Source organism: Desmodus rotundus, chromosome 10 (genome assembly GCF_022682495.2).
Source record: "Desmodus rotundus isolate HL8 chromosome 10, HLdesRot8A.1, whole genome shotgun sequence".
Classification (NCBI taxonomy): domain Eukaryota; kingdom Metazoa; phylum Chordata; class Mammalia; order Chiroptera; family Phyllostomidae; genus Desmodus; species Desmodus rotundus.
In genome coordinates this window covers 41,866,155-42,001,333 of record NC_071396.1, presented here as the reverse complement: position 1 = coordinate 42,001,333, position 135,179 = coordinate 41,866,155, and the positions used below count along the sequence as shown (strand labels likewise).

General features: G+C 57.1%; 7 protein-coding genes and 1 long non-coding RNA gene across 22 annotated transcripts; 6 read left to right on the top strand and 2 right to left on the bottom strand.

The window, feature by feature from the left end:
• The first annotated feature begins 16,646 nt into the window (after positions 1-16,646).
• FAM193B (family with sequence similarity 193 member B) lies at positions 16,647-47,863 on the top strand. Of its 3 annotated transcripts, XM_024577809.4 has the most exons (10): positions 16,648-16,973; positions 30,818-31,060; positions 31,887-32,121; positions 33,412-33,799; positions 36,220-36,421; positions 37,309-37,548; positions 43,542-44,565; positions 44,699-44,774; positions 45,556-45,653; positions 47,458-47,863. In XM_024577809.4, the coding sequence occupies exons 1-9, from the start codon at positions 16,764-16,766 to the stop codon at positions 45,650-45,652; spliced, it is 2,715 nt and encodes a 904-aa protein (XP_024433577.2). In that variant the 5' UTR covers positions 16,648-16,763; the 3' UTR covers position 45,653; positions 47,458-47,863. The 3 variants fall into 3 exon arrangements, with proteins under 3 accessions (XP_045041629.2, XP_024433577.2, XP_071075584.1); XM_045185694.2 differs by lacking the exon at positions 37,309-37,548 and having other exon boundaries at positions 16,647-16,973; XM_071219483.1 differs by lacking the exons at positions 16,648-16,973; positions 30,818-31,060; positions 31,887-32,121; positions 33,412-33,799; positions 36,220-36,421 and adding an exon at positions 36,730-36,906.
• A 2,322-nt stretch (positions 47,864-50,185) lies between these two features.
• On the top strand, positions 50,186-55,283 carry DDX41 (DEAD-box helicase 41). Its single transcript, XM_024577808.2, has 17 exons — positions 50,186-50,239; positions 50,326-50,436; positions 50,669-50,828; positions 50,904-50,978; positions 51,108-51,168; positions 51,301-51,437; positions 51,841-51,913; positions 52,034-52,187; positions 52,265-52,401; positions 53,215-53,377; positions 53,466-53,597; positions 53,853-53,924; positions 54,055-54,151; positions 54,285-54,434; positions 54,513-54,584; positions 54,684-54,794; positions 54,940-55,283. The coding sequence occupies exons 1-17, from the start codon at positions 50,216-50,218 to the stop codon at positions 55,074-55,076; spliced, it is 1,866 nt and encodes a 621-aa protein (XP_024433576.1). The 5' UTR covers positions 50,186-50,215; the 3' UTR covers positions 55,077-55,283.
• Positions 55,284-56,355: 1,072 nt separating this feature from the next.
• Positions 56,356-62,998, top strand: DOK3 (docking protein 3). Of its 2 annotated transcripts, XM_024577861.3 has the most exons (6): positions 56,356-56,442; positions 57,069-57,170; positions 58,077-58,382; positions 60,247-60,346; positions 60,440-60,612; positions 60,704-62,998. In XM_024577861.3, exons 1-6 carry the CDS (start codon positions 56,356-56,358, stop codon positions 61,382-61,384), a joined length of 1,449 nt encoding a protein of 482 aa, XP_024433629.2. In that variant the 3' UTR covers positions 61,385-62,998. The 2 variants fall into 2 exon arrangements, with proteins under 2 accessions (XP_024433629.2, XP_045041682.2); XM_045185747.3 differs by lacking the exon at positions 56,356-56,442 and having other exon boundaries at positions 56,994-57,170; positions 60,723-62,998.
• Positions 62,999-67,567: 4,569 nt separating this feature from the next.
• Positions 67,568-81,217, top strand: PDLIM7 (PDZ and LIM domain 7). Of its 6 annotated transcripts, none has more exons than XM_045185732.1 (14): positions 67,568-67,672; positions 68,663-68,769; positions 72,658-72,809; positions 72,889-72,919; positions 73,319-73,437; positions 73,811-73,831; positions 74,073-74,209; positions 74,325-74,361; positions 75,311-75,372; positions 75,522-75,759; positions 76,662-76,842; positions 80,408-80,528; positions 80,619-80,734; positions 80,885-81,217. In XM_045185732.1, exons 2-14 carry the CDS (start codon positions 68,674-68,676, stop codon positions 80,969-80,971), a joined length of 1,398 nt encoding a protein of 465 aa, XP_045041667.1. In that variant the 5' UTR covers positions 67,568-67,672; positions 68,663-68,673; the 3' UTR covers positions 80,972-81,217. The 6 variants fall into 6 exon arrangements, with proteins under 6 accessions (XP_045041667.1, XP_045041670.1, XP_024433616.1 ...); XM_053913078.2 differs by lacking the exon at positions 67,568-67,672 and adding an exon at positions 68,315-68,526; XM_045185735.1 differs by lacking the exon at positions 73,319-73,437 and having other exon boundaries at positions 73,811-73,827.
• A 7,927-nt stretch (positions 81,218-89,144) lies between these two features.
• Positions 89,145-102,096, top strand: DBN1 (drebrin 1). 2 transcript variants are annotated; one of them, XM_045185740.3, is made up of 15 exons: positions 89,145-89,365; positions 93,681-93,736; positions 94,332-94,444; positions 94,625-94,699; positions 94,790-94,936; positions 95,077-95,154; positions 95,418-95,569; positions 95,675-95,738; positions 98,262-98,321; positions 98,403-98,526; positions 99,254-99,391; positions 99,721-99,891; positions 100,297-100,955; positions 101,244-101,346; positions 101,513-102,096. In XM_045185740.3, exons 1-15 carry the CDS (start codon positions 89,280-89,282, stop codon positions 101,581-101,583), a joined length of 2,097 nt encoding a protein of 698 aa, XP_045041675.2. In that variant the 5' UTR covers positions 89,145-89,279; the 3' UTR covers positions 101,584-102,096. The 2 variants fall into 2 exon arrangements, with proteins under 2 accessions (XP_045041675.2, XP_024433619.2); XM_024577851.4 differs by lacking the exon at positions 99,254-99,391 and having other exon boundaries at positions 89,147-89,365.
• Positions 102,097-102,681: 585 nt separating this feature from the next.
• PRR7 (proline rich 7, synaptic) lies at positions 102,682-113,218 on the bottom strand. Of its 3 annotated transcripts, none has more exons than XM_053912944.1 (3): positions 112,938-113,218; positions 103,460-104,113; positions 102,682-103,240 (listed from the first exon to the last, which is right to left on the bottom strand). In XM_053912944.1, exons 2-3 carry the CDS (start codon positions 103,869-103,871, stop codon positions 102,843-102,845), a joined length of 810 nt encoding a protein of 269 aa, XP_053768919.1. In that variant the 5' UTR covers positions 103,872-104,113; positions 112,938-113,218; the 3' UTR covers positions 102,682-102,842. The 3 variants fall into 3 exon arrangements, with proteins under 3 accessions (XP_053768919.1, XP_053768918.1, XP_053768920.1); XM_053912943.1 differs by lacking the exon at positions 112,938-113,218 and adding an exon at positions 112,642-112,884; XM_053912945.1 differs by lacking the exon at positions 112,938-113,218 and having other exon boundaries at positions 103,460-104,119.
• LOC123478431 (uncharacterized) lies at positions 111,473-115,746 on the top strand. The gene is made up of 3 exons (XR_006653632.2): positions 111,473-111,950; positions 113,273-113,512; positions 115,241-115,746. It is a non-coding gene; the product is annotated as an uncharacterized lncRNA (long non-coding RNA).
• Positions 115,588-130,419, bottom strand: GRK6 (G protein-coupled receptor kinase 6). 4 transcript variants are annotated; one of them, XM_024577834.4, is made up of 16 exons: positions 130,205-130,419; positions 126,515-126,610; positions 125,444-125,556; positions 125,249-125,326; positions 124,799-124,899; positions 124,385-124,477; positions 124,219-124,282; positions 123,936-124,076; positions 123,482-123,672; positions 122,644-122,681; positions 122,464-122,553; positions 120,881-121,089; positions 120,663-120,800; positions 117,492-117,629; positions 117,274-117,408; positions 115,588-116,627 (listed from the first exon to the last, which is right to left on the bottom strand). In XM_024577834.4, the coding sequence occupies exons 1-16, from the start codon at positions 130,254-130,256 to the stop codon at positions 116,574-116,576; spliced, it is 1,731 nt and encodes a 576-aa protein (XP_024433602.1). In that variant the 5' UTR covers positions 130,257-130,419; the 3' UTR covers positions 115,588-116,573. The 4 variants fall into 4 exon arrangements, with proteins under 4 accessions (XP_024433602.1, XP_071075583.1, XP_045041651.1 ...); XM_045185718.3 differs by lacking the exon at positions 115,588-116,627 and adding an exon at positions 116,657-117,081; XM_071219482.1 differs by having other exon boundaries at positions 115,588-116,629; positions 122,464-122,681.
• Between the last annotated feature and the right edge of the window lie 4,760 nt (positions 130,420-135,179).

Below are 135,179 nucleotides of genomic sequence, written 5' to 3'. Positions count from 1 at the left end.
ACCTGATTAAAATGGTAAATTTTATGTTACGTATATTTTACCACAATAAAATGACATTCCTTATCATCATTTTATGTAGTTAAATGAAACTGTAAACATGTATTCCATTTTTAAACAAGTTATGGAGACAGTGGTAACTTAATTTATAAAACCCATCAGGAAATTTAGAAAGTTTAAATCATACGAAATTTCACTGTGGTCTTGTACAAATCGAACTATTGTGTTGACATTACTTTATACTGTAAACTACTTTTTAAAGACTCTCAATCATGCAAAAAACTCTTTTATCTTGGAATTAAAGCTTATTCTTATTTTGTAACAAAGGCTACTATGTATATATACTTTTAAGTAACCATACACATCGTTAAAAAACAAATGAAATAATTTGTTCTTTGTTTGTTTTAGACATCTTTTACCAGTTATTTGGGTTTTTTTAAAATCCTCACCTGAGGACATTTTTTCATTATATTTTTAAAGATTTTATTTATTTATTTTTAGAGGGAGAGGAAGGGAGGCAGAAAGAGAGGGACAGAAACATCGATGTGAGAGACAAATATTGACTGGTAGCTTCTCTTACACTCCCCAATTGGAGACTGAACCCACAGCCCAGGCATATGCCCTGACCTGGGATCGAATCGTCGATCTTTTAATTTGTGGGACGACACCCAACCAACTGAGCCACACTAATCAGGGTTCACTGCTTTTGAGAGAGAGAGAGACAGAGACAGAGAGAGGAAGGGAGAGAGAGAAAGAGAGAGAGAAACGTTGATGTGAAAGAGAAAAATAAATTGGTTGTCCTCCCATACACACCCCAACCGGGGACTGAACCTGAAACCCAGGTATGTGCCCCGACCGGAAATTGAACCCATGACCTTTTGGTCTATGGGACAACGCTCCAAATATCTGAGCCACACCAGCCAAGGCTACTAGTTATTTGGATTAAATATTCCTAGCATGTGAACACAACAAGTGAGTGTTCTAGGTGTTTAGGGTATCTTTTAATAATTTACCTTTAAATTCCCCAGGAGAGAGAGGAACAGAAAAAGTGAAAAGCACATGGCTTTAGACCAGTATGAAGTTGTCTTTGTAAAAACCTACCTAGGTTTCTGCTGCAAAGAGAGAGAAAAAAGTTTAGATATCGGAAAACAGAAGAAGCCACATTGCAGCCGGTTTAGGCAGTAACTTGGGCCCTTGGCAATCTTGTCAAGCCATAAAATTAGAGAGCCAGCACTTACTAATGCCCAAGGGATGGAAATGAAGGAGCGGGATGCTTCCCACATTAAATAAAAGTCTCTTTTTCAGGAAACACGGTCTCTTCATGGGGGGTTCTCTGCTTTTTGTTCTAAGGTGTCTGTTAAGTGAACAATCTTCTCAGGGTTAGAAGCTCCCCAAAACGGCCTCTGCAATTCCAAATTGTCACTGGTGAGACTGTGCCAGTGAGAGAGCTACGTGTGTAAGTTGGGGGTGTATTAGTAGGAAAACACGCTGCAGTTAAGTGTTTGACCAGGAAGAGGCACAGGTTTAAAAGGACCCATGAAACCGAATGGCTCATCAAGATGATGTATGTGTTATTATCTGGAGCTTGGCCAAAAGCCAACCAATCACCACCCATCAAAGCCAGACACAAACTCCTAACTCTGTGCAGACTAAACTTAACAAAATAGGCTCAGGCGCCCAAGGGCATGATTGAGGGAGAAACCCTTATAAGGATTTGAAGTAGTGACTGAAGATAAAGCCTGTCCAAAGAACTATGGGACCAAGGTTCCAGCCAAGATGGAGGTGTAAGTAGAAACATTTCACTTCCTCACACAACCAAAGGATAACAACCCATTTAAAAACCAAGAACAACCAGAACTGCCAGAAAGTCATTTGCATGGAAGTCCAACAGCCAGGGAGTTAAAGAAACATTCATCTGAACCAAGATGGTGGCATAGGTAGACACACTGCACCTCCTCGCACAACCAGAACTGACAGAAAATCGAACGGCAAGGAAGTCCAACACCAAGTAGATAAAAAAGAAACATACATCCAGACCGGTAGGAGGGGCGGAGACAGGCACCGGGGCGGAGAGGACTCGCGTGGTCATGGCGGACCGAGACTGGCAGAGTGTGGGACGAACGGGGCAGGCAGTCTGACCACTATCAGACCCTGCGGCCCCACATTGGCGCACAGATAAACCAAGAGGGCCAGACTCAGAGTGGCAGAGAACGGGGCAGGCAGAGTGGCGGGTAGCACCCGGTGGCCCCACATTTGCACACAGATAAACCAGACGAACGGCGGGGACCGAAGCAGACCGCGTAACCCAGGGCTCCAGCTCGGGGAAATAAAGCCTCAAACCTCTGATTGAAAGCGCCCCTGGGGGTTGGGGCAGCAGCAGGGGAGACTCCCAGCCTCACAGGAGAGGTCGCTGGAGAGACCCACAGGGGCCTAGAGTGTGCACAAGCCCACCCACTCGGGAACCAGCACCAGAGGGGCCCAGTTTGATTGTGGGTAGCAGAGTGAAAGACTGAAATCCGGTGGAGAGTGGAGCGGGCGCCATTGCTCCCTCTCGGCCCCTCCCCCACATACATCGTCACAACCCAGTGACCAGCGTTACCCCGCCCCGCCCCGGGAACACCTAAGGCTCCGTCCCTTTAAGTAACAGATGCGCCAAGACAAAAAAAAAAAAAAAAGGCCCAAATGACAGAACACTTCAAAGCTCCATAAAAAATACAACTAAGCAAGGAAGAGATAGCCAACCTATTGGATGCACAGTTCAAAACACTGGTTATTAAGACGCTCACAGAATTGGTTGAATTTGTTCGAAAACTAGATGAAAAAATGAAGCCTATGCTAAGAGAAACAAAGGAAAATGTACAGGGAACCAATAGTGATGCGAAGGAAACTGGGACTCAAATCAACGGTGTGGACCAGAAGGAAGAAAGAAACATCCATCCAGAAAAGAATGAAGAAACAAGAATTCAGAAAAATGAGGAGAGGCTTAGGAACCTCCAGGACATCTTGAAACGTTCCAACATCCGAATTATAGGGGTGCCAGAAGGAGAAGAGAAAGAACAAAAAATTGAAAACTTATTTGAACAAATAATGAAGGAGAACTTCCCCAGTCTGGCAAAGGAAATAGACTTCCAGGAAGTCAGGAAGCTCAGAGAGTCCCAAAGAAGCTGGACCCAAGGAGGAACACACCAAGGCACATCATCATTACATTACCCAAGATGAAACAGAAGGAGAGAATCTTAGAAGCAGCAAGAGAAAAGGACACAGTTACCTACAAAGGGGTTCCCATAAGACTGTCAGCTGATTTCTCAAAAGAGACCTTACAGGCAAGAAGGGACTGGCAAGAAGTATTCCAAGTCATGAAAGGCAAGGGCCTACATCCAAGATTACTGTATCCGGCAAAGCTATCATTTAGAATGAAAGGGCAGATAAAGTGCTTCTCAGATAAGGTCAAGTTAAAGGAGTTCATCATCACCAAGCCATTATTATATGAAATGTTAAAGGGACTTATCTAAGAAAAAGAAGATAAAAACTATGAACAGTAAAAATGACAGCAAACTCACAGTTATTAACAACCACACCTAAAACCAAAACAAAAGAAAACTAAGCAAACAACTAGAACAGAAACAGAACCACAGAAATGGAGATCACATGGAGGGTTATCGATAGGGGATTGGGAGGGGGAGAGAGTGGGGAAAGGTACAGAGAATAAATAGCATAAATGATAGGTGGAAAATAGACAGGGGGAGGGTAAGAATAGTGTAGGAAATGTAGAAGCCAAAGAACTTATAAGTATGACCCATGGACATGAACTATAGGGGGCGGGGAATATGGGAGGGAGGGAGTGGGCAGGATGGAGTTGAGTGAAGGGGTGGAAATGGGACAACTGTAATAGCATAATCAATAAATATATCAAAAAAAAAAGAGAAACATTCATCTGGACTGGGGCACCAAGACAAAGAAATATGGCCCAAGTGAAAGAGCAGATCAAAACCCAAGAAAAAAATTAAGTGATGAGGAGACAGACAACCTATGTAATGCAGAGTTCAAAACACTGATGATCAGGATGCTCACAGAATTGACTGAGCTTGGTCCCAAAATGAAGGAGGAAGTGAAGGCTACACAAAGTGAAATAAAGGAAAATGTACAGGGAACCAACAGTGAAGGGAAGGAAACCAGGACTCATATCAACGATCTCGAACAATAGGAAGAAATAAATGTCCAACTGGAACAGAATGAAGAAACAAGACTTCAAAACAATGAGGAGAGGCTTAGGAACCCTCTGGGACAACTTTAAACGTTCCAACATCTCAATCATAGGGGTGCCAGAAGGAGAAGAGGAAGAGCAAGAAATTGAAAACTTATTTGAAAAAATAATGAAGGGAAACTTCCCCAATCTATTTTCCTGGAGAAGGAAATAAGACTTCCAGGAAGTCCAGGAAGCCCAGAGAGTCCCAAAGAAGTTGGACCCAAGGAGGAACACACCAAGGCACATCATAATTACATTACCCAAGATTAAAGATAAGGAGAGAATCTTAAAAGCAGCAAGGGAAAAGGGGACAGTTACCTACAAAGGAGTTCCCATAAGACTATCAGCTGATTTCTCCAAAGAGACCTTACAGGCAAGAAGGGGCTGGAAAGAAGTATTCAACGTCAGGAAAGGCAAGGACCTACATCCAAGATGACTATATCCAGCAAAACTATCATTTAGAATGGAGGGGCAGGTAAAGTGCTTCTTAGATAAGGTCAAGTTAAAGGAGTTCACCATCACCAAGCCCTTACTATATGAAAAGTTAAAGGGACTTATCTAAGAAATAGAAGATCAAAAGCTATGAACATTAAAATGACAACAAACTCACAACTATCAACAACTGAACCTAGAAAACAAAAACTAAGCAAACAGCTAGAACAGGAACAGAATCACAGAAATGGAGATCACATGGAGGGTATCAGTGGGGAGGGGAAGGAGAGAATGGGAGGAAAAGGTGCAGGGAATAAGTAGCATAAATGGTAGGTAGAAAATAGATGCGGAAGTTAAGAATAGTATAGGAAATGGAGAAGCCAAAGAACTTATATGTATGACCCATGGACATGAACTAGGGGTGGGGGTGGGGGGTGGGAATCTGGAGGGGGGGTTCAGGGAGGAGGGGATAAAGGGGAGGGAAAAAATGGGACAAGTGTAATAGCATAATCAATGAAATACACAAGGACACTCCAGCAGCCCAGTGGAGGGTCCACATTGTGAGGAAGGAGACCTCCTGCCGAGAGCCATGTGGGTGAGCCATCCTTGGGAGGAGCCCGTGCCCCAGCCCCATCAAAGCCTTCAGGTGAGCTGGCCCCAGTGACATCTTGGTCGCACCTCATGAGAGACTCAGGTCAGAACCACCCAGCTAAACTGCTCCTAAATTCCTGACCCACAGAAACTATGTGAGATTATATATACATATTTTCTGTCTTAAGCCACTAAGTTTTGGTGTAATTGGTCACTAAAACAGTCCTCCTCCCCAATTAACTACGCTTTGAGAAGCCACCTTCTCACCTTCTTCTAGATCTACCCCGCTCTCCCCGGGCCCAGTCATGGGCATGTGGGCGTGAACAGTGCAGGGTCCCCATTCCCCACAGACACAGGTCCCTGGGTGCGGGCTCCAAGCCCATCGCTTGCCGGCCACTAGGGCTCTCATCTCCTGGCCCCACTTAAAGCCAAGGGATATCAGCGAGACTAGGGACTGCAGGAGTGATGCCCGTAGCAGACTCCTCGTCCACACTCTGACCTCATCGGAATGGTTTCCAAGTGACTACATAGTCTCAGGAGTGCAGGTGAGACCTGCTTTTCCTATTACTTTGGTTTGACTCAGTGCAACACTGGGGAAGGATATGAGTCAAAACCACAGGCATGATATGCCACTTTGGAATGGGAAATTACTAAAACCCTGAGTTACAATATTATTATACCTGTTAGAAAGGTCACTCTAGGGAAGTGGGTGGCAGGAGACTCAAAGGGACAAACCTGGAGCCAGAGTGCCCTTTGATGGAGCTATTATTGGCCAAAATGGCAGAGATGACCTCATTGTTGTGATGACCTCAGTGTTGTGATTACATCACTGTTGTGATGACCTCATTGTTGTGATTACATCATTGTCATGATGACCTCAGTGCTGTTTCAGTGAAAAATCGTTTTATTGGCTGACTTATGACAGGGCAGGCTGTATTAGTCCCGGCCCTTCACCCTCTCTTGGCCAGGGCCTTGTTAGGGAGCTCGTGTTTATGAACACCCTACCGTATGTTCCAGGCTCTGTGCTGAAGGGTGGCAGAATATGTCACCACAAAATATGCCACTTTGGCATAAGAATTATTGAGCAAAGGTACTTGAAAAAACAGCTGGTGAAGGGCACTCCTCCTAGAAGCAGATGAAACTCCTGTGTAAAAGATGCTCTCCCTATAATATACTAGGAGGAAAAATTCCTTTTTTTTTAAGGATTTTATTTATTTATGTTTAGAGAGAGGGGAAGGGAGGGAGAAAGAGAAGGAGAGAAACATCAATGTGTGGTTGCCTCTCCCACTGGGGACCTGGCCTGAAGCCCAGGCATGTGCCCTGACTGGGAATCAAAACTGTCAGCCCTTTGGTTCACACTCTGGCGCTCAATCCACTGAGCCACACCAGCTACGGTGAGAAATTTGTACAAACTAACCTTGTTAAAAACAAACAAACTTTTATCTTTGTCTCCCCATGTATTAGTTGCTTTTCCACTATAGCCTCTCTTCATTCAACCTAGTATATAAACACTTAGGCCTGGTTAGTTCTCTGGGTCTTCGTTTTCCTGTGGCAGCTCCCATGGACATATATAAATCTATAGAGTTCACCCTGAAAAATGCAGGGGTTATGGAGTGCTGACCCTACCACACAGTCAAAATTTATCTGCTAATAGTCTACTGTTGACGAGAAACCTTACCAATAATATATACAGTCAATTAACCCACGTTTGTATATTATATGTATTACATACTGTATTCTTACAATAAGATCAGCTAGAGAAAAGAAAATGTTATTAAGAAAATCATAAAGAAAACACATTTACAGTACTCAAGGAAAAACAACCCAGTTCCAGCCAAGATAGAGGCATACGTAAAAATGCTTCACTTCCTCACACAACCAAAAGAAGGATAACAACCAATTTAAAAACAACAGACAACCAGAAGTGCCAGAAAATCAAACTGTATGGAAGTCCAACAACCAAGGACTTAAATAAACATTCATCCAGACAGGTAGGAGGGGCGGAGATGGGCAGCCAGGTGGAGAGGACACGCGAGGCGAGGCTGCGGACTGCGCGGGAGAGGCAGGGCTGGCTGAATGAGCCAGAGCACTGTTCCCCCTCTGACGCCTCCCCCACGGAGTTCAAAGCACTGGTAGTCAGGATGCTCACAGAATTGATTGAGCTTGGTCGCAAAATGAAGGAAGAAATGAAGGCTACACAAAGTGAAATAAAGGAAAATGTACAGGGAACCAACAGTGACAGGAAGGAAACTGGGACTCAAATCAACAATCTCAAACAATAGGAAGAAATAAACATCCAAGTGGAACAGAATGAAGAAACAAGAATTCAAAACAATGAGGAGAGGCTTAGGAACCCTCTGGGACAACTTCAAACGTTCCAACATCTCAATCATAGGGGTGCCAGAAGGAGAAGAGGAAGAGCAAGAAATTGAAAACTTATTTGAAGAAATAACGAAGGAAAACTTCCCCAATCTATTTTCCTGGAGAAGGAAATAGATTTCCAGGACATCCAGGAAGCTCAGAGAGTCCCAAAGAAGTTGGACCCAAGGAGGAACACACCAAGGCACATCATAATTACATTACCCAGGGGGGGAGGGAAGGGGAGAATAGGTATACAACTGTAATTGAATAACAATAAAATAATAATAATAATAAAATAATAATTACATTACCCAAGATTAAAGATAAGGAGAGAATCTTAAAAGCAGCAAGGGAAAAGGAGACAGTTACCTACAAAGGAGTTCCCATAAGACTATCAGCTGATTTCTCCAAAGAGACCTTACAGGCAAGAAGGGGCTGGAAAGAAGTATTCCAAGTCATGAACGGCAAGAACCTACATCCAAGATGACTCTGTCCAGCAAAGCTACCACTTAGAATGCAAGGGCAGATAAAGTGCTTCCCAGATAAGGTCATGTTAAAGGAGTTCATCGTCAGCCCTTATTATATGAAATGTTAAAAGGATTTATCTAAGAAATAGAAGATCAAAAACTATGAACAGTGAAATGACAATAAACTCACAACTATAAACAACTTAACCTAAAAAAACAAAAACAAACTAAGCAAAGAACAGGAACAGAATCACAGAAATGGAGATCAACTGGAGGGTTATCAGAGGGGAGGGGGAGGGGAAGAATGGGGGGAAGGTAGAGGGAATAAGCATAATTAGTAGGCATAAAATATAGATGCAGGGAGGATAAGAATAGTATAGAAAATAGAGAAGCCAAAGAACTTATATGTACAACTCATGGACATGAACTAACGGGGAGGGGATGGAATGCTGGAGGGTAGTGGGGTGCATGGTGGAGGGGGGATAAAGGGGCAAAAAAAATTGGGACAACTGTAACAGCATAATCAATAAAACGTACTTTAAATGTTAAAAAAGAAAAGGAAAGAAAAAATCTACGTCAGTGTACCCGCACGGCTCAAACCCATTTGCCCAAGGGTCAGCTGTATACCTTTCTCCTACAAATCCGTCCTAAGTCAATTTAGTTCTCAGACACAGCTGGAGACACTAAGAGAACAGAGGTCAAGTTTTGCCTCCCTGTGGTGCAAAGGTCTCCATTTACATCTCCAAGTCCTGAGAGACACTGCTTGCATCCTCATTGTCTAGGACTAGGCAATGGGACTGAGACCCAGAGAGAACAAGGACTTCGCAACGTGGCGTAGCCAGTAAGCGGCAGGGCTGAGATTGCAACCAGGTCTGACTCCCAAGCTTTCCAACTGCCATGTGCAGAGGAGTGAGTCACCTATGGCTTCAAAGAAGAGCCCCTTGGACTGGCCCTCAAATGAGCAGTACAAGTTTATTAGTCCCCAGAGGGGAAGGGAGGGAATGCAGTGTTGAGCACGTCAGAGTTGCAGATGGGGCTCAAACCCAGGGTTCAAGGAGGAGACAGGTGGGGAAAGAGGCTGCTGCAGGCCCTCCATACCAGGCCTGGTAACCGGAAACTTACCCTGCAGGTAGGAGCCTCCTGGGTTGTCCTCAGCGGGGGTGACAGGGGCAGACGTGGGGTTTTAGACAACGTGGGACAGCATGGAGGCCTGATTGGAACAGCAGTCCTCAAGGTCGCCGTGCTTCAGGATCACGTGGGCTGCTTGTAAAGAGACACCTGGAACCCAGCTCAGAGTGGGATCCAGCGAGGCTGGAGAGCAGCCCAGCGATCTGCATTTCAGCAAGCTTTCCAAGAGACTCTGACTCAGGTGTCACTTAGAGAAACATCAGCAAGGAACGTAACTCCGTAGTGGCTGCCTGAGGCAAATGACGAGTCCTAAACTCCAGTGGCGGCAAAGAAAATGAGTGGACACCACCTGACCACCTGGGCCGGGGGGTGTTTTCCCAATGTGCCCCTTCGTCCTTCTTTTTTCTGGTAATTCGCCCCCTCCCCCTTTCAAGTAGCTGGTCCATTGCATGCTCACTGCCCCTCGTGGTGGGATGCGACAGGGCAGAGGGCAGAACAAGGAGTCCTCCTGGTGTGATGCGCTGGACTTGTCTCAAACAGCACAGGAGTGGGGGAGGCTGTAGATGAATTCAGACTGGCCATGATTTCATAACTGTGGAAGCTGAAGGATGGCTGCCAGGGGACGCATTACAGAATTCTACCCACACTGGTCTATTTTCAAAAGTTTTATTAAGAAAAGATGTTTTAAGTATTTCTGTACTTGGTTTCAAAAAGACTTAGGGAAAGGAGAGAAATCTCAGACATAGCCAACAAGATGCGAGAAACTTCATGAGCAAGAGGATGGGGAGAACTGGTCCAGGACTCAGCGAGGCGGGAGAGTAGTTCACCTGACCAGTGGGTTTGGGGGAACATGGTACATACTCTGCTCAGCTCTGCCTTTTTTCCTCCTAGGATCTGCCCCCCCTGCAGGGGGTACATTCACTGCCCCTCCAGGGGCCCTTGGAGGGGGCCCACCCAGCGCAGCTGCAACGACAGGGGTACAGGGGTGTCTGCTGAACTCAGGGGCTCAGTTATCTACAAGCCCACACTGAGCAAGGGCTTGGACCTGGCCTCGTCAGTAATAAGGTAATAATCTGGCCTTCACCTGCCTCCCCTTTGCTTCCTTTTCCAGCATGTTCAGAACCTTAGTCAGGAAGACAGTGCCACCTATTGGCGGTCCTCCAGAAACCTCAAAGCAAGGGCTTCAGGGGGTCTAGAGAAAAGGAAGGAAGAGCAGGAGGATGGAGTGAAGTGACAGGAGCAGAGAGGGGTCTGAGGAAGGAGCAAAGAATCCAGGAGGGAGGGGCTGCTGCCGGGGGGGGGGGGGGGGTAGTAAAACCTGGTGCAGGGATGTCTCTGCGACACGTCTGGGCGCAAGGACCGTAGGGAGCGGCAGCGAGATTCCCACAGACCGGGGTGGCCTGTGGCGGGAAGAGAGCTGAGGTCTCCAGCACAGAGTGAGTGAGGACAGCCGGGTCTCTCCAGCAACCAGTGGGGACCAAGGGCATCTCCATGAACGCCTGTGTGCACAGATGACCTTGGGAACTCCATCCTCTCACACATACACACACACACTCACACCGAAGTACTACATGAAGCTCTGGGCCTTAACTATAACCCCAGGGAAGGGGTAAAACCCTCAATTAGTTGAGATTAAATTTCTGCCACTCCAGCAGAATGGGAGCTCAAAATAGAAATTAAGTTGAGTTACAGAAAGCTTTAATTATATTTCTTACACAGGTGAATTTATGAACAGAGATTCCTTCTTGCTGGAGTAAATATTTTGAAGGCAGAATTAACAAGAGTTGGAGGTCAGGTGCGTCATGGGGTAGGGAGGAACAGGAAGTCTCTCCTCCCTCTGAGAGATTTGTTTCCCAACCTCCCCAGCCAAGTTCAAATTCCTTAACACTGTCTGCCAAGTTTTCATTCCTTCCCCTGATGGTCTTCCCTCATGGTCCTGTGACAAGGGTTCAATTGTTCTTGCCCGGTTAATTAATAGTTAGGAGCAGCCCTGGCTGGTGTGGTTCAGTGGATTGAGTGCCAGCCAGAGAACCAAAGGGTCGCTGGTTCGATTCCCAGTCAGGGCACACACCTGGGTTGCAGGTTGGGTCCCCACTAGGGGGTGCAAGAAAGGCAACCACACAATGATATTTCTCTCCCTCTCTTTCTCCTTCCCTTCCCCTCTTTCTAAATGAATAAATTAATTAAATCTTTAAAAATAATAATAACAATTAGGAGCAATTACCAGTCACTCAAATAAAGCCATTTACTTTACTAGAATTTTCTATCTACATCCTAGAAAACAGCTGTTAAATTTGCACAGTTCGGAGTACTGCACAGTGGTTGCTGTTTCAACTAGGTCCGTAGGGCCTGGAGAGGTCAAGGCCAAGCCCAACACGCTTCATCTACAGGGTGCCTCATGTGGACCTCCCTGTTTCATTCCTCCCCATGCCCAGTCCCCACCGCCCTCTCGGGAGGCCCAACTCTCGCCCTGGGAGTCAGGGTCTTCCACACTGGACCCCTCTCTCCTCCTCTCCAGCATCATTTCATGTCCTCTCAACTCCCCTCTCCTGGAGAGGCGGGGAGAGTCTGCCCCACGCCCTCCTCCCCAAAGGTGCAAGGCCATTCTCAAGTTTAGAGACGGGGACAGAAGTCATTGCCTCTCTCAAAAAGTGCTAAGAAAGTCCTCAGCTAGGCTGAGGCCCAACTTCAGGACTCAAGGGACCCTGATCTGCCTTCCTCTGGTGGAACCAATCCTTCCAGGAGCCAGCCTGGACAGGGATGGTGAGCTGGGCAGGGCATGCCCGCTGCACGGGAGCTGTTTGAAGCGTACCTACATATGTGGCCCGTGGTGCCCACATCACCCGTGTGAATGGGAAACTATGCTAAAATGGCCATTTAGCTCCCATTAGCCGTATACTTTCTCCTTCCTTCCTCTCCACTCAAACACCTGCAGGCACACCTCGAAGCTGGACAGCGCTTGGGTTTGGTTCCAGAGCCCCACAACAAAGCAAATCATAATCTTTTCGCTGGCAGTGGGTGCCGTCTTCAGTTTGTAAAAACCCCACACCTTTGAGGCGCAAGACCGTCAAGCACGATAAAGCAAGGGGTACCTGTAGTTAGTTGTGTACCTCTGGCCTTGGGGCAGCAGTAGAACGTGAGTCACAGGGTGGAAAGTAGAACTGGCAAACCACCCTGGGTTTTGTGTTCCAAGCCCAGCCCTCACAGACCTGAGGGTTAAGGCCAGTGGCCTTCCAATTCTTGACTGCATGCCCTGTAAAATCAACTTAAAAAACTACACGCCCTCTTATGCAGCTACATATGATAGTGCCCAGAGATCGGGGAAGAGGGCACAGAGGGAGGAGAGGCCATAAAGAAAACTGTAGTGCCCAGTGCAAAATGAAAGTGTAGGCCCCTTGCTCCAACATTGTTAAGAATTTCAAGAAGGCAGCAGCCACCTTTATGCCAAGCTCAGAGCCCTTCTGAATGCAAGGCCGTGTGGCTGTGCGGGCTGCAGGCGCCTCCAGGGAGCCAGCCCTGCTCCCACACATTTTTAAGGTAACCTGTAAAAAATATATAAATTCGAACAGTTGCAAAAGATGCAATTTCAATATATTGTACATTGTATCCTTGCTTTAAAAATATTTTCCCAGTTCTCAGAACACCACACCAAGCTAACGGAACGTGTGAGAAATGCCTGCCATGCCTGCTCACCCATGTCCCACGGAAACACAAACTGCGGGGCTTCCGCACGATGGCTACTACTCAGCAGTGACAGCTACGGACACACACAGGATGTGGGTGAATCTCAAAACACTCACGCTGAGGGAAAGAAGCCCGGCAAAACAGAGCACATACTGTACAAAAGAGCAAATATTCGCAGAGACGGACAGCAGGTCCGCGGTTGCCTGGGGAAAGGGGAAGGAGTGGGAGGGAAGGGTTAGAGTCAAGTAGAGCCACATGGCTGAACTCTCACCAACAGGCTGGGAGTATAAACGATGTACAGTCATTTCTGGGTATCGCTCATAAAAACATCTCACGCCACCCTCGCTCTGTCTTCTGTCCCACCCGCCCGCAGAAAGAAGAGAACCTAGATGAGAGAAGAGCCAGCCACAAGATAGAGGGGACTGGGTCCCTGGGTGACTGCACGCAGCAAAGCCCCCTTCAACTGGCATTGGATTGTGACGTGAACAAGAACGGGACTATTATGGTATTGAACCTGACATGTTGGGATGGTTTGTTACCGCAGTCAGTCGGTCCTGACTAATACACAGACCAAAGTGATTTCCCTGCCAGAGAGAGCTGGCTGGTCCCCAGAGGCTTGTAAACTAGGCTTAGCACTGAGAGCAGAGAGGCCAGCCGTGGGAGGGAGCGGTCTGTACTGCTGGGCCTGCGCTCTCCTAATGGTGGAGCAAGCCCTGGAGTGGCTGGGGAAGGAGACTAAGAGCCACAGGACCGTAGCGCCCAGCAGACTTTAAGAGGTTCCTCTGAATAAGGCCCTCTTCTGAATGCTCATCTGGGGCACAGGTAACCTCCCACTCTGAAGCCATTCTGGGCAGGCCAGTCACATTCGTCTTCCTCAAAACTTCCCATCACTAAGCCTTCGGTCTCTTTCCTTCAAGTCTCTGACCAACAGACTAAACCGTTATCCCACACCCAAGAATCGTGTGTCCTTATTTCAGAGCCTCTGGGTGCTGGTCCCTTTGCTAGGCCCCTCTGGCCATCTTAGAGGAAAGCTGGGACATCCCGCCAACCCACTTCTGGTCGGAGCCATCTGCAAACTGGCCTTTACAGATTTTTCTTCCTGTGCCAACTCATCATAAACAACTCTCCACAAGGCCATGAACATACGCAGCAGGGGAAAAATGCAGACCACTTGCTCAGGCAGCTGACTTCACCCGTATGGCTTGCTTGGACCCAGGCCACACACGTCATTTCCCTTTGATGATGGAGTGCTGCGGGCCACCCCTGACAGTGTGGCTGGGCAGATCAGGTAACACGGGGGCTCAGATCACAGGGTCATCTGGTATGCCACGGTCAGCACGCCATGGTCAGGCATCTGGTTTCACCAGACACCTGGAGCAAGCCAGGAGCTGTTTCTCAAGAGGAGAATAACAATTTGCAGAAGGAGAACATGACTTTGCTTCAAAACTCCAATGCCTGGGTATAAAAGCCAAAGGCAGAACCACTTATTCTGCGGCCCGATCCAGCGAGAAAACCACCTCTCTTTGTACGGGTCCCCCTAAAGTTGACAGCCTTCAAGTGACGCAGTAACAGGTGAAAATAATGTACCTTAATATGGTACATTTTACCACCCAAGTCTAAAAGAAGCCTCACCAAGTTTTATATTTCTTTCTTAGTAGTAGGAAATGTGGTGTGTACAGCGGCTGGTCCTTCGTTTTGCAGGGAGTAACTCAACAAACCCCAGACCCCTAGATAGTTCACTGAATAAATAAGCCCCTGAGTCTTTGTAGGCTATATTATCTGCTCTCTAGCACATACAGCATGCTTACCGAGTCACCCGAGGGATCTGCTACTTCCTGTTCTCAAAGGTCCCTTAGGATGGTGTCCACAGTGTCACAGTACATTAGCCTGATATCCACTACAATGGTGATATGACCAAAAAAAAAAATCCTGTAAACTAAGTATGTCCAGAGAGTGATGTAGTCCTGACCCAAGACAGTAAAGGTTTCCTGCTGCCCCTGCCAGAGAACACGAACTACAGCTGAGGTTTGGTTTAAAAGAAAAAACCTGCACTCATCCTGCCTCCGCTGTCTGTTAGAGGCCAGCCCCCGGCTGCGGCTCCCAGCATGACCACCCCCACGAGCGCCTGCAGTGGGCCCCGCCAGAACAAGGGTCTCCTAACGCTCTGTCACCGCTCAAGGCCATCTATCTTCTCCGCCGGTGTAGGAATGGATAAAGAAAATGGGGTTCGTACATATGCATTTACACATAAAGGAATATATATAAAGTGTATCTATAAATACGTAGGAATATATAAGAACACATAAAGGAGTAACATTCCGCCTTTAAAAAGAAGGCAGTCCTGCGGTTTGCAACCACGTGGATGAAACCGGAGCACATTCTGTAACGTGAAATAAGCCAACCCCCAAAAGACAAATATCGCATGATCTCACTTATATGTAGAACTAAAAAAACCCCACTAAACTCCCAGTAACAGAGACTAGAACAGTGGTGACCAGAGGCTAGACTATGGGGAAAACGGGGAGATTTTTTTTTAAAGTAGAATGGTGGTTGACTGCCATGGGCTTCGGAAAAGCAGAGGATGGGGAGTTATTAAAGAGTGCGGAGTGCCAGTTGCACGGGAGGAAGAGGTCTGCAGCTGGATGGGGTGGTGATGGTTGCACGGATTTGGTATCAGCCAACTGTATACTCAAAACTGTTAAGAGAGTAAGTTCTGTTCTGCGTATTTTACAGCCAAATTAAATACATGTTAAAAATACCAACTATATATAGCGGGAACTACCCTGACTCTTTCAAGTCTTCTATTGCCGCACTAATCCCAGCGCTGAGATGAAGTATTAACGTTCATATATGTTCTTGGCAGCTAAGGAGAGCTCCACGGCCTTCCATTAGCCTTTCCTCTCAAAATTGCCCTCGTTCAAGCTGTTTGAGGCCAATGTCAAGATTCCGCCCCTGTCGATGACATTGGTAGTAGCAACTCTACATATACCCGTCGTATGGATTTCATGCTAGCACTGGCCGTGGCGTGAGACGGGCTGTATTCAACACCTTTCAAAATTCTGTACCGTGTGCATGTGTTCTACAGCCGAAAAGGGAAAGGGGAGAAGCCCCATTTTTAACAGTTGAAGAGAAAATTATTAATTTTTTTCACGTTCCATTGTGTACTACTCAAAATCCATGTGCTCCAGTTATCTAATCTTACCACACTGGTTGTAGCTGTGTAAGCGTCCACTTTCCCCGAGAGCTGGGCAGGACACGGGGCTGAGTCCCGTGTCCCGAGCACCGAAAACCGGACTCCCGGTGCGCCGTACATTGCGAAGAAAGGCCTGGGCGCAACCTTCTACCCTTTCAGCTCGGGCTGTCCACGAGCCCACCAGGCTGGATAATGTCGAGCAACCATTTTGCCTTCTGTAGCCTCGACTTTCTCCACCACAAAATGGGAACGATCGTACTTGATACACGCCACTCCGTGTGAGCGCGAGAAGTCAGGGGACGGGTGTCAAAGTACCATGGCACTACAGAAAATAACTCACTCACTCATCCATTTAAGTGATTAAGCAACCAGGGCTGAGCGGCGTGGTTACTACAGCGGACACCCACTCCCTGTCTCCCTGTGGGGCCGGGAGGGCGCCTCCTCACCACGTCCCTTCTCCCACGGACTCCGGGTGGTGACCTTATTCAAAATGGCGCAGGCAGCCTCAGGGGGGCTAGTGCGGCGGCGCGGACTCCGCGTGCCCTCTGACCTGCTGGCAGCGGCGGAGGGGGAGCCGGGCGCCGCCATATTGGCTGTTGTCCTGAGAGGGGAGCGGCGACGGCGGCGCTAGCGGAGCGAGGGAGAGGCGCGAGAGAGCGGCAGCATGACTCGGAGGCGGAGCAGGCCGAGCGGCGGCGCTGGCCGGCGTGAGCGGGCTCGGGCCGCGGGGCCGCAGAAGCCCCAGGCGCCCGATCCCCCGCCGCTACCGAGCTTGGAAGCGGGAGCGGGTGCAGGGCCCCCCGAGGCTCCGGAGGAGCCCGACTGCGATGGCATCAGGGAGGAGGACGAACACAAGCTGGCGCCTGGCCTACAGGTAGGAGCGATCTAGGCTAGTTCTGCTGCTGCGGTGCTTTCACCTCCCCCGAGCGGGGTCGGGATGGGTTTGGGGATGGACCATCTTACCCCCCACCCAGGGCCGGGGCTGAGGCTTTCTTTGCTGAGGCAGGAGTGGAGGCTGGACCCCGCTCTCCAAAGCCGAGGCATGGCCCATCGGGTTCTCCTGAGACCAGGCTGCCTGTCCCTCCCACCGCCTCTCGGCTGGAGCAGAAGCGAAAGGTTCTGGTGGTACAGCCACCCTGGGACCAGGCTCTGATCCCAACGCCACCGCTCAGACCCCTGCCCCTCGCTTTGCCCGGGCCCACTTGATTCCCTACCCACCCACCCACAGGCCAGCTCGGGGCGCTGGGGCCTGGAAAGCCGCAGCCTCTTCCCTCTCCCCCCCGGGAGCGGCTCCACCCCTTCCCGTTGCTGCCTGCAGCCACTGCCCCCTGAGCAGCTGTGCCCCCAGCTATGTCTTCTGGGGCCTCCCTCCGGTCCCTGCCCAGCAGAGCTGGTGGAGCAGACAGCCGGGCTGTCCAGAAGACTGTGTGGTGACGCCCCTGCACTGAGGCGGAAACCCAGCAAAGCCCACCCTTTCTCTTCTCCATACCCCTGACCCACAAACTGCCTGCCCTGACCCTCACATCCCTGGGTTCGGTGCATTCTGAGAGTGAGCAGTAGGAGGACTCGCCAAAGCTTCCAGCTGGCCACCTGGAAGAAGGTCACTTGCTTTTGAGCAAAGGAGATACTGGAAGGTACCCTGCCGGTGTTCACCTAGAGGCCCCGGGTGGCCTGAGCCACAGTTGCTCTGGAAGGGTTGTGGCAGCGGGGGATGGGTGGCTCACCCTAAGCTTGCTTTGACAAAAGAGTTTTGAGTTGGTCTTTTGGCTGAGCCTGCCAGGGAAGGCAGGCTCCTGCAGGAGTCTTGGAGGGTCGGATGCGGTTCCGGATGAGGCTGAGGCGTGGCAGAAGATGCATTTGGCTCTGCAGACACTGCATCGGGCAGCAGGGGACTCTGGGAGGCTGGTGCAGCCAGAAGGCATTGCTCTTGACAGCCTTCTAGTAGAATCTCTGGAATTGTGAATGTGAGTGGGGGTGCCATTTGGGGTACCATTCCCAGAAAGCCTTCCCTCACCTACCCAGTTGTGGGAGGCGCCCCCTAGGTGCCCACAGCCCCCTGTGCGCCCCTCTGATCTCGCTCCCCACTCTGTGATGAAACATTGTGCTGATGGGTCTCTTTCCACACTGGCCCGTGACCTCCACAGGGGCACATTCTGTCACCCACCTGGTCTTCCAGGCTAGCCCAGGGCCTTGCTGACACAGACTAGGAAGAGCTAGGTGAATAAGAGAGAGAAGGAACCGTGAAGAACACGTGCTTATTGTAACCCAGTTTTGATGCTGGTGTCCTTTGTGTCTCAGATCACAGTAAGGTTTTTAATTATTCATTCATTAATGTCACTACTTCCTGAGTGTTAAAAGCCCCATCTTCACCTCCATCTCCTGCCTTGGGCTGAGGCTGGTTCCAAAGAATGAGGCCGCCCAGGTTGGAACCCACCCTCATCTGGTTTCACTTCTGACCCTGAAGCTGCTTCCCCTTCTAGCTTTTTCTTTCCCTTCTTGGGGTGGGAGGTGGGGGGCCTAGGAGTGCTGTTATCCAAAAGGGGAGTGGGGGGAGGGAGAGCCAGGGAGCTATTGTCTTCTCTCCTCCTCATTTACACCGTACAGTACTTTAGAGTCTCCTGCCACTTGGTCAGCCTAAGTCATCAAGGCCAGCAAGTTAGGATGGCAGCTTAATCATTGGTTTTATTTAGGATGTGTCTTTCCTGAGAGCTGTAACCTTCATTAACATGGTACGTTCCTACCATGTTCTTATCTGCTCCCTGCTTGACCGGCCATTTCATTCATTTATCCATGCCAGGCACGGTACATACTTTATTTCTAATCTTCCCATCACCTCTGCATTCTCAGCATTTAGCACAGATATGAGTGTTAACTATTGGTGTAATTATTGTTCTGCTTTTACTACATAAACTCTGAGTGTGCGGGAAGCGTGTCAGTCACCATTATGTCCCATGCTGGGTGATTAACAAACGTTAATGAATGAACTGAAGGGTGCAAATGCTATTACCCCATTTTTCAGATGAAGAAAGAGAAACTCAGAACGACTAAGCATCTGCCCAAATAACGCCCACTCTAGGTCTCCGTGTGCCCCTCCTCCCCGAAGCACGCACTCAGAGCTGGACGCCAGAGGCAGGTTTTTGTGCCCTGGCGAAAAGCACCTGCCGAGCAAAGCACCTGCCGAGCGAGCAAAGCACCTGCCAAGCGGGTGGGTCATCCGCTCTGCCCCCAGGCCAGGTCCTCTGGCCCCCGCCGCCATTTACAAGCCTGTAGCGCAGACACAGAGCGGGTGAGTGCAGCGAAGCTCTGTGTCAGGTGCTGAGCTGAATGCCGAGATGGCAAATCGGACCATTTCTAGTCCACAGACAGCTTCTGATGTCCCAAGTCACACATCGTTTTGTTTCTGGTTTTGTTTTGATTTGAACCAATATTTTAAAAATTGAAAGGTTTCCCACAAAACTGGATCAGTGCCATCTCTTAAAACTCTCAAAATCTGCTACTGGACCCACATTTCCACAAGGCGGTAATCTGCAGTCTCTGAGAGGTGCCTGCCCCCTCTAGCGTGTGAAGGATACGTGATTTGCACCAGGCCCTGGGCTGGCTGGGATGCAGTGTTGAACTGGACACGGTGCCTGCCCCAAGGGGCTCGGCATCTAGAGGACATGTGTGTGGAATTGCAGCGGGGCTGGAAGAGCTCTGCGTCCTCTGAGTTAAGGTTCATAGGGCACTCACTTTGGTCGCATCAGATCCCCTCCGTTCATTTGCATAACGTGTACACATATAAACGCAGGACCTTGAGCTTAATTGGGTTCTCAGAAGTCTACTTCCAATTGTTTCAGACCACTAAACTCTATTGATCTATTCACTAAGAACCCAAATCCTCCTTTACTTCACAAGAAGACAGTTACTATCCTATTAGCGAAGGGAAAAAAGTACAGATCAGTTGAAGTAGGCATAAGAAATAGTGTTCAGTCAGGCTCCTTCCAGCTTCGTGACTGGACTCGTTCCTCCACCCCTCCCTAAGCTTCGTCAGCAACTTCACGAGCGAGTGTGGAGCACGCCACGTAGCACCTCGTACATCGAGGCTCTCACGGGAGCAGGAGTCAGAAGTAGTGTGTGGCAGGAGCAGTGCCAGGGGGCCATCCGAGGTCAGTGTTCTCACCTGCGCTTTGCTGGCTGTCTTTAGCTTCCTCTTGGACCACTTGCTTGTAACCCAGGTGTGCACACGCAGTAAACCCCCTGGGAGACTTGCTGGACCGTAAACCAGCCGTTGGTGGGGGTTGAGCTCATGCTGCCCTTCCCATCGCTGATCTCCTGGTAGCATTCCCTGGGACTGTGCCTGGCCTCGTTTAAAGGGGCTCTAGAGACACAGTTCCCCCACAGCTCAGAGTTCAACCTGCTCCCTCAGGGGACGAGAGCAGATGATCAGTCAGTGTCTTTATTACAACCATCTCACTATGTTTAATACACTCAGCAAGCATTACAACTTCTGTGCCAGGGTCTTTATTTGGGACACACAGATAACCAAGGACCTCCCCCTTAAAATCACGGCCCTCGGCCCAGGCACTTTCATCGCAAGTGAAGTGAATGATACTGAGGGGCTGTCCCCGCTGCCTCTGGTTCTTTGTCAGCCAAGAGAGACTCACCTTGTAGAAATGCCAAAAGGCCTTTGAAGATGAAGACTTAGCTGCCAAGATTTTAAATTTTAACTTCTTTGAAACATCCCAGAGCCATAAGCTCAGTATCTGATATGAGATGGATTCTTACGATCCTAACACCTTTACTTACTGAACCTAGAACTTGTGAGAACAGGGGTTATGTTTTAGTTCACTTCTGGAGTGTTTATTGTGTACGGTCCCTACGTGCTCAAAAAATGGCTGTTAAACTAAATTATAATAAAAGAAGTTAGGTTTCTGCCACTTTGTTCTTCCTGCCTCCACTGCTGGGCCAGGCTGGCATTCATCTAGGCCCAGCGAGCACACCATGCCCAGTCCTCCTCTTGCCTGACCTGGGCGTTCGTTTACTGTGCAGACACAAGTGGACACCGGGTCTGTGCCAAGCGCTGGGCCAGCCGGGGGTGCAGAAGTGAATCGGGCATGGCCCCTGCAGGGGCTCATGGCCTAGAGAACATGTGCATAGTGTTGGCAGTAAGGCTAGAAGAGCATCGCTTCCTCTGAGTTAAGGTTCAAGTCCTAGACCCTAGCACCAGTCTTCGGAAGTGTTCTGGCTCCGTGGTGTGACTCCTCGCGTATAACATGGCAGTGACGCGGGCTCACGTTAGGGTCCAGCTGGTACTGCTTGTCACGCACGGAGCACAAGCGGTAGCTATGGTGACTGCAGGTGCTGGGTGCTGAGGGCACACAGGCTGATGGCCTCGAGAGGGCATTTCAGGGTGGCTTCTGGGTTGACTAGAAGTTCCTCCAGAAGACAAGGTAGGAGAACGTGTTTAAACAAAGGAAGCAGCATAGAGACCCAGAGGCAAGAAGGCACTCTTGGGAGAGTGGCGAGGAGGTTAGAGGGCTGGAGAGGTTAGCAGGGTTCTTGAAAACCACACACAGAAGTTTGGGCTTTATCCTGTAGGCAGTGATGAATCAATGAAAGGTTTTAAGTAGGAAAACGGGTGTAATGTGCTTCAGTAAACTCGCAGATACCATAGGAGGAGCCAGTGATTCTCAGTGGGAAAGGCAGCTGTGATTGCTTGATTCCCCTTCTCCCTGAGCCCAGCCTAGCTAATCATCAGGTCCCCTGTGCTTTCCTGGACCCTGTTCCAGGCCGACAGGATTGGAGTCCGCTGTTGTTCAGTTGCCCCGGGAGACTCTGTGGCTGGGTCTGGAAACTGCTGCATTGAGAGTGCCGTGGGGATCTGTGAGGAGGCCTAAGGTATCTTCAAAGAATGGGGCATCCCAGGGGAGCTTTCCCATGAACAGGGTAGAAACAAAACCCAAACTTTTCCCGGTTCTTCAGTAGTAGCCGCATTAGTGACACTCTGCAGCTGCTAATCTTCCTCTATGTGTCAGAACGTTTGCCTGTGCCTCCTTCGCGCTGCCACCTCTGCTGAACGATGGGGGTGCATTGAGCCACGGGACACAGGCCTTGCCCATGAAAAGGTCCCCGTGTTGTGGAGAAGGTAGTTTCCAACGACTGGGATACCTGTGCTACACTCTGTTCAAGATATACGTAAAAAACATGTTAGGACATTCCAGAGCGAAGCACAGTTCATTCTGCCTGTGGTCTTAGGAGGATGTAACACCCAAACTGACCCTAAAAAGTAAGAGGCGGAGGGAGGGTGTGAGTGAGTGCTGTATGTATTGGGGGAAAGGCGAGGATAATGGCTCTCTGGGGCAGGTGTGCAGAGCAGAAGAGGACTGTGCTTGTGTCCTGAGAAAGGCCCTGCGTTTGAGCCCTTCAGTTCTGCGCCCACATTGCCGTCCCATCGGCCTTCTCTGCCCACAGGTCTTAGATCCCAGCTCTCTCTGGGGTTCCCCTCCATTCTGAAATGAATGGATAGAGGGAAACTAAGGCAGAAAAACAGGTCCGAGATACTGAACGTTCCTAGTAGGAAATTTTAGCTAGAGAACCTAGACTGGGGGGTCCAAAGAGGCCTTGAAGGTCGCTCGTCTAGTCCGCTGTCCTGCGCCTCAAGTAATAACTTTGGATTGGGCAAGTCTCACTTAGTAGGTTTCCCTGTCATTTCTTCCAGGACAGAAGAGGAAAGAAACTAACGGGTATTGAGCACCTACTGTGTGCCAGGCCCAGGCCAGGTACTTTGCATCATTTATTTCCTTGTGTCCTCACAACTCTGTGAAATATGCTTTTATTCTAATTTCATAAATAAGGAAATTGAGGCTCAAAGAAATTATGAGTAATAACCCAAGATCATACTGAAAATGACAGAACTGGGATTTGAACTCACAACAGTCTGTCTCCAAAGTCATGCTTTTCCACCCATGAGAGATCTGTGCTGGGTTTTGAGTAGTAGGTAATACAGTTCCAGGTCAGTAAGCAGCTGCTCAGGCCTTCCTGTGGCTGACTGCACCCAGGAAGCAGGTTGCACAGATGAGCTGGCCTTGGCGGGGTGGAAGGCCACTGGGGTCAGAGAGACCACCGCCCTCTCCCTGACTCGGTCTGTACAATAAGCAGACTCTCCACAGACTGGCTTTATGGTAGAAAACAGCTGTCCGGCCCGGCCCCGTGGGGGGCCCTGAGCTAATAGCCTGGGTGGGAGTTTGGGTGAGAGCTCCAGGGCACTGAGGCGCGGTTATGTCCACTCCCTAAGAGCTCACTGCAGCTCTGCCTGCCAGCATTAAAATGGTCTGAGACTCGGGGCACGGCAGCCCTCTCAGCAGTGGCCTGGAGGGCCACAGCCATGCCTTCAGCATAGCCTGCCCAGTCAGGGCCACTTCAGCTGCGTTGTAGATGCTATTCATGTAGACAGCTGAGACGTGAGCCAGATGGGCTTTAAGCATTTGTTCATTTATTCAATGAAGGCCTGCTATGTGCCAGATCCAAGGCAAGCCTAGGTCCCTGGGCACACTTAAATGACCAAGATGCACTGCCTGCCACCAGAGAGCCCCCATTCAACTGGGGGTTTAGGGACAGATGGAGAATATGTCTATGGCACAAAGTAATAGGTGCAGTACTAACAGAATTAGTTCTACTTAGTCTGGTCTCACAAAAGCTTCATTGACCTTTACCAGGATCTTAGGGAATGAGTAGAAATTTGCCAAAGAGTGGTGCTGAGTGCTGAGTATGAACAGAGCCTAAGGTTCTCGGAAGTGGAGCGCGGAGAGGCGAGCTGGGGCCGAGTCATGTGTGCCAGGGTCAGAGAGAGCCCTGGGAGTGAGCTCACCCAGAAAGGAGCCTGGAGATGAAAGCGAGACCAGGGCAGGAAGGAAGAGCTGAAGGAAGGTCATCACACTGGACAGGTACTCGAGAAGGCGAAGACTAGGTTCACATTAAGTAAGGATGTCATGGTGGGTTGGTGGTTTTGTTTGTGAATTTTGTGTATTAATTTCCATTGTGTATTATTTTATGTTCCTGCCTGATTCTGCAAAACAGCTGTGCGGTGTCCCGGAGGTTGGGGAGCGTTGACGACACAGTGCACAGAGCTGCCTGGTTCTTCAGGCAGGGACTCCGTCTGGTTTCAGCTTTCTAGTGCCCAGCACAGTGGTCGGCTCCAGGTATAGGGCTCTTAGAATGTAGGGAATGAATGGGTGAATGGAAGACTCAGTGACGATGACCAAGCCGACAAGTTTCTCCAGGCTGGGAATCCATTATTTTCTCTGCTTCTGAAAGGGAATGTTAGCCACTTCTGATGTCCTCTGCCTGCCTTGGTGACCAGAAGGCTGTTGGAGTTGGTGCCTTCAGAGTAAAGTGCTCTAAAGGGTCATTTCAGAATAGAGTTGGGAAGCTGTTGCAGAGCTGCTGGATACCGCATGTGTCTGGGGGAACCCTCCGCAAGCACACGTGAGCTCTTGGAAGTGTAAGGAATCCCCGAGAAGAAGTGAGAGCAGGTTCGGTGCTGGAAATCAGACCCAGCTTCCGAGTCGTCCCTGACAGCTGCCTAGTCTGGTGACCGGGGTTATTCCCCATTAATGCCTAACTGGACAGAAAGGCAGGGCGGAAATTTATTGGTGCCTCCAAAGAGCTGTCCAGGTGTGCTGGGAGCTGCGTCACTGTGTGTTGCCGCTGCGTGCCGTGTACCCGGTGGGCACAGGCGCCGCTGGACGCTTCACGTCAGCAGCTCTCAAAGTGTTGGGTTTGGGCCCTTTCACAAGCCTAGTGCTTACTGAGGGCGCAAAAGAGCTTCTGTTGGTTACGTCTATTGATAGCTACCAAATTAAGTATTAAACCTGAGAAAGTTTAAAAGTACTTAGTTACTGACTCACTTGAGGATAGCAATATTAAAGCTATCACGTTAACAAATAATTTTCAATGAAGAATAACTACATTTTAAAAAAATAAGTGAGGAGACTTTCTCACTTGCTTCTTGTAGTCTTATTTTCATTTTCACTAATTTTTTTCTTTTTATTGAATTTATTGGGGAGATACTGATTGACTAAATTATACAGGTTTCAGATACACAGTTTTGTAACACATCATGCAAATTTTTAAATGTCTGGCTTGATACAAAAAAGCTGGATTCCTATATATGCTTCTGTATGCAAACTGTTACAATATGTTGTTTTGGTTGAAGTATATTAAGAACTCCAGTCTCACATAGATACCTAGTTGGAAATGGAAGTAGTATTTTAATAGCCTTTGCAAATGATTGTTGATATTCTTTGCAGTATGAAATCTGTGACCAAATATTCATTTACATTAAAATTACTAGATTTTTAACCAGTGTGTGATTCTTTAACATGCTTTGATCCTTTGGAAAATAGGTTCACTGAGTTATGCAGATTTTCCAAATGTTTTCCCATTTCATTGTTATAATATTAAAAGGTGGACATTTGTTCATGTGATTACCAGTTATGTCAGAAAAGTCTTTAAGCATTGGGAAGTTGTCACACTCATAGTGGTAGATACAAGTTTTCCAAAATTCTGAGTTTTACCTGAAAGGGTGAATTTCATCACTGGCCACAAATATAGTTTTCCTTGAAGTGACAGGCTTTTTTTTTTTTTTAAATGTCTGCCAGAACCCAGCTCCAAATAACAAGTTTATCAGTTATCTTTCATCTCTCTCTCTCTTTTTTTTCCCCCAGGAAAAACTAGAATGCCTAGGTGGAGAGTCTCAGGGCCTGGTCAGGTGAGGGAGCAGAGATGCTGGTTTGAATGGCTGCACATGCTGGTGCCCTGGTCTGGGAGTGCCCACAGTCTAGGGCTCCCCCGGTCCCTTTACCGCCTGGCATGTGGTGCTGTAACGTGGATCCCGTACGTGTAGCCCGACACTCTCCAGAGATTCTGGTTTTGCTCAGAGAGAAGCAGCATTGTCTTGGAACTTGTGGGAGCAGACCCCAACTCAAGAGAACCCCTAGAACCTTTCTTCCTTCTCCTCCATTGGTGGCCTGAGTCTAGGCCTGTGTCTAGGGAGGCTCCAGAACTTAAACCGAGGTGAGAAGGAACAATTAGTTGTTGCCCAGAATTGCTGGGTTTAAGGATCAGTGATGAAAAAAAATGGTTGGATGTTTTACTCATTTCATAAATATTTGCTGATCATGTTTTGTGTGGGAATACTGTGCCAGGTGCTAAAAACACACCTAGAGAACAGCTAGTGAAAGCCTGGGTTGACTCCAGAGCATAAGGGGCCATGAGTACCAGGAATTTGGGAAGTGGCTGGAGATTGCAGTCAGAGGGAATTCATTCTGAACCAAGAACTTTTCTCTGCCAAAGCAAAAACGTGAAGGAACCGTGGTAGTACCGACTGAATATAGCATCTCTACGACTTAGGGTCCTCACCACCTTCTGGCAGATAGAGGTGAAAATGTTGGAGAGAAAAGTCCCCACTCCCCACCAGGCGTTGTGCCCAAGTGCAGTCACCAGGTTTGAGGGCCACTTCCAGAACAGTCTGGGCCTGGAAAGAACTCAGGTATACCAAGCTCAGTTCAGTGGACAAGCTAGTTTCTAGTGGAGACTTACTAAGAGCAGAATAGCCCAGGGGCCTAGATGACAGAATGAGTGTCTGCTGAGTGGACCCTTTGAGCTAAGCTTTGCATCTCTAATGTCACTTAATCCTCTGGGCGGCCTCATGCAATGTATTGTAGGTGGTGTGGTCTCTGCTTCAGTCGGGAGCGGGGAGCGAATTAGCTTCCCAGCCCTGTGTTTCTTCCTTTGACAGGAAAGACAGCCTGTCCTGTAAGTTCACTCCCGTTGATGGCTAATCGCATTTATCGTGTGTACCAGTTTGGCTCTTGGGAGAGTCACTTTATTTCCATGAACAGAGGCATCTCAGTGTAGTCTTCAAGGAATGTCGTCTCCATTCTTCCACAGTTGAGATTGGAACCGTTTGGGTGAATGTCCAGGGTAAGGAGATGGCCTTTCTCTGTGGGAAGCGACAGCCTCAAGCAGTGTCTCACCAAGCTCCCTGCCAGCAGCGTTGCCATGGGAATGCTTAACAAGTTGGATTTAACCACTACGTGCCCAGCTGAGCCTAGGCCCAGTGCTGCAGTGTGAGGGAGCCAGACAAGAGTCAGACCTGGTGCTTGCCTTCTGGGAGCGCAGCCTGGTCTAAGGGGCAGGAGGTGTGGATAGATGAGTTGCGTGGAAGGCACAGAGTGCTGTGGGGTGTGGGGACTCGCCGGAACGCTGGGATGGGGTGGGGTTTAAGCTGGGCTTTAAGCCCTTCCCAGCTCCTTGTTGGTAAGTGTGGGAAGGAAGGGGAGTTTAAGCAGAGGGTCCCCTTTAGCAAAGAAAGGCATGAGGTAGGAGAGTGCAGAGTGTTTAGGGAACTTAAAGAATAACTTCATGGAGTTGAGGGCAAAGATTAAGATGTCTACCTAGTCACCTTCAAGTCATATGAGAGCTCCTTACATCCCTCTAAAGTACAGTGACCTGTATGTTAAATGCTGTTAAATGACCTGCATTTAAATACAGTCCTGACTTTAAATACTGTTTTCTATCACTCCCATCCAGCTCCTAATTAGTACCATATGTTGCCCTGACCAGTGTGGATTGGTGGGTTGGGTGTCGTCCAGCGAAGTGAAAGGTCACCGGCTCGATTCCCGGTCAGGGAACATGCCTCGGTTGCAAGCCAGATCCCCAGTTGAGGACCATACGAGAGGCAACCGATCGATGTTTCTCTCTCACATCGATGATTCTCTTCCTCTCCCCCCCCATACACACACATCATACATACATACATACATACATAAAATTGTTGCATAATTAGTACCATATGTTGAGCAACATATATTACGGTCCTGGCACCGGACTTCACAGCCAGCCATACAGGTTGGGACTTGATCCCATTTTGCAGATGAGGTGACAGGAAGTGTAACTTGCCTCACATCGTGCCGCTGGTCAGGGGTCGCGGTCCAGGGCTGGTGCCAAGGCCAGTGTTGTTTGCACCGCGCCCTCGAGTTCCCACGTGTACTCTGGCACTAAATGCAGTCACGTCGAGCATACGTCTAACTTACAGGAATTCCGTATTTGCTTTTAAGAGGAAACAAGAAAAATCACGTATTGCTAGATACTGTGTGTTACGCACTTGAATTCCTGGTCGTACCTGAAACAGATATGCTGCACTTCACAGGCTATGCAAAGAATTTAAAGAATCATTTTACTCATAAAAGATTTTTGTCCTATGTAGTAACTTCAGAATCTAACACCCAAGTGAAATGAAATTCTGCTGCGGTAAAATTACACGTCCAGGTGTTTGCTTTAAGACCGGTCATCGCCATTACAGGGAAAGGGCCCAGGGCGATTCCGGCTGCCCCACCCTGCCCCACCCCTGCAGCCACCTGGGCCCCATGTAGCTGTGGGAAGTTCCTGGGCACGGTTTGCAAAAGGCCTCCTTTGCGGTGACTTCTCTGACCATCATTCCACCCATCCACCTTTCCCCCTTTCCCCCTTTCCATGGGTTCGGGGAAGCTTTTTTTTAAATCTGTACCTGAGGACATGCTTATTGATTTTAGAGAGAGGGGAAGGGGGAGAGGGAGAGAAACATCGATCGCCTCTCATATGCCACCAAGCTCCCAACCTAGCTAGGCACGTGCCCTGACCAGGAAAGGAACCCAGAACCTTTCGGTTTATGTGCCGACCCTACAAGCAACTGAGCCGCACCGGCCAGGGCTGGAGGCTGTGCCCTCTTGCATTTGCCGCTGAGCACGGCCCGGCTCACTGCAATGCTCCCTTGGCAGAGCATGCGTGGACTCCTAGTAGCTTGTGTGAGTTCCACATGTAACTTCTCTCTTCCCCGCTATACTTTTCCAAGGTCCGTATACCTCCCCAAGTGTCTCCGTACGTCCCTAGTACTACTGTTTGGTCCCTTATTTCCCCTAAAAATCAGGGACCAAGGTCAGTGTAATTGTAATGTGACAGATTTACGGATACGCTGATGCGAACTCACTGTGAAAAGATGATGTTATTAAAAAAAAGGTGATGGCATTAATTTTATTGGTAGTATGAGTATGATACCCTTATTATTCCTCTGCTTAGCCCTCTACAAATCCCTGTTACCTAGTGAAGGGCAAGTTTGGAAGGTATATCAGTTAACTACTGCATGTAACAACGTGGCCCCCCCCCACCCCCCAAAAAACAGCTTAGTGGCTTAAAACACCACCACTTACTACTGCTCCTGAGTCTCTGGGTTGGCTGGGGGTTTCTGCGGATCAGGGCCAGCTTGGCAGATCTCGGCTGTGCTTACTCATGTGCCTGATCTACCAGCCAATTAGCCAGAAAGACTCAGTTTTCTTCACACGTTTCTCACGTCCCGCCAACAGCTAGCCTGGTCACGCTCGTGACGTGGCAGAGGTGCAGGAGCGAGCAAGCCCAGCCATGCGAGGAAGCAGGTCGAAGTGCACTCACTTTCAAGCTTCTGCCAACAGCACATTTGCTAACATCCTGTAGGCCAGCGAAAGGGACGTGACCAAGCCCACTGCCAGAGTGAGGGGGACTACAAAGTCGTAGGATATAGAAAAGCAGTTAATCGAGGTCACTAAAACCAGTAAGTCTCCTAGTTGGTACCCCTCAGTGTGAAAGAAAACCTATAAACATATATACGTCAAGTTTCTCCTAAAAGGAAAAAAAGTGCAAGTAAGAATTACTGTGTGTTGGGACTACACTGTGGGCACGCACAGAGCTGGGCACTTTCCCTGTTCACGCACCGAGCCTCACAGCTCTGCGAGGTGGGGAGGGACTTAGAGCTTGGGAGGTTAAATGACTTGCTCAAGGTCACCCAGCTAATAATGTGGTCCGGCAGGCGTTAGAGTGCATGTCGGTCTGATCTCCAAAGCCCGTGTTCCTAGGATGTTACTTATTTGTAGAGAGAAGGGAAGGGAGGAAGAAAGAGAGGGAGAGAAACATCAATCAGCCGAGTTCCACACGCCCACAACCTAGGCACCTGCCCTGCGTGCGCAGGAATCAAGCAGCGAACTTTTGGTTCACAGGCTGGCGCTCAGTCCCCTGAGCCACACCAGCCAGAGCTCCCAGGTTCTTTTCACTACACCTTTTGCTTCTCAGAAGCATCAGGGTCTGCCTTACCTTCTCTCCAGCTCAGGTTTTCAATTCAGCAGGTGCCTGTTGACTAACTGTCCAAACCCTTTTTCCAAAACGCTGCTTTGCTCTAGTTGGGATTACATAGCTCTTCCGGAACCCACACGTCCTCCCACACTCGCATTGCCCGAGGTGCTCTTCCCTTCCAGGTGGGGATGGTCTGGAGCCTGCACCGACAGCCCAAGGGCTGTGGCCTCTCCCAGACGTGCCCGAGAAGGAAGGTCGTCTTCGCTTTAACCCGCAAGACTGGGGGACCGTAGGGGCATTAGGGCATTTGAGCATGAGCTCTGGAATCATTTTCACTGAGGTTTAAATCCTAGTTCAACCACTTGTTAGCTCTGTTACCTTGGGCAACTTACTTAACTTTTTAAAATCTGTTTCTTCATCTTTAAAAAATGGGAATAACAACACCTACTGTGCAGAGCTGCTACAAGAGTTAAAATTATATATATAAAGTGCCTAACCCAGTGCGTGGCACATAATACGGGACATTACTGTGGTTGTTAATATTACTTCTGAGTGGAGCCTTTCCCCTCCTGGGAAACCCTGTTTCTGTCTGTCGGGCAGGTTCCCCACACCTCCAGCCAGTCTGTGCAGACTTGCTGCCTGCTGTGTCATCGGGAACGCAAAGGCTGGGAAGAAGGCCCTTCCCAAAACGGACTGGTGTTGCAGGGTGAGAAGCTGCCCCCCGACTTCATGCCAAAGCTTGTGAAGAATCTCCTAGGCGAGATGCCACTGTGGGTCTGCCAGAGCTGCCGAAGGAGCATGGAGGAAGATGAAAGGCAGACAGGTCCCGAGCACGCAGTGGCGGTAGGTACCCACTGTGAAGAGGCCCCTGAGTGCAGCAGGCTGCCTGCACAAAGCCAGGCTGTTGAGCTGTTCCTTCCCTGTTCTCTGAGGTGGCTCTCCGGTGGCCCCCGTGCCCGGGTGCTGAGAGGCCACCGGGCTGTGTCCATACAGCATTAGTGGCTTGGGCTCATGGGGGAGAAGAGAGGCTGCAGACAGCCCCCAGCCCCCGAGCAGAGTCTGCAGTGTGAGGGCTGGCCCACAGGAATTGGTAGATGGAGACCCTGCCCCTTTCCTCTGCCTTTCAGGCTACCTGTGGCTTTGTGGCAGCTCGGAAGCCAACCAGTATGACATAGAGGGCAAGGTCAGTTTGAGGGTCTGCGGTGTGCCTTAGAAGGCCTCCAAGATGCTGGGAGCCACCTAGGTCTGCCGTCTCCTGATTCACAGCAGACTGCCCTCCTTTCTCACTCCCCGCCAGCCCCTCTCTTTTACTCTGAACAGGATCAGTTCAGCTTCAGGACTCCTGACTTACAGACCCTCCTCTCCTTGGCAGCTCTCAGGACCCCCAAAGGCCCACAGCTGACGGGCATTCTCTGTGCCCGCTGCTCCCCCACCCCACCCCCAGAGCCTCTCACCAGTATCCACACCCAGTTTACTTCTCTGGGAGCAGCACAGCCCCTCCTAGCCGAGGTGTGGCCCACAGGTGCCCTGGCACCTGGAGTTGCGGGCATCGAGCCTTGGCCACAGCACAGGGCCTAGAGGAGGCAGCGCTCTTGGGTGAGCTTAGGCAGCAGGGGTCTGCTCTGATGTTGCTGGTTCATCGCGAGCCTTTTTCCTCCCTGTTCTCCAGATCTCCTTGTCACACACATCCTGCAAATCACAGTCTTGTGGGGGTGACTCTCATTCCTCTTCATCATCGTCCTCATCCTCGTCGTCGTCCTCATCCTCCTCCTGCCATGGGAACTCAGGGGATTGGGATCCCAGCTCCTTCCTGTCAGCACATAAGCTCTCGGGCCTCTGGAACTCCCCACACTCCAGCGGGGCCGTGCCGGGCGGCTCACTCGGGAGTCCTCCTTCCATCCCCGGTGAGTCTCTGAGCTCAGAAGACCGACAGACCTCATAAATGTGGAAAGCTGTGTTTTCCTAGCCACTTGGTTCAAACAAACCAGAAGATCAATTTTTGAGTAAACGTAGAGCTATTCTGGTGGAAGCAGAGGGGCGTTCCTTCCCCAGGACTCTGAAGTTGAAAACACTGCTGCTGTCGGCTCAGTAACGGTTCCCATCGCAGCCAGAAGGGGTCCAGGGGAGCACTGGTTGAATAGAAAGTGGAATCTGGGCCCTGGCTGGTGTGGCTCAGTGGACTGAGCACTGGACTGCAAAGCAAACGGTCATTGGTTTGATTCCCAGTCAGGGCCCAACCCTCCCTGGGTTGCTGGTCAGGTCCCCAGTAGGGGGCACACAAGAGGCAACCACACACTGATGTTTTTCTCCCTTTCTCCCTCCCTTCCCTCTCTAAAAATAAATAAATAAAGTCTTTAAGGAAAAAAAAAGTGGAGTCTGGGAGGAATAGAAAGAGGAGTTAAATAGAAAGTAAAGGCTAAGTCCTTTAGGAAATGAGGACTCAGAGCCCTGAACCCCTGCCCCTGCAGCAGCGCAGAGGACCTGCCTGCCTTCATCATCTAGGCCCCCTCTCTCCTCCTGAGGGGTGGGTAGAGAAGGCTGCACTTCTATCCACTAGAGGTCGGCAGTGCAAGCTGCCGTGATTGTTAGCCTGTTTCGCAGCCCTGTATACCTTCTTACGACCCGGAGCCAGGGAGCCCTCAGAGACGGAACGAAAGAACTGTGGTCTGTTGGTGCCCTGTGCAGATACAGAATCACTGTCCCCTGTAAGCGGAGGGGCTGAGATCTCAGAGCGATGCTGCCCCTCATCTGAGAGTTGGGCAGCACATACTTCCAGTTGTTTTGATGCACAAACCAGAGAGAGTCATGAACGCCTTTTCCCTCTTCTCTGAAGCCTGGGGCCACCAGGACGTCTGGCACACCTACTGCCTCACTCCCCGTGGCCCAGAGGCAGAACCTCAGCCTGCTGCTCCTAGAGAGAGAGAGAGACCTTGACGGGCAGAGTGCGTTTCCCCTGCTTGTGCCCCAGTAGAGGTGTGTGGTCCTTCCGTAGGGCTGGTGCACCTGCTGCCTTGTCCCTCAGGCCTGTGCAGCCCAAGCTGGCATGCTAGGCATTCCCAAAAGCTCCTGGGTCTACTGTGCTGAGGGTCTGTGCCCAGATCCCAGGAAGCAGGTGCTGGGGCAGCAGGCCCTTGGGCTCTCCTCCCTGGTGTCGGGCTCCCACTCTGACCCCTGTCTCCCCCGTGTGCCCACAGGTGAGATTTTCCCCATCTCAGAGCACCGCCGGCACTCAGACCTCACCGCTCCGCCTAACAGCCCCACTGGCCACCACCCCCAGCCAGCGTCGCTGCTTCCCTCTCACTCTGGGTCCTTTGGCTCCCCACCCCACCCACACCTGCTGCCCACCACCCCCACAGCACCGTTCCCTGCGCAGGCTTCAGAATGCCCTGTTGCCGCTGCCACCGTGCCACACGCCCCAGGGGCATGTCAGAGCCCCCACCTGCCTTCCACCAGCATGCCGCTCCTGAAGATGCCACCTTCTTTCTCGGGGTGCAGCCACCCCTGTAGTGGGCACTGCGGCGGGCACTGCGGCGGGCCTCTGCTCCCACCACCGAGCTCGCAGCAGCTCCCGAGCACTCACAGGTAAGTGAGCAGCCTGAAGGACGCGCTCCCTGCTGACTTGGGCTTAGAGTTTTGGAAAACTTTGCAAAGGCAACTCTCGGGGTGGAACTTAAAGGGTAGGCTCAGTTTATGTTTTTCATAGTTTTTGCAGTTTTAAAAGAAATATGTTTGACTTCTTTTTTTTTTTTTTTTTTTTAGAATTTGGAAAAATTTAGAAATATCTAAAGAAAAAATGTCCTCAGCCTAAAGATAAACTCCTAATTCTGCAGTCTAGTCCTCCTGATATTTCTGTGTGTGACTTAATTTGGTCCCTGGGTGGGTGGGGCCGTTGTATTTTGTTGCTGTTATTTAATTTTATATATTGATTTTAGAGAGGGCAGGAAGGAAGAGAGAGAGAAACACTGATTTGCTGTCCCCTTACGGCGCACTCATTGGTTGGTCGGTGTGTGTGCCCTGACCAGGGATCGGACCTGCCACCTCGGTGTATCAGGACAGCGCGCCCTGACCACGCGAGCTCCCCGGCCAGGGCCAGTCCCTGTTCTGTGTAATTTCTGTGGAGTGATTTTTCTAACATTATACCACGAACATTTCCCCAGTTAAAATTCTTCAAAGTACTTTCCAATGGCCACCTCATGTCTCACCACGTAGTTCCAGCATGATTTATTTTTATCATTCGCTTATGATGGCTTTATCCATCATAAACAAGGCTGTCATAAGCTTCGTTGCACCCAAATCTGTTTGAGTTAGGAATTCCATCCTTGAGGTAGAGGCCAAAGTAACTCCAGTTACTGAGAAAGGTTATAGGACTATATATTCGAAAGACACTGTTCTGTGGAGAAGATACATGTCTGTTTTTTGTACTGTAATACAGACCTGTATTTCTTAAACGTTTACAGCCGTCCGCTCTGAAACCCCGCCACTCTCAGCGGTTCCCTCTCTGTCCCCCACGTACGTCGGCGGTTCCACGCAGCCCTGTCAGGCTCCTGTGTGGTCTTCCGAGCCTCGGCTCCAGGGGCGGGAGGGTATTGCCCCAGGTGCACCTTACCATTCCCCAGCTGCCAGACAGTCAGTCATTCCCATGTTATCAATAACGTCTCCAAACGTGTCTTTGCCTAAAGCTTTTTCCGTCGTTTGGATTTTTCTCCTCAGAATAGATCCCTCAGAATGAAAAAAATTTCTCATTTGAAAGGATGTCAGGATATCAATTTTTGGTTTGGTTTGGTTTTTTTTTAACAAGGGTTAAATGCACTGAAAAATTGCTCTCCAAACAGTTCTTCACGTGCCACAGCACCAGTGTGTGGGTGCTGGTCCCTATACTCTCGGGGGCACTGGGCGCTGCGATTTTGCTGATGGGACAGATGAAGAGTGGCCAGCTTGGATTGAGGTTCGCTAAGCACCACTGATAATGGTTCCTTCCCCTCCTTTTCCACCCCGCCCTTCCTCCTGGCTCCCACTGCTGATGCCAGTTTGTCTTACAAGATGCCCCGTGCTTCCTCAAGTCCAGAGTCGGCAGCGCAGTAGGAGAGCGTGGACTTTGTGGACAGACATGGGCTGAGTCCTACTGCTCCTTGAGCAGAGCAGTGAAGTACTCAGAGCCTGCCTCCTCCGCTGCAAGGTGGGGACGGCGACACCTGTTTTGCAGGCCTTGGAAATGGTTAGATATAAGTTGAGCCCTGGCCGGGTAGCTCAGTTGGTTAGAGAGTCATCTGGGTCGCCACGGTTGCAGGTTGGATCCCAGTCAGGGCACATACAGCAACCAACCAATGAATGCATAAACAAGTGGAACAACAGATTGATCTCTCTGCCCCCCACCCACCAAAATCAATAATTTTTAAAAATAAAAAAAAAAATTTTAAAGAACATGCTGAGTACAGTACCTGCACAAACAGCAGGGGGCCCGAGAGCCACCTTTGCTTTCCTAACCCCAAAGCCCCGTGGCTAAGGAAGCTGTGCCCACTGGAGACTGACCCTGCTGACCTTTGGATGCTCCAGGGGAGCCATCAGGCCACTAATCTGTTCAGACACCTACACACTGAGCACCTACTGTGTGCAAAGTCGTTATGCTACATACTGGGACCCAAATAGAAGTGGCGCAATCCCTGCCTTTGGAGAGCGTGCATTTGGTCTGCGACAAACAGGCAAACGGATTGTCACAGTGTCATCAATGGCAGGGTGGGGAGAGGTATGCACAGTGCCGTCCTGGAGTGTCACGTGGGTGTGGGCAGAGGGCCTGCGGGACCTTTCCAGAACTATGCCATTGAGCTGGGCCCTGGGGGACAGCGAGGGTGTTGGCCCTGTTCCTGTGAGGGACTGACGCAGCTGGACTGCCTTCGTGGGCCACGGGGACAGGGATGGCGGGGCTGCTGTTCCCCAGGTTCCTGTTGCGGCCTGCTCCTTCCCTGCCCTCTCTCACCCGTGGGCCTGTCTGTCTCCCCCGACAGCAGAGACCCAGGGTGCAAGGGGCACAAGTTTACACACAGCGGCCTGGCCTGCCAGCTGCCCCAGCCCTGCGAGGCAGATGAGGGGCTGGGCGAGGAAGAGGACAGCAGCTCGGAGCGCAGCTCCTGCACCTCGTCCTCCGCCCACCAGAGAGATGGGAAGTTCTGTGACTGCTGCTACTGCGAGTTCTTCGGCCACAATGCGGTGAGTGGGCCTGCCCAGGCCAGAGAGGGCTGGGGGCCGGCCGCGGTGAGCCGGAGGGTGCCTGCTCTCCCCAGAGACCCCTTGCTCAAGGGGACAGTGACCACACTGGGGCCTGGGAGTCTCTGCGCCTGCGTCTGCTCACTATCCTCACAGCAAAGTGGTGAGGTGGGGATTTTTAAATATTTTGCTACCGTTGCTCTTTCCGTGGTTTCTCTTAAGATTAACTTTTTTTCTTTAGGCGAAAGGACAGGAAATGGCAGAGAGGAAAGCTATGATTCTGAGGAGTTTGTGTACGTGTGTAATCACAGAGAAGTGAAGGCTTGTGCGTGATGGAGGCAGAGTGGAAGCAAAGGCTCTCAGTCCCCCAGGTGTGAGAGCCAGCCGAGGGACAGGCCGTGAGCACAGATGGCGCCAGGAAGGAGGCACAGAGCAGAGCACAAGCTGTCTCTGGACAGGGGGAGGAAGCAGTGCAGAAGTCTGCTAAGGTGAAGAGGAAGGGCCACCGCTAGGGGAGAACAGTTGAGGGCAGAAGAAATGGAAGTGATGGTGGTGCTAGTCACCTTTGAGCTAGGGCTTACCCTCATTTTAGAGGGGACGGAATTGAGGCTCACGGACTCAGTGACCTGCCCAAGGTCATACATACATCTTCCCAGTGACAACGCCTGGGCTCAAACCTGCTTTCCTGGCCCCCAGGCCAGTGCGCCCCCAACGCCCTCCACGCACCGCTGCCTTGGCTCCCGCCCGGTTGGGGTGCAGCCATTTGGCCCCTGAGGCTCTGGTAGAAAGAGCAGGTGTCTCACTTCTCACCACATGTTCACTGCCAGCGGGGGGGAGTGCTCCGGGCTTCCCAGGCCCAGGGTGTAACATCAGCGCCTCCCCTCCCCCAGCCACCCGCTGCCCCGACGAGTCGGAATTATACCGAGATCCGAGAGAAGCTCCGTTCGAGGCTGACCAGGCGGAAAGAGGAGCTGCCTATGAAGGGGGGCGCCCTGGGCGGGATCCCGGGGGAGCCCGCCGTGGACCACCGAGATGTGGATGAACTGCTGGAATTCATCAACAGCACAGAGCCCAAAGCCCCCAACAGCGCCAGGGCTGCCAAACGGGCCCGGCACAAGCTGAAAAAGAAGGTGGGTGTGGGGGGGGAGCCCAGCTCTACCACCTCTTCTCCCCAAGGAATCCCTCGCCCCAACCCCCAAGACTTCTGGGGCGATGGTGCTGGCTGCCAGAGACGTTGGCTCACTGCTGGGGAGGGGGTGTCTGAGTGAGTGTGGGAGGCATCAGGGTCAGGGAGACGGGGGCCCAGTGACTGGAAGACAAAGGAGTCCTGGCCTCAGACGCAGCTTGCTGGATTCCTCCAAGCTCAGGACTTGCTTCGGTCAGTCAGTCATTTATTTATTCATTCAGAAAACACTGCAAGTGCTGGGAGCCAAAGCATTTGTTAAGTTCTCAGCTGGAGAAGCTCGGGCCGCGGAGAGACTGACACAGACTGGACAAGCACGTTGGTGTGTGAGAGTACTGGCCTGAGGGAAGCCCCCCATCCTGTCTGGGCTTGCTGGCAATGGCCACACCGAGAGGCTGGCTCGGGAGCGAGTGCACGGGCACCAGCAGGGCCGTCCTGGCAGCGGGCACAGCACAGACACAGCATCTCGGTGCGTCCAGGGCCCGCACAAGAAATGCAGGACGGACAGTGGAGGCAAGGAAGGGCCTCGCATGCCCTGCTGAAGAGCTTTGACTTGACCCTGCAGCTGAGGGGAGTCACTTTAGGGCTTTAGTCAAAGAGTAAACTTGGTTAATTCTGTATTCCAGGGTCATTGTGCGGCGACATGGACGGTCACCTGGCAGGGTGACACTCCCAGCCAGAAAGCCGAGAGCCAGGACAGAGGTGATTGATGGTGGGGTGGAGCAGGAGAGATGGCTTTTCAGAGGGAGCAGAAGAGACAGGCTCTGGTGATCTGATCACAGGACAGGGAGATGAAGGAGTTAGGGGTGTGTCCCAGATGTTTGTTTGGGTGACGGGCAGGGTGGTGTGCCTTTCACTGAGTGAGGATGGGATTGGCAGGAGACGGGAATTCAGCTGGGGCGAGTTGCCTCGGCAGCTCTCACAAGACACCCAGGTGGAGATGGAGGTGGGGCTGGGCGCTGCCAATGTGTAGATGTAATTGGAGCCGTGGGAGTGAGCCAGGCTGAGGCCAGTGAGCGCTTCCCGGGCAGCCCTGGTGCCAGACGAGCCCCAGGGCTTGGTGGCTGGTCCCCTGCCGCCTCATTACTTCTTCGCCTGCCACCCCCAGCTGCGTCTGCCTGGTGCCACACTTGGAAGCCCAGCAGCCAAGGAGATTGGCTTGGACGCCCAGCTAGCTCCAGGTCCCGGGTGGTCAAACAGCCCCAGTGCCCTGGAAGGCAGCAGTGGTTCTCCACCTTTTTACAGCCCAGAGGACAAACCGGGACCTTTGCCCTGCACCCCAAAGCAGGGAGCCAAGGGGGACCACCACTGCCTTCAGAAAGTGGTTTGCACTTTCTTCCTCTCATCCAGTATTGTCCAGCCAGAAGTGTCGGGTGGGCAGCAGTGGTCACTCTGGCCCTTCTTGGCCCCTTAGGCCATTGGGTCTCAGCCGGCACACTTCACAGTTCCCAGGCCTGGTGTCCTTTCCCTGAATGTGGGTGTGCTGCACAATCTTCTCCGTCACCAGTAATGCGCTTTTCTCTCCCCTCCTCTTCCTCCCGACAACTTCCTTCTGAGCTCAGTCCAGGTGCGTCCTCTTTTGCAGCCTCGCTCAGGTCCCGTCTCCCACTGTACTGCTGCTACACCTCGCACATCTCTCTAGTCCACCATTCATCACACACGGCTCACTTGCTCAACAGCTCACTGCACACCCACTGTCTGCCCAGCCCGGTGAGAGGCCAGGGTCCCCCGGAAGCAAGCAGTTGTGTGCCCCGCAATAGGGGATGGCAGCCACTACCTGTTTATATGTGAGCCTCCTCCCCTTGTGCCTCCGCCCCCTCCTGGCCTTATGACGTGGCTATCCACCAGAACACAACCCCCCCCACCCCCCCACTGCCCCAGGGTCATCCAGCAGAGTGCTCTTCGGTCCCACCTCGGGGGAGGAATAAAACCCAGTGTCTTTCTGCCTCCTCAGCCTATTTCCAGACCTTGACTCCCCTGCTCCTTTGGAACCGACCCCCGCCTCTGTCACCTGCAACCTGCCAACCACTCTTTATCCACTGAAGACTGTCACCTGCCTCTTTCTCCTCTTCCCGGACCAGGCAAGATCATTTACTCGCTCCCTTACCAATACTGTCCACTCCGCGCCCCGCTGCCCTAGCATTAATGGCCCCTCAGAAAAACTGCTGCCCTGGGCTTGAACCCGACGCACCTCTCCCCTTCTACACCTCAAGGAGAGCAGCAAATAAAGTCTGTCTGTGACACCCGGGCTGCGTGACCTCCTGCTTTCTCGAGCCCCCATATTGCCCAGCAGGCCTCTGGAGCGCCCCGGTCTTCTTGCTCCTGTCACTTCATTGTGGCCCCTTTGCCAGACCTCCATTCTTCTCCAGCTCCAGTTTTCCCCTCCCCCACCTTGTTTTTTGGCAAATAACCTCATTTCCTGTTCAAATGAGGCCAGTAGACAGGCACTCTCTCAACGTCTTTCTCCCCAGGCCACTTGCAAAGTTCTCTTCCCATTGTGAGGATAGCTTACCCCTTTCCTAGCAGACGCCCGCACGGTCTGTTCTCGCCTCTTCAGGCTACCCTTGACTTCAGTGCTGTGCCTGCAGTCTCTCCTCCGCGCTCTTTCCCATCAGCTGCCCGCTGTGCCCAGGTCGCTTTGGAAAGCAAACTGTCCCTTGAGCATACAGCCTCTGTCTCACTCCTGTCTCTCTCCTCTCATCACAGCCGAGTCCCTCACAAATGTGACCTGCGTGCACTGTGTGAGTTCTCCCATCTCACTGCGAGCTCCCTTCCACCCCACACCCCAGAGAGCCTCCAGTGCATGGTCACCTGTGCCACCTTCTGTGTCCCCTAGGCAGCACCTCGCATTGCATGTGTGTGTGCTCCTTTTCAGACGTCATCTTTTTTGGCACCTCCACTCGGTTGGGAGGCGCAGGGCAAGGGCGGTGGGGGTGCTGGGTGTACCGCAGTTCTCACCTCCCTCTCGGCCCTCTTTTCTGTGAGCTCCTCCTCCTCTGCCTGACCCTCCCCCTGAGGACACCTCCCTGGGAAAGAAAAGCCACCTAGATAGTGTCTCTCTGGGTTTGGTCTGGCCACCTGCTTCCTCCCCGCACATCACACTGATGTCCACTCCTGCTACCAGGCACCTCCTCACAACTTCCGCAGACACTCAGACTCAGCACATCCAAACTGAGCTTGTCGTCTTTCTCCGAGAGGCCTCTTCCTCCGCCGCCGCCGTCTGTCTAGTTGATGCGCTGCCATCCACCCAGCCGCCTGAACCAGAGCCTGGGCACCGTCTTGGGAGAAATGCATCGTGGTGACCGGGAGGGAGCAGCGGGCCTTGGAATTGGACTTCAGTTTGAAACCTGGCTCTGCCACCCTTGCTGTATGACCTTGGGCAAATCACTTAGCCTCCAAGCCTCAGTTTCTTCATCCATAAAGTGAGAATAGAACAGTAGAACCTAACTCAGACTGTCGCGAGAGTGAGATGGAGCGATGCGGGGAGAAGGTCCAGCAGAGTGAGCGTCCTGTCTGCAGAGCTGCCGCCGCAGCATAGTTGTCGGGTGGTTTTCATGGCTCATCTCCTCTCAACACCCCTCACTGAGCATCGTGGCACTGCCGCCTCCCGAGTAGCTCAGGCTGTCCGCTTCTCCCCACCCTACAACCACCACTTCAAAGCCTTCAGTGGCTGAATGCAGCCCTCAGAACTGCACCCAGACTCAAGCGTGGCCTGCAGGGGTCTTCAGGGTCTAGCGCCCGCTCAGCTTGCCAGCTTCATCTCACTCTGTGCCTTCTGGCCTTCCTACCTACCCCCACCCCCCAGAAGAAATGTGGGCTCCAGCTGTGTCTGTCAGCGGTTTCCATTCCCTAAAGATCGTGTGCTTTTCCGTTTCGAGGCCTTTCCACTTGCTCTGCAACCCGGAGAGTGCTTGTCCCAGTCTCTCCAGGATAACTCCTCACCGTCATGCTCCGGGAGACCCTGCCCCGGGAAGCAGGCCTGCTGGCCCAGTCTGGGTTCCCAGAGCACCCTGTGCTCTCTTCCCTATCGCTCTTGCCCCTGGCACCCGGAATTAAACAGCCTGTTAGCATGTTTGTCTCCCCCAGCACAGCGAAATCAGCGTGCAGAGACTGTCTCCTCGGGGCCCAGCCCTGTGCCTGCAAGTCAGTGGTCATGAGACGACTCTCAGACAGCACTGAAAACATAAGAACTTCCGCAGATCACAGCCAGCTGGGGGTGCTGTCCCAACACTGCCACTTACGAGCCATGTGACCTTGGGCCAGTTCCATATTCTTTCCAAAGTCGAGTGTCCCCATCTATAAATTGAGGATAATGAGGCGACAAGGGCCCTTGTGAGGACTGGGTGAGACAGCTGGCGGGACGTCCCGAGCTCACGGTGCCCGGCAGAAAATGCACGTCCGTGTCTTCCCCTTCGTACCACTGAAGTTCCACGCGGTTCTGTATCACCCCGTCCGCACCCATTTCAGACATCTTGGTTTAGCAGCAGAACTCTCTTCTGCAAATGAAATCCCCCATGGAACTCAGTTTCTAAGCACAGCAAAGGTGTTCTGGTACAGGGGAGGATTGAAGAGAAGGGCCTTCTGGTCCTTTATGCATCCCTGTGGCCTCACCACCTGCCTGTGGCCTGGAACTCCACGGTGCATGGCTGGACATGCTGCGCCAGGCTGAGCCGCCCCCTCACCTGAGCACCGCAGTGCCAAGGCACAGCCTTACCTGTTCCTGGGGAGAAGGACACGCCCCCTCTCAGGTGTGTCCTCACGGCAACCCTGTGAGGGAGAGGCAGGTGGTTTTTCTCTCAAATTTCTAAGTGGGGTAGCGCAGGTCACAGAGAGTGAGTGATTTGTCCAAGGCCCCACAGTGCTGGTCCTGGTCGGTCGCGGAGCCGGCGTTCACAACAGATGAGAGAAGGAAATGCACGTGTGCCCGCTGGGCCACGGAGCCCCCCTTCTAGGTAGACTCCGAGGTGGTGGCAGGCCCTCGTTTCTCTCCCCAGTTTCCTTTTCCTGTTTCTCTCCCTTCAGTCCCAGATCAGCCGGAAATACGTGGAATTGTGGGAGGTGTCCAGCCCCTGGCGCAGTACCGCCACCCCTTCCCGTGGGCCTTTGGCGTCTGTCCCCTGTCCCCGCAGAAGGCCTGGTGCCATGAAGTTGGGCGGGGGGTTGTTACTTAGCCCACAGACCTGCCCTTTCAGTCTCCGGGTCTGTCTCTTCGCACTGACGGACAAGGCCTAGCCTTCCAGGCTGCAGCTGGCCAGAGGGGCTGCTTTCGTATCTTGTCTGGGGTCCCCTGGGGCTGTCTGTTGTATGCCAGGGCCACACCTTCGGGCGTGGCCTGGGTTTCTTGAGGCCACCTGAGCTGTGAGTGGCCTTCCTGTGGGACTTGGCCCTCTTCAGTGGCACCTGCACGTGGCATCTGCCACGGAAGCCTCACAGCCCCCACGTTCCTCCCTGGGGGACCCGTGTGCCGGCACAGCTTTTCCCTACAACCTGCAGGGTTGGGGGGAATGCCTCTGCAGCAGCCACCTTCCTCACATGCGTCCCCGCTTGACTCTTCATCCCAGCATTATCATCCTCATTTCGCCGAGTCCACCTAAAACTCAACCAATAGGTGGGTTGCCCAGGCCTGGGAGGCAAAGTCCAACGAGCTGTTTCCACCCCTTGGAGTCCAGCCTTCTTAGGCCCTGGGACCGACTCCGGGGCTCTGGGTGAACAAGCTGTGAAAACCTTGTCCTCTGGGTGTAACTGCCTCCACCCCCAGGACGTGAACCTGTCCGATCGCTCTTCATCAGCACTCCCGCAGGCTGGGCAAGCAGGCCAGGATTGCGAGGCCCTGTCTCCAGCCAGTTAGTGGCAGAGCTGGGCCCCAGGCTGGTGTGTCAAGTGTCATGTTGTGCCTGGCAGCTGCCAGGCCCCTGCTGAAACTGCCTCTTCTGTTGGCAGGAAAAGGAGAAGGCCCAGTTGGCAGCAGAAGCTCTAAAGCAGGTGAATCGTGGTGTTTCTGGAAACCGGGAGCTGGCACCTGCCAGGGACAGGCTTTTGGAGTGGCCTGACCAGGAGCTAGATCGGGTCAACAGCTTCCTGAGCAGCCGCCTGCAGGAGATCAAGAACACTGTCAAGGACTCCATCCGTGCCAGCTTCAGTGTGTGTGAGCTCGGCGTGGACAGCAATTGCTACTCTAAGGAGGGGGCTGCTGAGCCAGAGACCCAGAGTCTACCCGCTTTGAACCTCAATGGCTCCTCAGAGCGCCGGCCTGACATCAACCTTGACCTGTCCCCTTTGACTTTGGGCTCCCCTCAGAACCACACGTCACAAGCTCCAAGTGAGTCAGCTGCACCGTGGGCAGAAATGAGAGGCCCCCAACCACCATGGACAGAGGTGAGGGGCCCCCCTCCCGGAATCATCCCTGAGAATGGGCTAGTGAGGAGACTCAACACCGTGCCCAACCTGTCCCGGGTGATCTGGGTCAAAACACCCAAGCCAGGCAACACCAGCTCCGAGGAACCAAGCCCAAAGGAAGCTCCTAGTTGCAAGCAGGAACTGCCTGAGCCTGTAGCCTCAAGTGGGAAGCTGCGGAAAGGCAAGAGACAGGGCGCCCAGGCCAAGAAGAGTGAGGCGAGTCCAGCCTCCCAGCCCTCGGCCAGCCCAGAGGCTGCCGGTGCTAAGGGCCGGACCTCTAGCCCCAAGCAGCCAGGCAAGGCTCCGGAGCCTCCCAAAGTGGGCAGCTGTGCTGAGGTCACAGAGGGGAGCCGAGGGAGCCGGCCAGGACCAGGCTGGGCTGGCAGCCCCAAAGCTGACAAGGAGAAGGGCAGCTCCTGGCGAAACTGGCCAGGGGAGGCCAAGGCACGGCCTCTGCAACAAGAGTCTGTGCAGCCTCCAGGCCCAGCAAGGCCACAGAGCTTGCCACAGAGCAAGGGCCGCAGCCGCCGGAGCCGCAACAAGCAGGAGAAGGCGGCCGCCTCCTTGGGTGAGTGCGCCAGGAGCGGCGGCTGGCCCCCACCCGGCCGGTCCGAGGGGTGGAGGGCAGGCCTTGTGTGCGGGCGGTGCTGGCCCAGCGGCCTGGCTGTGGGCACTGAGCCCTGCTGGCTGTGTCTTCCTAGACGACGTGTTCCTGCCCAAGGACATGGATGGGGTGGAGATGGATGAGACTGACCGGGAGGTGGAGTACTTCAAGAGGTAGGTGTGGGGCCACCTGCTGGCCTGCCTACACCCAGGCCCTTCGGAAAGGCCCCTCTCGCCTCCCAGGCTTATCCCCACCAGCCTACATCCGGGAGCCCAGGTAGCCACTTGACAGGACAAGGCGTCTGAGAAGGTTCAAGGGACCATGTGAAGGAGGGGTGTGTGTGTCAGATCCCAAGAACCAGGGCTTTTTCCCAGCGCCGTTCACTTTGCTCCCTGTGTTCCCTCTGCTCTGCCTGGGCTGCGCTCTGGGGCGGAGGTGCATGGAACAGGCTAGGTGAGGGGACAGTATCCCCGCGGGCCAGAGGAGGCTTGAAGAGGGACTGCAGAGGGAGCTGAGGGGTGGGGCAGCCAGGCAGCGGTCTGAGGGCTGGAGACCAGGCTGAAACTTGAGGAACAGGTGTGAGCGGGCTGGCAGAGCAAAAGGGCATTTGTGACAGTGGGGTCAACACACGCAAGGGTCTGAGGTGCAAGAAGCACACTGCCTTCAAGGGGACGGAAGGCAGCCCAGTAGGGCTGGAGTCAAGTACAGGCTGAGGAGGAGGCGGTATCCTAAGGCAGTGTCACCTGGCTTCATACACTGTCCCCTGGGCTTGTGGGTGCCCCATTCAGCTAGGCCCCCAGCCAGTGCAGCCCCCATACCTGCTGCACCCTCAGCCCCCCGGAGCTGGGGCTTGTGCAGAACTGACCGACTGTAAAGACCAGGACACGTGGGGCTGGGAGGCAGGGACGTGGCCTCTGATGGTGCTTCTGCTGTGTCATCCCCCAAACCTGGCAGGTTCTGTTTGGATTCTGCAAAGCAAACACGTCAGAAAGTGGCTGTGAACTGGACCAACTTCAGCCTCAAGAAAACCACTCCCAGCGCAGCTCAGTGAGGTAGAGACCCCCAGAAGTCACATGTGCCCCTCCCAATGCTCCGCCGGCTTCTATGTCCACCAGACCACTGCACTATCTGAGGCACAGGGAGCTGGACTGGGGGCTGGGGTCCCTGGCCCTGAACACCCCAGTGACGGCAGAGTGGGCTGTGCTCGCCAGAGGCACAGGCCTCCATCCCTTCATCGCTCCTCCCTGAGCCAGGCCCTCCTCCGAGCCCTCCTGCCCATGCTCCTGAAGGGCCTCTTCCTGTACTGCCACCCCTAGGGCATCTCCTCCGGGCCTCTACTTCCCGGACTCCCAAAGTGCCCTGCCAACCGTGGACCCCGGAGCGCTGCCCCCACCCCTGACCTGATTAGCCTCGGGGCTGAATCTCACTTGCTGGGGTGAAACTCACTAGCTCCTCCACACAGGCTACCAGGGTCGGCCCCGAGGGAGCAGTGAGGCACTGCCAAGTTAGGCCCAGGCCTCAGAGGTCATTTGGGTACGGAGGAGTTGGTGGGCGCTCTCCCTCAACAGGATAGGTTCCATGGGGAAATTGATAGCAGAGCTGCCTCCTGAAAGAAGAGACCTGGCCCCCCACTGGGCTTTGGTCACCCTCCTGGCCATCTGTGCAGTCCCTTTTGGCTGAGTTATTCACCAGTGATGCTCTGGACTGAGGTCAGGATTCGAGAGGGCCCTGGGCTGAGAGCCACAGTGCAGAAGAGAAGGGTGGCCGGCAGGCAGGCTTTGATGCTGTGTTCAGTGCTGTATCTCAGCCCCGAGCTGCGTCTGGGGTCAGGCCTCTTCTGGTTGGTGACCACACAGTGCCCTTGCGGGAGCAGGACGCAGGGGCAGGTGAGCCAAGCCCAGGGACCTCCGGAAGGGGACCTCACTTGTCCTCCTCCTCTTTGCAGTGCCGGGGCGGCAGACCACTGGATCCTTGGCTAAGCCTGCTTTCCCATTTGGGGTCTGATCCGCCCCTTTGGGTGCTGGCTCAGCTCCCCAGAGACAGCCTGCGGGGCTGAGCTCCTTCGCACCTTAGTGCTGCCTTGGAGTCTAGGCTGCCCGCAGACTTGCCTCTGCCCTGCTGCTCTGCGGGGCTGGGCTCCCCAACCCTTTGTCAGTCTGAGACATCCACATCCCCAAGGGCTGCTGCCAGCACCAGGGTGCCCTCTTGCCTGTCTTTTCCACCTCCATTGGAGCCAAAGTGGCGGGGACTCACCTTCATCTGTTAGCCCTTCTGAGAAAAAGGGGTACAGCTCCTCCCATAGGCCCAGTTCCCCTGTCATCCAGGAAAGCCCCAGCCATATTTTCCCTCTTTGGCTGACCTCTTTCCCAAGAAGGGAGATGCTCCCTCCCCCAATCTCCTTTGCCCTTTACCCTCCTCAGAGCAGGACTGGCAGCCCCGAGTGCAGGAGAAGGCAGAACTGCTGGTACAGACTTGGACTAGCCAGGCTGTGTGTCTTGAGTGCAGAGGTGGCCTCTCCCCTGCCTGGCCCCAGGAGAGCGTGTGCCAGAGGCGGGGCTCTTCCCCACAGCAGCCTGGCAAGGGTGTGCTGGTGTGCTGCTGGAGCTCCTTGGGGGTGGTCCCGCCGCCTTTGTGATCTGGGGTGACAGTTCATGTGTGGGTAGAACACCAGGGCTGTGGCTGTTTCCTGACAGGGTCTTCATTTCCATTTCATCCTCTGCTGGAGGAGACTGAGAAAGTCCGTGGGAGCAAACGTAGGAGGCAGCTGTCCCAGCCCCTGTGGGTACCCGTGGGGACCCAGAGGCGGCATGGGAAGGCCACTGCTCACCATGCGGCCACTGCCTTCTGTTTCCTCAGCCCCTGCCGGGTCCAGCGTCTTCAGGGTGTCCCAAGACACCCACCTGCCGGCTGAAGGTCCACAGTTTCTTCCTCCACATCGCCCCCCCCCCCCCCCCCCCCCCGCCCAAGACCCACCCCGCTTCTGCCATCCTGGACCAACCAGAAGCTGAGTGGATGCTGAGCTGGGCCGGGGCCCCTCAGGACCGCCACAGAGCCGCCTCCTGGTGCTACGCAGCCTCCACACTCAGAGCCCGGGGGCGGGGCTGGCCTGTGGGTGGGGGGCTGATGGTACTGCTGGCCCAACACTGCTCTTTTTGTGTTTGGTTTTTTGTTTTTGTTTGTTTTATTTTATTTTTTTAATTCTTTACTTTTGATACTGTGAAGATCTTTCCTGCCGAAAGATAAAGCAACATTTGGACACAGAGTGTGTGTGTGGGTCATTTGCTGGGCGGGGCAGGGGTGAGGTGAGGGACGTAATCAGAAGCATGGGGTGGCCTTAGTCACCATGGTAGGCACATGCTCTGTGTCAGTGGTCTGGCAGCATTGTTTCCACTTAATTGCAGCTGTTTAAGTGGGACTGTGGAAGGGACGTCTGTAGATGGAACTGAAGATGAGACAGGGAAGTCTGGTGACTTCAGCCAGGCTGAGAGGGTTGGAGCGAGGCAGTCCCTCCTCCACTCGAGGGGCCTCAAATGGGGGCAGCCTTCCCCCATGCTGCGTCTGTTCCCCCTCTGAGAGGGTGAATTGGAGGAATGGAACCTGGCCCGTGGGCAGATGTGAGAAGGGGCCTGGGGAAGGCTTGAGGCCTTGGGCAGTGCACCTGTAGCCTGGGTGTCCTGGAGTAGTCCGTGGAAATGGGGGTTGGGGGGAGGGTAGATGGAGTGTTTGTAGACTGCATCTGACTTTCCAAAGGGAATGAGACAAAGCTTAAGTACCTGAAAGTTAAGAGGAAATGAACCCTTCTGTAAAGTGAAGCAAACTCCCCTTCCCCACCCCCGGCAGGTAGGTCAGGTCTGTAAATTCAGATTTTTGTGCAGATTTGCCAAAAATGCCTCACACACGTGTGTGTCCCAACTCCTTGTCCCCAGTGGGGTTTTCTCAGCTAAAACCAGCACTTGACTTGAGCTCATGTGGGGCGTGATGAAGGCGGTGGACACACAGTCACTAGGGTTCCTTACGGAGCTGGATCGAAACCCGCTCCCTCCTCCCACCCCACCCCCCACTTGGTTGAGCCCCACTGTGGGCGGGCTGGCAGTGCCAGCTTCCTCTTCTAAAGGGAAACAGCGTTGCAATCCCCGGCCCCTGGCCTTTCCTAATCCCCAAGGAAGTATGGACACACCCCGGTGAAATACAGAAACTCACTACTTGCACCAGCCTCCTGCCCCGCCGTGGGACCGTGGGACCGGCAGCCCTAGCTAGAAGACTGCCTGGCGTGAGAACTGCGGGTCGGATTGAAGCAGTACTACTGCCACAGATACGAGACTTCTGTGAGTGGCCTCCCGGGCTCTCCCGTGCCTGGCCACTGCTCCGCGCTCACTCCAGCCACACCTACAACCTCTCAGTCTGTAGCTAGGCATGGCACCCTCAGATCTCCTGACTTTTGCTCACATACTTCCCTCTCCCCAGGTTATACTTCCTTCATAAGTCCCGCTCATCCTTCACTTCCCAGTTGGGAAGCCATTTTTACAATGAGAATCAGTTTGCCCTGCCCTTGTGAGAATTCCAAAAGTGGTACCATGGTTTTTGATACTTGTCCTTAACCTCAAGTCTGGTTTATATTTTCTCTCTCAACAAATTCATAATCTCACAAGCCAAGTTTGTGTCTTGCTCATCTTTTATCTGCTTCAGTGCTGCACGATGCCCAGCCCATGTTCATGTTAAATACTTGAAGAAAGAAAGGGCGGTCCTGACCCATCATCACTCCCAAACTCGTCCCCAATGACAAGTTTACTCCGACAGTCAGCGCTCTGGGTCCACTTTACCTCTCCAACCCTTGCTCTGGCTAACCCCACGCCAAGTGGGCCGAGTGATCTCTCCCCGGGAATCCGCACTTGCCCGCGCCTAGGCCACTCCTGCTGGACTGGAGGCCTTTCTTCCTCTCCTCCCCACTACCTGCTGAGATTCCCCACCTCCTGGAAGCCTTCTCCGGGCCCCTCCGAGCTCTATCACAGCATTTACGGTCGTCATCGCTTACACACATATATGTACAGATCTTCGGTTAAAAACCACCGTCGGCAGCATTTTATTTACCCCTCTCTACCCTGAACGTGTCTCACTGACGAGAACACGAGTCAGAGCGGCAGTGCTTGAGTCATTCATTCCACAAACCGCACCCTGCCCCCTCGGCCCTGCAGGCAGGAGACCCGGACAGGATCCCGACAGGCCGGGGCCCGGAGCTCCCCGGCCACTAGAGAGCGCAGTGTCTGCCGGCGGGGGTGAGCGGGATGACGTCACTCTATGACCGAGGCTGAGTACCTGGCGGGATCCGCGGTCTTCACTGGGGTGCCTGCCCCGCCACCCGGTTTGGTTTGAGCGTTTAGTGCATGCTCCAATCCTCCAGCATCCCACAGTGCTTTGCCTGACGCTTTCATCTTCAGCCGGGTCTTAACGCCGCGTCGCCGGACGGCGGTTCGGAGGAAGTTTGTCCCTCGGCGCGACCCGGCACTCAGAGGTCGTTGCTAGGCGCCGACGGCCGCTCCTTCACTTCTGGTTGGATCTCAGAGGTAAGGCGGGGTTTTTTCTTTTTTTGCTGTGGGGCGCATGCGTACAGAAAAGGATGGAGTCGGAACCCGAGCGGAAGGTGGGAGCGAAGGTGGGGTCCGCGCGGGTGGCGATCCGCGGTGAAGACGTGGACGGGCAGTGGTCTTGACTCTTGTGTCTCCGCAGCGGGCTCGTGCCGACGAGGCGACTGCCGCAGGGAGCCGCTCCGAGGCGGAAGATGAGGACGACGACGACTATGTGCCCTATGTGCCTTTGCGACAGCGCCGGCAGCTGCTGGTGAGGGGCCGGGGGTCGCAGGAGGAATGAGGGTAGGGGCCGGGGTTCCGCATTGGGATGCGGGGGGCGGTGAAGTGTCAGCACACGGGAGCGTGGCCCCCAGGCTCACGAGGCACTGGCGACCTAATCTGAGGGGTAGAGCAGCTCTGCACCTCGGGAGAGGCTCCTGGGCGCGACGCCCCGCTCTTTGTTGGGCTCGGCTCGGCTCTGAGGGACGCTGGTGGAACCTCAGCTCCAGAAGCTGTTGCAGCGAAGACGCAAGGGAGCTGCCGAGGAGGAGCAGCAGGACAGTGGCAGTGACCACCGGGGAGATGAAGACGACATCCCGCTGGGCCCTCAATCCAACGTCAGCCTCCTGGATCAGCACCAGCACCTCAAAGAGAAGGCTGAAGGTGGGATCAGCAGCGATGGGAGGCTCGGCTTGGTGCATTGCTCTGGTGTCTGAGATCGCCTGCCTTTTTTCTCAGCCCGCAAGGAGTCTGCCAAGGAAAAGCAGCTGAAGGAAGAGGAGAAGATCCTGGAGAGTGTGGCTGAGGGCCGAGGTAGGGTTGTAGTTGGGGGCAGGGAGGTGGTGGACTGAACCTCCTCCCCCAGCCCCAGGCGTGTTCCATCTCAAGGGGCCTGGCCTCAGGGAGCCAGAAGCCAGCCCTGAGCCACACCTCTCTTCGCAGCCCTGATGTCAGTGAAGGAGATGGCTAAGGGCATCACCTACGATGATCCAATCAAGACCAGGTATGCCTTTCCAGGCTGTGGAAAAGCCGTGACCCTTATGTAGAATAAACGGTTTGTGGCTAGAGATTGGCAGGGACGTGCCAAAGCCAGCTATGCCCAAGGCCTCCCTTGACCCCTGCTACCCGCTCACAGTTGGACACCTCCCCGGTACGTCCTGAGCATGTCCGAAGAGCGGCACGAGCGAGTGCGGAAGAAGTACCACATCCTGGTGGAAGGGGATGGTATCCCACCGCCCATCAAGAGTTTCAAGGAGATGAAATTTCCCGCAGGTGCGTGAGGCGTGGGAGAGGCACCACACTTTGACAGCCAGACATCTGTGAGGTTGTGTGCCAGCCCCCACTGCACTCAGCAGCCACACCGTGGCTACTGGGGATGGTGATTTGACCAGGGGGTTCTTCAGGCTCCTTTTCCAGTTGTGCCAGCTGAACGTATTCACTGTTCTGTGCCATTAGGGACCTTCACTGAGCAGGTGGAGCTGGCCTTAGACAGACCTGGGTGTGAATCCTAGGGGCTTTGAACAGGTCTGTCTGTCAGTTTTCTTTTCCTCTCTCCCTTTTTTGGGGGCCTCAGTTTCATCATTTGTAACTTGCGGAAAGAGTGGCAGTTTTACCAGCTGTGGGCCCCGTGAGGCCCTGTGAGACACGTGGATGATGTCAGGGTTGTCTTCCATAGCCATCCTGAGAGGCCTGAAGAAGAAGGGCATCCACCACCCAACACCTATTCAGATCCAGGGTATCCCCACCATGTGAGTGCGGACCCAGGGCCCTGAGGAGGGCGGCTGGGCAGGAGCGGCTGTGCAGCCGGAGAAGCAGTCCCTGTGTGCACTCCGCCGAAGCTGACCTGCAGGCCTGTCCTTTGTCGACAGTCTGTCCGGCCGTGACATGATAGGCATCGCCTTCACGGGCTCAGGCAAGACGCTGGTGTTCACTTTGCCCGTCATCATGTTCTGCCTGGAACAAGAGAAGAGGTTGCCTTTCTCCAAGCGTGAAGGGCCCTATGGACTCATCATCTGCCCCTCGGTAAGATAGGCTGGCCCGCAGGGCAGGGCGCCGAGGAGACTGTCCCCCGGTACCAGTCCACGCCCCTGTATCTGCAGCGCGAGCTAGCCCGGCAGACCCACGGTATCCTGGAGTACTACTGCCGCCTGCTGCAGGAGGACAGCTCGCCGCTCCTGCGCTGCGCTCTTTGCATCGGGGGCATGTCTGTCAAAGAGCAGATGGAGACCATCCGGCAGTGAGCATGAGAGCCCCTTGCCCTGTGGCCTCCCCAAAGCCCCTGGATAAGCTAATGCAGCCTTTGCATTAGCCACTCTGCAGGCCCTGGCAGAGGCCTAGTTCAAAGGAGTCCCCAGTGTCATGAAGAGGTCACTTGGGGTGGGACAGGGGCGTGTGAGGAGGGGCTGTGGGGACGCAGCAGATGGAACAGAGGCATCAGGGAGGTCAGGGAATCAGGGCGTTGCAGACAGAAGACACAGAGGTGGGGGCCCAGGGTGTCCCAGAAGGTACAGTCATTCAGTGTGTGGTCCAACAAGGAGGCTGGGCACTTGGACAGGGCTGGACCCGTGCCCTTGCCACACAGTGCCGTCCCCAGCAGACACCACCAGCTATCTAGGGTCAGTCAGGTCATTCCCTGACTGTGTTTGATAGGCACTCCCAGTCTCAGGGAAGATGTCGACACAGAACAGCTGGATTCAGCGCACCAGGAAAGCGAGCCCTTCCAGGCCTGCAGAGGGAGCTGGGGGAGTGTGGGCTGAGGCCTACGTGAGATTCAGGACAGCCCCTCCTGGGGCAAGGGGAGCGGCCCGGGAGAAGGGAGGGCTTGCCAGGCAGAGGTGACCACATGAGTGGGCAGAGCTCTGCAGCACAGAGAGCACTGGTCGAGAAGGCTGCAGCGCGCCCCCAGAGAGGCGTGTGCTGTGCATAGGGCCAGGTGGTGGGAGTGATGAAGAGGAGACAGGAAGGAGGCCAGAGGGTGGAAGTCGCAGTGCCGGCCTTTAGGTGGGGCTGAGCAGGTGGCTCTGACCTCAGGTCTCTCTTCGGTCCCCAGTGGCGTGCACATGATGGTGGCCACCCCTGGGCGCCTCATGGACCTACTGCAAAAGAAGATGGTCAGCCTGGACATCTGTCGCTACCTGGCCCTGGACGAGGCTGACCGCATGATTGACATGGGCTTCGAGGGCGACATCCGCACCATCTTTTCCTACTTTAAGGTGCCTGTCCCTGCCTGGCCAGGGCACAGCTGCCCAGCCACTGTCCCAGCCCCCACATGCGCTCAGCCCCAGCTCCCCCCTTCCTCAGGGCCAGCGGCAGACCCTGCTCTTCAGTGCCACCATGCCTAAGAAGATACAGAACTTTGCCAAGAGCGCCCTGGTAAAGCCCGTCACAATCAACGTGGGGCGCGCCGGAGCCGCCAGCCTGGATGTCATACAGGTGGGCAAGTCCTGGCGGCCATCTCACCACGGAGGGCGGGCCTGATGAGGCCCCTTGAAGCTCATTGGAGTGGGGTGGGCGGTCCACCTCATGGGCACTGGGGATTTCATTCATTCCCTTAGCAGGGAACATTCTTAGGGTGCCCAGCCCTTGGTGGCAAGAGACTTGTGATCACCTCCTGGCCAGGACCGTGAGTGGGACCGTGACTGGTAAGCCTGTCCTCAGGTCCGCCTAACCTGGCCCCTGTGATGGCAGGAGGTGGAATATGTGAAGGAGGAGGCCAAGATGGTGTACCTGCTCGAGTGCCTGCAAAAGACACCCCCGCCCGTGAGTGCGTCCAGCCAAGCTGGCCCAGGACCCCCAGGATGAGGGGAGGGGCAGTCGGGGCAGCACTCTGGGGAAAGTGGGGGATGCTGGGTAGAGGCAGTCCCCACGACGGGTTGGCCTGTCTGGACAGGTGCTCATCTTTGCCGAGAAGAAGGCAGATGTAGACGCCATCCATGAGTACCTGCTGCTCAAGGGGGTTGAGGCGGTGGCCATCCATGGGGGCAAAGGTTGGTGGTGCATGTGTAGGCATGGTCCCTGCTGCTATAGCGGCCCCTCTCCTAACCCTTTGCCCTGCCTGGCTAGCCACTACTCCCCAAACTCCTGCTATCACGCTGATGGCTCCTACCTGACCCTCCCCAGACCAGGAGGAACGGACCAAGGCCATTGAGGCATTCCGAGAGGGCAAGAAGGATGTCCTAGTGGCCACAGACGTGGCCTCCAAGGGCCTGGACTTCCCTGCCATCCAGCACGTCATCAATTATGACATGCCCGAGGAAATCGAGAACTACGGTGGGAGATCGTGGGGCGGGGGTGTGGGCTGGGCCCAGGCCTGGGCAGTGGGCCAGAGCCTGTTTCCTTTCCCCGCAGTGCACAGAATCGGACGCACCGGACGCTCGGGAAACACGGGCATCGCCACCACCTTCATCAACAAGGCCTGCGGTGAGTCTGCTGCCAGGGCCACCTCAGCTGTCCCGAGTCCTCCAGGTCCTGGTTATAGGGCCCTGGGTTGGACCTGATGGTTCCCTGCTGTCCCTGTAGACGAGTCAGTGCTGATGGACCTCAAAGCCCTGCTCCTGGAGGCCAAGCAGAAGGTGCCACCAGTGCTGCAAGTGCTGCACTGCGGGGACGAGTCCATGCTGGACATCGGAGGTGACTGCAGATGGGAGGCAGGAGTCCTGTGGGGGTGGGGCAGGCACCCGTGGAACAACACACTACACATCGGTGGATGGGGCGGGGTGGGGGGCCTGGCCCTGTCACCACGCTGACCCCTATCTCCCTGCACCCTGTGCCCCAGGAGAGCGCGGCTGTGCCTTCTGTGGGGGCCTGGGCCATCGGATCACCGACTGCCCCAAACTCGAGGCGATGCAGACCAAGCAGGTCAGCAACATCGGCCGCAAGGACTACCTGGCCCATAGCTCCATGGACTTCTAGCTGCCTGTTGGCCCTCCTCTCCAAGAGGCCTCCGTCCCTGGGTTCCAGCTGCCTCCTATACATGAGCCCTCTGGGCCAGAAGCCAGTGTCCTCGGCCCAGCTGGCCTGGTCTGGGCCAGGCTGCACCTGGCTGCCTGCCCTCTGGACCCCTGTGATTAATATCCTTGCTCCCCTCTCCCCATTAAAGCACAAGCTTCTTGAGTCTCAGCCGTTGCCCTGTCTCTGGCCTTCACCCTGCCTGACCCTGCTTTCTGGCAGCCTCGCTCTCTGACCTCCAGAGCCCTTCTGAGGCACAGCCTGGGCATCTGCCACACACAGCTGCCTCAGTTGTGGAAGGAGGCATCTAGCTGGGACCCCCCTCCGAGCCAGCTGTGTTTGTGACTTGAGGTGCCACCTCCGTAGACAGGGAAATGTTTGGTCAGGGTTTTTGGCCCCTCTGGTTCACTGTCGTAACCTCCAGCCGTACCCCAGCCTCCCTCTCGTCAGTAGTAAGACACCTGGGGCCCTTTGGGAGGCAACTTCCTGCCTCAGACCCCTTGTTCCTGGTAGGGAACCCTCTGCTGTGTTCATTGAGGGGCAGCCGCTAACACAGGACTGCCACTGAGGCCACAAGCACTCCCTAGCCTGCTCTGTGCCAGGCTCTGCTGGGCACCTCACAGGTGCGTGGGGGAGAGACCTGACGTGAACACGGGCAGCCATCACGAGCACGTTGGCACATGGACCGGGAGTCTTGGCATCTGGCAGGGGGTGGGCAGAGAACCAGCCTGCCGGCGGCAACTCTGCCAGGCCCACCATGTGCGAGGCCACGTGCTTATCCCAGCAGGACAGCAGTTGCTGAAGCTGTGTGTGTCATTTGGTGGGTGGCCTTGAGCAGGTTGCTTAATATTTCTGAGCCTTGATTTCCTCATCTTTGAAATGGCCAAGTGCAAAGGTCTGGTGCGGGGCCGCAGCTCAGCCCCATCTGGTCCACGTTGGGCACAAAGCCAGGTGCAGGAGGCCCTTGGAAAGGATTTCCTGCCCGAGAAACTACATGCTCCATACATGACTCCCAAACTGTATCCCCCCGCCTGTTTACACATTTCTTTCTAGCGGTGGTATTGAATGAATAACATGTGACTAGTTCCAGAGTTCAGATCCATTTCCCTGAGGCCCCTGAGGCCATGATGCCAGGCAAGGCCAGAAAAATGGTCTAGCAAGAAGCAGAACTTAAAAAGAGCATATGAGTCTCTGGGGACCTGTTGAGGGTGTTCCACCTACAGTCACAGGGCCAGGGCTGCACATGAGGACTGGGGCTCTCAGACGGCTGGGAGTGGGCAGGGGACGCCTCCCAGAGGATGAGGCCGCTGGCACCCAGGGGAGCACCATGGTGAGTGACTTGGAGGGGTTGGGCTGGGGTCAGGACTCAACACCTTGAGTGCTGGGCTGAGCAGCCCAGGCTAGACCCAAGGGCAGTGGGGAGCCAGAAAACAAAGGGAGAGAAGGGTGGGCCCAGTGCGGCAGTGGTTCTCAGGGGAGATGCACAGGCTGGCACTGGGCGGGGACTGTGATGGAGAGAGGGAGTGTTGGAAATACTTTGAGGTAAGAACAAGTCACCAACCAGGGTTGCGAGTTCGAAAGCAAGGAGTTTGCCAGTCTGACTGTGGGAATGCCAGGCCCCTGGGTGCCCTACTGCCCTCCGGGGAAAACAGCAAGGGTCAGAGTCTGGGACTGAGGGGCCAGCCTGCAGGTCAGGTGCTCACACCCACCTGGCCCAGGCGCCGGTCACCTGCCCTCAGGTGGTCTAAGGCCCCTGTCAGGCCTGGGTGGGCACCTTGGCCAGCGAGAGCCCTAAGGAAGAAATAAGGGATGCCCCCATCTCGTCTCCTAACTCCGTTACTGAAGAAGGGGCTCCCCTCCCCCAGCCACGCAGCTGCCTCTCTGGACAGAGGGAGGGGAAGTGGCCAGAAGGGGAAGTGTGAGGAGTTCCCCTCAGCCTGTCACCAGTCTCCTCAGGCCCTCGGGGTGGCGGCCCAGGGGCCCGCCGCAGCCATGGAGTCTCTGGAGACCCCCATCAAGGACGGCATCCTCTACCAGCAGCACATCAAGTTTGGCAAGGTGGGGACCCTGGCTGCCCCGGGTAACCGCTGGGCCTCTGCCCCAGCGTCAGACAGCCCCCCTGGGAGAATGGGGATGGGAATCAGGGTGGGGGGATCCAACTCAGGTGTGGGGGATGGTATAGAGAGCCCCATCCTCAGCCTGGGCAGGTGGGCTGAGCCTCCATGCACCTTGGGGAGACCCAGCCTCAAGGATGGGAAAGCTGTAAGTGGGGAGGGTCCAAGGACCCAAACCTTGGGGCAGGGCAGAGCTGGAAGGCCAGCTAATGGAACAGCCTCCCACCCCCTGGAGGGCCAGCGGCTGAGCTGGAGAAGGCTTCCGAGGTGGAGCCCTACCCCACAGAAGAGGCCCAGCTCCTCCAGGCCTGTCATGGGACATAGTGGGGAGTTCGCCTCTGCTCAGGCAGCCAGCCCTGCACCCCCGCAGCTCAGCTGCAGCTGCTGCCCAGGGAGATAAACTGTCTGTTTCCTCTGCCTGATGCTATTTGCATGTTTCCTTCCTTGCCATCATGAGAATAAGGCCCCCTCCCACCACAGTCCTAGTCCTGTGGCCCAAGTGACCTTTGCTGGGGAGGGGCACCAAAGTAACAGCAGTGTAAGGTGGTCTGTTCCAGCCACTGGGCCCTTTACAGACACAATCCAGTAGAAGCCCTGATCTCAGGGTGTCCTGACCCTTTGAGAGCCCAGGACACCAGTGCTTATGGGGGTGCCAGTCAGGAGAGGGTGGGGTGGGTTTACACGCAGGGCACTCTTGCCCCTGCTGGGCTGGCTGCCCGGGCCTCCTCTGAGGCTCTGAGAGGCAGGGGGAGGCAGAGGCCAGACTGGGTGGCCAAGAGTGAGTGCTGAGTGGCTCCTGGTGAGCCCCACTGCAGTGAAGGTCTTCACCCCCAATCCTCATCTCCCGCAGAAGTCCTGGCGGAAGGTGTGGGGTCTTCTATATGCAGGGGGCCCATCAGGTGTGGCACGGCTGGAGAGCTGGGAGGTCCGGGATGGTGGCCTGGGGCCAGCGGGTGACCGGCCTGCAGGTCCTAGCCGACGGGGAGAGCTGCGGGTCATCCGCCTGGCTGACTGCGTGTCCGTGCTGCCGGTCGACTGTGAGAGCTGCCCCCGGGACACTGGGGCCTTCCTAATCACCACCACCGAGCGAAGCCACCTGCTGGCTGCACAGCACCGCCAGGCATGGATGGGCCCCATCTGCCAGCTGGCCTTCCCGGTGAGCACAGGGCGAGCGGGCAGGGCACCTGGGGGCTCCGCCTAGTTCATTCCATACCCACCTCCCGCCACTCAGCAAGCGCCTGCCAAGCACCTAGGAGCCTGGGAAGCAGCCCAGAAACCACAGAACACGTCTTACATGCTGCGGAGAAAACGAGAGGCTGGGTGGGACCAGGAGTGAACCAGGGGACGTTAGACGGAATGGTACAAGAAGGCCTCTCAGGAGGGGACAGTAGGCCCGAGTCCTCAAGGACGACCCAGCAGGCACAAGTCTGAGGAGCGAGCCTCGGACCCTGCCGCTGTGGAGTCCTGAACAGAGGGAGGAGCAGTGAGCAAAGCCCCGCCCCCCGGCAGGGAACGGTTTGGATTGGACGGAGGGCAAGGAGTGGGCGGGCCCAGGAGCAGGCCCGTTCGAGAGGGCTCAGAGTGAGCGGGTGAAACCACCGCGGGCCGCAGGTGGAGTTGGGGTTTTATTCCTAGTGAGAGAGAGGCCTTTGCGGTTGGAACCCGGGGACTGAGTTCTCGAGCTCGGCCGGGTCAGTGATGGACGAAAAGTCTGGTAGCTCCTCTGTCAGAGAGAGGGTTGCCGCACGACCCGGCGGTCTCGGGAGAACTGAAACACGCGTTTCAACAAAACTAATGCAGGGGCGTTCGGAGCAGACTGTGTCCAACCGCCCAGAGGGCCAAATGGTGCGAGTGTCTGGCAGCCAACAGCGCATAAGCCAGAGGTGGTCCGTCCACGCCGTGGAGCGTTATGCGGCCAGAAAAGGGGTGCAGTGCTGGCACTCTGCGCCGCGGATGCACCACGCCTGCACCGCGCTAAGTGAGGGACACCAGACACAAAAGGCCACCCAGTATATGGTTCCATTGACGCGGCACACCCAGAATGGGCAAACCCACAGCAACAGGAAGCAGGCAGGAGGGAGTGGGGCTCGGGTACAGGTTTCCACGTACAGAGATGGACAGTTCTGGAACTAAAGGTGACGTTTGCACATCCTTGTGACTTTACTAAAAAACCATTGAATTGTACACTTTAAAATGGTCATTTTACATTGTGTATTTAATTTTTTAATTTAAAATTTTTAATGAACAAATTTTTTTAAATATTTTATTTATTTATTTTTAGAGAGAGAGGAAGGGAGAGAGAAAGAGAGGGAGAGAAACATCGGTGTGTGGTTGCCTTTCTTGCACCCCCCACTGAGGACCTGGCGGGTTACCCAGGCGTGTGCCCTGACTGGGAATCGAACCACCAACTCTGGTTTGCAGGCCCACACTCAATCCACTGAGCTACACCAGCCAGGTTTAAAAAAAATTTTTTTTTTAAAGAAAAGAAAAAATGGAAATTAACAGGAGCAAAGAGACCAGTGAGGAAGCTGCTGCATTTTGCCCTGGCCGTGCTCCCGTGGGCCAGGGTGGTCTGGAGGAGGCACCGAATCTCGATGGAAGGGTGTGAGGGCGTGAGGGTGTGAGGGGTGGGGAGGGCTGACATGAAGCCAGGAGTGGGTGGCTGGTTGGCTCGTCCCACCCCTGAAGCTCCTGCCCCTTCACTGCTCCAAGCTGTTTGGGGACACACACGGGCTGGCCTGGTCCCTGGCCCAGTACAGGGTGAGGGGCCATCTGTGTGTGTCCCTGCTTTACGGCTCTCAGCACATTGAGGGGGCGGGGTTTGCAGGGGTGTGGGGCAGGATCAGTTCAAAGGGGTGCCCAGGGCTGTGCAGAGTGTCAGGACAGAGCTGGCACTGGCACCAGGTCCCCAGACACACTTGCTTGTCAGAGTTCCCAGGTGACATCTCTCCCCATGAAAAAGATGCAGGAAGAGGTTTGGTGGGGGCACTCTCATCTGTGACCTTGACCTCATTCCCCAGGGCACAGGGGATTGTGCCACCGGAGCAGGGGAGGCAGAGGCTCCCAAGCAGGGCCTGGTCCCCATGGAAGAGAACTCCATCTACTCCTCCTTGAAGGAAGGTGAGTCGGGGAGGTGCAGGGCAAGCCTCAGTGACACCACACCCAGGCCTGGGACCTCTGGGAGACTGTGGCGGCCACTCCTTCTGCTTGCAGTGGGCACGTTTCCGGTGGTGGTGCAGAGGACAGAGGCAGCTACACGCTGCCAGCTGAAGGGGTCCTATGTCCTGCTGTTGAGCCAAGATGCCATCCAGCTGAGCGAGCCGGCCAGCCCGCAGGCACTCTACACCTGGCCCTACCACTTCCTGCGCAAGTTCGGTTCTGACAAGGTGAGGCGCTGGGCCTGCCCTAGGGGCTCTAGAGGACCTAGGAAGCTGGGGACCCCTTGGCCGCTGACTCACCCATGTCGCCCGTGACCAGGACGTGTTCTCCTTTGAAGCTGGCCGCCGCTGTGACTCCGGCGAGGGCCTCTTCGCCTTCAGCAGCCCCCGAGCTCGAGACCTGTGTGGGATTGTGGCTGCCGCCATTGCTCGCCGGAGGGAGCAGCTTCCTGAGTTGGCGGGGCCCCGGCCCTGCCCTCTGCCTCGGGCCATCTCCCTACCCTCGCTGGACCCCCCTGGGGAGCTGCGTGAGTTACCCCCAGGGCCTGAGCCTTCCAGCTCCCGTAGGGCGCACCTGGCACAACCTGGGCCGCAGAGCCTACCCCCGCTGCCCGTGGAGGCTGGGCTGTACGCTGCCGTGTGCAAGCGGGCCAGCGGGCCCCTTGTCCCTGCAGAGCACCTCTACGAGAATCTGTGTGCACTGGAAGCTGGCCCCGCACAACCTGACTTGGGGGGCCCTGCAAAGGAGGGCCCCAGTGCCTGCAGTCCCCCTGCCAGTCCCATCTACCACAACAGCGAGGACCTGGGCTGGCCCAGCCCAGCCCATGACAGCAGCCTGGAGGCACAGTACAGGCGGCTGCTGGAGCTGGAGCTTGGTGACAATGGTGACGAGGCTGGGGTCTCCGGCCGCCACAGTACTCAAGCGGGCTTCAAGGCCAAGCTGGTGACGCTGCTGAGCCGAGAGCGGAGGAAGGGTCCAGCCCCCTGCGACCGGCCCTGAGCACCTGCCAGCTGTGGCCTGGCATGGGACAAGGGGGTGAGCAAACAGTGGACATCTGGGGACACAGCCCTGCATCCAATCTGGCCTCAGGGACAAGACAGGTATTGTGAGGAGGCCTCCCAGAGTCCCGCCAGCCCTCAGTGTACAGTGTACAGGTCTGCTGAGAATAAAGCCTCTAGCTCCCCGCCTGGTCTGCACACAGGCCCTGCCTCGTCATGCCTGTTGCGGCACTCATCACGTGTGTTGCAGCAAACACCAGTGCCGTCTGCGACCGTCTTGGTCTCACCCTCAGCAGAGGGACGTTCCGAGCCTGGAAGAAGCAGTGTGGAGGCCAAATTTGAGGGAGCCCAGCTGGAGACTGGGAGGTCTGAGCTGAGGAAGAGGTGATGGGGTGGGGAGAAGGTGCTGGGGGAAGCTGGAAGGGTGCGTGGAAGGGACTTCACACGTGTGCACACCCAAACCCCCTGCTCCTGCTGAGACGCACAAGTGTGTAGACAGTCTGGGGAAGCCTGGCCTGTTTCCTCACCTGTCCAGGCTTCAGATCAAATGACACAGTAGGTGTGTGTTCTTTCATTCTTTTCTGTGTGTTTTACCACGTGCCTACTGTGTGCCAGGCACTGGTGACATCGCTGTGTCCCAGGAGCCTCAACCCAGAGGGAGATAAGCGTGTTTCATGAAGACCGCAGTGCCTTCCTTACTGTCCCCCCCAAATTCTACTTCCTGTCACCACCCCTGGGGCCTCCGAGCGCACAAGAGGCATGCCCTGAGGAACTGGCCGCCTGGCCCCTGACCGCAGCTCTGCCTCAGCTTCCCACAGCCTTGGCACATCCCGAACTTTGTCTTCATGACTGTGATGCTCCATCGTCACTTCAGAGTGACACAATCCTATTTCCACGCATCTGCCTCTGGCCACCTCCTTCCCTCCTTCCGGCCCACTTCCTCTAGTGTGGCAATACGCCTCCTCCCCAGCTGCCCAGAACTGGAGTGACCGTTCTGTCACTCTGCATGGCTGCTGTCCACTATTCTGTCCTTGTCCCAGTTAGACTGTGCTCCACCCCCTTGCCCTCCTCTCTCCTTCCGTCTTATTTGTCCAGCAAAGCCTCAGGCCTTGGGCGGACCCGACTCTCCCCTGCGCCTGGCAGCTTCCCACGGCCAGAGAAATTCTGTAACCAGGCTGATTGCATTGTTTTTACCAGAGTGATCTGAAGCCTCACGTAGTCAGGCTGTCTGTGCTGCCTGGAGAGCCTGCATCCCAGAGGGGCTGGCTTGTCCTCACCGAGACCTTCACACCTTCTCCCCTCGCTCCCTGCCCGTTCTTACCTTGCAGATACCCAGCAGAAGTGAACACCCTCCACACACCTAGGCCAATATAACATTGAATATCAACTGTAATTGAATAATAAAAAAATAATTTAAAAAAGTGTTTAGCCCTGGCTGGTGTGGCTCAGAGGATTGAGCGCCGGCCTGCAAATCAAAGGATCACAGGTTTGATTCCCAGTCAGGGCACATGCCTGGGTTGTGGGCCAGGTCCCCAGTAGGGGGCGCATGAGAGGCAACCACACAGTGGTGTTTCTCTCCCTCTCTTTCTCCCTCCCTTCCCCTCTCTAAAAATAAATAAATAAAATATATTTTTTAAAGAAGTGTTTATTTAGCCTTGACTGGTGTGGCTCAGTGGATTGAGTGCTGGCCTGCAAACCTAAAGGTTGCTGGTTCAATTCCCACTCAGGGCACTTGCCTGGGTTGCGAGACCAGGTCCCGGGTTGGCGGTATGCACAGGCAACTGGTTGATGTTTCTCTCTTTCTCTTTCTCCCTCCCTTCCCTTCTCTCTCTCTCTAAAAAAAAAAAAAAAAAAAAAAAGAGGTGAACTCCCTCCACCGCCCACCACCTCACCTACAGGTGCACCAGCATCTACACCCGCTCCTTCCTGGCCTACTCCCTATTCCCAAGACCTGTGTGCTCTGGCCCCGGCTCCTCTCAACTCGCAGTTCTGCAAACAGTCCAGAGCTGTCCCTTCTCTCCTCAACCCGTTAACCGCACTGTTCTCATCATTGTCATTTCCAGCCATACATCTGTAAAAGAAACCTTTCTTTGACTTCAAATTCTCCTTCAGCACCTCCCCACTTCTCTCTTCCTCTTCCCAGAAAAAGTTTTCAAAAGAATTGATTTCCTCTCATTTCCACTTTCTCACCTCCCATTCTCCTTCCCACCAGCTCCAGCCTCCCCGTGGTGTTTGCCATTCCATTCCATGCTTTTATTGGGGTCACCAACCTCCATGTTCCCCCAAATAAAAGCAACCTGGACTCTCTTTGTGACTTGGACTCTCCCAACTTCCCAGCTGTACTTGACAACCCTCCTGGACAGGCCATCCTCCTCTGCCCGAGTTCTGTTCTGCCTGGGGCTCTGGCCTCCGACACAGCGTAGCTCCGCCCTGGCTGTACGTGGAGTCCCCTGGGAGTCTTTGAAAAGTGCCCCTGCTGGGACCCACACCCAGGGCCTGGGGCTTCGGTCTGGCAGGCCTTTTCTTCGGTTCCCCAGGCGATTGCAGTGTGTGTCCAGGGCTGAGAAACCGCAGCCGCGAGTGAGCCAACCCTGTCTCTGCATCTCACAGAGCAGAGGTGCATCCTCAGAGCTGACCTCTCCTGGGAGATCTAGATTTAAGAGCGCAACTAGGTGCTAGACTCTGGGTGTCTAAAATGCATCTCCAAATGCCATGTATGAAGGGAGGTTGAGGGACAGGTGCTCTGTGCAATGCTGTCCCAGGGTGTCTGTGGCCACAGAGGACAGCCTGGAAGGACACTGAAGCCACGGCTGGGGGGTAGGGCAGATTTCAGCCCCACTTATGGACGCACCTTCTGATAATAACGTGTCCTCACGAGCAATCAGGCTGCCTGCTGTAGAGCAAGCTGAAGGGAGGCTCCCATTAAGGGTGGCTGCAGCGACCCCTGGCTGGTGTGGCTCAGAGGATTGAGCGCCAGGCTGCAAATCAAAGGGTCACTTGTTCAATTCCCAGTCAGGACACATGCCTGGGTTTTGGCCCAGGTCCCCAGTAGGGGGTGCATGAGAGGCAACCACACATTGATGTTTCTCTCCCTCTCTCCCTCCCTTCCCCTTTCTCTAAAAATAAATAAATAAAATATTTTTAAAAAGTTGTTTAAAGGTGGCTGCAGCAGGGACCCCTCTGCTCCACAGTGCAACCCAGGCCTTGCCAGCTGAGCAAACCCCAGTTCACACTTCAGGGCACCCACAGAGTCAAGGACATGGCCAGAACTAGGACCGAGGACTCTGGGGGCCCAGCCAGGCATTCTTTCCTTTAGTAAAAATCTAAGCCTCTTTGTTTCATGGCAGTTGTTCTGAAATTCCAACCAGGCTGGAAGACAAAGTCTTTGGAAACCCCCAGGACTTTGGGAGCCTTGCCCTGGAGCTGCCAGTGTCCTGGCCACCAGGGGGCACTGTGTCCTAGCCCAGGGACTCCCTGTACTGGGAGCTCTGGTGGCTTCATCTAGGCCTGACCCTTGTTGCACAACAGGCAGGAGGAACTGGCTGCTGGGGTCCTCTCTGCTGAGGGATTTCCAGGACCCCCAGGCTGCCCTTCCTTTCTTTGCTCATTTGCTGTTTCACTTTCTCAATTCTTCCTTCATCCTCACTGTGTGGAATGGTAGACAAGACAAAGTAGCCCCTGCTCTCCTGAGACTGACATTCCAATGGGGACAAAGGGCAATAAAGAAACCACACTTGATATAATGTCGGGTGGAAGCGAGTGCCATGGAGGAAAATAAAGCAAGATAAGGACTAGTGCACAGTGCCGGCGAGGTTCGGGGGCCGCTGTTGTAGATAACCTGATCAGGGAGGGCCCCTCAAAGTCAGCCTCTGGGCACAGAGACCCGAGCAAAGTGAGAGAGCCTGTTGTTGAGATATCTGGGGGGGGGAGGGTGGCGAATATTTCAAGCGGAAGGTCCTGAGGCAGTGATGTGCTTGACGCGTTTGAGGAACAGAGTAGCTGGAGCGGAGTGAGCAAGGAGGAGAGTCGTGGGAGGCTGAACCAGTTTATTAATGTCATGCACATTTTCGGGGCTTTAGTTTTATTTTAGGTGCAACATTTTAGGAACGCTAAAAGTGAAGAGTGATGCGGTATGATTTCTGCTTTAAAAATACCACTTTGTCTGCTGCAAGGAGACAATTCTGGAGTGGACAAGGGTGGCAGCAGAGAGAGGTGCGAGGAGACTATTAAGGTTTCCAGGCATGAGATGATGGCTGCCACACCAGTGGCAGCAGTGATCAGAGGTGGGACACATCCCGAAGGTGGCCTTTGCAGAATCTGGAGCATGGCAGAGAAGGGACAGGAAGGACAACTTCATAGTTTTTATTGGGCCAGGATGACGAATGGTGGTGCCATTTACTGAGGTGAGGGAGGAGTGAGGGAGGCGAGAAAATCACAAGTTTAAATTGGGGCATGATGATTTGAGGTATCTAGTAGACATCCAAGTACAGATTGGACAGGTGGTTGGATATTAGAGTCTGGAGTTCTTGGCGGGAGGTCAGGGCTGGACGAGTAATTTGGGAGTCTTTGGCCTATAGGCGTGATTGAAAGCCACAGGGCAGGACGGGGCCTCAGAGAGTGCGTGGAGAGCAGAAACCCGATGGCCAGGTTGGGAGGCAGATGAGGAGCCTCCAAAGGAGGTGGAGAAGGCGCAGCAGCGAGGCAGGAGGAGGCACCAAGCCGGGGGGAAGAGAGAGAGTGCCTGCAGCGCCCCTAGCTGGGGTCGGAGGAAAGCGGAGAAAGCACCGCTGATTGGATAACCCGGAGGTTATCTGAGACGTTGAGAAGAGGGAATTCATTCAAACGACTGGGGAACAAGAGCCTGACTGGAGTGGGTTCAAGAGAGAATGAGGGAAAGCAAGTCCAGACAGGGCCACAGATAATTCCTTCGAGGAATTCCACTCTCAAGGGGAGTTGAATAAAAGAGCTGGAGAGGGAAGTGGGATCGGGAGAGGATCTCTTTGAACACTAGACTCTCACAGCAGTTTTTGCCCCTGAGGGGAATAATGCAGAAGAGGGAAATGTGATGATGGCGGAGGGGGAGGACAGCAGTGGCCATGTCCTAGAAGGAGCTAACGGATGGACGCCTGTTCCCTCACCGGCTCACTCCCCTCTCCGCTAAATATCCCCCTATGCTTGCACTGATGGGGTGTTGGGGCGGCAAAGTGGGGACTCTGACACATTCCCAGTGGAGGCGCTGCCGTCTTTGGGTACCAAGACATAGCCCTTCTCCACAGTATGGGGAACACACTGAGCCGTGGCCCCAGGGCAGCGGGCTACTGGCTGCCCTGGTGTCAGGGGTGGGAGTGAGGGCAGGGCCACAGGTCAGGCTCAGGGTCCAGCCAAGGGCCCCCTTCACTTCCATCAGCTCTTGCATTATTTTCTGCCTTCCGCAGAGTCAGCGTTCTGCAAACCTAGCTTCAAGCTTCCCTGTTCCCCGCTCAACTAATCCCACTTCGATATGTGCCCGCCACCAAGTTTCTCCAGCTCTGGAGCCGCCAGTGTCTGAGCGTTCCGCCAATGGCAGTCCAAACAATAGCAACCCCAGGGCGGCCCCGCAAGGTGAGTTATTATTTTTTATCCTCACCGGAGGACATGCCTACTAATTTTAAAGAGAGGGGAAGGGGAGGAGAGAGACAGAGAGAGAGGGAGACAGGGAGGGAGAGAGAAACATCGATGTGAGAAAGGCATTATCGGTTGCCTCTCATATGGACGGAGACCGAACCACAACCTAGGAATGTGCCCTCACCGACAATCGAACCCCGATCTTTCGGTTTATGGGATTACTCTCCAACCAACTGAGCCACAATAACTAGGGCTAGGCGAGTATTATTGTCCCATTTTTCCAAGATGGAAATTAAGGTTCAGAGACAATTGTTCCCGAAGGCTGACTTGTTTTCACTCGCCAGCGGGAGGCGCAAGCGGCTGGGCGAGCGGCGTCGGGAAGGCCAGACCCAGGCCAGCTCCCGCCCAGGCCCCGCCCCAAGGAGGTGATTGGGACGGCCTTGTTTTTCAGCACAAATAGGGACCGTACTTTGTGATTGGGCATGCGGAAGGATTGGGTGGGGCTTCCCTCTGCTAGGGAGGCCGCCCGTGGGCGTGGCATGTATGGGCGTGGCCTCTAGCACCGCCCCTTTCCGCGGGCTCAAAGCGGACAGCGGCTGCGGGGGCGGGGTCAGAAGGCAGCGGCAGATCCTAAGGGGGCCCTTTGGAACCTGGCGCCGAGCAGCGCCCCGGCGGGGCAGAGCAGGTACAAGAGACTACAAGGGGCGTCTGGGGCTGAGCCAGGCAGGGATCAGGGGGCTGCTAGGGACCACAGAGGGCACTAGGGGTCGTGGCCAGAGTTGAGCTACCTCCCGCAGGCCCGGGCTCCTGCCCCTGCCTCGGACCCCGCCTCTGCCTCCGCCTTCCTGCGGCGAAGCGGGCTGCGGCTGGGCCGATTGGCGCCTGCGCTGCTTCCTGCACCCGGGACTTGGTCAAGGCAATGGGCCCGGGCGGGGGACCAGGGAGAAACTGAGTCACGTCTGGATGGTAGCAGGCCTGTGTGGGAAGCACCACTTCCACTGGGATCCAGGATGAATCCTCTTCCTGCCCAACCTTTGGGGTCCCAACCCCCACCGATATCCCCAGGGGCCGCGCCCCCGCCAGCCCCCACTACCCCCGCGTCTAGGAATTCCCGCCGGGCTACCAGCATTCTCGACCGGTCCCGGGATGGCTAGGACCCACTCCAGACGTCTCTTTCCCCACCCCTCCCCCTCGTGTCCCAAGCCCCCGGGTGTTCCCTCGGCTGGCTCCACAGTGTCAGCTTACACGCCTTATATAGTATGAGCAGGCTTCAGCCAGAGGCCTGCCTGCCGGGATCTGGGGGCGGGGGAGAGGAGCGCCGGGCCCCTGACTCACCCCATCCTTCGGAGACTCAAAGCTGGCTTGCGGGGAGGTCATGCCACTTTAGCTGTGTGGCCCACTCCTGGATGTCGAGAACCTGAGGCCTGGATGGGGGAGCTCTCCTCACCTTCCCAGCTTCCGGAGGAGGGACGTTGCCCCTGTCTTTCCAAAGTGAGATCTGCCAGCCAGCAGCCCAGCCAAGCCTGACAAGGTGCTAAGGTGCTTGCTTGCCTACCCGTGCCCTGGGCGTGCTGAGCATCTGCCCATGCCTGCCTGGCACCAGCCCAAGGCAAGTGTCCAGAGCTGCACCTACCTTGCGCTACCATGTGGGCTACTCACCTTTCTCTCCTCTCAGGAGCAGGCACCATGGATTCCTTCAAGGTGGTGCTGGAGGGACCAGCCCCTTGGGGCTTTCGACTGCAGGGGGGCAAGGACTTCAATGTGCCCCTCTCCATCTCCCGGGTGAGCCTAGGTTGGGGAAGGGGCTCCCCCAGAAGTCTTTGGGTGCTGGGAGTGATGGGAGGAGTCTGAGTCAAGGCCAGTAGACCAGGAGGTGTCCAGGCCCAGATGTGTGGGTAGCACCTGCCACAAGGACTACTAACCAGGTGAATGCCTGGAGAGGAGCCCCCAACCTATTCCAGCACTGCACTATCAGATGCCACTCCACAAAGCCCCTGGAGCGGCCCCTCTGAGGCTGGGGAATGTCCATTCTGCGGGAGGGTGAGGTCTCTAGAAAGAGTCCAAGCTGCTTGCAGGAGCAATATACTACTCCGAGCCAGGCCCCAGGCAGAGCATGCTGATGGCAAGATCCACGACAGCCTGGTTGCTCCCCAGGAAATAGCCATTAGCATCATCCTGTTTTTCCAGATGAGGGAACTCGGGTCTGAGAGGTGGCGGGGCTCCTTCCAAAATTCCGGGGCCAAGCAGGGGTTGGAATTCAGGCACTGGGATGGCTGTAGTTTTTGTTGGTTGGGGTGTATTGTTTCTCTAACCAAATGAGGACCTGCATTCCCATCCACTGGTCCCAATTCAGCATGCAGTGGCCTTTGACCCCAAGTGGGTGTGGAATGGACTCTAGGGCTCTGACTTCAGCCCCTGAAAAGCCTGCCCTGGTAGGGGCGGAGCTGGGGGTGGCTCCTCCCTGTGGCAGGGGGATTGCCTTATAAGCCCAAGAATGCAGCCCCATACTGGGATGGCCAACTGGCGGCTGGAGTCTGCAGAGCCAAAAATGGCTGGCCTAGGTTCGGACCCCTGAACCCATTTGGTGGGTGCGTGCCTCAGCCGGTGACCAGCAGGCCCTGGCTCTGGCTGTAGGGTCATTTGGGGGGTGCAGAGAACTAACTGCTTGCTGGGATACAGTGAGCCCAGCCCTTGGGCTGGTGCTTCTGACTGGTCTCGGGGTTATGAGGGGGTGGGGAATTCCTGCGCACAATCGGCCTGTCCAGAGAGGCCCACCCAGGCACCCTGTGGGCAGTCAGCTGTCGGCAGGAAGCCCAGAGCAAGCACAGCCCGGTGGGGGCCAGAAGGTTGTCCAGGCACTGCCGAGAGGCTGGGCAGTGGAGTCTGTCTGTGGGAGCTGAGCTTGGTGGCCATGGCAGGGAAGCCGTCACTGTTTTTTCCAGGGACTTTACCTCGGTCTAGTCTGGAAACTGCTCTGCCAGCAGGGTGACTAACAGCAGTGGTCCTCCCCCTACACACACCCACGCCTATACAGTCCTCAAGCCTTTCCAGCCGTGAAAACCTACCGTGTATCCCCTCCCTGGGAAAGTGCTGGCCAGTGTGGTGGGGAGCCCCTAGGCCTTAGCTGGCCTCTGAGTCTCTCTCATTGGTGGGGATGGACAACCTAGTATCCTGGGGATGGACTTTCCAGATGTGGCCTGTTGGGGGCACTCTTGGCTCCTGTGTGAAAGGCCCCAGCATGTGGGTGGGGCCACCAGCTAAGCCCAACTCTGGAATTGGACCTGAGCCCTAGTGGGTGGGTGGGTGGAGTGGTCTTTTATGAGCTGGGCTCCCTCTCCCACTCCCCTGACCCCAGTATGGAGTGAGGCGGGAGGGGCTAGGGCTGGCTGTGGGCCCAGGCCTGGGAGATGAGGTAACGTCTGGGACTGGGGGGGTTGGGCTGCTCAGTGGGGCTCTCAGGCTGACTCACCCCTCACCCCATGCAGTGTCCAGCCCCCTGGCTTTTTTCCCCTCTTGGTCCCTCTGGCCTCCTTCTCTTTCCAGCTCTCTCCGCCCCCTTCCTGCCCTCCCAGCTCTCCTGCTTTTCTCTCTACCTCTCTGACCCCTCCCGTATTCCTCTTGTGCTTCCTGTCCTCCTCACTCCCACTCCTAGGAAGGAAGTTGTCCCAATCCCACACCCCTTCTCTGGGAGCCAGCTTCTCATGCTGGCCCCAAGACCCCCCAGCTCAGGCTCAGCCCACACCTCCCAGGAGCCAGCCCTGTGGGTAGGGAGTGGCTGAACCAGGTTTCCCTTCTACTGACTCACCATGACCTTAAGTAAGTCACTTCCCCTCAAGGGTGTCACTTCCCCAAGCCCATTGTGAGGGCTTGGACTGAACTAAAAGTGGGATAGGGGGTCCAGGCTCCAGACCCAGCCAAGGGGTCAGGGAGTCTTTCCTGGTCGGCTGACCTCTCAGTTGGGCCCCACACTCAGCAGAGGTGGCATGGTGGGATGGAGCCTTAGGATCAAGGTCCTGGCCCTACTTCTTATCAGCTGGGCAAGTTCCTTAACCTCTCTGTTTGCCCGTATGTGAAATGGGTACAATCCCAGGCTCCGTTAGGCAGGGATGTTGGAGGATTCAGTGTCGGCATGTGGCAGTGCTAGGTGTCCGATCAGTGTAAGCTGTCATCTTACTGTTCAGCAGGTGAAGAAGGAGCCACTCCGTGTCTGGCCCTTCCAACCTCCCAAGCATGGAATAGAGCCATCAAACCCATTTCTCCCTTCTTGCCCCGGCGTTGGCACCCTCCGCGTCTGGTCTCTCTGCCTCCCCTCTTTCTGCTTCAGCTCAGTCCGTGCACCCGCACCCCCGAGGAGCCTCATGGGGCTTTGGGTAGCCTGTACCTCCTAACCCCCCAAGCCCCGGTTGTGAAGTATGAGTCTCTGGTCTAGCATCTCCCCACAGAAGCCTCCTCAGTGTCAGGCCCTTGTTGGCCCACCAGGCAGTCCTGGAGCTTAGACCGTGAACTGGTGCCGCCCTGTCTGGACCAGAGGGCTGGTAGGACTTCCTGGGTTTTGTCGGGACCACTTCTTCCTTTTTCTTTTCTTTTAAATTATTGATTGATTGATTTTAGAGAGAGAGGGAAAGAGAGACAGAAAAAAACATCAATTTTTTGGTTCCTCTTATGGTGCATCCATTGGTTGATTCTTGTATGTGCCCTAATGGAGGAGCAAACTGGCAACCTTGGCCTGTTGGGGCCAACGTTCCAACAACGGAGCTGCCCCGCCAGGGCTGTCAGGGCCACCTCTGTCAGGGACCTGAGAAATAACCACCCCTAGGCCTTCAAGCCGCTAACAGCGACTCCTAACCTCAAAGCCCAGTTCTGGTTCCTTTCCCTGGCCTTCGAGGCCCTCATAGATGGATCCTTACCCCCTGGGCGAAACATGCCATGCCTGTCACCAAGGCCTGCTTCTTCCCAGAAGTCATCCCTGATGGTCTCAGCTCATGCTGGTGGCGACCGTTCCTTTCCGGCCTGCTATTGCCCCTCATTTGCAACAGTCACCAGGGATCTCCGACCAGAGCCCAAAGGATCGGGGAAGGTGAATGGCAATTGAAGGCTTGGGTAACAATCATTTATAGCCAGGAAGCTGACACGCTGACACTGTGGGCCCCTTCAGTTAGGCATTGTTCCCTGGGAACCTGGATGTGATGGAGCCTATTCCTGGCTCTCAAGAGGTCCTGGCAGATCCCTGGAGGTGGTCCCAGCCCAGGACTCTGGGAGTGAAGAGGTCCATGAGAGAACCTAGGGGTGCCAGAGAGGAACTTGCCACCTGCATAAAAGCCAGAGGGCATGTCCGTTGGATGGAATGGCCTAGGCAAGAGGCCAGTTGGAGCTGAGACACTTTGGGGTTTAGCCTGAGGGTGGCTGCTTGTTGATGACATGGCAGTGTCTGGACTGTGGGGGTGGGGGGAAGTGGTCATGGAGGTGAATAACTAAATAAGTTGGGTCATTGTAGAGCTCAAATGAGCCCCACCTCTCCCAGATCGCTTTGGTATCCAACAGCTGCCCAGAAGATGCCGGACAAAGAGGCCTCTGGGTTCAGAAGCGGGGCGGCGGCTTCTGCAGGCTTACTACCGATGGCCTCAGTTGGGTCTGCAGTCTTGCGCGTTGGTGACCCTCCCATCTCCACAGCTCACCCCTGGAGGCAAGGCTGCACAGGCTGGCGTGGCCGTAGGCGACTGGGTGCTGAGTATCGATGGGGAGAATGCTGGAGGCCTCACGCACATCGAAGCCCAGAACAAGATCCGAGCCTGTGGGGAGCGCCTCAGCCTGGGTCTCAGCAGGTATGTGGGCTCTGGCCCACCTGGCTGGTGGGGCACCCTCAGGCGTGGCCCTGTGTCACCCCTTCCGGTTCTCTTCCAGGGCACAGCAGGCTCAGAGTAAACCGCAGAAGGTAGGGGACGGGCTTGGGCTATCTGGGCAGTGGTGGGGTGGGATTGAACCCCTGGCTGGCCTGCCCTCCGCCTGGGTACCCCCAACCCTGTCTGGGAGTAGGGGGCGGAAGCTAAATCCCGGGAGAGTGAGGAGAACTGGGTCAGGGCTGCCGCACGGTCGGACCACGCACGTCTGCCTGTCTGTCCATGCTGCCTCCACCTGCCTTCCCCGGCCTGTGCTGCTCGCCACACTCGTGGGCTGAAATCATTGCTCCCAAATGGGCCCCTTAAAACCCGAGTCACCCCCTTCCCAAAAGCTTCAACCAGTTGTGCAGGAGCAGGGTTGGAGCACCCCTCTCCTCAGCTCTGGCCCAGGCCTCCCACACTCCCGCACCCTGCCCGGATCTGTCTCCGCCCAGGCCATGACCCCTGCCACGGACCCCCCGCGGTACACCTTTGCACCCAGCGCTTCCCTCAACAAGACGGCGCGGCCCTTCGGGGCGCCCCCACCCGCTGACAGCGCCCCGCAACAGAATGGGTACGTTGGTCTTGCTCGCCCACTGCCCACGCTTTGTCCATCCTGTCCATCCGCTGCTGGCCTGTCCGCTCTGCACCTCAGCCTGCCTGGCACCGTGCGGCAGCGGCCCCTGGTGGCCGGAGCAGGGCCTGCAGGTTCAGGGCCCCTCCTCAGGGGGTGTGGCTCCTGCCCAGGCGGTGCCCTCCTTGGGAGCTCTGAGCCAGCCAGCGCCCCGCGCTGGCATCCCGGGGTTGGGGTGTGGTTTGGGGCCCACTGAGCCCCAAACACTCAGTGCAGCCTTGCCCCTGCCACTCTGACCCTTGCCATCTTTCTTCTTCCCATATGTCTGCCTCTTTTGTCCTTTATCTGTCCCATCTGTTTATTTCCTTCACAGGTGCAGACCCCCGACAAGTCAGTGAGCCCCCTCTACTTGTTCCTCTCTTCCTTCCTGTTGGCATTCTGGGCAGTGGCCCCTCCCCACCCTGGCTCCTCACCCCATTTGTCCTCCTCCCTTCTCACTTGTCTACCCCCCCCCCCACTTGCCCAGCCTCTCCCTTCCCCATCTCCCATCGTATTCCCACCAGTACGAACTCCAGGGAGGGGTTGCCCCACTGCCCACCCGTCACATGAGGTTCTGAGCCACACCCTCCCCACAGACAGCCACTCCGACTGCTGGTCCCAGATGCCAGCAAGCAGCGGCTGATGGAGGACACGGAGGACTGGCGGCCGCGGCCTGGAACAGGCCAGTCCCGTTCCTTCCGCATCCTCGCCCACCTCACGGGCACCGAGTTCAGTAAGTGGTGGCCCAGGGCAGGGCAGACTCTCCTCCTGGCCTGGGCTCAGCCAGGGCTCAAGGCTGGGGTGGCCCTCTGTCTTCTCTTGGTCAATGCCTGCCTCTGCCTTCTCAGTGCAAGACCCGGATGAGGAGCACCTGAAGAAGTCGAGGTAAGAAGGAGGGCACCAGCCCCGCTTTCTCATCCCTGCCTTCCCATTCCAGCCGCCACCCTGTGTCTGCTCCTGGAGCCCCAGCCAGAGCTCTCTGTTCTCCTTCCTTCTTTCCTTCCTTCCTCCCTTCCATCTCTCCTTCCTTCCACTTCCTCCTCCTTCTCTCTGCCCCTCAGGGAAAAGTATGTCCTGGAGCTGCAGAGCCCACGCTACACCCGCCTCCGGGACTGGCACCACCAGCGCTCTGCCCACGTGCTCAACGTGCAGTCGTAGCCCGGTGCTGGCCGGCCAGCTGTCCTCTCTGCCTCTCTTTCTCTGTTCCTCCTGCCCGGGGCACCCCCTGGTGCCTCCAGCTTTTGCCTCCCTGACCCACTCCTTTCCTGCCCCTGGACTGAGCCTCCTGCTGGCCTGGCCCTGGCTGCCTGCCTGGCACATGGCCTGGCTTTGTCTGCCACTGCCTTCCCTCTTTGCCCTCTGGTGCTGCCTTCTGCCAGGTCTGTGCCGGCTTGGGCATGGAAATAAACACTCCCAGTCCTGCTGTCTCTGCCTCTGTCTCCTGTCTTTGTGAGCTTGGTTTGTGTTTTGGGAGTGGGGGTATTAGATGGTGTATACCCAATGTGGACCCTGCCAGCCCAGCTCTCGGTGGGAGGTGGTAGCTGACAGAGGGGGCCCCGCCATCAGAGCTGGGTCTCAGGGATGAGAGAGTTCCGAGAGCTGCCCCGGAAGCAAGAGTCCTGCTCCACCCCCCAGCCCCGTGCAGCAGACGAGCCCGAAGGAGCTGGCTAGGAGAAGCTGCCTCACCCATCCCCACCCCGGTGGAACCTGGAGTCCAGCCCAACAGCTGTCATGCACCCAGGCATCTCCCAGGGGGCCAGCAGGAACAAGGTTGGGGGGTGGGGTCTTGTTAGGAGGCCCAGCCATACAGTGCCTTGAATGGCAGATCTTGCAGCCAGGTGCCCAGGACAGAAGCCCCAGTCCCAGCCTCAGCTACACCCCAGGAACCCTGGCCTGGTGAGAGAGAGTGGGCTGGAGCCTGGGGAAGGGTGGGTAGCCTCCAGGGGCATGGGGATGGTGGGCCCCTCCAAGCTGCCCTGGGCTCGATCCCTTGTCTTTTGGGGTCCCTGGGCACCCCGTGGAGCCGCTTTCCTTGGCTCTGGCAGGCCCTACCACCCCCAGCCCCTCCAGCCGCCCACCCTGGGCTGTGGACCCTGCGTTTGCTGAGCGCTACGCCCCGGACAAGACGAGCACGGTGCTGACCCGGCACAGCCAGCCTGCCACACCCACGCCTCTGCAGAACCGCACCTCCATCGTGCAGGCAGCTGCTGGAGGAGGCACAGGAGGGGGCGGTGGCAGCAATGGCAAGACTCCTGTGTGCCACCAGTGCCACAAGGTCATCCGGTGGGTGGCCCTGTACCTTTCCTACCCTGGTCTTTTCCTGTCCTGGTCCTAGTGTCTCTTCCGACCACTGCCTGTCCCCCCGTCTGCCACGTCTGTCTCCCCACTCCTCTCGGCTGCCACTGCACAAGGACAAGGTTTCGGTTCCCATTTGGATTGGGGGGAGGGACCTGGCCGGGGACCTCAGATTCTGAATCCTGCCTCACGGCCCCCCACCACATCAGCCTCTATCAACATTTGCCCCTGTGAAACGGAGGAAGTGATCACGATGCATCAGAGCGGCTCTGTAGACTTGCTGCTCCCAGGCAAAGAAGGGCCTGCCCCGCTGCCTCCCCCGCCTCCACCCCGCCAGCTCTGCTAAGCCTCTGCTCTCAGCAGACAGGCCAAGGGCCCCTCAGTCTCTGCACTCTCCCTGGGGTCCAACAGGGCCATAAAACGCCTACAGAGTCCATGTACCAGGCCCGAGAGGCTTCCTAGGTCTCCGCTCCACCCCTGCTCTGGACTCCTGTCAGCTCTGATGCTCTGCAGACCATGTCCGTTTATACGGGACTTCTGGTCCCCTGCCCAGGCCAGATGGAACAGGCGGCAGGGCAGGGTGGGCACCAGGGTCAGCTCAGGTACCTACTGCCCTCCGGCGCCCCAGTTCCTCTGGTTCATCTCACTGGGCCCAGGTCTGCAGCCCCCCAAGTAGCTCTGCTCCCTGTTCCAGCACTGGCCTCTCCCTCATCTGCCGTCAAGTGATGCAGCTTCATTATTGTTGCATATCCCAGGCCTACTTTCTCCCTTCTTTTAAGAAACTTCCCCTTCAGACTTCAGAATAGGCGTTCAGTAAACCCTCTTAGGCTGGGGCCAGGAGCCCCACCTGGTTCGTATCACTCCCTCTCAACACCCTCACCTGCCCCCAGGGGCCGCTACCTGGTGGCACTGGGCCACGCCTACCACCCCGAGGAGTTTGTGTGCAGCCAGTGCGGGACGGTCCTGGAAGAGGGCGGCTTCTTCGAGGAGAAGGGTGCGATCTTCTGCCCGCCCTGCTACGACATGCGCTACGCGCCTAGCTGTGCCAAGTGCAAGAAAAAGATCACAGGCGTGAGTAGGGTCTGTGATTGGGGTTGGGTAGGCGAGTCCTGTCCCGTCGGCGTGGAGGTGCAAGAGGAGCTAGGAAATAGGTCTAGTTTGGGTAGGTGAGTGCCCAGCAAAAAGTGGAGCTTTGTGGCTAGATGGGAGAATGGGTGTTACCAGTCTTCGTTGTTCTAGGGACAGGTCATTAGAGGGAGGAAGTGTCCCTTTTGTGGATACTTCCTCCGTGGGGGCATCCAGCCTACTGTGAGGTCAGTTTGTTATGTCCTTCTTATAGATGAAGGAGTTTTGTCCACGATCACAGCTGTTTCCCTGCCAGCCTAGGCCGCACCCACTGAGCTGTTCTGGAGAGTGGGCTGGACTCCAGGGACTCCCTTGAGCTGGGCATCTGGATTTGCTCTCTACCGATCAAGGCCCCACTGTTTTGCCTGCATGCCACTGCTCTCTTGTCCTGCTTGCCCCGACCCCACAAGTCCTGGGTGGGCGGGCTCATCACCCCGGTCACAGCTGAGGAGCCGAGGCTTGCAGCACAGGCTGGCTCCTGGGTCCTGGAGTGAGCTGCGATGTCAAACCCTGTTTCTGCCCAACCCAGGCCAGCGGTTCTGCAGAGTGGCCCTGGGGCCTCAGCTTCCCTTCTTGCAAGGACTGCAGGCCCTGACAGACCCTAGAGAGCACCCTTACCCTCCATGGCTGGATGGGAGGCTGACCTCCCCAGCCTGCCATGGGCTCAGTGCCCCGGCTGCGCTTGGTGCTGGAGACTGGCAGTCTCCAGAGACGCGGGGCGGTCACGTTGTTTCAGCGGGGTTGTAAGGACGTTCTGGGGGATGCGGGGACATGTTAGAGAGAACCCATCCTGACCTGGGGGCCATCTGGGACCCCATGCTCTCGAGGCTCACCACTCGCCACCAGTCCCCCTCACCCTGGTAATCCGGCTGCAGGTGCTGTGCTCTCCTCACCTGGGGGCTTTGCACAGGCTGTCCTCTGCCAGGGACGCTCCAGCACCCTCTTTGCTTCGTTCCTTCTCGTCGGGGACTCGAATACCATTTCCTCAGGGACACCTGCCTTGGTGCCCACCCTTCCCACCAGGCCAGACACCCCACAGTTGATTTGCTACCCCTCAGTCCTTTGGTCCCAGGTGTTCCCCAGGCAGGAATGTAGGCTGGGACCAGGCCTGTTTTGTTCACACGTTATGCCGTGCCCATACACAGGCGGTGGTCTGTGAACACTTGAAGGAGGGGACGGAAGTGGCCTCTAAGGTGGACTTAAAACGTGTAGGAATTAGCTGAGAGAAGGAGCAGGGACAGTGCTGCGGGCGGAAGGAATAGCTAGTGTCACAAGGCAGCACCTGAGAAGGTGTGAGGAGAGGTGGGCAGGGGCTGTGGCAGGAGTTTGGAGCTGCGGGCTGGTGAGGCCGGGTGTGCCTCAGCCAGCCTCAGACGGGGGTGACAACTGGGGGGAGGGGACTGGGGCCGTTGGGGCTGTTGGGGCCGGGGCTGTGGGGTGGGAGAGGCAGACAAATGTAGGGAACTAGGGGGTGAGTGGACGTTAGTAACTGGTGCACAGGGCCTCGTGCATCCCCACGGCCGGCTGGCCCCACTCTGGGCCCTGCACGCTCCAGCCAGAGCCCTGTCTTGTCACAGGCAGTGGAACAGCCAGCTTTGGCGTCAGCCGGGTGTGCGCATAAAACCCAGTTCTGCTGTCTGTGGGGTCAAGTCGCTTTCTCTGGGCCTCACTGACTGGGGCGGCAGTAAGCCCCGGCCTGGTGGCCGTGAGGTGTGACGCACGTTGTGGACGGCAGAGTGGCCGTCTGAGAGCTAGATGCTGTTTGCACTTAGGTCTGGCTTGGTTCACACTCTTCCATTTTTATTCATTTACTTTAATTTTTTTTTAATTTCATTTATTGATTTTAGAGAGAGAGGAAGGGAGAGAGAAACACTGATTTGTTGTTCCGTTTATCTGCATTCCTGAGCTGATTCTTTTTTAAAAATATTTTTAGAGGAAGGAATGGAGGGAGAAAGAGAGGGAGAGAAACATCCCTGTGCGAGAGATACATCAATAGGTTGCCTCTCGCACGCCCCCAGCTGGGGACCCGCCCGCAACCCGGCCTGTGCCCTGACTGGGAATCAAACCAGCCAGCCTTTGGTTCGCAGGCCGGTGCTCAATCCACTGAGCTACACCAGCCAGGGCTCATTGGTTGATTCTTGTATGGACCCTGTCCGGGGATCGAACCCTCAACCCTGGTGAATCACAACGATGCTCTAACCAACTGAGTTACCTGGCCAGGCACACGCTTCCGTTTTTAAATGAATGGCCAGCATTTAAAAGTCCAATTTCACTTTAGCACATAGATCTCAAGCTGGGCCTTACCGGCATTCTAGAATGAACTGCTCAGCACTGCCCCTCCAGGCCAAACAGGTGCTCCCCATGCCAGTGTCCCCACCGTGCCCTGCTGTGTGCACCACCTGGCCCTGGCAGGCACTGGCTGTGGGACTCCCAGCTCCAAACGCGGGGTCATCCTCACAGCAACCCTGCCAAGGCCGGCACTAGGTTCCCAGTTCCCAAGGGAAGGAACCAAGCGTCAAGGAAAAGCTGGTGGCCAAGTTACCAGCTCAGAAGCAAGGCTCAACCCACAGGTCTGATGCCCCTTGGGGCCGCACACTGCCCTCTGCCCCAGATCGGAGTGCTGCAGCCCTGGTTGGCGAGAGCGTCCCAGGAGGGCCCCACCTCGAGCCTCTGCTCCCCGCCCCCCCTCCCCCAGTGGAGCGGGTTAGCTCCACTCACAGCTCTAAGTGGATGGGCACCCACGGAGCCAGGCACTGGTGGTCCACATCAGCTAATTGAACAGCTGGAGTCACGTACTCCTGGACCTCACATTTGAGCAGAAAGAGGTGGAGAGAGGCAGATGGTAAGCAATAGATTTAACAGGTAAATTACCTGGTAGTTCATCTTAGTAAGAAAAGTGGTCATGGAAAAAAGGAAATGCAGGGCTAAAGGCAATTGGGAGTGGTGTTGGGAAGGCAGGTAGGAGTGTGAACCTGTGCTGTCAGAGTGGGTCTCGTGGAGGAGGTGGCTTTTGCTCAGAGAGCTGTGGAGGGATTCGAGGGCAGGGATTCGAGCAGCGGGGATGGGCCTGGCTCAGGCTGAAGTTGGTCTGTAGGAGCAGAAGGAGGCCATGGAGGCCAGTTTTATGGGGTCACCCAGGCCAGAGATGTTAAGACTCACACCCTGCATCAGGGAGGCTGTGAGAAGCGGTCAGAAACTGGATGCATCTGGAAGGTAGATCTAACAGGGCTTCCTGGTGGGCCTATGCAGGTGGAAGGCTGGAGTGGCGGAAAACGGAGGTGGGGACAGCTGTAGGAGGAGCAGATTTGGGGTGTGGAGATTTTGGACGTGTCTAGTCAGAGGCATAGTGCATATCACCCCGAGACCCCAGGGTCGGAGACAGGCAGTGGGAGGGTGGGTGTGCAGAGGTAACAGTTACCGTGGGAAGGAAGTAGGCCCAAGGCCAGCTTCCCTGTGTCCCGCGCTCGACGGGAGCGGGCTGAGCCGCCAGGTGACTGTCACCTCCTCCCAGGAAATCATGCATGCCCTGAAGATGACCTGGCACGTGCACTGCTTCACGTGCACAGCCTGCAAGACACCCATTCGGAACAGGGCCTTCTACATGGAAGAAGGGGCGCCCTACTGCGAGCGAGGTATGAATGGGGCGGGGCCAGGTGGAAGGGGCGGGGCCACGGTAGGTGAGAACCCAGCTCCTCCTTCCTCTCCGCCTTCGTCCCTCCCAGACTATGAGAAGATGTTTGGCACAAAATGCCGAGGCTGTGACTTCAAGATAGATGCTGGTGACCGCTTCCTGGAGGCCCTGGGCTTCAGCTGGCATGACACGTGCTTCGTGTGCGCGGTGAGTACCTCTCAGACTCGGTTTCGACCTCAGCACCCTGTGCTTCGCCAGCCTCCCTCCCAGTGCCTACCTCCAGGATTCAGGAGAGGTTGGGAAGGGGCCTCTCCTGCCACCTGCAACCCCAAATGACTGGACCGCGGCTGTCCCTAGATATGTCAGATCAACCTGGAAGGAAAGACTTTCTACTCCAAGAAGGACAAGCCCCTTTGCAAGAGCCATGCCTTCTCCCACGTGTGACCCTTCCAGCCCACTGCTGCCTCACCCTGCCCAGCCAGAGGGGCCACTGTCGCCGGAGTCACTCCACCAGATTTCTGGGTAGGGCTTGCAAACGTCACCCCAATCCTGTCTCCTGGCCTGAGCCTGGGGTTCCCTGGGCCCTGCCTCACCGCCCTTGTCCCCCTCACTCCCCTACCACTGTGCACGGTGCTGGCCACACCGGCCCTGTCCACGCCCAGAGCCACAATAAACCTGTATCCAGCTGTGTGCTGTCTGCGCCTCCCTGCTCTGCACAAGGATGCCGGGATTTGAGGCACATGGCAGGTAGGGTGAGCTGGTTTCCTAGGGCGGACCGTCCTGGTGGTCCCCGTGAAGGGGACATGCAGGGCTCTTGGTGAGCAGGAGGGGAGCAATGGGGTTCTATGTGTGGGGCCCAGGCTCCCACAGGCGTGGGGCGAGCCTGGTCCAGCCTGGTGTGGAAGTCGGAGAAGAGGAGCGGAGATGGCTCCACAGAGATGGGACCCAGAGGTGCCATCTGCCATCTGTCTGCTGGACAGCTGCTGCTGAGAAAGGGGGTGCTGGAGAAGGAGACCCCAGGTCCTGCGAGACCACCGTGGCAGGCTGAGGAACTGGGACTGCCTCCTGAGGGCAAGGTGGGGGTTGAGGGGGTGGTTTGGGACACGGAAGTGTTTGAAATAGGGAAGCAACCAGGTTCGACTGGAGAAAGAGGCCTGGCCGTGAGTAGGGTGAACAGGAGAGTGGGAGGACAGCTGGGGCTCAGGGGAAGAGAGGAACAGAAAGCGACACGGCGGAGGTGGGACCCAGTGCCAGTTCCCAGGGCACCTAGAGGGGAGCCCCAGGGGGTGTGGGCTGAGGAGAGGAAGGCAGGCGAGTCTGATGAGCATCTGGAAGCATCCGGACTACACTAGCACCAGCCATTGCTTACATGGTCTCCTGCGACCCTCCCAGCAACCCCGTGAAGCGTCTGCAGTTACTCTCATTTTTTAGATGGAAGGTTAGAAGACCTGACCCAGTTCACACAGCCACCGAGCCACGGTGCAGGATAGAAGCCAGGCCTAGAGCTCTTTGCTCTGTCCTGGGAGGGGCCGGCACTGAGCACCATTCACTAGGAGGTGCCTCCTGGGAAGGTCACTTCTGCCTGGTACCTTGACACCTGGAGACTCAGGTGTTGGCCCCAACTGTGCAGGGGCTCTTGCTTCTTACTGGTGCTCTCTGCCACCCTGGGGGCATTGTCGCCTGGCCTGTCCCCAGCCTGGATGGAGAGAGACAGGAGAGGGCCCAAACTAGGCCAGGACATCTCAGGTCTGTTGTGTTGTCTTGAGGACCCTGGGGGATGTGTACAGGGCTCCCTGTGTTATTTTCACGGTGTCTCATCAGAGCCTGGGGCAGTGCCTGGTGCAGAGTGGATGGCCAAGGAATGCTTGTTGAAAGACTGAATGAAGTGCCTGTGGAACATTCAGGAGACTGATAAGGGAAGGGCTGAAGATTCGAGTCCGGATTCACCTTGGACCCCAGTTGAGTTTGGTACAGGTCTGGGGCAGCCATCCCAGATGCTTGTAACTGGTGCCTGCAGAAGGCTGGGAGCTACACCCAGGCAGGTCGCACCAAGAGAAAGCAGGTGGGATGTGGTTTTCTTTCAACCTAGACATTCCTAGCATATTAAACAGCATCTTTCCCTTCCGTGGTGAAATGTACTCTCTCTCACTTCTCTTGAACCGGGAAGCCCTCAGTCCACCTCTGGTTTCCATGGATACAAAGCAGCACGATCACAGGGGTGGATGGTGAGTGCTGCCGGAGTCCTGGGGGAGCCTTCTCCAGGCAGGTGCCCTAAGCCTCAGCCGAGGGCAGCCACGCCGTGACGCAGAGCTGCGGCCGGGTCTGCCGCTTTGTCAACAGTGTCCAAAGAATCAGACTTGAATGTGAAGTCTGGTATTTTAATGGTAGCAACTAAGATTTCTTTTTTAATCCTATTTAAAAAATAATAGCCCTGCCTGGTGTGGCTCAGTGGATTGAGCACCGGCCTGCAACCCGAAAGGTCTCTGGTTCGATTCCCAATAAGGGTACATGCCTGGGTCCCCAGCTGGGGGGGTGTGAGAGCCAACTGATGGATGTATTGCTTGCACATCGATGTTTCTCTCCCTCTCCTTCTCCCTCCCTTCCTTGATCTCTAAAAATAAATAAAATCTAAAAAGGTAAATAAATAAAAATTAAAAAATAATAGATGTGGGCCAAATCCATTGTGAGGGCAACTAGGCCCCTGGCGTAGACAGGAAGCCCCAGCATCACCTCTGGGCAGAGGAGGCAGGAGCGCAGAGGACAACAGCTGGGGCCTGGGGCCTGGGGCTGGACAAGAGTGTCTCCAGAACCTGCCGACAGTGTCCTGTCCACCAGGTAGATAAGGCCAGGAGCACGGTGGATATCGCAACAAGGTGACATTTGCCAGATCAGTTTAGCAGAGAGCTGGGCTGCAGCCAGGGTTAGAGGAACAAGAGGCAGGGTGGTGAGGATGCGGAAGGAGAGTGTAGACAGCTCTCTTAGGCTGGGCTGCGTGACCAGGACTGGCAGCCCCCCACTCAGCTGAGTGCCAAGAGGGGTGGAGAGAAGAACTGGGGAGGTGTCCACCAAGGGAAGGTGGCCGAAGGTGGGCAGATGTAAGGAGACAGTAAAGAGCAAAGAGCTGGGGACTCAGAAAGAGGAGCTCCCCTGGGTGGAAGCAGAAGCAAGCCCAGGGCCCCTGCTCTGAACGGCCACCCGCCAGGACCCACAGAGCAATCGCTAATACACACTTCATTTAATCCTCGGAAAGCAAGACATCTCCTTAAAGGCGTGTTTCAGGGGAGGAACAGTGGCCTGTCCAGGGCTGCCCAGCCAGAAAGCCCCAGCTCTGCTGCTCCAAGGATCAAAGACAGGTGCTCCTCACTGCCCCTGACCACAGAGCTGCAGGGATCACAGCTGTGCGAGAGAAGCCACAGTGACTGGGAACTGTCCTTGTGTGTGGCAGGGGAGGCCATTAGCGCCCTTGGAGAGTGCAGTACCCCCAGCTGAGGGGGCAGAGCCCATGGCAGGGGACTGAGTGGGCAACTGGAGAGACAGCCAGCAAGAGACGGGCCTTTTCCAGCTCAGAGCAGCTGGAGCTCATTTGAAGTCAGAGAGATGCAGTGGAGGGCAACGAGCTGCTTCGCCAGAGTGCAGAGAACAGAGGCAGGAACGGGTGATTCTGGTCCTGCCTCCTCAGCGCCGTGTAGCCTTGGAACACACGTGGGTACACGCCCCTGTGGGCCCCTCTGTGCAGCCCTGCTGCAGAAGGAGCTGAGCCCACGGCACACAGGGAGTGGCAGCCACTCGGAGTCCACAGCCCACTGTGAGAGTGGAGGTGGGGCCCCACCCCAGCTGGGGGCTGGGGGTTGCTAGGGTTCCAGGGGCCTGGTGGGACCCTGGGGCCAGCCCTGGGGGGTTGTGCGGTGGGGTCACTGCAGAGTGCTCAGCGAGGGCCCCGGGACCAGTCTGGGTCTCCTGCTCAAAGCCTCGGGGACTAGAAGGTCAACTCACCTATTTCCCTTGCCACCGACAACGGTGGCCACTGACTGCTTGGGGTGGATGAGAAAGGACTCTTCCAGCTGCCATTCAAACTGGCTGAATTAGAAGCAGGGAGAATTTGCCTCATTTAACAGAAAAGGTTCAGCTATGGTGGGATCTAGCATGACGGGTGTTAGCAGCAGTCTCTACTCCCCCCATCTCTCTGAGCTGCTTCTGGCCCATTCTCTGGAGGCTCTCCCCATTGTTGGCACAGGCACCCTCAGCCAGCTCCAGCCACGGGCTGCCCGCTGGGCAGCCCCGGTGGAGACTGTCTTAATGACTCCAGCTAAGGTCCCTGGCTGATGCCCATTGCACTGACTTGGATCGTGTGTCCGTCCCCACAGTGGTCACTGGGTCTGACCAGCTGGCCTGGACACACTCCCCTCTGGAGCCTGAAGTGGAAAATCGGCCAGAAGACAGGGGCAGGGATTGTGGGGGAGAGAGCGACTGTTCAACGAGTGACTGCTGCTGGACCCCCAAGGCAGATCCAGCCGGATCAGAAAGGGAACAGAGTCTGCTTCCCACCTGACCCCTCAGAGCCTGTCTGATCCACCCCCCTCCCCACTGTGCACAACCCCTGCAGTTCCTGGAACAGGACATCCATGGCCTCACTGAGCAAGCATGCAAGGCATTTTCCTTTTATCTGGGGAGGGTCACACCCTACGCCCCCATCCGTCCTGCTCCGTCCTTTAGAACTCCTAGTGTCTGCACGCAGCACCCAGGCCATCCAGGCCATCTTGCCGCTGCCCAAGGTGCATCTCACCTGCAGTTTCTCCTTCCGAACTCCTGGTGCTGCTGGACTTGTTGGCCTTTTTCTTCAGTCTCCTGGCCCCAGGACATTTTAGGGGACGGGGTGCCTAACTGTGGACGTCCACTGCACTGCGCTCTGGTTCTCCACACCAGGGAGCCCTGCCCCCTGACTCCTTCCTTACACCCTGCAGCTAGCAGCCGCCTGAGGAGCTACATCCAACTGATTTCCAGGCCAGGCCAGCCCCGGCATGCAGAAGGGGAAGTGAGGAGGGCCTGTGGTATGCTGTAGTGAAGAGAGAGGGGGGACGCACGTGGATTCCCGTCCAGACTTCGTCACTCACCAGCTGTGTGCCTGAGGGCAAGTCACTGCCCCTCTCTGAGCCTTGGGCTTCCCATCTCTAAAACAGTAATAACAGCCAACGTGTCAATGGCACCTACTATGTGCAGTTGCCATTTTAAGCACCTTCCACACCACTGCCAAAGGTGCCCTGGCTGGTGTGGCTCGGTGGATAGAGCACCGGCTTGTGAACCAAAGGGTCACTGGTTCGATTCCCAGTCAGGGCACACGCCTGGGTTGTGGGCCAGGTCCCTAGTACGGGGCATGTGAGAGGCAACCACACATTGATGTTTCTCTCCCTCTCTTTCTCCCTCCATTCCCTTGTCTAAAAATAAATAAAATCTTTAAAAAACCCAAATGAAATCCTCAAACAAGGCCTACGTGGTAGGTGTTACCGTTATCATCCTCGATGACACAGGAAAGGTCAAGTAATGAGTCTAAGGCCACTGGGATAGCAAGGTCTGGGCAGCAATCAGCTGGTCAGTCGCCCGCTAATGGGAAGTGGCTGGCCCCATGCCAGGGCCCACACCTGGGAAGAATGAGGGGGTACTTTTTTTTAAATCTTCACCTGAGGATGTTCATTAATTTTTAGAGAGAGAGAGAGGAAGGGAGAGAAAGAGAGAGAGAGAGAGAGAGAAACATCGATGTGAGAGAGAGACATCGGTCGGCTGCCTCCCATATGCGCCTGACTGGGATCGAATCCTCGAACTTAGGGTGTACGGACGATGCTCCAACCAGCTGAGCCACCCGGCGGAGCAGAGGGGACACTTTGGAAAGCGTACTTGGTAGGAGCTTCCAGAGGCGGGATGAGGGCAAAGAAGGCTCCTCCAGCCAGTGCTGGAGGAGTCCTGAGACCCACTGTCAGCCTTGGGGCTTCCCTGAGAGCTGTGGGGAGCACAGAGCAGGAAGCGGGGTGAGGCGGTGGGGGGCGAGGCTCTGAGGACGGAAGGAGGGGCTCTCCCTTTCCAAGCCTCCAATCAGTCACGTTTTATCCTCACAGCCTGTTATCAAAGCGAAAATTCAGAGAGGGAGAGAACTGTAGCTAAGGTCACACAGCAAATGACTAGTTTCCGATCTGAATCCTCCATCTTTGTTGTCTTTTTCACTTTGGGGACCCACAAGCCATTGGGCCAGCACCCCAGTGTGTGTGTGGGGAGCTCACCCTCTGGGGGTGGGAGAGAGACCGGCATGCTAGAGACTGAAAGGGTGGTCCGTGCTGGTGGGTCACCCTGCGGGAGGGCTCCAAGGCTGGGCGGGTGGGCTCCAGGGCCGGAAGGAGGCAGGCTCTCAGACGGAATGATAGGTAGTCACCCCACTCCCACAGGCCCACGAAGCTGAGGACTGGACGCAGCCACTGGATTTGGAGACACATTCTTGGAGGAGGAAGATGTGGAGGGAAGAGGGTGAGAAGACCAGGGTGGGCTCCAAGGTGGCCAAGCAGGCAGAACCTCTTCCTCCCGCCTGTGGGGGCCTCTCTGGGCTACAGCATCTTTGTAACTTTTTTGTAAATCTAAAACTGTTCTAAAAGTAGAAGTTTATTTAGTAGCCCTGGCTGGGTAGCTCAGCTGGTTAGAGCATTGTCCCGATACGCCAAGGTGGTGGGTTCAATCCCTGGCCTGGTCAGGGCACAGACAAGAAGTAACCAATGAATGCATAAATACGTGGAACAACAAATGGATGTTTCTCTCTCTCTCCCTTCCACTCTCTTCCTCTAAAGTCCATTAAAAAATAATAAAATTAGGAGTTTACTTGGAAATACAGATGACAGAGGTGAGAGTGGGTGTGGCTGGAGAGTATTTGCAGGGGGATGGGGAGATGCGAAATTTGAGGAAGGGAAAGCAGCATGTATGACTTCTGCTTTGTGGATGTGGAATTGAGTGAACAGGAGGCTGGGAAGGGAGCCAGGGAGGGGGCGGGGGGAGGAGTTCTGAGCTGGGACAAGTCGGAGGCCCAGGTCCCCCACCTACTTGTCCCAGGCCTCTTTAGCCCCGCTGTGGTGTATTCTCCCTCCCCCAGATCCTTCTGACCCTGCCTGGACCTTGTTCCAACTGGGGGCTGTGGAGAAGCTTCCAGGGCCAGAGGCTCATGAGCATAGTGGGTACAGCGAACCCCCAGGCAGGCATCTGTGAAATGTTTTGAGTTTTAAGAGGGTCACCCTACTCCAAAGCGCTGGGAACCACTGCTGGAGATGAGCACACACACTATTCTCTTTTTCCTCTTGGCCAACTCAGAATTCAGAGACCCAGCTGAATCACCTCCTCCTCTGCCTCCCTGATTGGACTAGGTCATTGCTCAGGTTCCATCACTTCCCCTGGGAAGACGAGGTGGGAGGCTTTGTACATGGTGGGAAAGGCTTCCGAGAACTGGGGAGGGTTGCAGGGTCCCACTTCAGCAAGGACTAGGGATGCCTCAGGAGGTCCTGTCCCTTGTGCCTACTCGCTGCAGGAGACTCCGCTAGGGCCCCAGTGGTCTCTGGGCTCAGAACTCTGGGAAATAAAGGTGCCAGGGGGCTGGTCCTGGAGTATCGCTGGAGTGGTTCTGCCCTGGGAGTCTGGGCTGAGATGTTGCAACTGGGAGGAAGTCTGCATGGGATCATCCGGGAGGCCTGAGGCTTGGGAGACAAGGCAGAGGGTTTCCTAGGCTGGTCCTATCTGAGAGGGCCCAGGAGGCAGCTGGTAAGGGGGGTGGCGCTCAGCCTAGGGGTGGGGCAGGGGTGGCGGAGGAGGCTGGCAGTGCTGGGGCCATGATCTGGGTTGGGGCCGGAAATGGTCAAGGAGGCGGGGATGGAGAGGTGTGTTTGGGAACTGGGATCAGAATGGGAAGAGGATTGGCTGGACTGAGGAGGGTACAGGGGATGGGGTGTTGTGAATGGGGGGGGAGGTGCATGCCAAGCATGGAGTTGGTAATGGGGCTGGACTTGGGGTTGGGACGCAGATGGCAGTGGACAGTGCCGGGGCGGGGGGAGGGGGAGGGAGTAGGAAGGGGCCTTTCAGAGGTGGGGATGGGCCGCAGATGTGCCACGGGGCGGAGTGGGGGGGGGGGGTACTGATCTGTGAATTGGGTTGGGATGGACCAGTGATGGGGGGGGGGGCGGTGAGGCCGGCTGGGATAGAGATAAATTAAGCAGGGAATGGGGCTGGGCCGGATTCAAATGAAGTGGATTCGGGACTGGGACTGGCAACTGGTAAGGAGAAGAATGAGGCTGGACCTACAGAGGTTTGGTGAGGTTGGGGACGCGCCTGGGTTTGGGGCTAAGGGAGAGGGTGAGCGCCTAGGCTGGGGCCACGGTAGGTGAAGTTTGGGGACGCGAGTGGGACCTGCCTCGGGAGCGGAGGGGCGCATCGGCGCGGGCCCAGGGGCTACGGGTGAGGGGCGCGGGGGCGCCCGGGGCAGGCCGGGAAGGGGGGGCGGACCTCCCCCTGGGCCGGGCCGGGGCGGCGCTAGGACCGAGCGCGGAGGGACGAGCCGGGCGGAGCCAGCGCCCCCCGCCCCCCGCCGGCCGGCTCCCCTCCCCCGGCCGCTGGCTCGCTCTGCTCGCTTCGCCGCAGAGGCTCCGAGGCAGCGGTGGCGGTGACTCCCTCCTTCTATCCCTCCTCCTCTGTCCGTCCGTGCGTCTGTCCGTTCGGCCTCGGTCCGGCCCGCAGCATGGCCGGCGTCAGCTTCAGCGGCCACCGCCTGGAGCTGCTGGCGGCGTACGAGGAGGTGATCCGGGAGGAGAGCGCGGCCGACTGGTGAGCCCCCGCCCCCGCCCCTCGGCCCCTTTGTCCCCGCGCCGCCGCCGCCGCGCCTTTGTTTCCACCCGGCCCGCCGCCCGGCTGCCGGGAAGGGAGGGGGCGACCCCGAAATGGTGCAGCGACCGGGGAGGACCGGGAGGGGCTGCCTTTGTGCGCGCCGGGGGAGGGGCCGGGCGGGCCGGGCGGGGCGCTGCCGGCCCCGAGCGCCCCGAGGCCGCCCCAGGCGCGCTGTGGGAGCGGTGGCCCGGCGCGGGGCGGATGGACGCGGGGTCCGGATGTGTGGCCCGGGACCGCATGGCCTTGCAGGAGCCCATCCCCCGCCTCGGCCCCGGGGGACAGGTGTGCACAGGGCGGCCAAGGGCACCTTCGCTACCTTCGAGCGGGCGCGGACCAGGCGGGGACGGGGCGGGGACCCAGCTAGCGGAGCCAGCTCAGCGTGCCTGGCCCAGCCTGGACAGCCGGCCACAGCACAAAGGAACGCTAGGGCGGGGGAGGAGCGGAGAGGGCTGGGGGCCCGGGCGCCCCGCCCACCAGGGGGCCTCTCGGAGTTGGGGTGTGATGCAAAGATGTTCATTGCCACATGGCTGCCGCCCAGTGACTCCTGTTCCTCTCGCGGCCGCGGAGAAGGCAGGGATCGAGGGGATTTCAGGGACTGGGCAGCTGGGCTGGGAGATGCCAAGGGGGCCGAACTCCGGCCTGGAAGACCAGCTGGGGACCCTGGGAGGAAGCCCGCTCGCGCACAAGCCTGGAGGGAGCTCCCAGGGAGGGATGAGGGGCCGAGTAGATCTTCTGAACCCTCGTCCCCATCGTCCAGTGCAAGGGGCTCTCAGCTCCCTGGCTGGGGACGGGCCGGACTTCCTGCACCCCCTTCCCCAGCTGTGGTCTCTCCCCGAGCAGCTCTGGGAGGGGTGGCCCACCTGCTCTGGGGCTGGAGTCTCCAGGGTGGTAGGAGAGCCAGGGGTTCCACACTGCCCCATTCAGGAATCATTCTTCCCCAAACACTCCTGTCTTGAGGCAGGTGCTCGTTCCATTTGCAGACCTCTAGTTTCCCTGGCAGGCAGGAAACTGAGGCACAGAGTGAGGGCATGTCTGAGGGACCTCCTTTGGGCTGGCCTTACGCAAGTAAGGGAGGGCATTGTGGTAGGGACACTGACCTGGGGGCTGGAGGAGGGGACAAATGGCCAGGCGTCCATGCCACAGTACTGCAGCACTGGCGGGCAGCCAGGCCTGCCTGGAGGGATGGACGCGGGAGACAGGCTCCCATGTTCTGCAGGTCGGTCACAGGAGAAGCCGGCACCGGCTAAATGGGCTGGCGGCCACCCATTGTCCCCGCCCTGCCCCGGGGGCTGAGATCATGGGAAGAGTTCGGGGCAGGTGGCCAGCTTGGCCTGGTGGAGGAACTGGCCTTGGGCTATGATGGCCCCTGCCTGGACAGGGGCACCGTCCGTCTCAGAGTGCCCCACTTGCCCTCAGTCGAGGGGTGCTGTCCACCACCACGCCATTGCTCCTGACCTCCTAAAAGCAGAGCCCTGGAGGCCCAACGCGGGGCCGCACAACCACTGCCGGCCCACCGCATGCTCAGCAGAGGCCTGGGCTCGCATCTCCGAGCAGCATCCATGTGGCCAAAGCTAGTTATTTCATCCCTGGCGCGCGTCACCCCCATCTGGGTTGTGTGTGGGACACACACACAGATGCAGACACGCACCCTCGCACACACACACGTTTGTGTTCAGTCCCAAGGGCCCAGATAGCATTTTGGGAAAAGGGTGTGAAGCTCACGTCCTGCAGTGGGGGCGGGAGTGCTCACAGCCACCCGCTCGAGCGAGGGAGGGGTGCAGTGGGGTCTCGGCCCAAGAGCAGACCCTGCGTTCAGAGGCTGGAAGGGGGTGTCTTGGGTAAAATTGCTGCCTGGTTGGAGGGGCTTGTCATCACCCACCCTCCCGAGTGGTGGTGGTCAGGGAGCTCAGTCACGGGAGAGGCCAGTACAGGCTGCTTCTTGGCGGGGCCTCTCAAACCGATCACAGCCCAGTTACTGGGAGCAGGTGACCCAGGAAGCCAGTGCAGTGGGAGAACCAGGGTGACACATGAATTACCGTGTGACCACACAAGACCCTGCACCTCTCGGGTCCTCTTGAAAAGCAGAAGAGGGGGGGTTGGGCTCAGCCATATCAGGGACATCCAGGGCTGTTCCAGCTAAGACTTCCGAGAGTGGGACTCTCGGGCCCGCCTGCCCTCAGCCTCTCGCCTGGGCTGATCCCAACACCTCCCTGGAGCTGCCCCGTTCCAGCTGCCGCCTGACTCCGGTCCGGTTTCTCTGGCCTAGATGGTTCCTCAGAGTTCCTATCGGTGTCACAAACAGCTACTGCTGCTGCTGTGTGCGGGACCTGGGGCCTGGGTGTGAAGTGTGTCTGTGGACTGAGTCAGACTTCCTGCCTTCCCGGAGCTTAGGCCGCCCTGATGTCGTTGAAAAGCCCTGGCTCAGTGAGATCTGGGGCGGGAGCAGGAGCCTCTGCCCATCCCTGCTGGGCTGTGGTACGTGGTCTGGGGAGGCGCAGCACAGAGCACAGCTTCCGGGAGAGCTGGCATCGGGACCCTGAGGGGTTTCTGCCAGGGGTGGGTGTGGGTGGGGGACAGCTCTGGCCAGTCTGCGAAGGGGGCCCCCTATGCAGAGCCTCGAGGGCGGGGAGTGTGGAGCCATGCTAGGCGGCAGGGAGCCATCCAGCGTGGGGGCGTGGGTGCAGAGGTCTAGCTGGGACAGGTGTACAGCTCATAGTGGAAGGCCTGCTGAAGGCTTTGACCTCAGCTGTGGTTTCTGCCAGGTCAGGGCTGGGGCTGGAGCCAGGAAGGTGGCTGAGGTGGGAAGGCCAGGGCCGAGGGTGGAAGGGGCAGGGCAGGTGTTCCTGGGAGCAGCAAGGGCCCTCAGAGCTTCTGAGGGGCTGATGTTCATTCCTGGGGCTTGTGTCGTCTGAAGCATTGTCTGGGACCAGGGCCTTGGAGTTCTGCCTCAGTTTCTCATCCTTGGAGTTAGGAGGAACAGACCCTACTTCTCTGAGGGCCCTTTGTTCCCAGTGGTGGTTTTGGGCAGCTGGACAGGTGGTGGGACAGCTGTTCTGGGAAGCAGCTGCCAGCACTGGGGCCTGGGCAACAGTTGGACCAAGAGCTCCCCGCCTCACAGCCCACCTGTGTCCCTTTCAGGCGGGAGGGATTCTGGGAGTCGGGTGTGTGTTTGTGTTCCTAGCACTGACTTGGGATGACCCCCAGGGGCTGGGCCAGGCTCTCCTCCCTTCCCTCCTTTCTACCTCCTCCCCCCTCTCTCCCACCCTCCCTCCTTTTCCTCTCCCTTCCCTTTCTCTATTCTTCCTTCATTTCCTCTTTATCCCTCCGTTTCCCTCCTTTCTCTTGTCTTCTTCTCTTCCTCCTCTCCGTTTTCCCACTGACTTCCTCCCTTTCTCTTCTCCACCGCCCCTCTGCCCCAGGCCTGTCCTCTCAAAGGGGGATCCTCAGGAGCGGACACCTCTGCCTTCCCTGCCATGAAATGGATGCTGTGGCACTGCAGCTTGGGGAGAAGGAGCTAGGAAGGAGGAGGGAGGAGGAAGGCTGCTAGGTCAGCTTTCCAGTGATGCTGAGGCTGAAGGAAAAGCTGACACTCTCAGGAGGCCAGGGCCCCAGCTGGGGCCGAGGTGGCCGAGGGGCTGGATGGCCAGGACACTGAAATCACCCACGGGTCACCGTCTGGGCAAGAGTGGCCTGGGTGACCTCATCCACCTTTCAGAGAGGCTGAGATGAAGGCCGAGGGCGTGTCCCTGGGGTCCTTTGTGTTCTGGAGCCTACTGTTGGGGTGGGCTGGTCATGTGCCAGTTGCCAGGTTGCCATGGTTACCAGGGGATGCCCTGATCAGAGTGAGCACCAGGTTCTCTCTCCTCTTTCCCCTGCTGTGAGGGGAGGGGCGATGGGTACCCAGCCGCACGCCTGGCAACAGCCAATGGGGGACTAGCAGTGTGGTAGCCAGGGAACAGTAACCAAGGAACTGTCGCCTTGGAATCTCCATCTCACACCCGCTTGCTGGGTTGTAGGCTGCCAGGGCCAGGGCTGGAGGACAAGGCACATGGGCAGCAGTTCCTTCCCCACCTGACCCAGGCCCCCTCTACCAGTGTCCTCCACCCCCGAAATGGTGCCAAGCCCTATTGTCAGGCAGTGGTGCTGGGCCAGAACCCCCTTCCCATCCTGCCCACTCTGTGTCCCTCCTCCTCCTCCCTAGAGCTGTCCCCACCCAAAATTGGCAGTTCTGAGAGCCACCCCTCCCTCTCCCCAGGGCTCTGTACACATACGAGAATGGCTCAGATGACCTCAAGCTTGCAGCGTCAGGAGGTAAGAATTCAAGCCTTTTTTTTCTTTTTTCTTTTTTTTTTTGCTTTCTCCCGCCCCCTCCTCTGGTTGTGTTCTTCCCCACCCGTCTGGCTCCAGGCCACCTCCTGGCGTGCATCCAACGACCCATACTTGTCTGGCAGGTGTCCTTCCTGGTCATGCCTATGCTTTCCGGGGTGGGGAGGCAGGGGGCCTTGTTTCCTGTTTGATTGTGAGAAGACAGCCTCAGAGAGGGAGAGTGACTTAGCCAAAGCCACACAGCTAGGGAGGAGGGGCTGGGCAGGGGTGGCTCAGATCACCCCAACTTTCCCCGGAGCAAAGGCTTTGTTTTCCCTCACGGGCACTGTACCTCGGGAGACGTGAGGGTGTGTGAAGAACAAGTGTGTCCTCGTCCCAACACCCCAAGTCAGGCCCTGGGGAGTCACAAGCAGAGCTGGGGCCTGCCCGCCATTCTTTCTCACCCCAGCACAGAACTCCAGACCTGCAGGTCCCGGGGGTGCCCGCAGAGCCCACAGGAAGAGCCTTTCCTTTGGGTTCCAGGCCCTCATGGGGTAAGGGTTAGGAGACGGGAGTCCTGACCCCCTCCTGATTCCCCCAGACGGGGGCTTGCAGGAGCTCTCGGGCCACTTTGAGAACCAGAAGGTGATGTACGGCTTCTGCAGTGTCAAGGACTCCCAGGCTGCTCTGCCAAAATACGTGCTCATCAACTGGGTATGCAGCTGTGGGCTGGGGAAGGGGGCGGAGGCCCCAGAACAGTGACCCACCACCCTGCTCTGCCCACTGACACCGCTGGAGAGGACACCACCACACCCGTGGGAAGAGAGCCCGGGGCCTTGGGCTATGGCCCCCTCTTGTCCCTTCCCAACCCCGCCTGTGCTGAATGCTTTGCAGGTCGGCGAAGATGTGCCCGATGCCCGCAAATGCGCTTGTGCCAGCCATGTGGCTAAGGTGGCTGAATTCTTCCAGGTGCGAGTGGGGGCCCGCCACCCGGGGTCTGTCTGCTGGTGGTGGTGACAGGAGGGAGCCATGCTGCCTGAACACACCTTCTCGCTGCAGGGTGTCGACGTGATCGTGAACGCCAGCAGCGTGGAAGACATTGACGCGGGCGCCATTGGGCAGCGGCTTTCCAACGGGCTGGCGAGGCTGTCCAGCCCGGTGCTGCACCGGCTGCGGTTGCGCGAGGATGAGAACGCCGAGCCGGTGGTCAGTGTGTGCCTGGGGCCGGCGGGGCCTGCCCAGCGCTTGCCTGCTCCGTTCCTCCCAGTGCTCAGCCTTTTCGGGTGGGAGCTCCTGGAGCACCCGGCCCGCTCTCCCAGCTCACTCCGGGCCCCTTGACCCTGCAGGGCACCGCCTATCAGAAGACTGATGCCGCTGTGGAGATGAAGCGGATTAACCGCGAGCAGTTCTGGGAGCAGGCCAAGGTGCGGGCCTGACCCTGGCTTGTAGGCCGAGCTGACCCAACCCCATGGGGCAGCCCCCTGGGCTTCTCTCCCCATGTCTCCCCATCCGCAGTGGGTCCCCTACCCTGGGCTCCCCCAGCTGAAGAGTGAGCCTTATGCCCAAGGGCTCACCCTGTTTTCCCAGAAACCATGTCTCCCCAGCCCTGGGTTGGGGAAGGGCTGGAGGGGAAGGGGGCCCCCTCACTGGCTCAGGGCCTACACTGCCTTGGCATGGGGGGTTGCAGAAGGAGGAAGAGCTGAGGAAGGAGGAGGAGCGGAAGAAAGCCCTGGATGAGAGGCTCAGGTTTGAGCAAGAGCGGATGGAGCAGGAGCGGCAGGAGCAGGAAGAGCGGGAACGGCGCTACCGGGAGAGGGAACAGCAGATCGAGGAGCACAGGTGTGCCCACCCCCACCCTCCTGCCAGCCCCCGCCCACCCCAGGCAGGTCTGCCTGGGTCCTCCCTAAGGGGTGCAAGCACACTTAGGCCCGCTTATCGTTTCAGGAGGAAACAGCAGACTTTAGAAGCTGAGGAGGCCAAGAGGCGGTTGAAGGAGCAGTCTGTCTTTGTGAGTTCTTAGCCGGGGCTCTCCGTCTCCTGGTTGGGAAAATGCAGATGGTCCCTATGTTCCTGGGCCTCTAGGGGAGATCAGGGGCTTGGGGCCAGTGCTGGGCATGCTGGGTACTGTTGCGTGGGGTGTGGTAGAGTCTCAGGCCTGCTGCGCAATCACGTGGGGTCTGGCTCCTGGCTGTATAGGGAGACCTCCCTGGAGAAGCTCACACCTCAGGCTGAAAGAAAAACCTCTGTTGGCCCAGGCCCTCATTGAGCAGGCTCTCCCTTCACCTCCCAGCAAGGCCTGAGGGGTTCAGGTGGCCTGAACGTGCTTCCTGCCCTTAGGGGCCCCAGACCTGTCCCCACAATGCTAGTGCTGCAGAGTCACACGGGTGAATCTGAGCCACTGAGCATCTGACACGCGGTGTGTGTCGTGTCTGCTTCAGAGCGGCCCCTTGGTTCCGGGGGTGCTGTCTGGACCTCCAAACGCTGGGGTGTCCCACAGGGCCTGTGGACTGGCCCTTTGAAAGTTACGGTGGACTCAAACCCTCGTGCTTTGAATGAAGGCCATTCATTCGGTGGCGAGGCACACAGTGCAGGACTGGAGGTGGGTGGCGCTTGTCTGGACTGGGACAGTGATGGGCAGGTGTTGGGCCTGGGGGACCCAAAGGAGCCTCGGGGCCACACCCACAGGAGATCAGTCCAGAGAAAGCAGGACACCCTGCGGGCACCGGCAGTAAGTGTCGGTCATAGATTACTCCGGTCTGGTCGGCGTCTGGGTGGTGGAGATGAAGGCGGTTGGTAAGCTCCAGCCTCACTCACTCAGCCTGTCGTGTGCCAGGTGTGAGAAAGTGGAGAAGATGAGCAGGATGAAATTAACCGATGAGCTTATTTTTAGTTATGGCAAAGTACACGTAATGTGACGGGTGCCATCTTCGCCGTTTGTGGACATGGCTTAGTGGCGTTAAGTACACTCGTGTTGTACAGACAAGGCCGCTGTGTCTCTGTGGGACTTCTCCATCACCCCATCACTGAAACTCTGCCCGCAGCAAACACTGACTCCCCGTTCTCCCCTCCCCCCAGACCCTGGCAGTCTCCTTGCTGCCTCTATGAATGTGACTCCTCAAGGTGTCTCCTGGGCGGAGTCATACAGAGTTTGTCCTTCAGAGACCGGCTGATTTCACTCAGCGTGTCTTCCAGGGTCATCAGTGTGTCAGAATCTCCTTCCTCTGTAAGACTGATAACCTTCCGTCGAATCTGTACGCCACACCGACTTTCCCGTTCTGAACAAGGGCCTAGGGAGGTCGTATTGTACTAGGCAGGGACAGAGCGCCCACAAGAGGTGGCGAGAGTCACATTTATGGGAAGGCAAGAGCCTGAATGGAGCCTGAATGGAGCCCGGTGGGCCGAGGAGCGGGGGAGTTCGGGAAGACAGAATGAGGGCAGAGGGGTTTAGATTTCATTCTGGAAGATGGGAAGTTGTGGTTGGAGGGACAACCCTCTTGAAAGGGGGATACTTGGAAGGGCCCTTGTAATGCCCCCCCAACAGAGAGTTTAAATTTTCCATGTGTGCTCGAAAACAGAGGAACCCTGTTTCCGCACCACCTCACCTGCGGTGTTTTCTCCCCGCCGCCCCCGCCCCCCCACCCCGCAGTCCCGCCTGCCCCGTTTGCTATTGGATCAGGAGGGGACACCATTAATGAATTCAACTGAGCAGACGTGTACCGATTCAACCTCATGCTGGCCACTCACACACAGCCCTAGTTCTCATCCCATGTCACCGACAAAGGGTGGGGGATGTGATCCCCAAGACAGGAGGGTTCTGACACGGTGTCATCTGCCGTGTGTGCCTACGACAGCTCGTGGGGGCCCGAAGAAGGAAATGGCCTGAAAGGGCCAGGCCCTCTTCCCCAGGAGGCAGAGCCCAGGCTGAGGCCAGAAGCAGGAAGCTGGAGCTGGGGTAGGGGTCAGGCGTTTGAGGGGAGATCCCTCTCCCCTGCCGAGTGTGCGTGGCGTGCATGTTCCAGGTGTGGAAACTGTCACGCTGGTGACTTCAGGTCTGCATCTCATGGTGCGTGGGCAGGTCAGGCAGGGTCGGAGGGGGCTGCTGGAGAGGGGACGGCAGCTAGGTCACTTGGGGCGGGGAATGTGGGCCAACCAGGGTGCAGGGGTGGCAGTGAGGAAGCAGCAGTCTCCTGCTACCGAGACCCAGGCAGCAGTGAAGGGGGCTCGGTTGGCTGGGTGCTGGGGTAGGAGGTTCGAGAAAAGTTGGCTGTGAAGCAGGGAGGGCGCCTGGACGGCTCTGGGATGAAGCAGCAGGAGGTGCTGAGCTGGGTGCCCGGGTCCCTGTCCAGGCTGGGGACGAGGTACCTGGCTGAGGGCCTTGTGGATGGCGAGAAGCTGCTGTGCAACTGTGGTGAGGGGACGGAGGTGCCATCTGCGAGCTCTTCCTGCCAGGTTGTGGAGGAACACGCGGCTCTGAGGAAGCAAGCACTCCGGGGGCGGGGGTGGTGCCCAGGACACTGCCTTTGGTTTCCAGGGTGACCAGCAGGATGAAGAGGAAGAGACCCAGATGAAGAAGTCAGAGTCAGAGGTAGAGGTGAGAGCCAGGGAGGACAGGGCAGGTGAGTCCAGCGGGGGCTGCCTCGGCCGGGCCCTGATCCCCTCCTTGTGCCCCCAGGAGGCGGCGGCCATTATCGCCCAGCGGCCTGACAACCCACGGGAGTTCTTCAAGCAGCAGGAGCGAGTCGCGTCGGCCTCTGTGGGCAGCTGCGACGTGCCCTCGCCCTTCGGCCACCGACCAGGTAGTCCCAGGTCCCGCCCGCACCTGACCCTCACTCCTCAGGTTTTGGCCACCAGCCTCTTTGGCGCTCTCTTGTGGAAGGGAGGCCTTGCCCAGAGACCTCGGAGAAGACAAGGTTGTTTGTCACATGCTCTTCCCCTCGCCTCCCAGGGCGGGAAGGCTTGCAGAGGGTGGTCAGTGTGGGCCTTTGGCTGAGCAGGGGCAGTGCTGGAGGCCCTGTGGGCAGCTCGGGCACTGGCTAAGGCACCGCTGGCTGTAGGGAGCAGCCCTGCCGGGGTTGAACCAGGTCCTGCCTGAGGGCTGTGCTGCATGTGAGGCGGGCTGGCGTCCTGGCCCTGGAGCTTGCCCCCAGTCTCCCTGTCGGGGTTTTCCTTGCAGCTTCCCCCTCCCGGAAGCACCCTTCTGCTCCCTGTCTGGTCTGGGTGTTTGGCCCTGTGTGTGCTTGGCCTGTGCTGTGGCTTCAGGGGTGGGCAGGCCGCCCTGGGCCTGTGCTTCGCAAAGGCTGGCTGCAGTGGGCAGGCTCCTTGCTGTGCGTGGCTGGTGCTGGTGGGTGTCATCGGACGGCTTGAGGCTGCAGCCCAGCTTGGCTGTATGTGCACCCTGGCCAAAGGCGTCTTGGACACCCAGGGCCAGATGTGGGGGCGGGTAAGGCCTCGGGGCTGGGGTGGGGGAGACTGACCCTCTCTTGTCCTCTGTCTCTCTCTCTCTCTGTCTGTCTCTCTCGGCAGGTCGTCCGTACTGCCCTTTCATAAAGGCATCGGACAGTGGGCCTTCCTCCTCCTCCTCTTCCTCCTCTTCCCCTCCACGGACTCCCTTTCCCTATATCACCTGTCACCGCACCCCAAACCTCTCTTCCTCCCTCCCATGTAGGTAGCAGCCTCAGCAGGGGGGGAAGGAGGGCCCCGCTTCCCAGCAGCACCTCTGCCCTCACTCCCCAGCCTGACTGCTGATCTCTGGTGTCTGTCCCCAGAGCAGGTACTGCCTGCCTCCTTTCCCTGGCCCTGAAGGGGCGCTGGCCCCCAGGGGCCTGGCTTATAGGCTCTGGAGTTGTGGTCTGGCCCCTGGGGGGCCTGGGGAGCTCCCAGCCCCCACCCAGACTCCAGAGAAGAGATGCTGGCCAGGCCCCACGGTGTACAGTCCTGAGCCCACCTGGCGTCCCGGCCCTCACTGACCAGCGTGGGGGTTTGTTTCACAGGCAGCCACCTGGACAGCCACCGGAGGATGGCGCCCACCCCCATCCCCACCCGGAGCCCGTCTGACTCCAGCACAGCCTCCACGCCTGTCTCTGAGCAGATCGAACGGGCCCTGGATGAGGTCACGTCCTCGCAGCCGCCACCACTGCCACCCCCACCCCCACCAACCCAAGGTGAGTGAGGGGCCCCAGCTGTATGGGGCCTCTCACCAGTTCCTGTGCTGGGAACCCCCGGTGGCCATGGTAACAACTCCCCAGGGACCTGGGCCACCCAGACTGCACTGCCCTGGAGGTGGCTGTGGCAGGGAGGAACCCTGATGTGGCAGTCAGATCTGCACTCAGCCTCAGTGACTCGTGGAGTGGGAATCAGGCCGTCCTCCCAAGACTGCTGAGTGGCTTACAGACACTAGGCAAAGGGGCCGCGGGGCCCAGAGAGCTCTGCATGGAGCTGCTGGTGGAGGCCTTCCTTCCAGGAGGTGGCCCACTCTTCAGTGCACGGGCAGGGTAGGTAGGGTGGCCACGCAGGGCCTTCCCTGGCGGAGCTGGTCACCTCTGTCTCCTCTGTTTGTGCTGTAACAGAGACCCAGGAGCCTAGCCCCCGCCTGGATAGCGAAGGGACCGGCAAGGAGACCAGAGCAGCAGCCCCTCAGGCCTGGGCTGGCCCTGTGGAGGAGCCCCCTCGGGCACCAGAGCCTCCCCAGGGGCAAGGCAGCCCCATAGAGGACTTCATATTCATGGCAGCTCCTGAGCAGGCCATCCTGGCTGCCCCACTAGAGCCTGCCATGGCCGACCCCACCGCAGCCGACACCCAGGCAGCTGCCCCTGTTCAAACCATTGCTGCTGCTGACACCGCTATTGCCAACACCACCACCCCTGCCACCGCTAGCCTCATCGACCTATGGCCTGGCCATGGGGATGGCACCTCCGCACCCCAGGCTGAGCCTAGGTCCCCCACGGCACCATCAGGTGCTGAGGTCACTCTGGCGGAGGTGCCCTTGCTGGATGAGGGGGCTCAGGAACCAGTGCCACCAACAGGTGAAGTCTGTGCCAACCTTCTCAATTTTGATGAGCTTCCTGAGCCTCCAGCCACCTTCTGTGACCCAGAGGCAGAAGTAGAAGGGGAGCCCCTGGCTGCCCCCCAGGCCCCAACTCTGCCCTCCACTCTGGAGGAGCTGGATCAGGAGCCTGAGCCCCACCTGCTGACCAATGGCGAGACCACCCAGAAGGAAGGGACTCAGGTAGGTCAGGACAGCCTGGTGGGAGGGTTGGAAGTCGATGGACCTGGGGGGCTGACTGTGTTTCAGGCTTGCAGCAGTACCCTCCTTTCCGTGTGACCCACATTATTAGGGGGAAGCTTTATTCCATTCCCCTTCCCTGGGCTGCTCTGCTTTTGTTCCCAAGGCAGGTATCTGTTTCCTAGGCAACCATGGAAGCACTGGTTGCCTGGGCAACAGGCTCAGGGCCTGGTAGGTCAGCCCTGGTCTTGCTGGGTGGGGCCACAGTGACCTGGTGCTTTTCTCTTACAGGCCAGTGAGGGGTACTTCAGCCAATCACAAGAGGAGGAGTTCACCCAATCAGAAGATCTATGTGCAAAGGCTCCGCCTCCTGTGTTCTACAATAAGCCCCCAGGTATTGCGGATGTGGATGATGGGTCAGATTTAGAGTGAGGTCCTGAGTTCCTATGTGGGCAGGTACCATCCCCCCTACAGAGTTGGCACAGTTCTCAGGGGTTGGGGGACACAGCCTTGGATCTGCTGGCCATCTCCTTAACTCCCCTTCTTTTCCAACACCACAGAAATCGACATCACCTGCTGGGATGCAGACCCAGTTCCCGAAGAGGAGGAGGGCTTTGAGGGTGGCGATTAGCAGTGGCGCCCGCCCTCAGGTTGCCCTTGCCAAGGCCACCCACCTGCTCCGGCCTCTGGCCAAATGGCCCGCCGTGCCTGCACTCGAAGCAGCTCCGCCTGGCACCCACTCTGGATTCTGGCCCTGGCCGGGGACTTGGCCGCTTCCCCACCCACAGGGCCTGACTTTTACAGCTTTTCTTTGTTTTTTTTTTTAAAAAAGTTGATAGGAGACTTGTACAGTTGACTGGTTTTCCTCCCGTTGGTAGTTGAGACGCTGTTGCAAATTCCACCCCCTCTCTGCCCGGTCCAGATTGTAGCGCTTAGTCCTCCCTGCTCACTCAGCTGGCCGGGGCGGAGGCCTCACCCTGCTTGGGGCCTGGCAAGGGGGGAGCTCTGGTGGGAAAATGCCCCCCACCTCTTTTCCTAGTTTTATGTTTCTTGGAAAAAATATCACTTTGTATTCTCTGTCCAGGGCTTCAGATATTTTGCACGAATTTGAAAACATGGCAATAAATGGCTCGCCGGCTCTGGCTCCCTGGGACCCCCTCCCCGCCCTTCTCTTTACCTTTGCCCACCTGGCCCAAAGAAAGCAGGCCCAGCTGGGGCCCCTCAGCTTCCCATCCCTTTCCTGCCCCCTCCTGCTGGGCGGGTCCCAGGCTGGAGGCCTTAAGCGCGATTCAGGTCAGGGCTATGGGTGGGGCCCCAGGGCTTGGGTGGCCCCTCCCCAACTCTTCCCTATTTGCTTGGGTTCCTTTTTCACATTCAGTAACTGTTTTTTGGAAAGCACAAACTTCTGTAACGGGTCGTGCTCATGTCTGTTAATAAAGAAATCCAGATCCCTTTGGGCCTCCTGGGGTGGATCTGGGGCGGGCCGTGGGCCGGGCCCTGCCCCCCCCCCAATCTCTTCCGACCTCCAAGGCCGCAGGGGCACCCTCATCGTGATCTCGTGGGCCGGGAAGATGGGGTGTAGTTAGAAGCAGGCTGACCTCAGGTTTAGTTCTGCATCCTCCAGCCACTTAGCAGCTCACAAGCGTATTCAGGTTTCGTTCTCCGCTAAGACCCAGGCACCTCTGGTCACCACAACCTTGGGTGCAGCAGTGGGTATCCCCTCCACTTGTTACCAAACGGAATCACACACCTTTATTTTCCTCAAAGTGTAACAAACGGGGTAAGAAATCCCTCCCACCCTCCACCCCCCGCAGTCCAAGGGAAGCATTTAAAAGGCCCCGCAGTCAGGCCAGGAGTCCGCTAGTGGGGCCCGGGTCGCCGGGTGCCCCTCTATACGGCTGTAGTCCTCCCGAACAAAGGGATGGAGACCGGCAGGCGCCAAGCTCCGTGCTCCAGCGGCTCGCGGCTGCTGAGATCCGAGTCGGTCCAGCTGGGGAAGACCCGGCGGCCACGGTCCGCCTGCAGGCAGAGTGCAGGGCAGGGCGCCGACGGCCGCGGCGCGCTGGGCAGGTGCAGCGCTGACGTGTAGCCTCGGTCCAGGTAGAGCGGCTTATAGCTGGGTGGCGGCTGCTCTTGTTTCTCCGCGCTCTCGCGGCGGCTCAGGAAGGGCGTGACGATCTTGCGATAGAGGCCGCGCGTGTCCGTGAGCACCTCGCTGTATGGCGGCGGCGGCTCAGCCATCAGCACTGCCTCTTCATAGCACGGTGGCTTGGACATGTCCGATTCCGCTGCGGGGTGGAAAACGGTCCGAAGGCGTCAGGCCTCCGATCCCAGCATCCCGCAGAAACTTTGGCGAGCCGCCAAACCCAGGCCCAGACCGCTCCCTCGGAGGTTAGAGGAGTCTGCCCCGAGGAAAACCGGCGGGTGCGTCAGTGGTGAGCCAGCCCGCGGCCGAGGCCCCCCTCCCCCCGGCTCACCGATAGCCTCGGGCGCAGGTCGGCACTTACCTTGGCGAGGGTAGCTCCAGGGACGCGGCGGTACGGAGAGGTGCGGCGGCGGCGGGTGCGGCAGCGCGTGGTGGTGTGTGTGGGGATGCGCGTGTGGCTGCGCGGGCCCGTGATGCAGCAACGGGTGCACGTGCACGTGCTGGTGTGGGTGCGCCGGCGCCTCAAGGCGGCCGCGGTGAGGTGGTGGCGGAGGCGCGAGGCCTGGGGGGCTCCCAGCCAGGCTGCCCTCGAGCTCGAGGGGCTCCAGCTCAAGGGCGCGTAGATTCTGCTCACGGAGTCGCTCCTCCTGGCGCCGTTTGAGGCGGCGGCGCAGGAAGCTGCAGAAGCAGCACAGTAAGACGATGAGCCCCCAGATGAGCCAGAAACCAGCGAAGCACGTTAGGAACGTGTAGGTACCCTGGGACATAACCATGGCGGCGGCGCGGGCGGCGGGTCCTCGGCTGCTTCACTGGACACTGGGCTCCTCTACGTGGCCCCCGGCCCGCGCCACGCTCCCAGGCGCCGCCAGCATCACTTGGGGACCTGCGGCCGGGGGCTGCCCGCGTCGGGGCTCAAGTTGTGCGCACGCCGGCGGGGGGCAGCAGCAGCGGTGCCCGCTCTTTCCCATGGCGCCGGCGGGCGCGCGGGTGGGCCTCACCCGGGACCGCGCGGGACCTACGGGACAGACACAGGGCGCGGTGAAGGTGCGCTGCAAGCCCCGACGACTTCCCTGCCCGCACCTGTGCCCTGCGCAGCCCCGGGAAAGCCTCCTCTGCTGGAACCCCCGCACTCGTCGGGGCCCAAGTGACGTCACCGAAGGCAGTGACGTCACGCCCCGAGGTTTCCCCCGTAGGGTTTTCCCAGATCTGAGATTTTGCCGCGGCCTCTGAGCCGAGGGGAATTCCAGGCCGGCCGGCAGGGGGCGCGAGAAGGCCAGATTCAGCCTCCAAGAAAGGGAGATTAGCCACCCGCGTCCCCAGGACACAGCTCTGAGAGGGTTTCAAGGCCCGCGGGCCGACTCCCCCCCCCCCCCCCCCCCCCCGCTCAGGACGCTAAAGAAAAGCCTCGGTGCGGTTGCAGGGCGGCGGGGAAAGGGTGGCTCACCTAGAGCCCCACAAGCAGCCACCGGCGCCCAGCTTCAGCCCTATGCGTGTGCTTAGCAGCCCTGGCACTCTAGGTCTTGTACCCGCTCCCACCCTGGCTGCCCAACAAAGCCTGAAACAGCCCAGCCCGTACCGCGGCCTCCCAGTCACCGTTCGGGGTGGGGGGGCCGGAGTGATTCCGCTGCTACCGCACGCCACCTGTCTTTGTGCCGAACGCCCGCCCATCAGCCCGGCGTGGGCTGTTCCCTCTCCTCCCTCGCTTCTGCCCGTCTGCCTGATCGCGGTTCCCTCTCCTCCTACCCCTGAGTAGCTGCACTTTGCCTTGCCCTTCTAGCTCCAGGAAGTCGGGTCGCTTCCCCTCAATTCTTTTCCCTTCTGCAGAGGGGAGGTAAAGCAGCTTGTCTTTGGTACCACCTGATCCCACATCACTCCAGATGGGCACTTATCGTTCCGACTCCCCTCCACAGACAGGATTGAGAGGGCAGCCTTGCATCCTAAGAGGAATGTAGGAGGGAACCCTGACTGCGGAGTGACAGGTGGCAGGCGACTGTTCACCACCCCCGCAGAACAGAAATGAGCCCTTCTTGAATGCCTTGTACCCAGGGGTTTTCATATGCAACCCTTTAGGGTAACTGGAATTATTCCTATTTTACAGAGAAGGAGGGGGGTGGAGCAATTAGCTGTGTAGATGGCAGGTGGCTGTAGTTTCAACCCAAGCCTGGCCACAAAACCCAGCCCCGGGGGGTGGGAGAGTGAGTGCTGTTGCCTGAGCTACTCTGTGGGCCTCTTCCAGGGGTCCCACGGACACCCCCATCCTCAGCATGTCCAATGCACACACTTTCAGCTCTGGGGGCCATGGTGGGCCTGAGCCCCAACCTCAGGGGAGGCCAGGCCACAGGCCACCCCAGATGGCTCCTGTCTGATTCCACAGCTGCCTTGTGCCATGTGTCAGTTGGTGCCCGTGCCAGTCCCTTTCTCCTGGGCCTGCGATGCAGAACAGACAATGGCAGGAACAATAGCCCCGCCCACCCCCTCCACAACCCTGCAGGGAGGCTGCCATGGCGACGCAGCCCAGATAAAAACTCCATGCTGCCAGTCACTAGGAGTTAATTAAATCTGTGGCTCTCCTTGTCCTGAGCCCACAGGAATTTTCAGGAATGCTCTGAGGAAGTTGGCACTAACTAGGAGGCTCCTCGCCTGCAAAGCAAAACAGCTCTGGGTCAGAAAAAGGTGCTTCTGGGGCTGGAGGTGATGTTTAGCTGAAGGAGAAACAGACATACCTGCCAGGGACTGTCCTAGGCCCTTGCCAGGTAGCATCGTGTGTGACCTTCCACACCACTTTCTCCCTGAGGTGTCCATCTGATACATGAGGAGACAAGCTCAGAGAAGGAAATGAATTTGTCCCAGGTCACACAGCTAGTAAGGGCGGGTGGGCTATGATTTAGCCTGAGTCTGAATCCAAAGTCCTTCCCCTACGTAACAGCTGAGCTATATATGAAAAGCCTGGTGTGTGTGAGCAGCGCAGGACAGGGGGACCTGGCAGCTGCAGGACACCGGGCAAACTGGCCAGCTTGTAGCTGAAGCAGGCCTTCCTGTTCCTTCCCACCAAGGCCCTGGCCCTTCTGGCCACCAGCTCCAGAGTGGGAAAAGGCTACAGGTAAAGGAAACATGGGGTGGCAGCCCCTCAGTGAACTAGGAACAAAGGACAGAAACTGATTGTGCCCTCAGGGGCCCAGTGCAGCTGGCGGGGCATTAGGCTGTGTCAGGCCACACCCAAGACCAGCTGAGTGCCACCGGGGCCCCACAGCCAGGAGGCAGGAACTACTGCTGCATTTTACCCACTAGGCCACTCGGTGTCCAAGAAAGGACGTATCATGGCTGAGCTGGCCCTCGGACCCCACACTGGCGCCAACACCCAGTCTGAATGGGCGGGGCCCTGCCCAAGGCCTGCCTCCTGCCCAGCATCTGGCCCCACCAGAGTTGCTCTGTCCATCCCATCTAACCCACAGTCTATCCATCCTCATGAGGACATTTGTCCAGGCCTCGCCACATTCGCCTCCTGACCAGGCCAAGCTGCTCAAGGGCTCCCCAAGGAGCATCCCTTTGCTCCTTGGACGTCTGTCATGCTTCCGGCAGACCCTGCTGTAGCCTCTCATACACAGCCACTCACCCTCCCCACCCCCTCCTGACTGTTCACAGCGAACACCTGCTCCGTGTGTGCCTCCGGCTGTGCTAGGTGTGGGGCCCGCAGACGGACTCATCCTTGAGCCTGCCATTTTACGTTGGTTTTCTGTGTGTTCCCTCTTTCTTTTCTTACCTTCTCGTGGGTTGTTTGAATGTGTTTTAGGGTTCCATCTTGACGTGTCTGTAGAGTTTGTGAGCATATCGCTTTGTACCGTTTTCTAAGGCCACGTGCTCCCTGGCAGCACGGCAGGGGAGGAAAGCAAGGCCCAGGGCCAGTGAGTTTCTTAAACTCCATGTCACCTCAGCCCCCTCTTCAGTGGCCATGGTGGAGATTGAGCTAATCTGTGCAAAAGGCTTGGAGATGCTCAACAAACATGAGTGCTTCTGGAGGCTTCTGGGCTGGGGGTGCAGAGGTGTGCTCCCCGCCCCAGGGCTGGGCACTGCAGGCCGTCCCGCAGGCATCCTGAGGACTGTCAGCATTTGTCCCATTTCACAGAGGAGAACGCTTGGCTCCAGGAGGTGAAATGACACCTAGGGCCACCTAGATCTCTCATTCTGGGCCTGGTGCACCCCCGCAGGCACCTGACACACTGCCTCTCCGCGTGAAGAACCCCAGCTCCGCAACCTCGGGCCCCAAAGATCTGTTACTGGGTCCTTTATCTCAGCAAAGGGCCCACCAGTGACCCCATCAACCAAATCCTGTCTCTATGCTCAGTGTAGCATGCCTTCATCTGACCGTTTCCTTTGGTCCCCCCGCCACTGCCTTGGCCAAGGCCACCCGCATGTCTCACCTACGCCCCTATTACCATGGCCTCCACCACTCTCTCTACTTCTGCTCTGGGTTCCTGCCCAGCCCACCCGCTCTCCACATTGCCCATTTTCCCCAGGCCCTTCTGGCCTGAACCCCCCAGGGACTCCCCACTGCCTCAGGGCACAGCCCAGCTCTCTAACACGGCTCTGTGGGATCCTCTCGAACTGGAGTGAGCGTCAGAGCCACCTGGAAGACTTGTTAAGACAGAGTTCTGGGCTCCGCTCCCAGGTCTGGGATGGGGCCTGAGAGTTTGCATTTCTAACAAATTCCTGGCCCATGCTGCTGTTGCTGGCCCAGAAAGCAGACGGTGAGAGTGAGCCGCCAACCTAGATCACGGCCTCTGAGCCGAGCTCCTGCCAAGGCCTCTCCAGCCTTCCCTCTCAGGGCTCCGCTATTCATCCCACCTGGAGTTCAGCTTCCAGTTCTGCTTTCTCCCAGGTGGGGGGGTGGGGTTTGCCACACAGCCCCACTGCTCTTGCCCCAGTACTCACTACTCAGCCTCGCGGCCTTGCCTGTCACTTGCCTGGACAAGTCAGCCCTGAGCCACCTCACCCCCAGGCTGGATGGGCAGCCCGATGATGTCACACTGCTCTGTAGTGGCCTGTGCCCGGCACCAAAGGCTGCCTCTGTCCTGATCACCTGGCACACAGTAGTTCAAAAACCTCTTGTTGAAGGAGTGATGGGAGGTGTCCAGTTACCTTTTAGCCGTAGGGACAAGGAACACCTCAAGAGCTGAGTCTGATCCAATTAGTCCCTGGGAAATGTTGGCCATTCATCAAAGTGTCACTGAGAGGGAAGCCACCACCCAGCTCCAGGCCCTGGCAGGGTGTTCTGTAAGCAAGCCCAGGGCCACACGTTGACGTGAATGAGAGGATAAGACCCCAGGCAGGCGCTGGCCAGGGTCTGCAGCGTGGGCAGGGGAGACGCCAAGCAGCTGGGGCTCTGGGTCATGAGGTTCGCTGCCCGTGAGGCCAGAGCTACTGGTCCAGTGGAGTGACAGGGACTCAGACCAGGGGACAGAGGAGGGAGGGGAGTGTGTGTGAGGAGTGAGGATGGGGTGGAAGACAGTGGCTGCAGGGGGTGGGGGCAGGTCGGAGAGGGCAAATGGTGACAGGAGAAGACTTGACTTGGGTGGTGAACACACACTACACGTAACAGATGACCTGTTGTAGAACTGTACGCCTGAAACCTGTAATTTTATTAAGCGATGTCACCCCGATAAAGTCAATTAAAAACAAAGAAAATGTAAAAATAAATAAATAAATGGTTTACAGTAAAAGAAAGAAAGAAAAGGAAAGAAAGTGGCTGCTGCCCTGGCCGGGTAGCTCAGTTAGTTAGAGCATCATCCAGTGGGCCAAGGCTGCGGGTTCGATCCCCATCAGAGTGCGCGAGAGCATCAACCAGTGACGCATCAACAAGTGGAACAGCCAAAATCAACGTTTCTCTCTCCCTCTCCAAAACCAATAAGTAAATTTAAAACAAATTTAAAAGGCCCTGGTTGGTGTAGCTCAGTGGACTGAGCATGGGCTGCCAACCAAATGGTCACCGGTTCGATTCCCAGTCAGGGCACATGCCTGGGTTGCGGGCCAGGTCCCCAGCTGGGGGCGTTCGAGAGGCAACCACACACTGATGTTTCTCTCCCTCTCTTTCTCCTTCCCTTCATTTCTCTCTAAAAATAAATAAATAAATTTTTAAAAAGTTTAAAAAAGAAGAAAGTGGCTGCTAGCTTGTCCTGTGTACCCTGCCTGTGCCAGGACCCTGCTGGCTTCTGTACATTCAGTATCTCAGTGACACCCAGGGGGTGGCTGCTGCCATCCCTGTGCCACAGACAAGGAGCTGGAGCGGGCTCAGGCCCACAGGGTAACTCCCAGGTGACTGTGAAGTCCACTGTCCTGGCAGGAAGGGCATTTCAGGAAGGCACTGGTGACATTTTTACACTCCTCCCTCACCAAGACAGATGAACTCAGGCCAGAGAGATGATGGGAACTGTGCCAGCTGCCAAAGTCAGCCAGGCATGGAGCTGGCCAGAGCCTCCTTCATCAAAGTGTCACTGAGAGGGAAGCCACCACCCAGCTCCGGGCCCTGGCAGGGTGTTCTGGACACTTGACCTGAGCCACAAGGCCAAGAAACGACGGCAGGGTGTTCGGTAAGCAAGCTGACAGCCACACGTCGATGTGAATGAAAGGAAAACCCCATGCAGGCACTGGCCAGGGTCTGGAGCGTGGGCAGGGGAGACGCCAAGCAGCTGGGGCTCTGGGTCATGAGGTTTGCTGCCCGTGAGGCTAGAGCTACTGGTCCAGTGGAGTGACAGGGACTCAGACCAGGGGACAGAGGAGGGAGGGAGGAGCCCAGGAACCCAGGGCTTGGGGAGCTGCAGGCAGGGCGAGAGAGACTGGGCCCCGGGGGGCTTGTGGGCGCAGAGGCCTTACATGGGTCAGGGTCTAACGTACTCAGATCTGTCCCTCCACGGGGGTTGGCCACACCTTGAGGGTGAAGAGGGGGATGAGGATTCCCTCTCCTGAGGGGCAGCCAGGTCTAACACACAGAGCACTAACAGGGGAGCCCTGGGTTCAAATTCCACATCTGCCTTGCCCTGCCCTACTGGGGCTGGGCGACCCCATCCCAGCTCCTCCCACGTCCCAGCTGAAGGCTCTTCTCACTGTCACACAGTGATGATGAAGCCTGCCTGGCTGCACGGGGCAGGAGCAGAACTGATGAGGGAGGTGAAACACACTTCCAGACCAGCGTGCACAGCTGCATGCAACCAACCAAATGCCAGCATCCTGCAGCCTCGAGAGGTCTGGAAGCCAGACCGTGGTGCCACATCTGCGCATGCCGGGGGGTGGGGGTGGGGGCCGTCTGGCAAAAAGTGCCACCACTGTACTGTGGACCAGGGACCCCACCTCGCGGCCAGCAGGCTGCACACAGTTTATGGGTGTGTTTGCTGGCCCACAATCAGTTTTTAAAAATTAATTAGTTACCAACATTTAGAAACCAAGGGTTCTTACATAAAAGCCTGAATTTCTGGCTCATCTTGAAAACCGGACAGCCTGGTCATACCCAGTCCCTGAGCTCACCCTGTGACTGGCAATGGCTGAGTAGCTCCTTGGCACTCCTCACTCATCCCATTGCTCCCTGTGCCCTGGAGGCGCTGGGTGCCCAACCACTGAGCTAGACTGAGCACCCCCAGGGGCCAGCCCCGTAGGGGCCACTCTTTGATTAATCCCTTCTCCCACAGCCAGGCTGCAAGCTGGTCAGGCCACAAAGTAAGGCTTAGGCCCCTGGGGTTTCCCAGGGGCCTGAGGCAGACCTCACTGCTCGGTCTTTCCGGGAGAGAGAAAATGGAGGGAGTGAGGGAGGGCAGCCCAGCAGCACACAGAACACCTGAGGAAGCAAGAATCTGGCTGATGGGTCTGCAAAAACGAAAGATGTACCAAGGCCAGAGGACGGCATTTGGTCCCTGGCAGTGGGCGAGGGAAGGTTAAGAACGCCCCTCTCGAAGGCTCTACAGCTCTCTCCTGCCTGGCCCGCCAGAGATCTGTAGCAGGCAGAGGGGCTGTGCCATCAGAAGCGGCGCTGGAAATCTCGCTCCACAGTGACTGGCTCTGTGACCTTGGGCAAGTCACTGCGCCCCTGAGCGGCAGGAGTTTTCAGTTCCACAGTGGACATGCGAGCTTACCTTGCGTCACTGTTGTAAGGACTGGGAAGGACGGGGGTGGAGCCCTCGCCCCAGGTCTCCCACGGAGCGGGAGTGGAAGGAAAGGGGCCTGTGAACAATCCCCAAAGCCCGGACGGGACTCAGGCCTGGCTTAGCGCGCCAGCCATTCATGGGCATCTATGCCAAGGTCTCAAATGCCCAGGGTAATGGTCACCTCTGGTGCCCAGGACACCTCCCTAGATGGGAAAGGAAAGCCAAGGGTGGTGGCTGTGGCCTGTGGTCGGGGCCTGCGGTCAACAGGGGCTGGCATCTGCTGAGTCAGGCCCAGGAGGGCCAGCTGGAGGGCCAGTTCTCTCCCCAGCACACTGCTGCTGAGGGGAGGTTGGGAGGGGAGCCAGAGGTCATTTCCTCTGACTCCCTGCACTGCCGTTCTCCCAAAGGAGCTCCCCTGGAGGTCAGGGCATCTCCATGTGGCACTGGCCTACCAGCCAGCCTGCACACCACCCAGCACAGTCTGGGCTTTGTGCTCAGACAAGAAAGGGACACTTGTGATGGAGACAAAGGGCCAGGGCACTCCCATCTGGCCCGAGGTTCAGCTTCCCGGGGTCAGCAGTGTCCTTTCCTCCGCCCCTGCCCACACTGCTCCCATCCCTCCCTGGAGAATGGCGGCTTGGAACGGGGAGCAGAGGCCCACCACCAGGTTTGGCACATGCCCTGCGGTGAGGACGAGGAATGCGAGCTTCTTTCCTCTCCCCGGTAAGGAACATCGTCTCTGCAGCACCCAATTCGGGTTGGGCCATTTCAAAGGCAGGGGATGGTGGGGGGTGGGTAGGGGTAGCCGGGCACAGACCTCAGACCCAGCCTCCGTGCCTCCGCCTGCCATGGCAGGCCAGGGCGGCCCCACGTTTACAGCCACCCCAGGAGCCTGCTGCGACGACTGCAGCCACGTGGGAGCCAGATCGTGCCCACGGGGCGCTCGCCCCCAACTCCCACCATCAACGGGCTGTGGAGGGAGGCACACCCAGACGAGCCAGAGGGGCGAAGTTACCCCCAATTGCGAGAGGAGGAGTCCCCGCATCCCCTATCCCCCTGCGCCCTGGGGCTGCGGTCCCGCGTGGGGTGGGGTGGGGGAGGGGTGGGAGGGAGCGTTGCCGCCCCGCAGCCGTGTTGCCGGGGAGTGCAACCCCGTTGCTATGGCAACCGTTTCCAAGCGAACCGGTGGCTGCTCGCGCCCCGCTCCGTCTCCCTCGCTCACTGGCGCCTTTCCTTTCTCTGCCTCCCTCCCTCCCTGCGGTGGGGCCTGGGGGAGGGGCTGGCCGGGGCGGGGGTCCGGGGTGGCGACCCAGGTCCGGGGTACGGAGCAGAGCGCGGGAAGGGGCCGACCCGGGGACTGTCTTCCGCCCGCACTCCGTGTCCACCAGCTTGCTGCCGCCGCTGCGGTACTCACGGGCCCAGGCATCCTCCTCCAGCTCGTCCTCCTGGCTCCGGGAGAGCGGCGCGGGGCCCGCGGACAGAGCCCCCGGCCGGGGGAGGCGACGGTGGCCCCGGGGAGCTGACTGTGGCAGCGAAGGCGCCTCGGAGCGAGGGGCTGGAGCCGCGGGGCGCGCGCACGGGCACGTTCACGGCGCGTCCTGAGCCCGGCGTGCGCGCGCGCGCGCGGCAGCCGGCAGAGGGCCCCAGCCCCCCGCGCCTCCCGACGGAGGAGACAGCTCCGTGAGCCAAAGACAGAGGACCCACACCCACCTGCCGCGCCGGGTTCCCCTGGCACAGGGAATGCGCTCGGCACGCCTCACCCTTTCTGGCAACAGGCTGTCTGGGCCGGGCACACGCAGGCAAACCCAGTGCACACAATCGGCCAAGCACACGGATGCTCAGCCAAGCAGCTGAGGTCCAACACACACACACACACACACACCTCAGCCTGGAGAGCACACGGAAGTCCCGGTTTTGGTCGCATGCCGACAGGGCCTGCACTCATGCCGTGGGCAGGGTTGGAGCAGGCAGGTACCCCAATGTGGTGCTAACTCAGGAATCCATGGCCTCCTCCCAACTCTAGTCTCCTCCCACTGTGTCCCCAGCAAGCCTGCATCACCACATGCTTACTTAGAAGGAGCAGGAGGAGGAGAACCATATCGCCGGCCTCCACGGACCCTGCTCATCCCCAGCAACAGAAGTGAGCTCTGGCGAGGGCCTCACTGTCTAGGCCGAGCCTGAACCTGAGTGTCTACCAGCCTCTTTACTGGGTTCTGTTTCATGGGAGAGTATCATTGCATCCCAGGAATGTCATCGTGGTGGACTGCTCTCGAGATGCACAGTGGGTAGGTTTCCAGTCCGGGTATTCAGACTCCTTGCGTTTGGACTCTGGCTCACCAGGGCAGACCTGGCTGCAGCACCTTCCTTCTGGGAGTTGTGCCCTGATGAGAATAGGGTCTGCGACTAAGACCCTGGAACTGTCCCAGTCTAGTTCTTTCAATCTATCAGCTCCCGCACCATCCCCCCCTTTTTTTAACAAACATTTTCTAACTTGCAACCAAGGACCCCTAACAGCCCCACCTGTCACAGAGCTCTATGTGTGGGTGGCATGTGTGTGCAAGCCCTGCCCCACCTAACCGCATGGACTGAGAGTGGGGGGTTTCCCAAAGGAAACTTGGGGTGCTTTTGTACTTGCTGGGCAGACCCCTTTCACATGAGGCCCCATATCCTTAACACAGCTTGCAAAGCCCTGCTTGGCTTGTCTCACTAACCTCTGCTCCAGCTGCTCCCTTTTTCCACCCACCTCCCCGCTGCATCCCCAGCCATCCTAGACCACCAGAGGCCCTGACCACTGACACACCCGGTCCTTTGACCTGGGGGGCACCAGCCTGGACTCTGTGGCCAAAGGGCCTCCCCTCAATAGCCCCATGCCAGTCCCAGCCCTGCCAGCTCTTGAACGATCTCTGCCATGCAGGTCCCAATGGGTCCCACTGCTCCTGTGCCTGACTACCAGGCTGAGCCCCACGCTGGCAGGGGCCTTGTCGCCAAACCTCCAGCTCCCACCTCAGACCTGGATGGGAGCTCAGGGAAGGCTTGTCGAGAAGCGATTCTGGGAGTTTCCTCTGCAGAAATGGTGCACTGTGAGCTTTAGGGTAAGGTGAATCCTAGCCAAGAAGTTTCCTGGATGCCTCCCTCGCCCAAGGTGGAGCTTGGTGGCAGGTCTGGACCCATTGCAGGTGGTGTCCCCCAGGTTCCTTCCTGTCCACCTAGCACTCACTCACACCTGCCCAGGGATGGGCTCTGGGCCACTGCACGCTGATACCTCCCAACTGCCCTCCCCCCCCAGAGCTGGAGTAGAGGGGCAAATGTATCTTGGGCCCCAACCTCAGGGGCAAGATCCAGCCTCATCTTCAGCTGGCTTCCTCCACCCTGCAACAGTTGCTCACCAAGCTGGAAGACTCAGCAAGGCCCTCTCCATGCCATTCCCCTCAAGTTAACAGAAAAGGTGGTGCATACTCCACTCACCACCCAGAGGTGGGACAGCAGAACAGGCTAAGTGGGTGCTTGGAGCCTTCTGGCTGCCCCTGAGAGAACTGTCAGCTTGGCAGCCAGCACCCACTCCCACTCCCCCGGTAGGTGGGAGTCCTGTCAGTGACCTCGGGGTCAAGGGGTGGGGTGACTGGCTGTTCCAGTGGTTTCTCAGAGCTGCCTTGTGAGGGGCTGGGTATCGCCCTCATCTTCCCAGGCAAGGAAGGGGCCTGTGCAAAGCCAGTTTGAAGTGACCAGGCTGGGACTCAAACTCGTAACAGCGAAGCTCATGTGGCCTCCACGGCACGCGGTACCCAGCACAGATGCAGAAACAAACCCTCATGGTGGTTCCTGGGGGTCCCAGAGATGCCCACAGGGCTGTTCCCTGTGCCTCTGGTACAGCCTGATCCCTAGCACCCCCATTGCCCCAGGGCCCATCTCCTACTTCAGGGGCAGAGCATGGTGGTGACCCTGGGCCAGGCACCCAGCAGGTGAGACAGACTTGGGCAGGTGTTTCTAACAGCAACTCCCACCTTACTCCCCAGGCTGCTCCAAACCCACAGCTGAAGGCCAGGCCTCCATGGCCTCGGAGGGGACACTGCCAGCAGAACCCACTTCTGGGGCAGAGCCAGGCCCCAAGCCTCTGCCCTCAGGCCTCATCCCATTTACAACAGAAAGCTGAAGAACCTGGTGGGTGAGCTCAAAGGCCACTGAGGAAGGGCTGCCTGGAGCAGCGGACCCAAGGTCAGCCCTGGGGGGATCCTGGGCCTTGCTGGAAGGGCTGCCCCCAGCAGGCCCACCTCAAAACCCTTCCAGCTTCCAGCAGGGCCAGAGAAGCAGGAAGACCCCTGGGGCACCGGGAGCAAGAAAGAGGCAGGCGGGGGCTGCTGGCCAGGTTTGTGCTCAGGCTGTATTCACAGACACGTGGCAGCTCACATCAGACAAAATGAGTAATAAAAACTGGCTTTAAATATGGAAAACCAGGGTCCTGTAAACCCATGCTACCCCAACACTGGGACCAGGATGACCCCAGGGTCTGGGCAGGGCTGGGCAGTCTAGGGTGTGCGCACAGCCTCAGCCAACCCCCTTCACACACCCCCACACACGCACACACACGAACATAGGGAGGGGCAGATTATTGCTGGCCACACATATCTACTGTCATGAGGGGAGTCTGGAATGTTTGAGGGTTGGCCAGGGACAAGCCGCCCCCGCCCCCCACCCCCCGCCTGGGATGGGGCATTTCTGCAAGAGGGTCTTCAGGAAAGAGCCCGGCATGAGACAAGGCGCCCTGGGAGCTGGAAGGCAGAGGCAGACCCGCCTGGGACAGCCTGGGCAGTGGGCAGGTGGGCCCCAGGGTCAGCCCAGTCTCTGGTCACACTTTGGCATAGGCCCCAAATCCAGCTCTGACCCGTGCTGAGAAGGGCCTGTGTGGGGCCCCAGAGGTGGCGGCCTGAGCCCAGGGCAGCAGGGCGGGCATGAGTCTCGCTCTCCCTCGGAGGTCGGCGGTGGTGAGCACAGTGCTTGGGCGCCCAGGGGCCCGAGGAGCCGGGAGTTTGGCAGCGGCCCCTCTGCCAGCTCCAGCGTGGGTCTTCAGGATGCTTGAGGCGCTATATACATTCGTACAAATACATAAATCCAGAAAGCCCCGAGCTCCACGGACGGGAGCTGAAGGGACGCACCTTTGTCCCCGGGACAGCCTAGGCCTTGTCAAACTCAGCCAGACCAGGGGCTGAGGGGCGAGGACACTGGGGACAGCTCCCGCTGCGTTCCCCAGGCCATGCCTTCAGTGGACAATGGGGAGGACCACTGTGCAAAACTGTAAACAGCACTCGGAGTAGCTGCTACCGCCAACCGCTGGGGGCCTCAGGCTCGGGGCTAGAGGCGGGTGGGGAGCTCTTCGTCACTGTCGCTGCAGTTCCCACAGCAATCCTGGAGGGTGGGGAAGACACGGAGGGAGAGAGGCAGAGCACGCGCTGTTAGCGACCACTGCCCTCGCCGGGTGGCCCTGCTAGGGCAGTCCAGGGGCTTCCCAGGGCCATGCTCTGGGGAGGGGACCCCCCACGAGGGGCCTGGACATCCGTGCAGAGGCTGCCAACCACAGGCTGAGGTAAAGGGGACCAGGGGGACCCCAGGCTGTCAGGGCAGGGCCCCATCCAGCCGCTCTTTCCTGGGGCCGGTGGAGGCAGGGCATGGGGAGACAGACGCTAAGCAAGGCTAGCAGCTTGAAGGTGCTGGGGTGCAGGGAATGGAAGCAGGGAGGGTAGGGGGGGAGCGGGCACCGGACTTCTTTCTCCCACATCTCGCCTCTGCCACGGAAGGGCTGCCCGTGGCTCCCCGAGGCCAGGCAGAGGGCCAACCCACGGGGAGCCTACACTGCTCACCTCTGGAAAGAGAAAAGAGGCCGTGAGCCCAGCCAGGAGCGGGGGACAGGTGGGAATGAGGCCAGAGACCCTGGGCACCTCTGGCACGGCTGGAGGAGGCCCACTCACAGCACATGCGGGCGCCGGCTTGGCCTCCTACCCACCGTCCCCTGGAGCAAGGCTGGGGGCCCAGGTAGGACACTACTGGGGGTTACCTGGCGGCTGAAGAGTCTCTGCAGTAGTCCCTTCTTGGGGGGCGCAGGTGGCTGGCCCCTCCAGTCCAGGTCTGGGGGAACTGAGCCGTCCAGCCCGAAGACATTCAGCTCTTGGAAGCACTCGGTTTCCACCATCTGCCATAGGACGGGCAGCTTTGAGAACTGCCCCTGGGGCCACCCCCGGAGCCCCCCACCCCCACCCCCTGGGCAAGCCCCACCTCGTTCTGCCAGGGGATAGGCACGCTGCCCGTGGCAAACTTCTGGTAGAAGTCCTGGTCAGTGGGCTCCAGCTCCACACCCTTCACCGTAGAGAATTGTTCGATGTCCAGGACGTCCTTGCAGTAAATGGCTTGGGGCTTAGGGGACAAAGGCTGCGGTCAGGCAGGAGCACCACCCCTGCTCAGGACAGCTCAGCCCTGAGGGCCACTCTAGCCTTGGCCTGGTGGTGCTCTGCCCCTCACAGCTCTCTGGTTTGGAGCCAGTGACCCCTGCGCTTTCCAAGCATGGCAGTCCCTTCCCTTTGAGGCTCAGTTTCCCCCCTGTAAACTGGGGATCACTCTCCCTCACTGACCCACCCCAGCCAGCAGCCTCCAGTGCCGGATGGAACCACTCACTACCCAGCGTCCCCTCCATCTGCACAGTGGTCTGGGTGTGCACCCGGTGAGGTGAGCGCAGGCTGAACCTCAGCAGGTGCTTTTGGCATGGCCCTTCATGCAGGGCCCAGAGCTGCAGGGTCCTCTGTCTTGGGCTGTTCAGCAGCTAGCTCCATCCCCTCATGCTCCACAGCCAACCAGGGGATTAAACCCTCCCAGCTCCCCAGCACCCTGCTGAGAGCCCGCCTCACTCCACTTTCTTTTTCATCGCTACATTGTCTTCTACGCTTGACCCCAGCCAAAAGGCGACAGACACACTGTCTTCTAAATCCTACTGTGAAGGGTGTCAATTAAAACATCACCACATAAAGTAGTGCAGCTGATGCCCTGGCTGGTGTGGCCCAGTGGTTTGGGTGTCACCCTGCAAACCAAAAGATCGCTGGTTCAGTTCCTGGCCTGGGTGGCGGGCCAGGTCCCCGGTCGGGGGGGGGGTCTCAGGAGACCACCCATCAATGTGTGTCTCAAACATCGGTACTTCTCTCCCTCTCCTTCCTCTCTAAAAATAAATAAACAAAAATCTTAGTTCAGCTGCTTTGGACGACAGTCTGGCTAGTCCCCAATCATTCCGTGAGCCAGCAAGTCCACTCCTAGGTATACACCCAAGAGCAAAGAAAGCTGCATGTGCGTGTCATTCGAAAGAGTCACGAAGGGAAACACCCCTAGTGTCCACCAGCTGATGAAAAACAAAACGGGCAATGTTCACGCACTGGAATGTTGTTCAGTTAGAGAAAAGAGCCGCTACAGGCTACAATACCAATGAACCTTGAAAACATTATGCAAAGTGGAAGACGCCAGTCACAAAGGGCCTAGTTTCGTTTATATGAAACGTCCGAACAGGCAAATATAGAAACAGGAAAATCAGCGGTTGCCAGGGCGGGGGGGAGACGGGGACAGCCGCTGATGGGAACAGGGCCTGGCAGGGAAGGGGGAGCGAGGATGCTCTAAATTGGATTGTGGTGAGGGCCTCGAAAAGCCACTCACTCGTACTTCAAAATGAGGGAATTGTATGGTATGGGAATTAAATCCCAATAAAGCTGTTAAAGGTTGTATTTCCACCTGCTACTTCTAGAAAGTAAAACTCCAAGGCATGGGTTTTCTAACTGGGAAAGCCATCCAGGGGCAGTGGGAGGCTTCAAGGTTAAACCAGAGGACGTGTGCGCACCTGACGGGCGCGTGAGGGGCAGTGCAGCCCTGTGCTGGCTCAGCTCCACCCCCACAGCGGTGCCCACTTCTCGGGGTGCCAGTGAGGCCCACATGACACAGCCCTTCAGAGGTGGCAGCCTGCTAGCGGGTCCCCCACTTCCACTCATCTCTTCTGTGGTCCACCACCCACACCTCACATTCCTGCTCACTGGTCCCCAAAGGCCCCCGTCCCACCTAAAGATGCATCTGTTATACTGACCCCTCATGGCAAAATCATCATCTCTCAAGGCTGGTCCCTGCCCCAGGACTACACAGTTCGACAGTTCCTTCTCCCTAGACTGCTCACAACCCGAATCTTGGCTGGGTTCTCTCCTTCCCTTATTTCAGGCTTCTGCTGAACCAGCAGCTGCTCCGAGACCATCCTGTCTAACGCCCCGCCCCCTCCCCGCAGCCATTCCTCATCTTCCTAGCCTGTCTCACTCTTTGAGGCTGCATCTCATGTTACCCAAAATGTTTCCACTTACTGGTTTATACTGGTGTGTTATCCCACCAAAACATGAAGGCAGGACTGGGCCCTGTTGACCTCATTATCTCTGAGGTCCGGCCCATCCGGGCACTCCAATATTTGTTGAATTAATGAGCAATCCCACATGTGGTTGACAGCTAACGACCTGGTCTGCCTCCCCCGCATTCCTAGTGAACAGGGGACCCAGTCCTCTCACACAGGGGAGGGGCAGTGAGCACATGACCTGATCTTGGCCACTCAGAACCTTCCCTGTGACTCTATACAGAAAAGCCTGAATTTAGCGGGAGGATCGTCAACAGGTTGAAGCAGAGCCAATTCGTGAGGACACCCTGGTGTCAGCCCAGCTCTGGCGCTTTCTGGCCAAATGAACCAACAGACTCCACGTTGGGCATAAATCAGACTGAGCTGGGTTTCTGCCACTTGGATTCTGGTAACTTGAGGCTATTCCTGCCTACGGAATTCCCGACCCACCGAGATGCTCAGTAAATGCGTGAGACTCTGCAAGAGGAAGGGCTCAGCCCACAGGTGGGAGGCTAGCACCTCCAGGTTCTGCCAGCCTGAAAGACCTTCCCCCTGCTGTTAGGAGCATCCTGGTTTTCCTTTGGGGGACTGGTCTCCCCCACTGGCAGAGTTTCAGGTAGGCACGTGATCTGGGTAAGGCCACCGAGGGGCCTCTGGACACCCTGAGGCAGTGCACATCAGCCTGAGGCCTTTTCTTCTCCCTTTTTCAAAGTATTGGGCAAGAGGTGCTCTTTATCTACTGGGGTGGCGGAGCTGGTAGGATGTGGGTTTGAGCTGCTGGGCCCCAGTGCCACACCCTGGGGACAGCTGCCTGCCAGGAGAGACTGCACATGGACCCGCATTCGGGGAAGGAGAGGAAGAGAGAATTCCTACAACACAGGTGGAGCCCAGGTGGGGCTTTTCATTTCGGGGAGCCCAGGGATTATGTTCTGTAGGCTAAGCCATTTGAGGTGTGTTTTCTTACATTTCAACTGAAGTTGTCCTGACCCCAAGAGCCCCCAGCCCCTACCCTGGCGTGGCCCTGCCTTCAAATGGGCCACACTCACATCGGGCTTAAAGGGCGGCTCCAGCATGCCAGCTCCCAGACGCTTGAAGTTCAGTTTCTTAAAGAGGGGGTGCTCCTTCACCTCACGGGCACCGCCTCCACGACATCCGAGCCGCTCGGCAGGGTCCTTGCACAGGAGCTGTGGCAGGGGACGGGGGTCAGGGGGGCCTCAGAAGAAGTGCCCCCGGCCCGGCCCCGGCCTCCCGAGGGCCGCTGTACCTGGGAGCAGAGAGAGCGGGCCTGCGGGGAAAAGCGATCAGAGTACTCCTCAGGCACCTCCTTCACCAGCCGTTCCACCTCCTCCCGCTTAATCTTCTTTTTCCTCTGCTGGAAGGGCGACTGGCCGGCGATCATCTCATACAGGAGGCAACCCAGCGCCCACCAGTCAGGGCTGAACGTGTACCGCTCGTTCTTCACCACCTCCGGAGCTGGCGGGTGGCACAGGGGTCAGGGGTCAGGGGTGAGTGGGGGACAGGGGCGCCCCAGGAATGCCCAGTGCGTGTCAAGGCCAGGGATCAGCTCAAACACTGTCCAGCCAGGCGGGCACCATCCGTGGCCTGGTGGGGACGGTGGTGAGGAGAGCACACCCCTCGTCAAAAAGAGCTGACTCGGCCAGCAGGGGGCCAGGTCCTCTAACTGTTCAAAGCCAGAAATCCATATTTTTAATGTGAAGCTGTCTGGCTTATTCACGGTTGGCAACAAATTCTAATTGTTTTAAAAACAATTTGAAACATAATCAATATAATTTTTTTAAAAGACAAAAAAATAATAATTTGATTGATTGGCTGGGTGGCTCAGTTGGTTAGAGCGTCCTTCTATGCACCAAAAAGTGGCAGGTTCAATCCCCCGTTGGGGATGTGCAGGAGGCAACCTACCGATGTTTCCCACACAATGCTTCTCTCTCTCTCTCCCCCCGCCCTCTCTCTCTCTCTCTCTCTCTCTCTCGTAAATCCATAAATATATCCTTGGATGAAGATTAGAAAAACTTAAAAGTTAAAAATAATTTTGCCCCAGCTAGTGTGGTTCAGGGAATTGAGTGCCAGCCTGTGAACCAAGGGGTCACCGGTTTGATTCCCAGTCAGGGCACATGCCTGGGTTGCGGATCAGGTCCCCCCAGTGGGGGTGCGTGAGGGGTGGCCACACATTGATGTCTCTTTCCCTCTCTTTCTCCCTCCCCTCCCTCTGTCTAAAAATAAATAAATAAAATCTTTAAAAAAAATTTTTTTTTTGATCAAAACACAAAGGCAGGCCAAATGAGGACCGTGCAGCTATAACCTGCGGACTCAGTGTTGGACCACGGGAGGAGAGTCACTTGCTGGACGCCTACACTGCCTGTGGGGTGGGTACCTTGCTTCTGCTGCCTCTCTCTACCTTGGAGGCCACCCTGGCACCAGGTGTGACGACCACAGTCAGGGACGGGGAGGCTGGGGAAGGGAAATGTCTGGCCCAAGCACACAGCACCAGCGGGGCCGGGGAAGAAACCACCTGCAGTTGGGCATCTGTGTACCATGTCGTGGTCCCAGAGGGACACCTGGGGCCTCATCTTGGCCCCGCCCCGCATGGGTACTCCCACTGAAGGTGGGCAGGTCAGGGGAGCGGAGCGCTGGGGCCAAAGTCACGGTTTGAGCCCCCGCACTGGTGTCTCCTGAGAGCCCCACCAACAGGAGCTCAGTGAGTGAAGTGGCTTCGCATGTTGTGTGGAGCCCTGAGTCGTGACCTCCTGATCGACAAAAGAGGGACAATAGCTCTTTCTAGTCCCCGAGACACAGGAGACTCCCAAACAGAAGTCGGGGGGGACTCACCCATGTAGCCCACAGTGCCCACACGGCCTTTGATGGTCTGGCCCTCGGGCACGTGCACAGCCAGCCCCAGGTCGGAGATTCGGATGTGACCTGAATGTGGGGGGGAAAGCGGGATGCCCATTAAGCAGGTGGGCAGGACCCCACCCCACTCCACCCTACCTCTGTGGCCCCCCCACCCACCATGGTCATCCAGTAGGATGTTCTCTGGCTTCAGGTCCCTGTGGGGAGAGAAGGCAGGGTCAGACACTGCTCAGTTGCCAGGCAGCCAGACGGGGCCACCCCCTCCCAGCTTGGTTGCCTCCTGGGACGAGACATGCAGTAAGGTGTAGGAGCCATTTGCTGCCAGGGTGACCGAGAGCCTCGCCTTCCCCCTGCAGCAGCCCCGGCTTGAGGGAGCAGACGAAGAATCTATGGAACCGGGACCCTGGGATGCACTAGGCAAGTGGAAGGCATCTGCCCCTGGGGCAGCTCCCCAGGCATCATCAGTAGCTTCGCTCACCCCGGTTTCGAGGGGCTCCTCCTGGTTCTCCCCACAGCCCTTTGGTGGCTGCCTCTACCTTTCCTGTCTGTCAAATGGGGCTGCTCGTTCGTCCCCTCCAGGGCTACTGGGAGGCCCAAGGTAATCATCACCAATGACAGTAACAGGCAGAGCCCTCACTGCCAAGCCCTGCAAGCCCGGCTCCTGGCTCCAGTGTCTTTTATCGAGTTATTTCATTTGGTCCCAACGACAATCTGCCAGGCAGGAATTAGAGCCTGTGCTTTCCAGGAAAGGAAGTGGTATTGGGAGCAGGAAGCGAACTGGCACAAAGTCACAGAGAGGGGGGACGACTCCAGGCTCACACGGGTGTCAGCCAGACCCCAGAGCCTGCCTGGAGTGGGCAAGTATGGGGCCTGCAGCCAGCGCACCACAGGGCTCTGACGGGCTTGTGGCTGCGGAGCTGCCCCGGCACACCCGCGCTCTCCCACCACTTGCACTCCAGTGCGGCTGCAGCGCCGGCAGGGCGGCAGAGCTGCGCACCTATACACGATGCGTTCCCGATGCAGGTCCTCCAGGCCGCAGCAGATCTCCGCGGTGTAGAAGACGGCCCGTGCCTCAGAGAAGCCAGCCTGGCCCATGTGGTAGATGTGGAACTTGAGGTCGCCTCCGTTCATCAGGGTCAGCACCAGGCACAGCGCGTCCTTGGTCTCATAGGCGTAGGCCAAGCTCACCTATGGCCGAGGGGACCCGAGCCCTCAGGCAGGGCCACAGGCCACCTGGTGGTGGGGCTGGTGCCAGCCGCCCCCCAAATCCTGGTGCCTCTCCTGGGGGCCCAGCCTGCTTCCCAAGCCTGCCCTTCTCCAGCACCTCTAAGAGTGGGAGATGGTGCCTGGAGGGGCTGGGGGGGGGGGGTGAGGAAGAGACCTCAGCCTGGTGTGTGGGGAGGGCCACAGCATGGCCAAGGGGCGGGGCAGGGTCTCCTATCTGTACTTACTACAAACCTACTGTTCACTTTCTCCAGGATCTGCTTCTCATTGAGCGCCATGGCCTCCCCCTTCCGCTTCTTGATCCGCTTCTTCTCCAGTTTTTTGCAGGCGTACATCTTGCCTGTTGCCCGCACCTGGCAGGCGCACACCTACAGCCAGGGTAGATGGGGCAAATGGGAACCAGCTGTGTTCTTGCTCGGGGTGTGGGGGTCTCAGGGTGGGGGAGGGGCTTGTCCAGGACTCATCCTAGCCAGTCCATGCCCTCTGCAGGGGTCTGACCTGGCCACTCACCTCCCCAAAGCCACCTTTGCCCAGGACTCGGTACTGCCTGAAGGTGTTTTTGGTCACGGGCTGCCTGTGGGTGAGGGTTTGGGAAGCAAATGGCTGAGCAGGGGTCCAAGGCCTGTGGCAGCCCCAACTCCCTGGCCTGCTCCAGCCTAGCCTTCGAGGAGCTTACCTTTCCAGCCACTTCCACTGCAGGAAACGGTTGAAGTAGATGCTGTCGAGGTAGTCGGCAAAAGGGGCCACGCTCAGGTACTCGTGGGTCAGCCTATAGAGAAGGCCCAGCCTACCGGTCAGCCCGACACCCCGGGTTGTCAGCTTGATGGACCAGGTCCCCCCGTTACAAGCACGCTCAGCCCAAAAGGCAGCATCCTCAGCCAACCCTCCTGCTAACCCACCCAGGACACCTGTGCTGAAGCAGGATGCCACAGAGAGGGGACGCAACCTGCCCAAGGTCACACAGCAGGGGCAAGGCTGGGATGAAAGGCTGAGCCCCTCCACCAGCAGCTGAGCTGTTCACAGTCTGCAGGGCCCACAGAAGCCCCCTCCTTGGGGCGTAGTTCCAGGCCTGCGGGAGGGAGCGGCTTACCGGGTGAGCTCCTGGAAGAGGTCTTTGCAGGGCCCCTGGTCTAGCCGCTGCGCGCAGTTAGTCACCATCTGCCGGGGGATCTCAGGGATGAGGTCAGGACCCTGGGGACAGGCCACAGACAGGTCAGTGAAGGGGGACCCCTTGGCCAGCTGCCCACTCCTAGGGCAGAGAAGGCAGATATCTCAGGCCTGCCTGTACTGGGGGTGGCTGCAGGCCAGGGGGGGTGTCAGCCTGTCTGGTTGCTCAACTTGGTTCCTGCCTCTCCCCTAGAAGCCGGGAGAGGCGGAGCTGCCCGCAGGCTGCCCGGACCCCCGTGTGGGCTCCGTGTCCACAGTGCTGCCTGGTGGGCCTGGAGCAGCTCCCGGGCATCTGTGTCCAGGCGGCAGTCACTCCTCTCCCCGCCACCGAGCTCTGCCTGCTGCTGTCGCCCCTCCGTCTCTTCTCACTCACCGTGTGGCTCAGAAAATTCTGCATCAGCTGCTGCCCACATGCCTTCCTCTTCTCATCAGGGGTCACTTCATACTCAGCCTACAGGGTAGGAGGTGGAGAGGCTTGAGGTCTGGGGGAAGTACCAGGTGTGGGGCGCTGGGGCACACAGGCCTGGGACCTCCATCCGCCCTGGGTTTTGGGCTGGGCTGCACTCACCACCCCATCCAGGAAGGCAATGCAGCGGGTCAGCTCAGGCCTTGTCGCGCAGAACTCTCGGAACAGCAGGCGCCCAATAGGCTGCCGCTCACACAGGCTGTGGTAGTCACGCTCTGCAGGCAGAGGTGGGATCTGCTGGGTTCCTGGACCTGAGCCTGCTGGAGGGGCACTCCCGTCCACACTGCCAGGCCCTGGGCCCCCGCAACAGCGTACCGCGCTGTAGCACGGTGCCCTTTATCTCCTTTAGAACCCTGGCCACAGCTCTGAGCCGGGCACCCTACATCGTAGCTTGGGAGTCTGAAGCCCAGAAAGGCTAAGTGATTACTCCAAGCTCACACAGGCCGGAGTATGGCTCCAGAACCAGGCCCCTCACCTCCCCCACTGTCTCCTGGTTCACACCACTTGAATTTGTCACAGTGCTGGGGTTGGGTGTGGTCTGAGGTTCCGGCCAGGCCCGGGCTGGGCCCACACCTGCTGCCTGCCTGGCGAAAGTATGGGAGGAAGCTGTGGCTTCCGGTGAGCTCTAGGCTAGGCCTCCTTCCCAGGCAATGGAAGCAGCCACGATCTACTTGCCCAGGTGCAGGTTGTCAAGGGGGCCTGGGCAACCTCGATGCTGCTCAGACTTGGGGCCTCAGCCAGGACAAGCAGGAACTGGGCTCCTGGTCAAGGCTTTGCTACACCCCGCAGGGCCCAACTTGGTGGGGCTGAACACAGGCCTGGGGCTCCCAACAGTGCCTATCCATGGGCTGCTCCAGCCCCTACTGCACCCTCTGTCCCCTAGGCTCTGCTCCCCTAGGCCTGGCCCTTCCTTCCTCTGCTTCCCTCAAACTGCTCCAAATTGGACACTACCCTGCTCCCCGCATTCACCCACCCGCCCCCTACTGTCCCTTTTGCATTCTGCCCTCCACCCATCACAAGCCCAGGAACTGAAACCGGGCTGGGTGGTGCAGCCTCAGCCTGCCCCCGGACCCCTAAGTTTGCCATTTGGCCCCAGGGTGAAGTCTCAGGGGATGCTCCCCGGCACCGGCAGGTCCTCCTCGGCCCAGCACGCCGCCCCCACCCAGGCCTCACCGAGGCTGAGCCGCAGCTCCTCGCACTGGCTGATGTGGGGGAACTGCAGCATCTGCCGCCACTTCTTGCTTTTGCCTTTGCGATTCCCACTGCCACCTGTGGGAGCAAGCAGGCGCTGAGTCTGGCCACCACCATGCCTCCCCCCACCCTCAGTGTGGTCCAGAGGCCTTAAGGCCCAGCCCTGGCACGGCTCCTTCACTCCAGGCGGCACCTCGGACCTTCCTTCCACATGCTGCAACACACCCTCCCTGGGTCCCCGGACACACATGCTCCCCTGGGCCCTCCTGCTAGGGGTTCCTAGGCTGCAAGAGCCAAGAGGAGAGTACAGCCAGGCCACTGGGGGAGGGCGGGGTCTGAGGCAGCCTCAAACAGCCTGCTGTTTCCTAGCAGGTCGGGTTTCCCAGGTGAAGAAGGTAGAAAAGACCATGACAATGGAGGGACCTCGGTAAGTCAACATCCAGAGGGCAGAGATTCTAGGACATATGGGACATGCCTGAGAGCTGCCAGAGCCAGAGGGCAACCTGAGTCACCTGGCCCTGCGTCAGGGCTATCAGACACTCAAATAAGGCGGTAGCGGCGGGGGTGGGGGTTGGCACTCAGGATGCCCACCCCTGCACACAAGGGCTTTCCTGGCCCTGACACCTGCCTCATTTCACCCAGCTGACCCCTCAACTGCAGCTGCTGAGACAAGGTAGCAGCCCAAATGCCTACTACAAAGCCAGACAGCTACAGCACATGTGGACCAGATGGGCGACAGCAGGGAGAAGTGGGGAGTGTGGTGAACGGAGCCAGGCCTGCCCGTTCCGACAGGGGCAGCTGCAGCACAGCTTCAGCTGTGGCCCGGTTGCTGCTAGGCAGGAAGGCTGGCTCAGTGTGGCCAGCTCTTCCGATTTCTTCAAAGCACCTGGGAATCTAAACTGTTACATGAAATATTGATTCCTACTTTTTAAAAACTCCCACTGCAGCCAAATAAAACACGTGAAGAGAGCTAGCCAGATGTGATGGCCCAGGGGCCACGAGGTTGAGAATGGTGGAAGGGGCCTGAGTCTCAGAGTCACAGGCCTTGGCTGGAATCTCCAATTCACACTCTGGGCCCATCACTTTCCCACGATAAGCCTCGACTTCTCCATATGTATTTCGGGTCCAAAGCTACCTCCAGAGGTATTGTGAGGGTGACTGGCAGAGCCTGTGTACAGCACCCAGTAGGGCTGTGGCAACAAGGGGTGGGCCCCAAATCCAACCGATCAACGGCAATCTCAAGCTACCACTGTCCCTTGCCTGGCCTCAGTTTCCCCTCTGGTTTGCCCAGCCTTGTTTCCATCTGGCCTTGCTGAAGGCAAGTGCTGCAGGGGAAAGGGGCTGCCTTTTAGGGAGGAAGCAGGGCTGGGTCCCTCGACGTGCTTCCTGACCCAAGCTGCCCAGAGGAGGAAGTGTTGCAGGGCACCCATTGGGAAACCCAATAGCAGCCCTCCTGCACCCAGCACACCCCACAGTCATTGCTCCACTGTGAGTAATCAACAGACCCCCAACCCCCTGCCAGGCCTCCCCAGAAGGGGAACTCCTCCCCCACCCCCGCAGGTCCCTCCCCCAGCCCTCCATCCGCCTGCCTGCCTGCCTGCCTGCCTCCCCCATCCGTTACTTCCTCCTCCCCCTCCTCCCAGCCACATTAAGGCAGCACAGAGTCACAGGCAAATATCCTGTTCTGGAACTGCCACCAGAGTCAGTGGGGCTCCTCCCCAGCCTAGGTTGGTCCCCTTGCTGTGCCTCTGGGCACCTGAAAAAGGAAGGACTATACAAGGGCTCACACCCCCAGGACCATCTCACTTCGTCCTCACAGCAGCTCTGCCTGACTTGCCCAATTTCATGAGAAAACAGAGACCCTGACATGAACCAAGTTGTCTAAGACCACAAACCTGGAAGTACCAGAGGAAGGATTTGAACCCAGGTCTGCATACATACACCAAGGGTTCTCAAACCACTTAGGGCCTCAGATCATTGGCAAGCTGGCAAAGGTCCAGCCCCACACTGCTGGCCAGCTCATGAAGGGATTCCGATGCGGCCAGTCCACGGGCCAGGGTTTAAGACTCAGGGACAATCGGGATTTCCTTTAGTTTTCATGTCCTGCCCCCAAACACAGCACAAAAAGGTTACTAAAGTTGATAGAGGAGAGATGTGTCTAGAGCCATGCAGGTGGGAGGAACAGAGCCAGGTGGGGTGAAGGTTCCCCAGGGGAGGCACAGGTCCCCAGACTGGCCTCACCCCCTTATGCCTCACCCACACTCTGCCCAGGGAAGGCAGTGCCCTCAGCAAGCCTGAGGCCTGAACTGGCCACATCCCCGGGTGGAAGGCCTGGCCAGTCTCTCCTCACCCCTCCTCCCTGGCTTGCTGGATGACGAGGCAGAACAGAATCGGCAGATGCCCCCAGAGGCTGGGAGGAAGGCCCGGTCCCGGACTCGATAAGGGGGACAGGCGATAAGGAAGGCTCTGGGCACCAAGGACCCAGCTGGCCATGCCCATTGCCAGGCAGCACCTTCCTGGGGTCAATGCCCACTGGGCAGGCAGAAGGCACCAGATGCTCGGCCAGCTGGGGTCTCTTCTGGGTTTCCTATGGCCTGTGTAGGGAGCATCCTGTGTCCTACACTTGGGTCAGCCACAGTCTTCCTATGTGACCTGGGGGATAGTCCCTGCAAAGCGGGGTGAAAAGATGAGGCAGAAGACTCTTTCCGCCTGGAAGTCCAGCAACGAGTGGAAAAACTCTCATGCCCTCTCTGTCTTAAGAGTTCCGAAAAGGAGGGTCTCCTTCACCGCTGGCGGCCAGCACCCTGGACAGGACACAACACAGAGTGGGTGTCTGGTGATTAAGTTACCAAGGTGGATAGTAGCAGGAGAGGGGCAGATGGATGGCCAGGCAGTGAGGACCAGGTCTGGTCCTTCTGTGTCCCCAAGGACACTCTAGAGCAGGTGCCTACTAACATCTGGGGTGGAAGCCCTGAGGAGCTCAGCACACGGTTGGTTCAGACCGGCTCCCTGCGCCAGGCCTTGCACTTACAGCCCAGCCACCCCAGCCACCCAGCAAGCTCTCTTCTCTCAACGCTGCCTCCCTTACTTCGGTGCCTGTTTCCCCCACTAGACAGTGTGCTTCCTGAAGGCAAATTTTGTGACCCATTCACCTCTGTCCTCAGTGTCATGAAGCCCTGAGCAAGTGGCAGTCACGTTGGTACCATATGTGACCAGCAGTTCCCCCAAGTCGGATATTCGTTCATTCATTCTCCAAACCGTTACCCTGCACCCACTTTGTGCGGGTCCAGGCTGTGCGCCGGGGGCAGGGGCACGTGGGGGTAAGCTACCCCCTCCTGAGGCATCTTCTCACCTCTCTCCTGGGAGAGGCCCCACAGAAGCTCTCTTGGGTCTCAGGTCCCACCCTTCCCTCTTCCGTTCACCAGACCAGCTCATTCACCCCCTCATTCTTGCCCGCCGCGAGGGCGGCGGCCTGACCCCCGCCCCTTCCTGGGCCCGGGCTCCCGCGGGCAGGTGCGGAGGAGGACGCCCGGCCGGAAGGACTAGTGTCTGCGACCGGTACGGGGCGCGGAGAGTGCTGCCCTAGGGGATGGGGTGGCGGGGTCGCCCCACCGAGCTCAGAGGCCGCGCGCCCGCGTTCTTCGCACCCGGCCGCCCGTCCGGCCGCCTCACCTTCCCGGGCCTTGAGAAGCACCGTGTTCGCTACGATGTTTTCGAGCTCCATGGACTGCGGCGCCGCAGGGCCGCGCCGCCGGCCGGGATCGCACGCGGGAGCCGGGGCCGGATGGCGATCGGCGCGGCTCGGCTCGGCTCGCAGTGACCGCGCCGCGGCCTCCCGGGCCTCCGGGCCGCCGCCGCCCGCAGCGCACTCTCTGCCCCCTCCCCGGGGCCACCCTGTTGCCGGCCCGCCCCGCCCCACCCTCTGTTTACTTTACTTGGCCAATAATCCGGCGGGCACTCCCCGCGCCGTCTTCTCATTAGAGAACTTCTTCATCTTCCCCCGCCCCCGGAGCCAGGGATTCGCTCAAAGGAGTAGGGAGGCGGGACTTAATGCATTACCTCTTCCTGGTTGGTTTGCGGTGGAGTTCGGCCCCTAGGTTCGAATTTCTGGGCCTTCGTAGGTTACCGAACTGCCAATTAGGGCCGAGCCCTCAGTTGGGACTCGGAGGTGTGTTCTCTGCATCTCTCGCCCGGGAGGCCGGATATTCAGTCGTGCTCAGCAGTGCACTCAGATTGGGCCACCAGATGGGGGTGTGGCCCGGGTCCCTTTGGCTCGCCTAGGTTTTTCTAGGGTTTGTAGGGAGGGGATGCACTTCGTATCCTGGGCCTCTGCGGCCGAGCTGCCAGCTGCTTTGGGCCGCGTTCCTTTGGGTCGGCTCATCCTGGAGGGCAGCACATCGGAAGCGGGGAGAGGCCCAGAAGAGGCTGTAGACCTCCTCAGCGGCTCCCCAGTCTCCGGCTCGGCCGCAGCGGGCGCCCCCGCCCCACCCTCGCATCCGGATGTTGTGATTTCTCTCCACCCACACGGCCTCACGGGCCCTCGGCCTCTGCCGCCTTATAAGGCAGCGCTACCACCCCGGGACGGAGGGATGAGCTCACACCCATTACACAGGTGGGAACTGAAGCGCCAGAGGCCCGGTGGCTGGCTGCAGGCCGAAAACTAGTGTGCAAACAAGGCCAAAATGTGACAGCCGATCACCTTCTAGTTCAACATCCTACTCCCTCCACCCCTACTTCACACACCAGGAAATGAAGGCTTGCTCAATCCCCGTTCTGCTTGCGAGTAAGGAAGGCAGAACCAGATTCAACTGTTCTTCTGTTACCTATCATTCATTCATCCAAAAATATAGAGCATCCACTTTCTGCCAGGCACCGAGCCAGGTGCGGGGGGATACAATGGTGTCAGCAAGGTAGCCAGATTTCCCGCTTACGGGGTAGAAGGGGCATACAGATGATAATCTTGCAAATAACTAAGTAGAATGGCCTCACAGCGTGATAAGTGCTGTTAAGACAGCACATTAATAAAGGGAAATCTCATTTAAAATGAATTCAGCATGCCAGAAGGGGGAGCCCTCTCTTGCACTACCCCTGGAGGTTAATTCAGACCCCAAAAGGAAGGAACTTCAACAGGAAGAGACACTGCGCATTGATGCTACTTTATGAGTGCCGCAGGAGGGAGGCAGATTCCCCTTCCTACCCCGAACTCTCCCGGTCCTCCAGTGGACTCCTCTTTCAAAACAACCTCTCCCAACTTCCTCCTTTTTCTCTGTAAAATAACGTTCCTTCCCTTAGCTTTTTGGAACTGCAATTCTCTACTACTCCTGAATAAACTCCTCTTGTTGGTAACATGGCTGACTGTTTTATTTTTTATGACAACAAGACAACATACGAGCGAAGGGGAATGGTCTTAGAGTACAACAAAGGTCTGGGGAAGAGTTCAAGTAGAGGCAACGGCAAGTGCAAGGGCTCTGAGCCTAGAGCAGGTCTGAAGTGTTCGAGGAACAGGAAGGCCCATGTAGCTTCAGGGCCCCGGGGTCGCACGTGAGATGAAGCAGCAAGGACGTTAGCTAGATTGTGGAAGGCTTGGTAGGCCATGGTGAGGCGTTTGTTTTTCTTCAGCACAATGCGAAGGCTTTGAAAGGGTGATTTATACTTAAAAAGATCACTCTAGCTGGTGGACTGCGAGGGGGCTGGAGGGGAAGCAGAGGGACGGTCGGTTGGGAGGCCACAGAACCCCGACAGAGAGATCACGGCGGCTTGCCCTGAGAAGGTGGGTGGCGGTGGGTGTGGAGCAGCGACGCTCGTGTTTTCTTCATCCGATAACACACGCGAACTAGAAAATATATTCTGCGGCACACCAAAAACTGTATTTTTTGCTGATCTTACCCCCCAAAATAGGTATACATTTGATTCATTGACATCAGATGGCTATTGTTGGGTTGGCTGTTGTCATGTTTTAGTTTGACAATCTAAGGCAGCGGTCCCCACCTTTTTGACACCCAGGACTGGTTTGGGGGCGGGAGGGCAGAGGGGACAGGAGACAGAGCTCAGGCAGTAACGTGAGTGAGGCTTTGCTCACCTGCCCCTTCTTACCTCCTGATGTGAGGCCCGGTTCCTAACAGGCCTCTGACCCGTGCCAGTCCCCCTGGTCTAAGGGAAAAGAGATCAGTGCCCCTGACTAAATAGTTAGGTGTTGTATGTTTTAAAAACTCTTGCAGCAAAAACACTGGTTGAAAGTTGCTGACAGAGAGGAAAGTGCATAGATCTAAGACACGTTCGGGAGTAAAGGTGAGCACCTGGCAGGAGGGAAACCCGTCTAGGAGGACGGAGGGCAAGTGCCTCGCCCAGTGAGGGCTATTGTGCCTGAGCGAGACCTGAGAGTTGAAGAAGAATGTACAGGTTTCAGAGGTGACTGGAGTGGGGAGGGAGAGAGAGCCGTCTGGACAAAGGGCCAGTGCGTGTGCAGAGCTCTGTAGATGGAGGCAGCAAGGGCTCATGCACGTGGCCCCTGACTGCAGAGTGCTGGGTTCGGGTTCCAGGTGCATAATGGAGTGGGCAGGGGGGCTGAGAAATGAGGCCAGGCCTTGGAGGGGTCAGAATCAGGTAGGTCTTTGGAAGCCAGGTAAGAGTTTGTACTTTATTTTTAGGGTAGCGGGGAGCTGTCGAGAGTGCTTTAAGCTAGGGAGCAGCGTGATCAGATTTGCTGACTCTGAGCCTCACTGTGGAGGACCTGCTAGGAGTGGGGATCGAGGGCTGGGAGTGAGGGGCTGAGGCTGCCTTGCAAATCACCTGTTCCTTTGGTGCCCAGCATCCAAACACCCCTCCTGTTAAGGAGAAAACCCATGGAAATCAAAGGGGAGGCAGAATTTCCTCTCTAGGCTCCCTTGTAGCTGATGCAGGTTTTCAAGTCTTCCAGTTAGGTATTTGTATCCAAAGCAAGTGATGAACACTGAGACGTCAGCGGAACCGGGTAGGATTCGCTGTGGAGGCAGTGGAAAGGGAGGGGGAGGCGGCCACGCCAAGCTCTTTCTGCAGCATGGCGATTTGGCAACCCCCAGGGACACACATACAATCAATTTTTTGCCTGCCTGTTGCCCAGAATTGCCTTCCGTTGCTTGCAGCCAAGTAAATTGAGTAAGACAGGCAAGAGGCCTTTTAGGAGGAAGCGTTAGAGAGAAGAATGACAGCACCCTGTGCGGGTCGGTGGCCAGGCGTTACCACAAACAAGCGGCCAGGCTGAGAGCGACATTGGGGCTGGGATAAACAGGACTTGGCAAGTGACAAGGGGTGAAGAGGGGAAGGGGTCATGCCTAAGTCTCAGGTTTTGGCTCTTCAAACCTTTCTCCATCCACAGCCAAAGCGGTCTTTTTAAAAGGGGAAGTTGCCACCCACCATCTGAGATTCACGTTTCTAGGAATTTATCCTACAAATATAACTGCACACGAGCAAAACAAGAAATGAATGTTCAGGGTTATTCCTTGCAGCATTGTCCAAGATGATAAAGTGTACTAATTATCCTTTGGGGGGGGGTTACCAAGTTACTTTTTGAAGGAATGGTACACATGGAAGAGCGTTAGTAGGTGATTTGATACAACTTGCAGAAGAGGAAAGGCAGCCCCAGTGTCCATGCGCTGCATTGGCGACCAGGGAAGCTCCCGCCCCCAACCCCGCCCCCTGGCTTCGGAAGCTGGCCCCAGGCTCAGCTGTCCTCAAAGAGATGCCCTGCCACGCCAGCCTGGGGAGCTCCTGTGCTGTGCAAGCTGGTTACAAGGTCACCCAATTCTTTGATGGATTTTGCCTGCTCATTCAGGTAATGAGTCTCAAGGAAGTCACACAAATGGGGATCTTTTTTGTCAGTGGCCCATGTGTGCAGTTCCTGCAGTGACTGACACACTTCTTTCCAAGTGTAACGCACACTCCATTGCGTTCAGCTCCTTCTCCCAGTCGTTACGGTCTGGTTTCTCGGTATCCTGAAGGGAGACTGGCCACCTCGTTGGTTCTGCAGCTTCATCGGTTTCTCAGCATGTTCCCTCTCCTCAGTAGATTGCATGAAGTTCTTCAAAGCCACATCATCACGTTCCAAGAGGAAGACGTGGACAGGTAGACATAGGAGGCGTAGAGCTCTGGTGGTTGCTGGCGTCCTCCGAGTCCTGGTGGTACCATCTGAGTGGGTGGCGGGGGCCTGGGGGCATCTGAGGCGCCAGGAGGAGTGGAGGAGGAGGGCTGGACCTCAGCAGCCTGAGGGGATCGACAGGAGTGCTGGGTCTTTCTAAGCACTGTGAGCAGGAAACTTGTGGCTACGCTCAGCCAGGACTGCTCTGCACTAGTTCTTCTTCTTTTTTTTTTTTTAAGTAGCAGAAAATTTATAACACAGATCTGAGTACAATAAGTAAGACAAAAATATAAGATAACGACTAATAAAGAAAAGCCCGATTCATTGAAAAATAAAATGGACAACCCAATAGTAAGACTCATCAAAGAGGGAGCAAAAATGAGTAAAATCAAAATCTTTTTTTTTCTATTGTTCAGTGACAGCCGTCCCCATTCCCCCCTCCGTTGTTCTCCCCTGCCTCGTCCAACCCCCGCTCCCACAGACAATCCCCAGCCCACTGTCCTTCACCATGGGTCCTTTGTACACGTTCCTTGA

Coding starts and splice junctions, on each gene's coding strand:
- FAM193B (XM_024577809.4), top strand. CDS start 16,764: ATGACTCGGAGGCGGAGCAGGCCGAGCGGCGGCGCTGGCCGGCGTGAG. Junction 16,974..30,817: donor AGCTGGCGCCTGGCCTACAG/GTAGGAGCGATC, acceptor TCTGTCGGGCAG/GTTCCCCACACCTCCAGCCA. Junction 36,422..37,308: donor AGTTCTTCGGCCACAATGCG/GTGAGTGGGCCT, acceptor CCCCTCCCCCAG/CCACCCGCTGCCCCGACGAG.
- DDX41 (XM_024577808.2), top strand. CDS start 50,216: ATGGAGTCGGAACCCGAGCGGAAG. Junction 50,437..50,668: donor GACAGCGCCGGCAGCTGCTG/GTGAGGGGCCGG, acceptor GTGGAACCTCAG/CTCCAGAAGCTGTTGCAGCG. Junction 54,152..54,284: donor GGCCATCCATGGGGGCAAAG/GTTGGTGGTGCA, acceptor GACCCTCCCCAG/ACCAGGAGGAACGGACCAAG.
- DOK3 (XM_024577861.3), top strand. CDS start 56,356: ATGAGGACTGGGGCTCTCAGACGGCTGGGAGTGGGCAGGGGACGCCTC. Junction 57,171..58,076: donor AGCACATCAAGTTTGGCAAG/GTGGGGACCCTG, acceptor CATCTCCCGCAG/AAGTCCTGGCGGAAGGTGTG. Junction 58,383..60,246: donor TCTGCCAGCTGGCCTTCCCG/GTGAGCACAGGG, acceptor CTCATTCCCCAG/GGCACAGGGGATTGTGCCAC.
- PDLIM7 (XM_045185732.1), top strand. CDS start 68,674: ATGGATTCCTTCAAGGTGGTGCTGGAGGGACCAGCCCCTTGGGGCTTT. Junction 72,920..73,318: donor CTCAGAGTAAACCGCAGAAG/GTAGGGGACGGG, acceptor GTCTCCGCCCAG/GCCATGACCCCTGCCACGGA. Junction 73,438..73,810: donor AGCGCCCCGCAACAGAATGG/GTACGTTGGTCT, acceptor TTTCCTTCACAG/GTGCAGACCCCCGACAAGTC.
- DBN1 (XM_045185740.3), top strand. CDS start 89,280: ATGGCCGGCGTCAGCTTCAGCGGCCACCGCCTGGAGCTGCTGGCGGCG. Junction 89,366..93,680: donor GAGGAGAGCGCGGCCGACTG/GTGAGCCCCCGC, acceptor CCCTCTCCCCAG/GGCTCTGTACACATACGAGA. Junction 101,347..101,512: donor GTTCTACAATAAGCCCCCAG/GTATTGCGGATG, acceptor CCAACACCACAG/AAATCGACATCACCTGCTGG.
- PRR7 (XM_053912944.1), bottom strand. CDS start 103,871: ATGGTTATGTCCCAGGGTACCTACACGTTCCTAACGTGCTTCGCTGGT. Junction 103,241..103,459: donor CTGGAGCTACCCTCGCCAAG/GTAAGTGCCGAC, acceptor TCCACCCCGCAG/CGGAATCGGACATGTCCAAG.
- GRK6 (XM_071219482.1), bottom strand. CDS start 130,256: ATGGAGCTCGAAAACATCGTAGCGAACACGGTGCTTCTCAAGGCCCGG. Junction 124,900..125,248: donor AGAATTTTCTGAGCCACACG/GTGAGTGAGAAG, acceptor GCCTGTCCCCAG/GGTCCTGACCTCATCCCTGA. Junction 124,283..124,384: donor CAGTGGAAGTGGCTGGAAAG/GTAAGCTCCTCG, acceptor CCTCACCCACAG/GCAGCCCGTGACCAAAAACA.